The sequence below is a fragment of the Oncorhynchus clarkii genome, chromosome 33, assembly GCF_045791955.1.
Source record: "Oncorhynchus clarkii lewisi isolate Uvic-CL-2024 chromosome 33, UVic_Ocla_1.0, whole genome shotgun sequence".
Taxonomy (NCBI): Eukaryota; Metazoa; Chordata; class Actinopteri; order Salmoniformes; family Salmonidae; genus Oncorhynchus; species Oncorhynchus clarkii.
In genome coordinates this window covers 1,380,059-1,524,237 of record NC_092179.1, presented here as the reverse complement: position 1 = coordinate 1,524,237, position 144,179 = coordinate 1,380,059, and the positions used below count along the sequence as shown (strand labels likewise).

At 43.2% G+C, this 144,179-nt stretch overlaps 1 protein-coding gene across 5 annotated transcripts; it reads left to right on the top strand.

The window, feature by feature from the left end:
- Nucleotides 1-39,554: 39,554 nt before the first annotated feature.
- On the top strand, nucleotides 39,555-125,377 carry LOC139392571 (endothelin-converting enzyme 2-like). 5 transcript variants are annotated; one of them, XM_071140624.1, is made up of 20 exons: nucleotides 39,555-39,880; nucleotides 39,983-40,130; nucleotides 64,871-64,957; nucleotides 67,293-67,437; nucleotides 67,742-67,957; nucleotides 82,682-82,806; nucleotides 89,104-89,250; nucleotides 89,537-89,602; nucleotides 92,202-92,390; nucleotides 104,489-104,631; nucleotides 118,687-118,801; nucleotides 119,140-119,250; nucleotides 119,893-119,991; nucleotides 120,267-120,344; nucleotides 120,536-120,639; nucleotides 120,958-121,068; nucleotides 121,178-121,245; nucleotides 121,405-121,595; nucleotides 121,976-122,071; nucleotides 122,486-125,377. In XM_071140624.1, exons 2-20 carry the CDS (start codon nucleotides 40,098-40,100, stop codon nucleotides 122,660-122,662), a joined length of 2,301 nt encoding a protein of 766 aa, XP_070996725.1. In that variant the 5' UTR covers nucleotides 39,555-39,880; nucleotides 39,983-40,097; the 3' UTR covers nucleotides 122,663-125,377. The 5 variants fall into 5 exon arrangements, with proteins under 5 accessions (XP_070996725.1, XP_070996724.1, XP_070996729.1 ...); XM_071140623.1 differs by having other exon boundaries at nucleotides 39,983-40,139; XM_071140628.1 differs by lacking the exon at nucleotides 39,555-39,880 and adding an exon at nucleotides 40,349-40,383 and having other exon boundaries at nucleotides 39,987-40,130.
- Nucleotides 125,378-144,179: the final 18,802 nt, after the last annotated feature.

The window sequence follows — 144,179 nt, the reverse complement described above, 5'->3', positions numbered from 1 at the left end:
TGAGGAGTACACAACATCAGTCACTGGCTTTATCAATAAGTGCATCGAGGACGTTGTCCCCACAGTGACTGTACGTACAAACCCAAACCAGAAGCCATGTATTACAGGCAACCTTTCGCAATGAGCTAAAGGGCAGAGCTGCCGCTTTCAAGATGCGGGACTCTAACCCGAAAGCTTACAAGAAATTCTGCTATGCCCTGCGACGAACCATCAAACAGCCAAAGCGTCAATACAGGACTAAGATTGAATCATACTACACCGGCTCTGACGCTCATCTTATGTGGCAGGGCGTGCAAACTATTACAGACTACAAAGGGAAGCACAGCCGCGAGCTGCCCAGTGACAATAGCCTACCAGACGAGTTAAATCAGTTCTATGCTCTCTTCGAGGCAAGCAACACTGAGGCATACATGAGAGCATCAGTTGTTCCGGACGACTGTGTGATCATGCTCTCCGTAGCCGACGTGAGTAAGACCTTTAAACAGTTCAACATAGACAAGGCTGCGGGGCCAGGCGGATTACCAGGACGTGTGCTCCGGGCAAGTGCGGACCAACTGGCAGGTGTCTTCACTGACATTTTCAACATGTCCCTGATTGAGTCTGTAATACCAACATGTTTCAAGCAGACCACTATAGTCCCTGTGCTCAAGAACACAAAGGCAACCTGCCTAAATGACTACCGACCCGTAGCACACACATCCGTAGCCATGAAGTGCTTTGAAAGGTTGGTAATGGCTCACATCAACACCATTATCCCAAAAACCCTAGACCCACTCCAATTTGCAAACCGCCCCAACAGATCCACAGATGATGCAATCTCTGTTGCACTCCACACTGCCCTTTCTCATCTGGACAAAAGGAACACTTATGTGAGAATGCTATTCATTGAACACAGCTCAGCGTTCAACACCATAGTACCCTCAAACCTCATCACTAAGCTAAGGATCCTGGGACTAAACACCTCCCTCTGCAACTGGATCCTGGACTTCCTGACGGGCCTCACCCAGGTGGTGAGGGTAGGTAGCAACACATCTGCCACGCTGATCCTCAACACTGGAGCTCCTTAGGGGTGCGTGCTCAGTCCCCTCTTGTACACCCTGTTCACCCACAACTGCATGGCCAGGCACGACTCCAACACCATCATTAAGTTTGCAGACGACACAACAGTGGTAGGCCTGATCACCGACAACGACGAGACAGCCTATAGGGAGGAGGTCAGAGACCTGGCCAGGTGGTGCCAGAATAACAACCTATCCCTCAATGTAACCAAGACTAAGGAGATGATTGTGGACTATAGGAAAAGGAGGACCGAGCACACCTCCATTCTCATCGACGGGGCTGTAATGGAGCAGGTTGAGAGCTTCAGGTTCCTTGGTGTCCACATCAACAACAAACTAGAATGGTCCAAACACACCAAGACAGTTGTGAAGAGGGTACGACAAAGCCTATTCCCACTCAGGAGACTAAAAAGATTTGGCATGGGTTCTGAGATCCTCAAAAGGTTCTACAGCTGCAACATCGAGAGCATCCTGAATGGTTGCATCACTGCCTGGTATGACAATTGCTCAGCCTCTGACCTCAAGGCACCACAGGGGGTAGTGCGTACGTCCCAGTATATCGCTGGGGCTAAGCTACCTGCCATCCAGGACCTCTACACCAGGCGGTGTCAGAGGAAGGCCCTAAAAATGGTCAAAGATCCCAGCCACCCCAGTCATAGAATGTTCTCTCTACTACCTCATGGCAAGCGGTACCGGAGTGCGAACTCTAGGACAAAAAGGCTTCTCAACAGTTTTTACCCCCAAGCCATAAGACTCCTGAACAGGTAATCAAATGGCTACCCGGACTATTTGCGTTGTGTGTCCCCCCCCCCAACCCCTATTTTTTACACTGCTGCTACTCTCTGTTCATCATATATGCATAGTCATTTTAACTATACATTCTTGTACATACTACCTCAATTGGGCTGACTAACCAGTGCTCCCGCACATTGGCTAACCGGGCTATCTGCATTGTGTCCCACCCACCACCCCCTCTTTTATGCTACTGCTACTCTCTGTTCATTATACTGTATATGCAAAGTCACGTTAACCATATCTACATGTACATACTACCTCAATCAGCCTGACAAACCGGTGTCTGTATGTTGCATCACTACTTTTATAGCCTAGCTACTGTATATATCCTGTCTTTTTTTCTGTTGTTTTATTTCTTTACCTACCTATTGTTCACCTATTACCTTTTTTGCACTATTGGTTAGAGCCTGTAAGTAAGGTCCTGTTGTATTCGGCGCACGTGAAAAATTTGAAAATAGGTTTTTGAAATTCTTGCAAAGAAAACAACAACATTTTGAACATAAACTTTTTTTAAATCAAAACTTTTGGCAGAAATGCCTTCTGGGACATGTGATCATTCATAATAACAAACGTGTATGCCATCTTTAAATACAAATACAATTGTTAAATTACAAGCCTAGTTTGTTTTGCCACGGAAAAAGGCAGGAACCTTCCCGTTAGCCATGATTGGCTAGGATAATGGGTAGGCTGGGAGAGATGCCGAGAGATGAGTTCAGATTGGTCTGTCATGTAGCACGCATCTGTCTATAACATGAGCTGGTCAGTATGTGTAGGAAATCCTTTCTAACGTGGCTTTTATGAAAGATATCATGTAGTAGAACTGCAAAAGAGTTACTCTCCACTTTCTGGAGGACCGTGTTTTGAAATCAGTGGAATGCCCGGTGGAATTAGAGTATGATAGCTTAAGCAGATGTAGAAATTTCTGGCGTTTGATTGCAAATATGCAGAGGGAGTCAAAAAGAGAACACAGAGAACGCTGTTGTATAAAACACCTGTCTCCTGGTTACATCTTCAAACTAAGGGCAACCATGGCATCCGTGACAGAGAAGGAGAAGCATCCATCCATATATAGAGGTGAGATAGTCTAGCTAACTACATTTTCAGATATTAAACATTTCAAATTTTGTCAGAAAGTTGTTTTCATTGTAAATGAAAGCGTACTGTTAGATAGCTAGCTAACATTATCTGGCTAGCTCGCTAGCTAACGTTACGTGTATGATCTATCTAGTATTATTATTCGTATCTCAGAGCCATTTGATTTGCTAGTTATTCCCAAATGTTAGCTAGCTAGCTAACATTGAACCAGGTTGGTTAGCTGCAGATTGACAGTGGTAATGCTATGAGTTGCGATTATGGTTTAGCTAGCTAGCTAGCTAGCAAGATAGCTAGCTTACATGTCTAAACAAGACTCCACTATGCAAGTAACCATTTCACTACTTTTTATGTATCCTGTGCATGTGACAAATGAACTGTTTTATATGATATATTATGTGTTTACCAGAGACGGTAATATAGGATATAACATTAGGCCAATGGTACAGGGTACGAGTTCTAAAATTCTCTGGTAGATTGCCCTGCTTTAATTTCGTCACACTCAAAACCATAGGCTATTTTCTGTAATTGGTCCAACATTAAATTGTAAATAATGATCTTGTTACTTTCTTGTAATAATGAAAAATGAGCTAAAGTGAAGACGTTGTCAGCTATATGATATGGTCATTATTTGAACCTGCTAGCCAGTTAATTTAACATTAGCTAGCTAACAAGCTAGAAACTAACCAAAACATTGTTTAGAAAGTTTATTTTAGTTGCCTGGTTTGCTAGATTGATATATGCTGAATTCATTTCTAAACAGGTGGGTTTATTGGTGTTAAAACCTTTTAAGGCTGCTGTCCCTGTACAGGGATCAACATCAGCGGAAATTTCAGAGTGACAACTAATAGTACTCGATACAACTCAAACTTTCATTAAAACACACATGCAGGGTACTCAATTAAAGCTACACTTGTTGTGAATCTAGCCAACATGTCAGATTTTTAAAATGCTTTTCGGCAAAAGCATGAGAAGCTATTATCTGATAGCATGCAACCCCCGAAATACCCAAAGGACGTAAACAAAATAATTAGCGTAGCCGGCGCTACACAAAACGCAGAAATAAAATATAAAACATTCATTACCTTTGACGAGCTTCTTTGTTGGCTCTCCTATATGTCCCATAAACATCACAATTGGGTCTTTTTTTCGATTAAATCCGTCCATGTATACCCAAAATGTCCATTTATGAAGCCCGTCTGATCCATGAAAAAGCACCATTCCAAAACGCACCGTCATTTTTTTTTATTAAAAAAGTTACCTATAAACGTTGACAAAACACTTCAAACTACTTTTGCAATCCAACTTTAGGTATTAGTAAACGTTAATAATCGATCAAATTGATCACGGGGCGATCTGTATTTAATAGCAGCACGTTTTGAAATCATGGTCCACATTCTCTCTTTCATAACTTCCTCTGGTGTACTCGACGACAGGAAGTGCCTATTCCTCATTTTTACCAAGGATACATTTATTGACAGTACTGGCGACATCGTGTGGAAGCTGTAAGCATTGTACACTGGGCCCTATCTATTTTCCCTTGCCATAGACAATACAGAGACTGGCGGAGGGATATATATATATTTTTTTTGTGAACAGTTTTCCAGCATCATGCTGTGGGGATGTTTTTCAGCGGACTAGTCAGGATTGAGGGAAAGATTAACGGAGAAAAGTAAAGAGAGATCGTTGATGAAAACCTACCCCAGAGAGCTCAGGACCTCAGACGTGAGCGAAGGTTCACCTTCCAACAGGACAATGAACCTAAGCACGCAGCCAAGACAATGCAGGCTTGTCTTTGGGACAAGTCCCTTAATGTCCAATCCAGAACCCGTACTTGAACCCAATCGAACATCTCTGAGAGAATCTCTTGAGAGAATCTGCAGAGAAGAATGGGAGAAACTCACCAAATACAGGTGTGCCAAGAAGACTTGAGGTGCTTCGACAAAGTACTGAGTAAAGGGGCTGAATAATTTCGTAAATGTGATATGTAAATGTGAACATTTTCTAAAAAACTGTTTTTGCTTTGTCATTAAGGGGTATTGTGTGTAGATTGATGAGGGGAAAAAACAATATCACCCATTTTAGAATAAGGATTTTGGAAAAAGTGAAGGGGTCGGAATACTTTTCTAATGCCCTGTAAAAAAATGGTTTCCAGTGATTCATTTCCTGTATTTGAATAGGCTTACTAAAAAACACCTAAAGCTGTGTCAGTGAGCGGAAATACTCACTTAAAATGCAAATGGCACAAAATTATATTTGGATTTGTTCCTTCGCTCAAAGTCTGCTCTACTATAATTATATGAGAATGTATTGTTCAACTCTAAGCTCTTTCTGGACAGATCATGCACTCTGATAAGTAAGCAGAGAGGAAAGACGATTCACAGAACATACAGGCAGATGTAGTCGACACACCTGCACTCCTGCCCCTGGGAAGATGTTCAGACACATGAGAATTCAAAGCAGCATCAAATGTAGGCTTACTGTAGCATCTTATTCAGTAAAATTTTATAGAAGATATCATGAATATACATTTTACACTTAGATTTTCTTTTAAAACAATCATACCACTTTTCTAAGCCAGTCTCCATTCAGTAATAAGAGACTCAAACTCTTGACCCAACTCAAACTCTTGACCCAATAAAGGCCATTATTCACTATTCTGGACACAATAGCTGATGGTGATTAGTTAGGCCAACAGGCAATAAAACACTAATTGTAAAAAAATGAAAGTAACATTTGATAATTTCAAAACTACATCAATAATGGTATGGTTTGAATAACTTTAATAGTTTCAAAACAAAATCAAGAAAAAAACGAATTATAAGGCTGAGACCTGATCTTTCCACAGAGCCATCTCAGGAATCATCAGGTAAAGGATTACCTGTCAGGTCCACCCAGCAGAAGGTGCGGTGCTCAGCAACATGGAATGCACACAGGCTTGGGCTGATAGTGGTTCCATTCTCTAAAATAGGCCAGTTAGCTAGTTGTCGCCCCCACCCTTCCCCGCCCCTTCTTCTGTGGGTTTTATCGGCTGTGCATTAATGCCACCTATTGTACTGAAGTGCCCCCGTCTATCGGAATGGCAGACAAAACAGGCGAAAAGCGTGATTTGAGAGTGGACAAACTGATGTTGAGCCAGTTAAGGCTGTGGAAAACGCAATTGATGATGTCATGATTGCTGAACAAAAATATACAAAGCTGATTGGCTCTCGAAGAACTGAGCTTGGTGTATTGACAAGAAAAATGAATGAAATCAATTAACAAGGGTGGAGTGTGTTGGCCAAGTGGACAAAATGCACAAATAAATAACAAATTCAGAGTTTCACAATTCTGTGCAAATGCTATTTTCTGAAGAGGAAAAGTTTAATGACCATGCTGATTGGTATGAGCCTAAAATGGAGAGGTCACATTCATTCTCGAATATGTCCTGTACATACATGGAAATCAGCAGGTTTTATTACTACTGAGTTCCCTGAAGATTTACAACAGTGTTTCACATGTATCACGTAGGTCAAAGGGCTCTGCCAGGAGCATAGTATCCACAACCACCTCCTGAGTAATAGCTGATGCTGTCACGCCCTGGTCTTAGTATTTTGTGTTTTCTTTATTATTTTGGTCAGGCCAGGATGTGACATGGGTTATTTATGTGGTGTGTTTTGTATTGGGGGTTTTGTAGGTTATGGGATTGTGGTGTAGTATAGTTGTCTAGGTAAGTCTATGGTTGCCTAGAGTGGTTCTCAATCAGAGGCAGGTGTTTATCGTTGTCTCTGATTGGGAACCATATTTAGGCAGCCATATTCCTTGAGTGTTTCGTGGGTGATTGTTCCTGTCTCTGTGTTTGTTTGCACTAGATAAGGCTGTTTAGGTTTTTTCACGTTACGTTTATTGTTTTGTATGGTATCATCATTATCTTTATTAAAGATATATGAAGATAACCACGCTGCATTTTGGTCTGATCCCTGCTACACCTCCTCTTCAGAGGAAGAGGAAGAAGAAATCCTTAACATAATCACCCACCACAACAGGACCAAGCGGCGTGGCGACAGGCAGCGGCAGCAGGAGCAGTGAAATCCAGATTTCTGGACATGGGAGGAAATCTTGGACGGTAAAGGACCCTGGGCACAGCCAGGAGAATATCGCCGCCCCAAAGAAGAGCTGGAGGCGGCGAAGGCGGAGAGGCGCTGGTATGAAGAGGCAGCACGGCGACGCAGATGGAAGCCCGAGAGTCAGCCCCAAAAATTTATTGGGGGAGGCACACAGGGAGTATGGCGAAGCCAGGTAGGAGACCTGCGCCAACTTCCTGTGCTTACCGGGGGGCTAGAGAGACCGGGCAGGCACTGTGTTATGCTGTGGAGCGTGTTCGCCTGTCCAGTGCTGTCAGAGCCTTCCTCCTCTCCAGCGCTGCCGGAGTCTCCCGCCTGTCCAACGCAGTCAGAGCTTTCCTCCTCTACAGCGCTGCCGTAGTCTCCCGCCTGTTCAGCGCTGCCAGAGCTGGCAGTCTGCAAGGAGCCGCCAGAGCTGGCAGTCTGCAAGGAGCCGCCAGAGCTGCCAGTCTGCAAGGAGCCGCCAGAGCTGCCAGTCTGCAAGGAGCCGCCAGAGCTGGCAGTCTGCAAGGAGCCGCCAGAGCTGCCAGTGTGCAAGGAGCCGCCAGAGCTGCCAGTCTGCAAGGAGCCGCCAGAGCTGCCAGTCTGCAAGGAGCCGCCAGAGCTGCCAGTCTGCAAGGAGCCGCCAGAGCTGCCAGTCTGCAAGGAGCCGCCAGAGCTGCCAGTCTGCAAGGAGCCGCCAGAGCCGCCAGTCAGCATGGAGCAGCCAGAGCCGCCAGTCAGCATGGAGCAGCCAGAGCCGCCAGTCAGCATGGAGCAGCCAGAGCCGCCAGTCAGCATGGAGCAGCCAGAGCCGCCAGTCAGCATGGAGCAGCCAGAGCCGCGAGTCAGCATGGAGCAGCCTGAGCCGCCAGTCAGAATGGACCAGCCAGAGCCGCCAGTCAGCATGGAGCAGCCAGAGCCGCCAGTCAGTCAGGATCCACCAGATCTGCCAGTCTGCCAGGATCTGCCAGTCTGCCAGGATCCGCCAGAGCCGCCAGTCTGCCAGGATCCGCCAGAGCCGCCAGTCTGCCAGGATCCGCCAGAGCCGCCAGTCTGCCAGGATCCGCCAGAGCCGCCAGTCAGCCAGGATCCGCCAGTCAGCCAGGATCCTCCATTCAGCCAGGATCCGCCATTCAGCCAGGATCCGCCAGTCAGCCAGGATCTGCCAGAACTGCCAGTCAGCCAGGATCTACCAGAGCCATCAACCTTCCTGAGCTTCCTCTCAGTCCTGAGCTTCCTCTCAGTCTTGAGCTACCCCTCAGTCTTGAGCTACCCCTCAGTCCCGAGCTACCCCTCAGTCCCGAGCTACCCCTCAGTCCCGAGCTACCTCAGTCCCGAGCTGTCCCTCAGTCCGGAGCTGCCCCTCAGTCCAGTGGGGCCCTATGTTAGGGTTACTAGGCCAAGGTTGGCGGCGAGGGTCGCCAATCTAAGGACGAGAATTAAGCGGACTAAGACTTTGTTGGAGTGGGGTCCATGTCCCGCGCCGGAGCCGCCACCGTGGACAGACGCCCACCCGGACCCTCCCCTATGGGTTTAGGTGTGCGGCCGGGAGTCCGCACCTTGGGGGAGGGGGGTTCTGTCACGCCCTGGTCTTAGTAATTTGTGTTTTCTTTATTATTTTGGTCAGGCCAGGGTGTGACATGGGTTATTTATGTGGTGTGTTTTGTCTTGGGGTTTTTGTAGGTTTTGGGATTGTGGTGTAGTATAGTTGTCTAGGTAAGTCTATGGTTGCCTAGAGTGGTTCTTAATCAGAGGCAGGTGTTTATCGTTGTCTCTGATTGGGAACCATATTTAGGCAGCCATATTCTTTGAGTGTTTTGTGGGTGATTGTTCCTGTCTCTGTGTTTGTTTGCACTAGATAAGGCTGTTTAGGTTTTTTCACGTTGCATTTATTGTTTTGTATTGTATCGTCATTATCTTTATTAAAGATGTATGAGGATAACCATGCTGCATTTTGGTCCGATCCCTGCTACACCTCCTCTTCAGAGGAAGAGGAAGAAGAAATCCTTAACAGATGCAGAGAATTCAGCCCTATAGCGGTACCAATGCACCAAGTCTGGAACCAACAGGACCCTGAACAGCTTCTACCCCCAAGCCATAAGACATCGTAACAAGACTGCTAAATAGCTAAATAGCTAACCAAATGGCAAGTGGCCTGACTACCTGTATTGACCTTTTCTTGCACTATCTCTCTTGCAGTGACTCTATGCACACACAACACACACATACACACCCACTAGATATATCCACATACACATGCATACTGATGCCACACACACATTCTCACTCACTCACACACACATACACACACTTTTTACACTCCACATATGCTTCTGCTAGTCACTTTACACCTTACTGTACCTACTGTATATTTACAGGACATGGCTACCTCAATTACCTCATACCCCTGCACATTTTCTACTCCCTATATTTAGCCATGTTATTTTTACCAGTTATTTTTATTTGTAATTCACTGTGTCACTATTATTTAAAAAATGTTATCTTTAACTCTGCATTGTTGGAAAAGGACCCGTAACTAAACATTTCACTGTCTACACCTGTTGTCTTCGAAGCATGTAACAAATAACATTTGATTTGATTCGGTTCCTGCAGAAGGGCTCAAAATGAAACATCTGTTTGAAAGTGAAGAAGCAAAGCTTTTGGCAGAACTGAAAGGAGAAACTGGAATTGGAAAATGAAATAGCAGCATCCACTGCCAAGTTTATGCCAAGTTTAAAGTCCTGGGTGAAGACAGAGAACTCAAAGCTTCATGACAAGTCAATGTAAGGATAGTACTTTAGAAGGACAGATGGTTTTAATGCTTATGCGGAGGGTATTTGGAGAGGACTTTGGAGAGGTTCAATTCCTCAACCCTTGGCGCCTCACTTGAATCAAAAATAATTTTACGAATACAACAGGTGTAGATTTTACAGTTGAATGCTTACCTACCAGCCCGTTCCCAATAATGAAGAGTTAAAAAGTAGGAAAAAGATTTGCTAAATAAAAAAGAAAATGGTCAATGGCTGGAGTGTTTGACACCTTTGCCCTCCTCTGACACTGCCTTGTATTGAGGTCCTGGATGGCAGGCAGTTGCCATAACAAGCGGTGATGCAGCCAGTCAAGATGCTCTCATCGGTGCAGCTGTACAACCGTTTGAGGATCTGAGGGCCCATGCCAAATCTTTTCAGCCTCCTGAGGGGGAAGAGGCATTGTCGTGCCCTCTTCACAACTGTGTTGGTGTGTTTGACCATAATAGGTCCTTAGTGATATGGACACCGAGGAACTTGAAGCTCCGTCGATGTGAATGGCAACGTGTTTGGCCCTCCATTTCCTGTAGTCCACGATAAGCTCCTTCGTCTTGCCCACGCTGAGGGAGAGGTTGTGGTCCTGGTACCTTCCTATTGGCTGTATCATCGTCGTTGGTAAACTTAATGGAGGTATTGGATTAATGCCCTGCCACGCAGTCATGGGTGAACAAGGAGTACAGGAGGGGACTGAGCATGCACCCCTGAGGGGCCCTTGTTGGGGGTCAGCATGGGAGAAGTGCTGTTACCTACCCTTATCACCTGAGGGCGGCCCGTCAGGAAGTCCAGGATCCAGTTGCAGAGGGAAGTCTTCAGTCCCAGGGTTGTTAGCTTAGTGATGATCTTGGAGAGCACTTATGTGTTGAACGCTGAGCTGTAGTCAATGAACAGCACTCTCACATAGGTGTTCCTTTTGTACAGGTGGGAAAGGGCAGTGTGGAGTGCAATAGAGAATGCGTCATCTGTGGATCTGTGCTGGTGACCGCAATCAAAAGCTGCTTGTCACTGTTCTGCAAAACCAAAATTAAGTTATGAACAGAATGAAGTTACGCGCAAACAAAAAGGAGGTATTTGGACATAAATTATGGACATTATCGAACAAAATAAACATTTATTGTGGAACTGGGATTCCTGGGAGTGCATTCTGATGAAGATCATCCAAGGTAAGTGAATATTTATAATGCTGTTTCTGACTTCTGTTGACTACACAACATGGCGGATATCTGTTTGGGTTGTTTTAGTCTCTGAGCGCCGTACTCAGATTATTGCATGGTGTGCTTTTTCCATAAAGTAAAAAAAAAAAATCTGATACAGCGGTTGCATTAAGGAGAAGTGGATCGAAAATTCCATGCATAACAGTTGTATCTTTTAGCAATGTTTATTATGAGTATTTCTGTAAATCACCGGATGTTTTGGAACTACTGAACATAACGCGCCAATGTAAACTCAGATTTTTGGATATAGATATGAACTTTATCGAACAAAACATACATGTATTGTGTAACATGAAGTCCTATGAGTGTCATCTGATGAAGATCATCAAAGGTTAGTGATACATTTGATCTATATTTCTGCTTTTTGTGACTCCTCTCTTTGGCTGGAAAAATGGCTGTGTTTTTCTGTGACTTGGCTCTGACCTAACGTAATCGTTTGGTTTGCTTTCGTCATAAAGCCTTTTTGAAAGCGGACACTGTGGCTGGATTTGCAACAATTGTATCTTTCAAATGGTGTAAAATACATGTATGTTTGAAGAATTTTAATTATGGGATTTCTGCTGTTTTGAATTTGGCGCCCTGCAGTTTCACTGGCTGTTGACTAGGTGGGACGCCCACGTACCCTAGAGAGGTTAATATTGTGGTGTTTCTATTACAAGAAAAACAAAAAATGAATCCCTCAGGGTTTCCGTTAGGAAAATATGATGCTGTACAACGTGACCAGTCGCGAGTAGACTACAGTACTAAGTGCAAAATAATCCCAACATTTCCACAACCCTAATTGTAGTTTAACCAATACCCAAACGGAGATTTAGGGAAAATGAAATCTCATTGATTTATCAAGACCAGTTCTGTACAACGAGACCGGTCACGTTGTACAGCATCATATTTTCGTTTGTCTCAGATCAGTGCAAAACGGTGCTGAAATAGTTGACCACACACGGGTAGGCTATTGCTTCAAATCTTATTATAACAATTGTATGACTTTGGGAGTTTTAGTAAGCAACAATTAGTTGCCTTCATTAGCCTACTTTATTTCAATATTTAGGTCATGGTAACCATTCAGATCACATTAAGCATCCCATTGTTACACACATAGAGAGAACAATAGAGAGGCTGATGTCATAGAGCCCCTATTCATCATAATGGCAGAATTTGTCAGACATAAAATAAATGAATAAAAAGAAAAAGAGGGGAAAAATAAAGCTTGTAACACGCATCTTATTATTCAATATGAACTTCAGCCCTTTTCTACGGTATATGTGTTCCCATTCTTGTAGTGTATCTTATTGCCCATTTTATTACCGTGCTGGACTTATAGATCGAGTCAATCAGATGCAACATGTCGGCTAAAGCGATTTAATTCATGAATGCATTTGAATGTTTTTAATATTGTGATAGTGAATTGCAAAATTCCTCTCAAGAGAATTATCATTACAGTTACACCAACTGGTAGGCTAATCACACAATTGTGCAAAATGGTAAGAGAACTGGTGAAGAAAGTTACCCCTTTACATACACATTTCTTCACCGGAATCTTTAAATGAAAATACTGGCAGATGCATAAAATGTCCTTGTACAGTAATAGATCTAATTAAATTTAGAGCATTCTAAATTAATATCTATGGGGCTTCTATACAATTATAATGCAGGGTTAATTAAAAAAACATAAAAAATATATATCTTTATTAAGTAGTCTTGCTTGTCTCAGAGCAGGCTGAAACGGGGAAAGGGGGTGCGCCATGTGGCCGTGCCTAACAGGGATAGGGAGGATGGAGCCGGTCGGGTGCAACCCAGGCGACATGGAGATGCCGGGAACTGAGCTCGGGCCAGAGCCGGAGCCACCCTTCCGACCCGCCAAGAACCCCGCACCAAGGGAAGGGAGAAGCGTAGGGTGTGGGCCCCCTACCCTACTCAGTCCTCAGAGAGTCATAGATACTCTCGCTGTTTACCCATGCTTCATCGGTCTGTTTGGCTTGATGGCCCTCCAATCTGCAATTGTTAGATGGCCCTCCGACCTGCAACTGTTTTCTACAGTTATATATGTGTTTCCTTTCTTGTAGTGTATCGTATTGCCTGTTTTGCTATCGACCTAGGCTTATAGATTGAGTCAATCCTTCCTCAGATGAACCGCAACATGTCGGCTAAATTGGCTAAATAAATAGATAATACGACGATAGTTGGAGCTGTATTGTTAGATTTCATTGAAGCCTTTGATGTTTTTGATCATCAATTGTTATTGAAAAAACGCACTGTTTATGGCTTTACATCACCTGCCATCACATAGTTACATATCCAATAGAACCCAAAGATTGTTATTCAATGGAAACTTCTCTAACATTAGATACAGTATATACAATGTGGTATCCCCCAGGGCAGTTGCCTTGGGCCTTTACAAGATGTTAAAATTGCTATGTCATTTTATGTAAGCTCACTGAGACTCTTAGCCAGGAGTTACAGTCAGTGTCAGAATAGGTAAGTAACAATAAACTGGTCTTAAATACATCTAAAACTAAAAGCATTCTATTTGGTTCAAAGCATTCTCTTGGACCTAAACCCCAACTGGATAAAGCATGTGACCATTGAACAAGTTGAAGAAGCTGAACTCCTAGGAGTAACATAGGATGGACTAATGTGAAGATGGGGAGAGGTACATTACATACCCAACCAGACACGCCACTATGGGTTTCTTCACCGTACCCAAACCAAAACCAGATTTAATGCATCATGGAAGCCATGTCATCATGGAATGCTCTGCCATCAGAGGTTACTCAGGCAAAAAGCAGGTTTAGCTTTAAAACACAGATAAGAAACATATTTTATCACAGCTCCTCTCTCTTTCTTAAGATTTAATTTAACTTTACTGTATATAAAAATAGGAATATGAATATATTAATAGTGTGTAAATAGTATTTTTGTTGTCTCTTGGTGTCTGTCCAATATATAGCTCTTATTTTGTTGTTATTCTTTATTTTGAATTTAATGTAATATCTTATGCTGTTCTTGTCTAGAACTGTTCTTACCTTGACATGTATTTGTACGTTTTATGTGGACCCCATGAAGAGTAGCTGCTGGATGTGCAGTAGTAAATGGGGATCCTAATAAACCAAACTAAACAGTTGCCAGGACTGCCAGAAGAGCAGAGCCCCATCCCTTCTGATGACCCTGAGGTCAAGAAAGACATTACTGTCAATCTCATAGTGGTTAAGGAAGAAAAGAGCCCCACAAACCAGCTAATACAAAACATGTCATGATGGAGTAGCTATAGCAAGTGAGTCAGAAAAGAAAATAACTCAAGAACGGTAAGAACAAAGAAACAATTGAATCACAGACTTCACGGAGTGGCCAAAGTCTCTCTGAGGACGACATGATGCAGGCTGAGAAATCAATTATGTTACAGCCAGCGTTAATGTTTATTAAGAGAGAAAATGGCTGCTTTGGAAAGAGGCACAGATCTGAATAGAAACAGCACCATCTTCAGGCTTGATGAAGGATGGTGTGTTGAGAGTTGGGAGGAAGGCTAAGGCAGCAAGTCTAGAGAACAACAAGCATCCGGCCATCTTATCCAAAGGCAGCCACCTCTCAAAGCTCATGTGTGGGAGCGGCTGAAATGACAGGTAAAATCCATTATGACCTCAGTCTTGAGATCGCAAACACTAGATGATGAAGGTTTACAGACAGCTTTCTGTGAAGTGGAAGCTATCCTAAATGATCAGCCAATCAAAACAGTGTCTGATGACCCCAATGACCTGGAAGCCCTAAAACCAAACCACCTTCTGCAACTGAATGAGAAACCCATCATGCCACCTGGGCTATTTCAGAAAGGAGTACTTGTATTCCAGATGAAGATGGAAACAGATCCAGTGTCTGATGGACCTGTTCTGGAAAAGATGGGTCAGAGAGTAGAGGTAAAAATGGACCCTCTCAAAAAGGAGTCTCAGTACAGATTACATTATGCTTGTAGTGGACCCTTGTACAGTACCACTGAACTCCTGGTTGATGGCCATTGTCATCAAACCGCTTACTGATTCTAAGGGTCAGGTGTGGCATGTACTCCTCAAGACCAAGACAAGCATCTTGGAGCGACCAATCAGCAAGCAACCGAGGAGGACTAATACATATACTGACACTTGACAAAGACACGTACACTGATGAGGCCCCTGATTGGTCCCAACATGGGTCCCAACATAGGACTAACACACAAAGAACTATGAAATACTGTATTGAAAAAAAATATATGACGTATGAAATATAAAATAATGCTTTATTTAGGCTCTTTTAATATTTTTGATGAAAATGTAATTGCTTTGCAACTTGTAGCCACAATTAGGTGGCGGAATGTAGGAGCTATTTATCATGTTTTGTTTTCTATTCATTTCTTCCCTATACTTACCGATGCTTACATACCTGTTTAGCAGCTGAATTGATATGTCCCCGTTGATTATACTGACTGTACATGGCTGCCTGGTGATTGTGTAGGTGGGAACTAGTGTGCCTGGGAGCACAGACAACCGCATCGCATTGTATCGTATCTGTTTGGTTTTTGATTATTGAAAAGAAGGAAAATAAATGGACTAAACGTTTTCTTGGATTCCTCTTTTATTGGATTGTGGGTATTGGAATAATTCCCAGGTCACTAGTAAGTGGCATCAATAACTTTTGGGTATTTGCCACTACAGTAATTGTTACCCAAGAAAGGATTTGATGTTGAGATAAGAATGGCTGCATTGGACCTTTTAAAGAATGGTTGCATTGGACCTCAAAGAACCCCTCAACTAACCGAAGGTGAAAATATGAACCATTGACTAGCAATGGTTTCTTGAGGAACTCCAAGGGTTCCTTGAGGATCTCCAGAGTTCCTCGAGTCACCACTACTTTTAAGAGTGTACTTTGTATATGGCTGGGTCCATGATGTCGAAGTGAAGAAATATAATGAAGAAGTCGTTGTCAGAAGGGGAAGTGAAACGTGAATGTTGTCTTTACTTGTTAAAATTATAATAATATTAATAATAATTAGGGGGTGCTTATATACTAATGTTTCACTGTATATTGTAGAGGTGTGAGGTGTGAAATGGAAATGTATTTTTTGAACATTCCAGTCCCCCTGAGACCCTCAGAGTCACTAGCCACCTAGCTCTGGATTTCTTGTGACAAGATAAGGTACACACACATACATACAATAAAATAAATATATACATTAATATACACACACACACACACACACACACACACAATGCCTTGGGAAAGTATTCAGACCCCTTGCCTTTTTCCACATTTTGTTAAGTGACTGCCTTATTCTAAAATAGATTAAATAAAAACATTTCCTCAGCAATCTACTCACAATACCCCATAATGACAAAGTGAAAAAAAAACAGGTTATTAGAAATGTTTGCAAAAAAAACAAAAACACCTTATTTACAGAAATACCTGTATTCCGACCCTTTGCTATGACACTCTAAATTGAGCTCAGGAAACATCCTTGAGATGTTTCTACCAATCAGACTATTACCAACCCTGAGTAAACTTCTGGAAAAAATGGTGTTTGACCAGATACAATGCTATTTCACAGTTATCAGACTTTCAGCATGCATACAGGGAAGGACACTCAACAAGCACGTCACTTACACAAATGACTGATGATTGGTTGAGATAAATTATAACATGATTGTGGGGGCTGTCTTGTTAGACTTCAGTACAGCTTTTGACATTATCGATCATAGTCTGCTGCTGGAAAAACGTATGTGTTATGGCTTTACACCCCCTGTGTATCGGTTTTCTTGAGTTGAAGGAGAGGCGGGCCAAAACGCAGCGTGGTTATTATTCATGGTTCTTTAATAAAGGAATTATACATAAATAGACTAACAAAACAAGAAATGTGAAAAACCAAAACAGCCCTATCTGGTGCAAAGACAGAGACAGGAACAATCACCCACAAAACCCAAAACCAAACAGGCTACTTAAATATGGTTCCCAATCAGAGACAATGACTAACACCTGCCTCTGATTGAGAACCATATCAGGCCAAACATAGAAATAGACAAACTAGACATGTAACATAGAATGCCCACTCAGATCACACCCTGACCAAACAAAACCTAGAAACATACAAAGCAAACTATGGTCAGGGTGTGACAGTACCCCCCCCCCCCCCCCCCCCCCCCCCCCCCAAGGTGCGGACTCCGGCCGCAAAACCTGAACCTATTGGGGAGGGTCTGGGTGGGCATCTGTCCGCGGTGGCGGCTCTGGTGCTGGACGTGGCCCCCACTTCACCATAGTCTTAGTCTGCCCCATTGTCCGCTTCCGTGGCCTCCTAACCACGGCGACCCTACTAAATGACCCCACTAGACAGAGGGGCAGCTCGGGACAGAGGGGCAGCTCGGGACAGAGGGGCTGAGGGGCTCTGGCGCCTCTGGGCTGAGGGGCTCTGGCACCTCTGGGGACCCCTGGATGACTGGCGGCCCCTGGCTGACTGGCGGCACTGGCGGCCCCTGGCTGACTGGCGGCACTGGCGGCCCCTGGCTGACTGGCGGCACTGGCGGCCCCTGGCAGACTGCCGGCACTGGCGGCGCTGGGCAGACTGGCGGCACTGGCGGCGCTGGGCAGACTGGCGGCTCCTTACAGACTGGCGGCACTGGCGGCTCCTTGCAGACTGGCGGCTCCTTGCAGACTGGCGGCACTGGCGGCTCCTTGCAGACTGGCGGCACTGGCGGCTCCTTGCAGACTGGCGGCCCCTGGCTGACTGGCGGCACTGGCGGCCCCTGGCTGACTTGCGGCACTGGCGGCCCCTGGCTGACTGGCGGCACTGGCGGCCCCTGGCAGACTGGCAGCACTGGCGGTGCCGGGCAGACTGGCGGCACTGGCGGCGCCGGGCAGACTGGCGGCACTGGCGGCGCCGGGCAGACTGGCGGCTCCTTGCAGACTGGTGGCACTGGCGTCTCCTTGCAGACTGGCGGCACTGGCGGCTCCTTGCAGACTGGCGGCACTGGTGGCTCCTTGCAGACTGGCGGCACTGGCGGCTCCTTGCAGACTGGCGGCACAGGCGGCTCCTTGCAGACTAGCGGCACTGGCGGCTCCTTGCAGACTGGCGGCACTGGCGGCTCCTTGCAGACTGGCGGCACTGGCGGCTCCTTGCAGACTGGCGGCACCTTGCAGACTGGCGGCACTGGCGGCGCTGGGCAGACTGGCGGCGCTGGGCAGATGGGCGGCTCTGGCGGCGCTGGGCAGACGGGCGGCTCAGATGGCGCTGGGCAGATGGGTAGCTCAGATGGCGCTGGGCAGACTGGCAACTCTGATGGCGCTGGGCAGACGGGAAGCTCCGGCAACGCTGGAGAGGAAGTCTCTGGCAGCGCTGGACTGAGTAGCTCTGGAGCCTCTGGAATGAGGGGCGCTAGCGCCTCTGGACTAAGGGGCGGGAGCTCTGGCAGCGCCGAACAGGCGGGAGACTCCGGCAGCGCTGGAGAGGAGGAAGGCTCCGGCAGAGCTGGACAGGCGGGAGCACCTGTAAGGATGAGACGAAGAGACAGCCTGGTGCGGGGGGCTGCCATCGGAGGGCTGGTGCGTGGAGGTGGTACCGGATAGACTGGACCGTGCAGGTGCACTGGAGCTCTTGAGCACCGAGCCTGCCCAACCTTTCCAGGTTGAATGGTCCCGGTCGCCCTGCCAGTGCAGCGAGGTGGAATAGCCCGCACTGGGCTATGCAGGCGAACCGGGGACACCGTGCGCAAGGCTGGTGCCATGTAAGCCGGCCCAAGGAGACGCACTGGAGACCAGATGCGTAGAGCCGGCTTCATGGCACTTGGCTCGATGCCCACTCTTGCCCGGCCGATACGCAGAGCTGGAATGTACCGCACCGGGCTATGCACCCGCACTGGGGACACCGTGCGCTTCACAGCATAACACGGTGCCTGCCCGGTCTCTCTCGCTCCCCGGTAAGCACAGGAAGTTGGCTCAGGTCTCCGACCTGGCTTCGCCATAGTTCCTGTGTGCCCCCCCCCAATACATTTTTGGGGCTGCCTCTCGGGCTTCCTTGCCAGCCGTGTTCCCTCTCGCCGGCTCCTCTCTCCGGCTGCCTCTGCTCTCCTAGCTGCCTCCACCTGTTCCCATGGAAGGCGATCCTTTCCCTCCAGGATCTCCTCCCATGTGTAGCAACCCTTGCCGTCCAATACATCGTCCCATGTCCATTCCTCTTTGCGCCGCTGTTGCCCGTTACCACGCCGCTTGGTCCTGTTGTGGTGGGTGATTCTGTAACGGTTTTCTTGAGTCGAAGGAGAGGCGGACCAAAACGCAGCGTGGTTATTATTCATGGTTCTTTAATGAAGGAACTGTACATGAATAGACTAACAAAACAAGATATGTGCAAAACCAAAACAGCCCTATCTGGTGCAAACACAGAGACAGGAACAATCACCCACAAAACCCAACACCAAACAGGCTACTTAAATATGGTTCCCAATCAGAGACAATGACTAACACCTGCCTCTGATTGAGAACCATATCAGGCCAAACATAGAAATAGACAAACTAGACATGTAACATAGAATGCCCACTCAGATCACACCCTGACCAAACAAAACCTAGAAACATACAAAGCAAACTATGGTCAGGGTGTGACGCCCTGCTATAATGTGGATAAAGAGTTACATGTCTAACAGAACGTGTTCTTTAATGGAAGCCTCACAAACATAATCCAGGAAGAAGCAGGAATTCCCAAGGGTAGCTGTTTAGGCCCCTTGCTTTTTTCAATCTTTACTAACAACGTGCCACTGGCTTTGAGTAAGGCCCGTGTGCGCAGATGACTCAACATTACCCACATCAGGTACTACAGCAACTGAAATTACTGAAACGGTTTTATTTATTTAACTAGGTAAGTCAGTTGAGAACAAATTCTTATTTACAATGACAGCCTACTGGGGAACAGGGTTAACTGCCTTGTTCAGGGGCAGAACAAGATATTTTTACTCAGGGATTCGATCCAGCAACCTTTTGGTTATTGGTCCAACACACTAACCACTAGGCTACCTGCCACCCACTTAACAAAGAGCTGCAGTTAGTTTTGGAATGGGTAGCAAGGAACAAGTTATTCCTAAATATTTCCAAAACTAAAAGCATTGTATTTGGGACAAATCATTCACTAAACCTTAAGCCTCAACTACATCTCGTAATGAATAATGAGGAAATTGAGCAAGTTGAGGTGGCTAAACTGCTTGGAGTAACCCTGGAATGTAAACTGTCATGGTGAAAACATGTTGATACAACAGTAGCTAAGATGGGGAGAAGTCTATCCATGATAATGAGCTGCTCTGCCTTCTTAACAGCACTGTCAATGAGGCAGGTCCTACAGGCCCTGGTTTTGTTGTATCTGGACTACTGTTCAGTTGGCTCAGGACAGGGCAGTCACCCAAGTCATAATACAATCTGCTCATAATAAAGCGCTGCTCTGCCTTCTTAACAAAGCTATCAACAAGGCAGGTTCTACAGGCCCTGATTTTGTCGCATCTGGATTTCTGGTCAGTCGTGTGGTCAGGTGCCACAAAGAGGGACTTGGGAAAATTGCAGTTGACTCAGAACAGGGCAGCACGGCTGGCCCTTAAATGTACACGGAGAGCTAACATTAATGACATGCATGTAAATCTCTCATGGCTCAAAGTGGAATAGAGATTGACTCCCTCATTACTTGTTTTTGTAAGAGGTGTTGACAAGCTGTTTAAAATTCTAGCACACAGCTCGGACACCAATGCATACCCAACAAGACATGGCACCAGAGGTCTCTTCACAGTCCCCAAGTCCAGAACAGACTATGGGAGGCGCACGGTACTACATAGAGCCATTACTACATGGAACTACATGGAACTCTATTCTACATCAGGTAACTCATGCAAGCAGTAGAATCCGATTTAAAAAGCAGTTAGAAATACACCTTATGGAACAGCGGGACTGTGAAGTAACACAAACATAGGCACAGACACGTGCATACAAACACATGATAACATACGCACTATACACACACGTACACATGGATTTTGCATTGTAGATATGTGGTAGTGGAGTATGGGACTACACACTTAGTGAGGCCACACACTTAGTGTATTGTGAATTCTGTAATGAATGTATTATAATGTTTTTATTGTATAACTGCCATAATTTTGCCGGACCCCAGGAAGAGTATGGGGATCCATAATAAATACAAATACAAATACAAACTTGATTGGAGTCCACCTGTGGTAAATTCAATTGATTGGACATGATTTGGAAAGGCACACACTTGTCTATATAAGGTCCCACAGTTGACAGTACATATCAGAGCAAAAACCAAGCCATGAGTTTGAACGAATTGACCGTACAGCTCCGAGACAGGATTGTGTTGACTCACAGATCTGGGGAAGGGTACTTAAACATTTCTGAAGTTTTGAAGGTCCCCAAGAACACAGTGGCCTCAATCATTCGGTTCCTTCAGCAAACTCCAAGTGGGCTGTTGTGCCTTTTACTGAGGAGTGCCTTCAGTCTAGCCACTCTACCATGAAGGCCTGATTGGTGGAGTGCTGCAGAGATGGTTGTCCTTCTGGAAGGTTCTCTCATCTCCACAGAGGAACTCTAGAGCTCTGAAAGAGTGACCATCAGGTTCTTGGTCACCTTCCTGAACAAGGCCCTTCTGCCCCAATTGCTCAGTTTGAGCGGGCGTCCAGCTCTAGGAAGAGTCTTGGTGGTTCCAAGCTTCTTCCATTTAGGAATGATTATGTCCAGTGTTCAACAATAATCTGTGTCTGAGGCCTCACCTAAGTGGCTGGAGAGTACTTTATACTGAAAAACATGTACAGGCACACAAGGACAAACAATATAGCATAGTTATATAAATATAAATAATGAAGTCTCTTACTTTTCTCCACGGTTGGTCCTCTTGCCTATTCTTTGAAAGGGGAAAGAGCAACAGTTATCCACCTGAGCCTGCTTACTGCACAACACAATTGATCAATCAGATTAATACACAAGTGTGTAGGTGTGGGTTATAGGGTGTCTAATTGTTCAAAATGTTTTAAAGGAGCCTGTTCTTTGTTGTACAGATATCACCCTTACCTAAACAGCAACCTCACTCCTGAGAAATAGAAATCAAAGGGAGAAAAAATGGGAATTTAATAACTGCAGTTGACATAGCTAAGTAAATGGAAGAATACTTCTCTTGCAATGTGGATGGCACTTAAAATAGCTTTTTTGAAGAAGAAGAAGTCGGAGGTGAAGATCTCCCTCACACGGATTGCCTCCTGTGCTTCGTTGTTGGCCCCCATCCTTGAAAGATCCTGCAGAGCAGCAGACCTCTCCTCTGACACATGATGACAAGATGCAGATCCCCTCCTGGTCCTCGTGTCCATCCTCATTAAGTTATGCAGGACACAGGTGGTCTTCACACACGCCTGAATTCCCCCACGAGGAAGTCCCAGATGGCCCTGGTCACCCAACCATGCAGTGCCCTACACGGTAACTGTAGGCAATCTTTTTGAAGGAATCTACAGTTGCAAGGTATCTGTAGGAAGATGGAAGACAATGTCATTATTCGACTTTTACATCACCAGGTCATTGTGGATTACTAAAGTATAATATCTCTTGGAACAAATAATGATAACATTTGATAGATAGATGCGTGTGAATGTGTAGTATGTGACAACAGCAGGATCAAATCAAGGATAGCATCACAAATTAATACATAAATACCACTTGAAACTTGATGATGAGTTGATAATCTGAATCAGCTGTGTAGTAATAAGGCAAAAACAAAAATGTGCACCCCTTTGAGTCCCCAGGACCAGGACTGAGAACCACTGATCTTCAGCTGCATCTGCTTTCACAGCTCTCTGTATCTGAGTACATTAAACATCACTAGAAACAGACTTCATTATACTCAAATTAGACAGCACTGTATATTATGTTACTATTATCTCTGTCCTCACGTTTTAGGGACTGGAACTACACAAAACAAACTGCCCTGTCCATGATAGCCTACTCTCTCCCTTCTTTGACAGTTTTGAGTTTAGAGTTTTTTTTTACAGTGATAAATACATAAAGATAGCTAGCTAATATGAAGTTAGGTAGCTGGTGATATTTTATTAACTTAGCTAGCTAGCTATAAGTATGTACAGTTGGCTAGATAGCTAGCTAGCTACGTTAGCAGCTCATTTGAGTTAGCCTGCACTGTAGCTAGTTAGCTAATAATATATATATATATTTTTTTTACATTTTCAAAATGTACTTACTTGAATACAGTAGGTTCTCACAGCCATGTGGACGATTGGAAACAGGGCAGCAACGTTTGTTTGTCACCAGAGCGGTTTAGAGGATATTACTATTTACCTGTGAATAAATTCATGAAATAGAGAATGGATCAAACTATTTACCCATTTCCTTCACACACACTTCCTATGCTGAATTTTTGATGCACAACCAGACTGCTGCTATATCCAGCCATATGCTCCTAGCACGCTCACAAGTGAGCCGTTCTGGGCGGCCCGAAGCAGCACGCAGCAATTTACCACCGTATTATCTTACTCAAGCCATAAAGCATTTCGTATCACAGTGCAATGATAAAACTGGTGGGGACAAAAATGCAATTTCAGAATGTGGGTCTAGGGCATGTCAGGACACCTGAGTGGCGCAGCTGTCTAAGTCACTGCATCTCAGTGCAAGGTCCCAGGTTCAAGTCCAGGCTGCATCACATCCAGCTGTGATTGGGAGTCCCATAGGGCGGTGCACAATTGGCCCAGTGTCGTCTGGGGTAGGTCATTTTAAATAAGAATTTGTTTTTAACTGATTTGCCTAGTTAAATAAAGGTCAAATAAAACATGTAAATGTCCCCAGTGAAAGTTGCACCCCTACTATCCACAGTTACCAGTAGCCCAATACCAGCACATCAATTTCTCAGCAAATGTTAAGAAGAGGAGGATGGACCAGGCAGGTTGTACAATGGAGCAGGCAACATCATCCCTGAATATCTATCTGTTGTGAGTAGATGACCGAACAAAATTACTAATAAAACAATCTCAAACAAAATGCTCCAAAAATCATTGCTTTATCATTCTTAATTGAACTTTGTCCCTAGTAGATATATTTGCCCATTCTAATTGTCAAAAATGCAACAGCAAGCATTTGATATGTTCCGCTTTGAGGCCAGAATTCATGGATTACATACGATAACGTGATAAAATGTAGGCCTACATTACACAGGCTTTGTGCCCAAGTCAACAACAGAAGCACTTCCACCCTCCATTATGGGCTGTGCAGTTGATGACTCTACTACTGTCGACAACCTATAACATCGGTTGTGCACAATATAATAACAATAGATTTATTTTATATAGCGCTTTTCATTATACAGATCATTTCAAAGACGCAAGTACATGCAGTTCTTGGGTTGGACAATGGTCTTCAACAGAGGCTGGAGCGTCCAGGTCACATCCAACTCTGGTGGGCTGCACATAGGCCACACAGTCTCCTGAAAGTCAGTCAAGAGCCTTCACTCTCCACTCTCAGCACTCTACTCTGCCACGCTGTTCTCTGCTCCTCTGATGCTCTAAAGCAGGCTTGAGTAGGGGGGAATCACTAGAGGAGACAAGAAGCCAGTCCAAGTCCAAAACAGCAAGCCAGGAACACCACTGCCTCCAAACGGAAGTCAGTAATGATACTAACAACTCATCCAAGAGTCTGTTAAACAGCATCTGCTACCCAGAGGCACATAGGTTCTCCACAGTAAGAATCAATTGATAGATTGATAGATCTCCTGAATGTACTGAAGTGGAGTAAATCCTAACATCAGTTGCATTTGTTAAAATATGTCCCTGGAAGTCTCTTTATAAAAGTGAAGAACTTTGATGATTGCTTTTTATGTTGTGGAGACCTTAAAACAATCTGTGTTGTGCTTATTGTAGATATGGTTGCAGACATCAAATCAAATCAAATGTTATTTGTCACATACACATGGTTAGCAGATGTTAATGCGAGTGTAGCGAAATGCTTGTGCTTCTAGTTCCGACAATGCAGTAATAACCAACGAGTAATCTAACCTACCAATTTCACAAAAACTATCTTATACACACAAGTGTAAAGGAATGAAGAATATGTACATAAAAATATATGAATTAGTTATGGTACAGAACAGCAACATGCAGTAGATGGTATCGAGTACAGTATATACATATGAGATGAGTAATGTAGGGTATGTAAACATTATATAAAGTGGCATTGTTTAAAGTGGCTAGTGATATATTATTTTCATCAATTTGTACATTGTTCAAGTGGCTGGAGTTGAGTCAGTATGTTGGCAGCAGCAGTGGTGACTGTTTAACAGTCTGATGGCCTTGAGATAGAAGCTGTTTTTCAGTCTCTCGGTCCCTGCTTTGATGCACATGTACTGACCTCGCCTTCTGGATGATAGCGGGGTGAACAGGCAGTGGCTCGGATGGTTGTTGTCCTTGATGATCTTTATGGCATTCCTGTGACATCGGGTGGTGTAGGTGTCCTGGAGGGCAGGTAGTTTGCCCCCGGTGATGCGTTGTGCAGACCTCACTACCCTCACCATCTGGGGGTGGCCCGTAAGGAAGTCCAGTACCCAGTTACACAGGGCAGGGTCGAGACCCAGGGTCTCGAGCTTGATGACGAGTTTGGAGGGTACAATGGTGTTAAATACTGAGCTGTAGTCGATGAACAGCATTCACATAGGAATTCCTCTTGCCCAGATGGGTTAGGGCAGTGTGCAGTGTGGTTGCGATTGCGTCGTCTGTGGACCTATTGGGGCGGTAAGCAAATTTGAGTGGGTCTAGGGTGTCAGGTAGGGTGGAGGTGATATGGTCCTTGACTAGTCTCTCAAAGCACTTCATGATGACGGAAGTGAGTGCTACGGGCGGTAGTCGTTTAGCTCAGTTACCTTAGCTTTCTTGAGAACAGGAACAATGGTGGCCCTCTTGAAGCATATGGGGACTGGGATAAGGTTTGATTGAATATGTCCGTAAAACACACCAGCCAGCTGGTCTGCGCATGCTCTGAGGACGCGGCTAGTCATTTTGGAGTCATTTTTATTGTAAATAAGAATAGAATATGTTTCTAAACAATTCTACATTATTGTGTATGCTACCATGATCATGGATAGTCCTGAATGAATTGTGAATAATGATGAGGTGAGAAAGTTACAGACGCACAAATATCATACCTCCAAGACATTCAAACCTTTCAGCATTACAAAAAGAGGGGACGATAGCATTTTTGGGGTGGTATGATATTTATGCCTCTGTAACTTCCTCGCTGCATCATTTGTGTGGGATGACATGTTTACTCTTGCCTTGTTGTCCAAGAGATTAGTTGGTCACCAGTGTGATAGATTTGTGGTCAGAGTCCTACTGCCCGTTTTTGCTCATGAGCGCTGCTTTCGAAAACACTGGCTGAAATTATACAAAGCCTCTGTAGCATCACTTTGATTAATAATAATAATAATACATTTAATTTGTATAGCACTTTTCAAAACAGAGGAAAGAAAAAACCAGCAAAGACAAAAAAAATATACAACGAATCAATAACAATGCTGAAAAAAGGCTTCACAGCTGGGTTAGTCTGTATCACAATGGTCTTAACTGACTGACAGTCTTTAAACTTTTACCCAATTACAGTCTTGCATAATAACATTTTGGCAGAAAAGCTTAAGATACCTATCTTTGTTGAGTGAACCCACGTTCAGAGTGACATTTTCAATTCTCAAAATCAAATCTAGCATCAAAGGCCAGCCATTTACCTTCACCAGAATTATGAAGGATCAAAAAGGACTTATTTGAAAAAGCATTGTGGCGAGTTTCTGCACACATAATGACATAATGCAGCGGCAGTTTACAAAAGAGGATTGCGGTTACAGTGCAGTATAGCTGTAGTACACAGTACAGTATAACTGTAGTTAGGCTCCAAGTACGGCGGACAAAACAACAGTTATTTGTAGTGCACTAATAACTATGCAGTACAATGCCAAATTCTGAAGTTATTCAACAAGTACTGCATCCAAAATAACACAGTACACTGCAGTTACTGCACTACTGTAATATTTTCTGTAAGGGAATGCTGGGAAAGAATCCACGGTTTAACCCTATTACGAGGTCTCATGGCATGTTCAGGACTCGTTTCATTGTAAAGGTGAAGGGGGTGGGAATGAAAAAGAATACACATTGATATCCACTAGAGAGTGCTCTTTGCCAATATCAACAGTTTAAAATATGTATATATTTAACTAGGTAAATCAGTTAAGAACAACTTCCTATCTACAATGAAGGCCTATACCGGCCATATCCAGGCAACTCTGGGTCAATTGTGCACGCCCTATGGGACTACCAATTAAAACCAGTTGTGATACAGCCTGGATTTGAACCAGGATGTCTAGAGTGACACCTCTAGCACTGAGATGCATTGCCTTAAACAACTTCGCCATTCGGGAGCCCAGACGACCACTGTCTAGTCAGCCCGAGCCAAATAGAGAGGGTGGACTGTGGACAGACTCACGCAAAACTGAAAGCACGAAGCACCGCATTTAACCATGGCAAAGGGACAGGGAATATGGCAGGATAAAATCAGAGTAGTCGTTCCCTCTGCAAGGCAATCAAACAGGCAAAACGTCAATAGTGAGACGAAGTGGAGTCGCAATTCAACGGCTCAGATTCAAGACGTATTTGGCAGGGTTTACAGACAATCATGGACTACAAAAGGAAAACCAGCCATGTCGTGGACACCTGCGTCTTGCTGCCAAACAAGCTAAACACGTTCTTTTCCCACTTCGAGGATAACACAGTGCCAGCGACGCGGCCAGCTCCCAAGGACTGTGGGTAAGACATTTAAACGTGTTAACCCTCGTAAGGCTGCCGGCCCAGACAATATTCCTAGCCGCGTCCTCAGAGCATTCGCAGACCAGCTGGCTGGTGTATTTACGGACATATTCAATTTATTTATTTTTATTTCACCTTTACTTAACCAGGTAGGCCAGTTGAGAACAAGTTCTCATTTACAACTGAGACCTGGCCAAGATCAAAGCAGTGTGACAAAAACAACAACACAGAGTTAGACAAAAACAAACATACAGTCAATAACACAAAATAAAAATATATCTATTTTTCTAAAAATATATGTACAGTGTGTGCAAATGTAGAAGAGTAGGGGGGTAGGCAATATATATGCCATAGATTGATAGATGTGCAGATGATGATGTGCAAGTAGAGATACTGGGGAGCAAAAGAGCAAGAAGGTAAGTAATAATATGAGGACGAGGTAGTCGGGTGTGCTATTTACAGAAAGGCTGTGTACAGGTACAGTGATCGGTAAGCTGCTCTGACAGCTGATGCTTAAAGTTAGAGAGGGAGATATAAGACTCCAGCTTCAGAGATTTTTGTAATTCGTTCCAATCATTGGCAGCAGAGAACTGGAAGGAAAGGCGGCCAAAGCAAATGTTGGCTTTGGGGATGACCAGTACAATATACCTGCTGGAGCGCATGCTATGGGTGGGTGTTGCTATGGTGACCAGTGAGCCTAGATAAGGCGGGGCTTTACCTAGCAAAGACTTATAGGTGACCTGGAGCCAGTGGGTTTGGCGACGGATATGTAGTGAGGGCCATCCAACGAGAGCATGCAGGTCGCAGTGGTGGGTAGTATATTGGTGATAAAACGGATGACACTGTTATAGATTACATCCAGCTTGCTGAGTAGAGTGTTGGGGGCTATTTGGTAAATGACATCGCCAAAGTCAAGGATCAATAGGATTGTCAGTTTTACGAGGATATGTTTGGTGGCATGAGTGCAGGAGTCTTTGTTGCGAAATAGGAAGCCAATTCTAAATTTAATTTTGGATTGGAGATGCTTAATGTGAGTTTTGAAGGTGTGGTTACAGTCTAGGGTGGGTGCGGGCAGCAATCGGTTGAAGAGCAGGCACTTAGTTTTACTAGCATTTAAAAGCAGTTGGAGCCCACGAAAAAGGGTTGTATGGCGTTGAAGCTCGCTTGGAGGTTTGTTAGCACAGTGTCCAAAGTAGGGCCAGATGTATACAGAATGGTTTCGTCAGATCAGAGAATCACCAGCGCCTTGCTGCTGCAAGAGTGACATCATTGATATATACCGAGAAAAGAGTCGGCCCGAAAATTAAACACTGTGGCACTCCCATAGAGACTGCCAGAGGTCCGGACAACAGGCCCTCTGATTTGACACACTGAACTCTATCTGAGAAGTAGTTGGTGAACCAGGCGAGGCAGTCAATTGAGAAGCGAAGGCTATTGAGTCTACCGATAAGAATGCGGTGATTGACAGAGTTGAAAGCCTTGGCCAGGTTGATGAAGACGGCTGCACAGTACTGTCTTTTATCGATGGCTGTTTTGATATCGTTTAGGACCTTGAGCGTGGCTGAGGTGCATCCATGACCAGCTCGGAAACAAGATTGCATAGTTCAGAAGGTACAGTGGGATTCGAAATGGTCGGTGACCTGTTTATTAACTTGGCTTTTGAAGATTTTAGAAAGGCAGGGCAGAATGGATGTAGGTCTATAACAGTTTGGGCCTAGAGTGTCTCCCCCTTTGAACAGGGGAATGACCACGACAGCTTTCCATTCTTTGGGTATCTCAGAAAGAGAGGTTGAATAGGCTAGTAATAGGGGTCACAACAATTTCAATGGATAATTTTAGAAAGAGATGGTCCAGATTGTCTAGCCCAGCTGATTTGTAGGGATCTAGATTTTGCACCTCTTTCAGAACATCAGCTGTCAGGATTTGGGAGAAGGGGAATTGGTTGGGGGGGGGGGGGGATTAGTGCTACAGGAAGCACATTTCTGTTCGAAAAAGCTAGCCTTAGCTTTCCTAACTGACGGAGTACCTGACTTCTCTGAAAAGTTGCATATCACGGGGGCTATTCGATGCTAATGCGGAACGCCACATGATGTTTTTGTGCTGGTCAAGGCCAGTCAAGTCTGGGGTGAACCAAGGGCTAAATCTGTTCTTAGTTGAACATTTTTTGAATGGGGCACATTCAAAAAATACATTGGCCAGGTCGATTAGAAAGGCCTGATATCTGAAGTGTTTTAAGGAGCGTTTGACAGTGATGAGGGGTGGTCGTTTGACCACGGACCCATTACACACTCAGGCAATGAGTCCGTGATCGCTGAGATCCTAGTTGAAGACATCAGAGGTGTATTTAGAGGGCAAGTTGGTCTGGATGATATCTAAGAGGGTGCCCATGGTTACGGATTTAGGGTTGTACCTGGTAGATTGAGGGCATCTAACTTAGATTGCCTGTTCACCCTGCTACCATCCAGAAGGCAAGGTCAGTACAAGTGCATCAAAGCTGGGACTGAGAGACTGAAAACAGCTTCTATCTGAAAGCCATCAGACTGTTAAACAGCCATCACTAGCTCAGAGATACTGCTGCGTACATAAATGCAACATTAGTCACCTTAATGTTTGCATGTCTTGCATTACTCCTCTCATATGTATATACTGTATTCTACCCTATCTTTTGCATCTTAGCCTGACATTGCTCTTCCATGTATTTAGATATTCTTATTCCATTCCTTTACATGTGTGTAGTAGGTATTTGTTAGAAATTGCCGCACTGTCGGAACTACAAGCACAAGCATTTCACTACACTCCCAATAACATCTGCTAACCATGTGTATATGACCAATAAAATATGATTTTTTTTATTTTTACCACTGATAAACAAATTGATTATCAACATGAAAAAGTAGTGTGAATGGAATATATATGGCTGTATCATAGTGCAGACTGTTGAGGAAGTTGCATGTAGTATAAAATTGTATAATAAATTGACGTACTAGTTTAGCCATGAATGTTTTACAACAGAAATGTATATACCCTCGAGATGAGGTTATTTTATATGTAGACCTATAAAAATGTTTTGTTTTTCTCACTATAGAGTGTACAGTACCTTAAAACATACATGCAATAATGTTAAACTTTGCCACCAACCAAACTCAAATATAGGTCATGGTATAGGTAGGTCAATTATATATCAGAGGTAAAACCATTATTTAGTTTCCCGCAGTAGTTTATGGCACTTAAGGCTTGTCTGTGTTTTTAATAATAGAACACGCAAAGCCATGGAGGCTGAATGATTGACAGGACTGCAATTTGTGACATTTGGGTTTGGCTGCTGGCAAAGGTTGGCTTCAATACTTTACTGTAAACCCCAAGAAATTACAGAGAGCAGTAGCCTTACAGGAGAGAGCCTTTATATGAATAAATAAAAAACAAAAAAAATATGTGTTTTAAAAACATTGAATGTAGGCTCACCACATTATATTGAATTGCATTCAAGTAGTCAATCAAATGTATTTATAAAGCTCTTTTCACATCAGCAGATGTAACACAGTGCTATACAGAAACCCAGTCTAAAACCCCAAACCACAAGCAATGCAGATGTAGAAACACAGTGGCTAGGAAGAACTCCTTCAAAGGCAGAATCTAGGAAGAAACAGGCTCTGAGGGTTGGCCACTCTTCTGGCTATACTGGGTGGAGATTATAAGAGTACATGACCATTTAATGCCAGATTGATCTTCAAGATGTTCAAACAGTCATAGAGGACCAGCAGGGTCAAATAATAATCACAGTGGTTGTAGAGGCTGCAACAGGTCAGTAACTCAGGAGTAAATGTCAGTTGGCTCCTCATAGCCGAGCATTCAGAGGTCGAGACAGCAGGTGCGGTAGGGAGAGAGTTGAAAACAGGTCTGAGACAAGGTAGCACATCTGGTGAACAGGTCAGGGTTCCCTAGCCACAAGCAGAACAGTTGAAACTGGAGCAGCAGCACGACCAGGTGGACTGGGGACAGCCAGGAGTCATCAGGCCAGGTAGTCCCGAGGCATGATCCTAGGGCTCAGGTCCTCCGGGAGGGGAGGGAGAGAGGGAAAGAGAATTAGAGGGAGCGTACTTAGATTCACACAGGACACCAGAGAATACAGAAGAATTACTCCAGATATAAGATTGACCCTAGACCCCCGGCACATTGACCATTGCAGTATAAATACTGGAGACTGAGACAGGGGTGGGTCAGGGGACACTCTGACCCTGTCCGATGATACCCCTGGACAGGGCCAGCCATTTAGGATATGACCCCACCCACTTTGTCAAAGCACAGCCCCCACACAACTAGAGGGATATCAACAGACCACCAACTTACTACCCTGGGACAAGGCTGAGTATAGCCCACAAAGATCTCCTCCACTGCACGAGCCCGAGGGGGCATAAAACTAGGGACGGCATGGAAGAGCACCAGGAAGCCAGTAACTCAGCCCCCTAAATAGGGTCAGAGGCAGAGAATGTCAGTGGAGAGGGGAGCCGGCCAGGCAGAAACAGCAAGGACAGTTCACCACTCCAGTGCCTTACCGTTCACTTGAGTCTTCAGTATGGACTTAAAGGTCAAGACTGAGTCTGCGTCTCTCACATGGATATACAGATCATTCCATAAAAATGGCTCTCTATAGGAGAAAGCCCTGCCTCCAACTGTTTGCTTAGAAATTCTAGGGTCAATAAGGAGGCCTGCATCGTGACCGTAGCATACGTGTATGTATGTATGGCAGGACTAAGTCGGAGAGCTAGATAGGAGCAAGCTCATGTAATGTTTTGTAGGTTAGCAGTAAAACCTTGAAATCAGCCCTTGCCTTAACAAGAAGACACATTTTTGGGTTCTAGTCAGGATTCTAGCAGCTGTGTTTAGCACTAACTGAAGTTTGTTACGCATGCCTCTTGGAGGGAATGCAACACCCTGCTACACTCAACTCCCCGTGGAGTGAAAAGGGTATGTGACTGTAGGTGAGAGTAAGGATGACAGTTGCAGAGAATATTACCTTTAACAGGGAATTTATTTTTCATTTACATGGTAATTTGGGGAAAAGGGTCTGGACGGAACCAAAGCAAAGAACGTAAAAGTTAAAGAGCCCCCTCTCCTACCTTACCTACCCAATGCTTACTTATTTGTAACGCCACCTGGCACGCTAAACAAATGCAGGGGGTGATCCACCCAGGTCTTACCTAGTGTGCATAGACAGAGTACATACTACGGGTATATGTATGCCTGCAGGCCTCTTGCCTAAACACTCCCAAGGTGCCTTCCCCTTCCCCCCTAGGAACAAAAACTGACTAATTACTAACTTCAAGTGAACAATTTCAATAACCCCAAACACAGTCATTTTAGCATACACATACCTCAGCAGGACCAGCTACAAAATACTTGACAAAAACTGTCTCTGCGCAACAACCAACACAGGACATCAAAGAAGCTCTCTCTTCCTCAAAGAAACACTGGCTTGTCAAGCTGTAGAAGGAGTTTGTAATTGAAAACAGCTGTTTCCCCTGACGAGAGGGAGGGTTCAGAGCTCCAATCGTTGATGGGGCCGACCAATCAGCTGCTTAGAATCCAGGAAGCCATTTCCTGAAATACACACATACAACCCCAAAACAACGCAGAAACTGGGGAACGTAACATTTACTTAAACACTTTATCCAGGTAGCCGGAGAGTAGAGCATTGCCGTAGTCTAATCTAGAAGTGACAAAAGCATGGATTAACTTTTCTGCATCATTTTTGGGCAAAAAGTTTCACATTTTTGCAATGTTACGAAGATGGAAAAAAAGCTGTCCTCGTCAAAAGAGAGGTCAGGCTCCAGAGTAACGCAGTAGGTTCATCACAGTTTTATTGGAGACGATCAGGATTCATTGGCAGATCCAACAGCAGATCTCTTTGTTTCTTGGGACCAAGAACTAGCATCTCTGTTTTGTCCAAGTTTAAAAGTAAAACATTAGCACCCATCCACTTCTTTATGTCTGAAACACAGACTTCCAGGGTAGGCAATTTGGGGGCTTCACCATGTTTCATCGAAATGTACAGCTGTGTGTCGTTCGCATAGCAGTGAAAGTTGACATTGTGTTTCCGAATGACATCCCCAAGAGGTAGAATATATAGTGAAAACAATAGTGGTCCTAACACGGAAACTTGAGGAATGCCGAAACTTACAATTGATTTGTCAGAGGACAAACCATCCACAGAGACAAATTGATATCTTTCCGACAGATAAGACCAATTAGGGTTTCTAATCTTTCCAAAAGAATGTGGTAATCGATGGTGTCAAAAGCAGATCTAAGGTCAAGGAGCACGAGGACAGATGCAGCCTTGGTCTGACACCATTAAAAGGTAATTTACCACCTTTATGAGTGCAGTCTCAGTGCTATGATGGGGTCTAAAACCAGACTGAATCATTTCATATACATCATTTGTCTTCAGGAAGGCAGTGAGTTGCTGAGCAACAGCTTTTTATAAAATATTTGAGAGGAATGGGAGATTCAATATATTATAAATTGAAATTTGCTGTCATAAATATAAGCAACACCTCCGCATTTGCGGAATGTGCAGGGAATATGGCCACTACTGTAACCTGGAGGAGATGCCTCATTTAACTTCTTAGTGATCCCTTCCCGCTCAGACCCCGGTAATTGATTTGACAACATCCAGTGAAATTGCAGCATGCCAAATTCAAAAACAAAAATACTCATAGTAAAAATTCATAAAACATACATGTATAATACATAAATATAAAGCTTAACTTCTTGTTAACCAAGCCGCAGTGTCAGATTTCAAAAAGGCTTTACGGTAAAGCAGACCATGCGATTATCTGAGGACAGCACACCGTATATGTCACACCCTGACCACGTTTTGCTTTGTATGTTTCTATGTTTTGGTTGGTCAGGGTGTGAGCTGAGTGGGCATTCTATGTTACATGTCTAGTTTGTCTAGTTCTATGTTTGGCCTGATATGGTTCTCAATCAGAGGCAGGTGTTCGTCATTGTCTCTGATTGGGAACCATATTTAGGTAGCCTGTTTGGTGTTGGGTTTTGTGGGTGATTGTCCTTGTTCCTGTCTCTGTGTTACTTTGCACCAGTATTAGGCTGTTTCGGTTTTCGTGTTACGTTTATTGTTTTTTTTATTTGATTCGTGTTTACCTTGTTTTATTAAACATGGATCGCAATAGCCACGCCGCATTTTGGTCTGACTCTCTTTCACGTACAGAAAACTGTGACAGTATACATACACATGAAAATCAGATTTCAACCAGCCAGGTGCGACACAGAACTCAGAAGTAACTATATAATTCATGCCTTACCTTTGAAGATCTCCTTCTGTTGGCACTCCAAAAATGTCCCAGAAACATCAAAAATGGTCCTTTTGTTCGATAAATTTCTTCTTTATATCCCCAAAATGTCAATTTATTTGGTGCATTTGATTCAGAAAATACACCGGTTCCAAATCGCCCAACATGACTACAAAGTATCTAATACATTTCAAACAACAATCCTAATCCAAACGTAGGTATTGTAAAACATAAATAATCGATATAATTTAAGACGGGATAAACTGTGTTCAATACCGGACGGAAAACAAAGTGAAGCGCGGTCCACCTGGAGTGACACATGGAAAGAACAAGGCTACTTCATTTCTCAAAAGAAAAACATCAACCAATTTCTAAGACTGTTGACATCTAGTGGTAGCCATAGGAACTGCAACCAGATTCCTATTAAAAAGGGAATACCATAGAAAACTAATGGAAAACAGATTGACCTCAAATGTTTTTCCTGGATGGATTGTGCTCTGGGTTTCGCCTGCCAAATCAGTTCTGTTATACTCACAGACATTATTCAAACGGTTTTAGAAACTTCAGTGTTTTCTATCCAGATCTACTAATAATATGCATATCCTAGCTTCTGGGCAGTTTACTTTGGACACACTTTTCATCCGGGCGTGAAAATACTGCCCCCTATCCCTAAGAATTAACACAAATGTATCAGGCTTGAGCCATGTTTCAGTCAGGTCAATCACATCAAGATTATGATCAGTGATTAGTTCATTGACAATGACTGCCTTGGAAGTGAGGGATCTAATGTCAACTAACCTTATTTTGAGATATCACAATCTTTTTCAATAATGACAGGAATGGAGGATGTCTTTATTCCAGTGAGATTGCTAAAGTGAACACCATGATTTGTTTTGCTCAACCTAGATTGAGGTACAGACACGAACTCAATGGGGATACCTGAGCTGACTACATTGACTGTACTAGTGGCACACTCCACCGAGCTGTCAGGCTGGCTAACAGCCTGCTGCCTGGCCTGCACCCTATCTCATTGTGGAGCTAGAGGAGTTAGAGCCCTGTCTATGTTTATAGATAAGATGAGAGCACCCCTCCAGCTAGGATGGAGTCCGTCACTCCTCAGCAGGCCAGGCTTGGTCCTGTTTGTGGGTGAGTCCCAGAAAGAGAGTCAATTATCTACAAATTATTTTGGGAGGGGCAGAAAACAGTTTTCAACCAGCGATTGAGTTGTGAGACTGCTGTAGAGCTCATCACTCCCCTTAACTGGGAGGGGGCCAGAGACAATTACTTGATGCTGACACATCTTTGTAGCTGATTTACACTGAAGCTATGTTGCGCTTGGTGACCTCTGACTGTTTCATCCTAACATCGTTGGTGCTGATGTGGATAACAACATCCCTATACTCTCTACACTTGCCAGTTTTAGCCTTAACCAGCACCATCTTCAGATCAGCCTTTACGTAGCCCTGCCCCCAGGTAAACAGTATGATTGCTGGATGATTCTTTTTAACTCTAATATTGTGAGCAATGGAGTCGCCAATGACTAGGGTATTCAATTTGTCAGAGCTAATATTGTGAGGCTTCGGCGGCTCATACCCTGTAACGGGCAGAGGAGAGACCTGAGAAGGCTCGGCCTCTGACTCCGACTCGTTGCTTAATGGGGAGAACTGGATGAAAGTGTCTGTAGGCTGAGCGAGCGACACCGGTTGAGCATGCTGACAGCATTTCTTTCCAGAAGCCTTAAGAAAAATTGTCTGTCTGTGTGGACTGTGCAGGGGGAATTCATACTACTATCTGTACTAACTGGTGGCACAGACGCTGCTTCATCCTTTCCTACACTTAAAATTGACCTTGCCTAAAAATTGCATCTGAAGCTGCGCTTGCAACACGACTATCCTCACCATTAGGCAATAGTTCTCCTGTAAATTATGAGTACAGCGACTGTAATTAGATGGCATAGTGTTAATGTTACTGCTTAGCTTTTTTGGCTGGTGGAGGTCCTGTGGAACCATGTCCAGATAAAGCATCCGGGGTGAAAAAGTTGAGCGAGGAAAAAACTAAGACGTTGGTAAATGTATTAAAAGTAAAAACTGAAAAGTTATCCAAGTAGCAACAAATATCACAACAGCATGGAGACAAATCCGGAAGTTGAGGGCAGGGGTCCCTTACAGGACATAGATCAGTGATATATTGTAGGCACAGAATGTACGATTTACAGCTGCTCAATCGTTGTTTCGATTGATGATATATATTACTCATTGATTCTTGATACTGTCATTTATAATTGTCTTATCAGCCAGTAACCTTACCATCACTGGTAACACTTTACTTGACCCCCAGTGTCATAACACATTATGACACGGTCATAATATGTCATAACAGCTGGCATAATTTGTCATTGGTCATAACACTGTCATTATGTCAAATCTGCTCCTGCCACACCCCATAGTGGACATCTGGTGTATCCTTGACCTGCAACCATTCCCCCAGTACACTCTCTCTCTCCCTCTGTGCATGTGATTGGAGAAAGGTGTGCTGGAGTCAGAGCAGATCCCCACCAGCTGCAACCCGTTCCATAATCAAGACAAATACTCAGTCTTGCCGCTCCCACTCGGTCAGATCGTAATCTCCGTTCAGTCAGTCACCACTACCTCATGACCGAGGTAGCAGTGCCCTCAGTCCAGGACCACATGCGCCGTTTTCATTGCACCTCGAGGAGGGCCCGGGCTGCTCTTCTTCGTGCCTCCACCAGGACCCAATCCCAAGCTGTGGAGAAGGTTTTGTCCTCCACAAAAGAACCCTGCAATGGCAGGGGAGGCGGAAGGATGGATACACCCTGTAGCTAGGGTGTCGTCGATGTCGGTCTCCATAGCCTTGGTCTCCGGACCCGACAGAGAGTACAGTCTTCCCCGGGGTTAAGGCAATGAGCGAGTCGAGATCCGTCAGTAAGTTCCGGGCTCCGGGCCCTCCTGGACATCAGCGTGATGAGGTACGCTATCGTCGACCTGTCCGAGGGGAAGGAGCAGGGCTGCAGCTCGATGAGAGAACACTACACGAGAATTGCCCAACAGGTTCCTGACTCTCCAGCGAAGTGTTCCGGGGGAGGTAACCTTGGCTCTTGAAAAATCAAGGTGGCCGCGCTGCTAACAGCAGGGTTACTGAGAGGCTGGGAGGTTACTGTCATGGTAGGCTGTCTGACAGACAACCCACGGAATTGCTCCGGTAAAGTGTTCAACGCGCGGTCATGGTGTTCGGCCAAGGTCTGGAACCCTTCCATAAGACCACGAAGCAACTCCATGCCTTCCAATGGTGGCTCCTTGGGAGGAGATGGCGTTGCGGAGCTGGTCCGAGTTTGCTGGGTCCGTCATGGCCAGTTCGTACTGTCAAGGCTCAGGAGAAGACCCAGACAGTTTCTAATTCACAAAAGTGTATTAAAAACACGGGGGGGCAGGCAAACAACAGGTCAAAGGCAGGCAGCGGTCAGTAGTCCAGAACAGAGTCTGAAAGGTACAGAACGGCAGGCAGGCAGAGGTCAGTAAACAAGGGTTGTATAACAAGGTACAGAATGACAGGCAGGTTCAAGGCAGGCAGAACGGTCAAAAACTGGAAGCTAGAAAACAGGAACTAGCGACAGACAGGTACACAGGAAAAACCACTGGTAAGCTTAACGAAACAAAACAAATTTGCAACAGACAAACAGAGAACATAAGTACAATGGGGAAAATGGGGAAGATGGGCGACACCTGGAGGGGGTGGAGACAAGCACAGATCAGGGTGTAACAACTATAGGGGATAGGGTGCGATTTGGGACACAGTTGGTTTTTAATTAATTATATATCTAATGACCTCCTAATGTTGATAATCTGTGACTTGTCACCCAATGCATTATTTCTGGACTACAAAACTGCAGCAAAACTGCAGGTTCTTCAATTCACTACACCTGTGTGCTGGTCTGAAGCCAGACGATGCATCTTTGTTTTGGTTTGTAGCCATTGCAGCACTCTTCAATTACTGGCCAGCCACTTACAATATTTGACTGATGCAGTGTATAAATGCTCAAATGTGAGACAGACAGACACACAAGCAAGTTAACAATCGAACATACACACACCTCTGATATTTTGTAGCCTACACTAATTGGAGATGTGCAAGTAGGCCTACTTGAGCCCCAGTAAAATCTAACTTTTTCTACAGGATGTGTAATCATGTGCATTTCTGTAAGTATTAAAAATATTAGGGTGAAGTCAGTATTTCTTATCTTGGCACACATCTGTTGCCCTTCCCTGTGTAGCCTATCTCACCACAGTTCTCTTTCCTAGAATTACCCTTCAGCACCCCAACCCGATGCCTAGCCTACAAAAAATGTTTTTGTCTTGGCAACGGAAGGCGTGTGTGTGTGTGAGAGAGAGCGATTTATTGGTTTTCACTTTAGTTTATCTATTTCACTTGCTTTGACAATGTAAACATATGTTTCCCATGTCAGTTAAGCTCTTAAATTTAAATTTAATTGAGAGAGAGGAAGGGGTAGAAGGAGGGCGGGGTGTAGTCTGCAGGGTGATTGCGATCTTCCTTCTCGTTCATCCCTGGGTTAGCCGACTGCACGCGTGAAAGGGCTTTTTCTCCCAACGATGGAACATTTTGCTGTAGGCCTATTCTGCTTGCTTTCGAGAGGCACTAGCTTTGGCATTAGGTAATGTTATGCTCTGGCGGGCACAGTCCATTGCGGTCCTAGAGCAACACGGATAGATATGTGTGAGAAAGGTTTAGTATATGTCCTTTTGTTGTTCCGCAGGATTTGAGAGAGCGGGAGAGAGATGGCTTCGCGATCCAGCCACTGGAATCGTCAACAGCAGTGGTAGAGAGTCTGTCGCGCTCGCCCCGCCGTCGATGTTGCTGTCTGTTGCACGATGAGCGTAGCTCTGCAAGATTTGCGGAACAACGTAAGTCTGGTAATGATCATATTTGATCATCTTCTCAAACATAATGTTACTCTTCTCATAATGTATTAGGAGAGAGAGCGCAGCGAACTCGCGTACTGTATGTGATCGAAACCCATTGCTATCAATCACCATATTTATTTGATCGGGTTTCTTACAGCTAAAATAATTTACCAGTCATGATTCGAATATGCCTTGTTTATATTCTGCACATGTTATAGGCTATGCGGACAATAATGCTCGAGCAGATTCCCAGGTAGGCTTTGGTCCTCCTCATATCCATCATAAAATACTGTGTTCGGTGCTCACTGCACATGATGGAATTAGTGCGCTTGCTCTTTCCATACAAACGTCGGTATATTTTCATAATTTATCAAAATGATTTCATAAGAGAAGGTGCAGCCTCAGACACTCATGCTTTTTCCCAGCATAGGACTACATGTTATTTACGTTTAATAATTTGATTGTATATATTTGAAGTTGTTAGAGTACATTGCTTAGTCCAAGGCCCATGGGCTGACACTAACAGTAAATAGTCATTGAAAGGTTGAGGTTTTATTCAGTGTCATCTTGGTGTGGGGCCCTAGGCTTGATCAAACATGGATGGTGTTTGCTACCTCTGGCTACATTATTTAGCCTAGATTAATTGTATTGTGGGCAATTGTAAACAGAGGTGTTTCAGAACCACATTTGCATGGGCTTTAGTTCTGCAGGCTCACACAGTTGTGGAGCTTAGGAGACCCTTGGTCTGAACCTCAGTCGGTTGCACTAGCTTATAACTAACCTAGGCCTGACTTGTTTATTTTTTAACTTTTCCGTTTTGCTTTTTCATTTGTGCTTGGTTTTGAACATAATGTATATATTTTTTGCCTCGCTACTGGGTCTTGTATTTTGTTGACTGGGTGTGCCTTGCCCAGACACTGTTGCCTATGTAGGCATGGACATGATATGGAACTAGAGTAAAGCCATGTAGGCCGTCATTTTAAATAAGAATCTGTTCTTAATTGACTTGCCTAGTTAAATAGAGGTTAAATAAATAAAATGTATTCTACCATGATAACCAACACACAGCTGTTGACCGGTAACACAGGATAGGTTATGTAGAGATTCCAGTCTGACAGGCTGTACCCGTTGTTGGTGATGTTGCATTGTGTCGTCACCTAAATATTATCGATGTAAAAATGCAAAAAGTTTGCATCTGTTGAGTATTGAAACAGTATTATGATAACAAAGTGAGATGTGAAATGTGTGTTGTGATCCAACAGATAAGGCTATCTAGGTCAAATATGGGCTGGATAGTCTGTCTTGTCTGTCTTGTCTGTCTGTCTGTCTGCCATCAAACTGAGAACAGGTAAAGTAGGCCTACTGTATGGGTTCGGTATGGAGGCATATGGCTCTTTATAGGCCTGTCTGTAATGTAGGCCTAAGGAGCTGGAAGAGCGGTCCTCGACCACTGTCCAATATGCCGTGAATCAATTAGTGCCCTGTAGTCCCTGGGGTGATTTTTGAATATCTTCATGATCTCACTAATGAACATCATTAATAATGCAATCTGTGCACTGGGTCACAGTCGAGCAGGCTGTCACCCGCTAGACACACCGTGCACTAACTCAAAATTAGCTGAAAAAACTGTTACGAGGCCTCTACTGTTCCCAGTACCTGTGTTAAGAAGACCAATGGTATTTACACTGCCTCAAAGGGCTGATCTTATCACACTTTAGAATGTAGGACATCAAAGCACCTCAGGTCTGTCCCGCGTAGTAACATGCACACTTGTGTGTATGTCATGATATGCTTACTCGCACAGGAGTGAGTAACATACGTTTACATACACTGAACAAAAATATAAATACAACATATAAAGTGTTTCATGAGCTGAAATAAAGGATCCCAGAAGTTTTCCATATGCACATAAAGCTTATTTCTCTTAAACAATGTGCACAAACTTGTTAGTGAGCATTTCCCCTTTGCCAAGATAATGCATCCACCTGACAGGTTTGGCATATCAATAAGCTGATTAAACGGCATGATCATTACACAGGTGCATCTTGTGCTGTGGACAATAAAAGGCCACCCATAATGTGCAGTTTTGTCAGACAACGCAATACCACAGATGCCTCAAGTTTTTAGGGAGTGTGCAATTGGCATGCTGACTGCAGGAATGTCCTCTAGAGCTGTTGCCAGAGAATTGAATGTTTATTTCTCTACTGTAAATTGGCTCCAACGTTGTTTTAGAGAATTTGGCAGTACGTCCAACCGGCCTCACAACCACAGACCACGTGTAACCACTCCAGCGCAGGACCTCCACATCCGGCTTCTTCACCTGCGGGATTGTCTGAGACCAGCCACCCAGACAGCTGATGAGACTGTCTCAGTCAGGGAAGCTCATCTGCGTCCTCACAAGGGTCTTGACCTGATTGCAGTTCGGCGTCGTAACTGACTTCAGTGGGCAAATGCTCACCTTTGATGGCCACTGGCAGGCTGGAGAAGTGTGCTCTTTGCGGATGAATCTTGGTTTTAGCTGTACTGTGTATGCCTTCGTGTGGGTGAGTGGTTTGCTGATATCAATGTTGTGAACAGAGTGCCCCATGGTGGCGGTGGGGTTATGGTATGGGCAGGCATAAGCTAAGGACAATGACCGCAATTGCATTTTATTGATGGCAATTTGAATGCACAGTGCCATTCATCCGCCGCCATCACCTCATGTTTCAGTATAATAATGTACGGCCCCGTGGTGTAAAGATCTGTACCCAATTCCTGGAAGCTGAAAATGTCAAAATTCTTCCATGGCCTGCATTCTCACCAGACATTGAGCATGTTTGGGATGCTCTGGATCGACGTGTACAATAGTGTGTTCCTGTTCCCGCCAATGTCCAGCAGTTTCGCACAGCCGTTGAAGAGGAGAGGACAACATTCCACAGCCCGCAATCAACAGCCTAACCAATTCTATGTTAAGGAGATGTGTCGCGCTGCATGAGGCAAATGGTGGTCACACCAGATACTGACTGATTTTCTAATCCACACCCCTACCTTTTTTGTTAACGTATTTGTGACCAACAGATGCATATCTGTATTTCCAGTCATGTGAAATCCCTAGATTAGGTCCTAATTTATTTAATTAAATTGACTGATTTCCTTATGAACTGTAACTCAGTAAATTCTTTGAAATTGTTGCATGTTGCATTTATATAACTTATTATAAGGCTTATGATAATAATATCTCTGTCTAGCAAATTTAACTGATTTAATTCAGGATCATTATGAGATGATGCTATACTATACATGCTTACAATGTGGAGGAAATGCACCCCAAAAGCATTAAAGGGAACAATCCAAGATTCGAAAAGCAACAAAGCCGTCACCCAAACACTTGTTTTGTTAAACAGCTGAGGGGACTGGAGAAATGTTAGCACTCTGAAATTCATAGACAGTTGTATATTGCCTGTATCCACTACGGATCCGCAGTCAAACGACCACCCCTCATCACTGTCAAACGCTCCCTAAAACACTTCTGTGAGCAGGCCTTTCTAATTGACCTGGCCCGGGTATCCTGGAAGGATATTGACCTCATCCCGTCAGTTGAGGATGCCTGGTCATTCTTTAAAAGAAACCTCCTCACCATCTTAGAGAAGCATGCTCCGTTCAAAAAATGCATAACTAAGAACAGATATAGCCCTTGGTTCACTCCAGACCTGACTGCCATCGACCAGCACAACATCCTGTGGCGGACTGCAATAGCATCGAATAGTCCCCGCGATATGCAACTGTTCAGGGAAGTCAGGAACCAATACATGCAGTCAGTCAGGAAAGCAAAGGCCAGCTTCTTCAGGCAGAAATTTGCATCCTGTAGCTCTAACTCCAAAAAGTTCTGGGACACTGTGAAGTCCATGAAGAACAAGAGCACCTCCTCCCAGCTGCCCATTGCACTGAGGCTAGGTAACACGGTCACCACCGATAAATCCATGATTATCGAAAACTTCAACAAGCATTTCTCAATGGCTGGCCATGCCTTCCTCTTGGCAACTCCAACCTCGGCCAACAGCTCCACCCCCCCCACAGCTACTCGCCCAAGCCTCTCCAGGTTCTCCTTTACCCAAATCCAGATAGCAGATGTTCTGAAAGAGCTGCAAAACCTGGACCCGTACAAATCAGCTGGGCTTGACAATCTGGACCCTCTATTTCTGAAACTATCTGCCGCCATTGTCGCAACCCCTGTTACCAGCCTGTTCAACCTCTCTTTCATATCATCTGAGATCCCCAAGGATTGGAAAGCTGCCGCAGTCATCCCCTTCTTCAAAGGGGGAGACACCCTGGACCCAAACTGTTACAGACCTATATCCATCCTGCCCTGTCTTTCTAAGGTCTTCGAAAGCCAAGTCAACAAACAGGTCACTGACCATCTCGAATCCCACCGTACCTTCTCCGCTGTGCAATCTGGTTTCAGCCTCAGCCACGCTCAAGGTACTAAACGATATCATAACCGCCATCGATAAAAGGCAGTACTGTGCAGCCGTCTTCATCGACCTTGCCAAGGCTTTCGACTCTGTCAATCACCATATTATTATCAGCAGACTCAGTAGCCTCGGTTTTTCTGATAACTGCCTTGCCTGGTTCACCAACTACTTTGCAGACAGAGTTCAGTGTGTCAAATCGGAGGGCATGCTGTCCGGTCCTCTGGCAGTCTCTATGGGGGTGCCACAGGGTTCAATTCCCGGGCCGACTCTTTTCTCTGTATATATCAATGATGTTGCTCTTGCTGCGGGCGATTCCCTGATCCACCTCTACGCAGACGACACCATTCTGTATACTTCCGGCCCGTCCTTGGACACTGTGCTATCTAACCTCCAAACGAGCTTAAATGCCATACAACACTCCTTCCGTGGCCTCCAACTGCTCTTAAACGCTAGTAAAACCAAATGCATGCTTTTCAACCGTTCGCTGCCTGCACCCGCACGCCCGACTAGCATCACCACCCTGGATGGTTCCGACCTAGAATATGTGGACATCTATAAGTACCTAGGTGTCTGGCTAGACTGTAAACTCTCCTTCCAGACTCATATCAAACATCTCCAATCTAAAATCAAATCTAGAGTCGGCTTTCTATTCCGCAACAAAGCCTCCTTCACTCACGCCGCCAAACTTACCCTAGTAAAACTGACTATCCTACCGATCCTCGACTTCGGCGACGTCATCTACAAAATAGCTTCCAATACTCTACTCAGCAAACTGGATGCAGTTTCACAGTGCCATCCGTTTTGTTACTAAAGCACCTTATACCCCCCACCACTGCTCTAGTCGGCTGGCCCTCGCTACATATTCGTCGCCAGACCCACTGGCTCCAGGTCATCTACAAGTTCATGCTAGGTAAAGCTCTGCCTTATCTCAGTTCACTGGTCACGATGGCAACACCCACCCGTAGCACGCGCTCCAGCAGGTGTATCTCACTGATCATCCCTAAAGCCAACACCTCATTTGGCTGCCTTTCGTTCCAGTTCTCTGCTGCCTGTGACTGGAACAAATTGCAAAAATCGTTGAAGTTGGAGACTTTTATCTCCCTCACCAACTTCAAACATCTGCTATCTGAGCAGCTAACCGATCGCTGCAGCTGTACATAGTCTATCGGTAAATAGCCCTCCCAATTTTACCTACCTCATCCCCATACTGTTTTTATTTATTTACTTTTCTGCTCTTTTGCACACCAATATCTCTACCTGTACATGACCATCTGATCATTTATCACTCCAGTGTTAATCTGCAAAATTGTAATTATTCGCCTACCTCCTCATGCCTTTTGCACACAATGTATATAGACTTTCTTTTTTTTCTACTGTGTTATTGACTTGTTAATTGTTTACTCCATGTGTAACTCTGTTGTCTGTTCACACTGCTATGCTTTATCTTGGCCAGGTCGCAGTTGCAAATGAGAACTTGTTCTCAACTAGCCTACCTGGTTAAATAAAGGTGAAATAATAAAAAAATAAAAAATAGATGCAAGGACTGACCATCCCTGTCATGAGATCAAAATGCTATATTTTTAAACCATGTTTTTGAAGCAAAACGCGTATACATTGTCATACGTCTCTGTGTGGCCTCAGCCTCAAATAAAGTGTTAGCATTTGCTTTGCTGTGGCCAGTTGCGGGTGTGATGGGAAAGGCCAAGACTGAGTGATGGCTGGAGAAGGAGGCCCTTGAGTGACCTGAACCCGGGGTTTATCAGGGCTGGGTATCCTGTGTGTGCGTGTGTGTCCTGCCTTAGGGCGGTGGGGTGAGCTCCTTCCTGTCTGAAGCAAGACTCTCCATCTGTCCTGGATCCATCGGTAGGGCTGGGGAGGTCAATTGCCCTGTTCTAAATAGCACCCTATTTCCTACAAAGGGCTGGCCAAACGTAGTGCACTATCTAGAGAAAAGGGTGCCATAATTTGAGATTTTACAAAAAAAAAAATAGTAATAACCCTATGCAGGCTCTTCATCAAGACTTGCAAAACACTCCACTTTTGTCGCTGACTGTCATCCACTTTAGCATGTATCCTAAAGTGGGATGGGGTCTGTTTTCTTTTTCTCTGTTTACTGCTTTTTATTTACATTCTCTATGACATATTTTAAGTCCTCTTCACTCTCTTCCTCCATAACATCTCTCCTGGCAAATCTTACTCCTTCCTTCATCTGACAGCATCTCTGTCTCTCGTTCGTTCGTTGTTTAACATTCTGCCAACTCTGCACTGTAGCGCCTGTGATGGACATGAGAGGAGGGGTGAATAGGCATGAGGGGGTAGTTGTAGGTATGAGCAGGGCCCAAAGTTTGATATTGACCACATGACCTGACCAGAAACAACTTTGCGCCTCAGTTATACACTATAAGCTTAGGCCCCTGTAAGGTCACATACTCAGGGCCCCATAGAAATGAGGTTAAGAAGTCAATTTTTTTGTGGCTGGTTTGTCTAGGCTAGTGGAAAACACCATCACCTTTTAGCACATATCTGCTGGTCTGCATGGGATGGAATCCTCATCCAGCTTTGTCTCACAAATGTCTCCTCACTTTGTCTATCTACACTATCCTGCCTGTGCAATATAATACCTAAAACATACCTAGGGGGAATTACACTTTTCGCCTATGTGTGTTGTCGTCCAATATGTATTGTACATGCTACTAAGTATAATGTTCATATACTACCGTTCAAAATTTTGGGGTCACCAAGAAATGTCCTTGTTTTTTAAAGAAAAGCACTTTATTTTTTGTCCATTAAAATGACATCATCAAATTGATCAGAAATACATTGTAGACATTGTTCATCTTGAAAATGACTATTATAGCTGGAAACTGATGATTTTTAATGGAATATCTACATAGGCGTACATAGGCCCATTATCAGCAATCATCACTCCTGTGTTCCAATGGCACGTTGTGTTAGCTAATCCAAGTTTAGAATTTTAAAAGGCTATTTGAGCATTAGAAAATCCTTTTGCAATTATGTTAGCACAGCTGAAAACTTCTGTTTTGATTAAAGAAGCATAAAACTGGCCTTTAGACTAGTTGAGTATCTGGAGCTTCAGCATTGCTGGCCTTCTAGGAGTTGCAAAGAAAAAGCCATATCTCAGACTGGCCAATAAAAATAAAAGATTACAAGATGGGCAAAAGAACACAGACACTGGACAGAGGAACTCTGCCAAGAAGGCCAGCATCCCGGAGTTGCCTCTTCACTGCTGACGTTGAGTCTGGTGTTTTGTGGGTACTATTTAATGAAGCTGCCAGTTGAGGACTTGTAAGACGTCTGTTTCTCAAACCAGACACCCTACCTGCCCAATGCATAATACAAACTGTAAAGTTTGGTGGAATGGAATAATGATCTGGGGCTGTTTTTCATGGTTCTGGCTAGGCCCATTTAGTTCCAGTGAAGGGAAATCTTAATGCTACAACATACAATGATGTTCTAAATTATTCTGTTCTTCTAATTTTGTGGCAACAGTTTGGGGAATGCCCTTTCCTGTTGACAAAGCATGACAATGCCCCCGTTCACAAAGCGAGGTCCATACAGAAATGGTTTGTCGATATCGGTGTGGAAAATTGACTGGCCTGCACAGAGCCCTGACCTCAACCCCATCAAACACCTTTTGGATGAATTGGAATGCCGACTGCGAGCCAGACCTAATCGCCCATTATCAGTGCCCGACCTCTGATGCTCTTGTGGCTGAATGGAAGCACGTCCTCGCAGCAATGTTCCAACATCTAGTGGAAAACCTTCCTGGAAGAGTGGAAGCTGTTATTGCAGCAAAGGGCGGAACAACTCCATATTGATGCCCATGATTTTGGAATGAGATGTTCAACGAGCAGGTGTCCACATACTTCTGGTCATGTAGTGTATACTACATGTAGTTCCCTTAATCTTGTAGACTTGCGGACTGTGTACAGTGTGTTTGTACTAGACACCTGGAGAATTGAACACGGTTATTGCACTCACACAGTGGTGGAAAAAGTACTAAATTGTCATATTGAGTAAAAGTAAAGATACCTTAACAGAAAATGACTCGTGTAAAAGTCACCCAGTAAAATACTATTTGAGTAAAAATCTTAAAGTATCTGGTTTTAAATGTACTTAAATACAGTGGTGGAAAAAGTACTCAATTGTCATACTTGAGTAAAAGTAAATGCTGTACATCAAATTCCTTATATTAAGCAAACCAGACAGCACACTTTTGTTATTTCATATGTTTTACGGACAGACTGGCACCCTCCAACACTCAGACATCATTTGCAAACACAGTACTCCACCCACCAAAACTACTTAAGGAGTATTTTTATGAAATACTTTACACCACTGTAAAGGGGCACGAGGGCCACGTCCTATTAAAGGAGCCAAACAATGGGGGAAATCCTTGACATTTTCTGTAGAGACGGACATGGTCCTTTTTCTTATCCGGAATATTCTTCTGAGGTCCTCCCCTTTTTGTCTTTCTTTCGCTCTTTCCTCCAGCCTTCTCTCCTTCCTCCCTGTTGTCTTCCCCCCTTCCTCTCTGTAGAGGATAGAGAGAGAGAAGAGAAAGAGGAGTAACCTTGATGCCTAGATCAGTGACGTTATTCTCTCCCCATTGGGAGGACACTACTGTCTCCCTCCCTCTCCCCGTCTGCCCCTCCCTCTCTTAAACTCTCACTCTGCTGTTCTCTTTAATTGATGACGCACTGAAGGGGATGCGTAGGGGTCAGGGGAGGAGAGAAACAGGAGAGAGAGATTAACAGAGAGCGTGTATTTTTTTCAGTGTACACACACTAACAAACAGGGGAATGACATCTGTAATGTGTGTTTGTTGGACTGAGACGGAAAGAGGGAAATGTGTACGTTTGTTAGTTTGAGCTTGTCTCTGTGTGTGTGTATACGTGTGCATTCACACCAAATTCGTCAGCCTTTTACAGATGCACATCAATTAAAGCATGATAAGCTTAGTGTTCAAACAATACTGGACTACTGTTGCTTATGTAAGATTTTCATAAGAGTTGTGGCAGCCTCCCGGGTTTTGTTTGTTGTGCTTGTTCATTTACAGCGCTCGTAGTGTGCTCAAGTGGCTAGCTTAATTAGGGCAGCATTTTGTTGTCAGCAGAGAAGAGAATATCCTTTCTGTGCGCGAACAACAACAGTCATGCAGGCTCTGGCTAAACAGTGCATTATATATGGAATAGCGTTCCGTTTGGAATGCAATCTCTCTGTGGTGGCTGACTGTAACCAGGGAGGGGAGGGGGCGGAGGCCGCCCTCTATGGGTAGAGGTATGGAAATGCAAGATGACTGGCCACTGAACAGATGAATGGCTTGGTACACTCTTAGAAAAAAGGTTTCCTAAAGGGTTCTTCGGGCTGTTCACATAGGAAAACCCTTTTTGGTTCCAGGCAGAACTCTTTTGGGTTCCATGTAGAACCGAAGAAAAGGGTTCTACCTGGAACCAAAAAGAGTTTTCCTATGTGGACAGCCGAAGAACCCTTTTAGCTTCTAGATGGCACTGTTTTTTTTCTAAGAGTGTTGCGCTCCATGGATAAATGGGTATGTTATTATTGTCAGTACAGATACCAAATCTAGGTTTAATATACTCCACAATTTGTAAAATGTTTGCAAGAACAGGAAAACACTGACGAAAATATGAATTAGCCTTTCTCTTGCCAGGCTTCTATGTATGTCTGTATTTTGCTCTCTCTCTACCTGTCTGTCTCTCTCACTCTTGGACATTTTATTTATTTTACATTTTTTATAATAATGCACACAGAAGCAAGCTTTCCAAAGAAAATGGACCCCATCCCTTTCCCCTCTATGGTCTAAAATTACCCATCTTTCTCTGCTTTCTCGACTTCACCTCTCTATCTCATCATCAATGCTTGTTTCTGTGTAATTCCCCTTTTCTTACACTTGTTCCTCTCCTTTTCTAAGAAGTACATCAAAATCAGTTTTCATCTCACACTGTCAATCCCTATCCTTTCTTTCTTTGTTTGTCCTCCCCACCCCCACCTCCTTAGCAGAATCCCGCCTTTCCTCCTTCACTTTCTCCCTCTGTTTTTCATTCGCTCTGTCTCGCTCTTGCTGTCTGTCTGCTTTCTCTTACTCTGTAACTCGCCCTCTTTCACTCCCACTGTCTTCCTCCTACCCTCCCTCACTCTTCAATTTCTTTGTGCTGTGTTTATAGTCATTCACTAACTGCATAGTGAAGGAGAGAGTGGGAGAGGGAGACCAGGAGAACAAGTGTAAGGACTAACTCTTGAATACTTTATTAAAGGTAAGTAAAGTGGAAATGTTCTCATTTATCCTTCCATCTCTTTTTTTTCCTCTCCTTTCTTTCTTTTTTTCTCTCCTTCTATCTCCCTACTTCTTTCGTATGATTGTTCTAACCTGAGAGAATAAGCTTATTGCCCTTAAACCAGCTGTTGACAGCTGTGCTGCGCTGTGCCTGGGGTGTGTGTTAGGCTGTTGCTAGGGGCAATAAAAAGTGTGTGTTTGTGTGGGAGGGAGTTGTTGTGACTCTTTGGCTTGGACTCATTTTCAGAGAGAAGAGAGAGAGGTCACGAATTGAAGAAAAGAGGAAAGGGAGATTGCTGAACCCTGACTTCCGTTTCTAAGTCGCCAGTGAGCAGCGTGCGTGTGTGTGTTTGTGAGCAGCGCTCTGCCCTCCAGTCCTCATAGATAAAGGGGTTTGAAAAGGTACAGGACATGGATCCTCACACACGCACGTGCACACACACACATATACAGTGCCTTGCGAAAGTATTCGGCCCCCTTGAACTTTGCGACCTTTTGCCACATTTCAGGCTTCAAACATAAAGATATAAAACTGTATTTTTTTGTGAAGAATCAACAACAAGTGGGACACAATCATGAAGTGGAACGACATTTATTGGATATTTCAAACTTTTTTAACAAATCAAAAACTGAAAAATTGGGCGTGCAAAACTATTCAGCCCCCTTAAGTTAATACTTTGTAGCGCCACCTTTTGCTGCGATTACAGCTGTAAGTCGCTTGGGGTATGTCTCTATCAGTTTTGCACATCAAGAGACTGACATTTTTTCCCATTCCTCCTTGCAAAACAGCTCGAGCTCGGTGAGGTTGGATGGAGAGCATTTGTGAACAGCAGTTTTCAGTTCTTTCCACAGATTCTCGATTGGATTCAGGTCTGGACTTTGACTTGGCCATTCTAACACCTGGATATGTTTATTTTTGAACCATTCCATTGTAGATTTTGCTTTATGTTTTGGATCATTGTCTTGTTGGAAGACAAATCTCCGTCCCAGTCTCAGGTCTTTTGCAGACTCCATCAGGTTTTCTTCCAGAATGGTCCTGTATTTGGCTCCATCCATCTTCCCATCAATTTTAACCATCTTCCCTGTCCCTGCTGAAGAAAAGCAGGCCCAAACCATGATGCTGCCACCACCATGTTTGACAGTGGGGATGGTGTGTTCAGCTGTGTTGCTTTTACGCCAAACATAACGTTTTGCATTGTTGCCAAAAAGTTCAATTTTGGTTTCATCTGACCAGAGCACCTTCTTCCACATGTTTGGTGTGTCTCCCAGGTGGCTTGTGGCAAACTTTAAACAACACTTTTTATGGATATCTTTAAGAAATGGCTTTCTTCTTGCCACTCTTCCATAAAGGCCAGATTTGTGCAATATACGACTGATTGTTGTCCTATGGACAGAGTCTCCCACCTCAGCTGTAGATCTCTGCAGTTCATCCAGAGTGATCATGGGCCTCTTGGCTGCATCTCTGATCAGTCTTCTCCTTGTATGAGCTGAAAGTTTAGAGGGACGGCCAGGTCTTGGTAGATTTGCAGTGGTCTGATACTCCTTCCATTTCAATATTATTGCTTGCACAGTGCTCCTTGGGATGTTTAAAGCTTGGGAAATCTTTTTGTATCCAAATCCGGCTTTAAACTTCTTCACAACAGTATCTCGGACCTGTCTGGTGTGTTCCTTGTTCTTCATGATGCTCTCTGCGCTTTTGACGGACCTCTGAGACTATCACAGTGCAGGTGCATTTATACGGAGACTTGATTACACACAGGTGGATTGTATTTATCATCATTAGTCATTTAGGTCAACATTGGATCATTCAGAGATCCTCACTGAACTTCTGGAGAGAGTTTGCTGCACTGAAAGTAAAGGGGCTGAATAATTTTGCACGTCCAATTTTTCAGTTTTTGATTTGTTAAAAAAGTTTGAAATATCCAATAAATGTTGTTCCACTTCATGATTGTGTCCCACTTGTTGTTGATTCTTCACAAAAAAATACAGTTTTATATCTTTATGTTTGAAGCCTGAAACGTGGCAAAAGGTCGCAAAGTTCAAGGGGGCCGAATACTTTCGCAAGGCACTGTACATATATGCACATCCACACAGAAACGCACACTACCTTTTGAGGGTCCAGTGTGAGTGTCTGTGAAGGTCAAACACTAAAGTGGTGAGAGAGGGACAGGGAGTGTGTTTGCTCTGAGATGTAAGCAAAGAGAGGGACATTATTTACTTACTGCTTCTAAGGACAAAATCGGCCCAGTGTGTGTGTGTGTGTGTGTGTGTGTGTGTGTGTGTGTGTGTGTGTGTGTGTGTGTGTGTGTGTGTGTGTGTGTGTGTGTGTGTGTGTGTGTGTGTGTGTGTGTGTGTGTGTGTGTGTGTGTGTGTGTGTGTGTGTGTGTGTGTGTGTGTGTGTGTATTTATGTTGGTGATGCAAGGGACAGATAGGTGAAATTGTTTCGTGCTGATGTTTGTTGCAAAGAAACTGTTTACACTAAAATATTGACAAAACCATCAACTTGAAGTCAGGGCAAGAAATAATCGATCCTAAAGTTTAAGACAGATTCTAAAGCATTTTCGTTTATTTATGTTAGAGTTCCTGTTTTGTGCTGCTTTGTTTCTGTCTGATGTCATTGCCGTTCTCACTATTGACTTTAAACGTCATTTTTAGATAAGCTGAAAGATACATTTTTGGCATGTTGTCATATAATGTGGGTTGTTACAGATCCAATATCAGAGGTAAAAGGTCAGTTTCCTGACAGTGTTTCTAATTCAATGGCCCTGCCTGTTTCCCCTAGGTACAGATCAGCAACCGTTCAGATGTTCCCAGGGTGCAGTGTCTGTTTGGTTTGTTATCTCACTGTAGCAGAGGCTAGTGTGTGTGTGTGTTCCTTTACTTGTGGAGACCAGAAGTCACCACAAGAATAGTAAAAAAATACAAATTGGACCAGCTGGTGACATTTTGTTAGTCCCCACAAGGTCAAATGCTATTTCTTAGGGTTAAGGTTAGAATTACAGTACCAGTCAAAAGTTTGGACACACCTACTCATTGGGCTCCCGAGTGGCGCAGCGGTCTAAGGCACTGCATCTCAGTGCTTGAGACGTCACTACATACACCCTGGTTCGATTCTAGGCTGTATCACAACTGGCCGTGATTGGGAGTCCCATAGGGCGGCACACGATTGGCCCAACATCATCTGGGTTTGGCTGGTGTAGCCTGTCATTGTAAGTAAGAATTTCTTCTTAACTGACTTGTCTAGTTAAATAAAGGTTACAATTAAAAAATAAAAAATAAGAGTGAAGACATCAAAACTATGAAATAACACATGGAATAATGTAGTAACAAAAATGTGTTAAACATATATTTGAGATTCTTCAAAGTAGCCAACCTTTTCCTTGATGACAGCTTTGCACACTCTTAGCATTCCAACTAACAGGTGTGCCTTGTTAAAAGTACATTTGTGGAATTTCTTTCCTTCTTAATGCGTTTCATCCAATCAATTGTGTTGTGACAATGTAAGGGTGTTATACAGAAGATGGTATTTTACCAAATAGGACTAAGTCCATATTATAGCAAGAACAGCTCAAATAAGCAAGTGCAGTCGTAAAACCATCAAGTGCAATGTTGGAACTGGCTCTCATGACGACCGCCATAGGAAAGGAAGACCCAGAGTTACTTCTGCTGCATAGGATAAGTTAGTTACCAGCCTCAGAAATTGCAGCCCAAATAAATGCTTCACAGAGTTCAAGTAACAGACACATCTTAACATCAACTGTTCAGAGAAGACTGAGTGAATCAGGCCTTCATGGTCGAATTGCTGCAAATAAACCACTATTAAAGGACACCAATTATAAGAAGAGACTCGTTTGGCATAGGGACAGGAGGAACACGGACATTAGACCTGTGGAAATCTGTCCTTTTGGTCTGATGAGTCCAAACTTGAGATTTTTGGTTCCAACTGCATGTCTTTGTGAGACAAGTAGGTGAACGGATGATCTCCGCTTGTGTGGTTCCCACCATGAAGCATGGAGGAGGAGGTGTGATGGTGTGCTTTGCTGGTGACACTGTCAGTGATTTATTTAGAATTCAAGGCACACTTAACCAGCATGGCTACCACAGCATTCAGTATGGTTTGGGATGAGTTGGACCGCAGACTGAAGGAAAAGCAGTGCTCAGCATATGTGGGAACTCCTTCAAGATTATTGGAAAAGCATTCCAGGTGAAGCTGGTTGAGAGAATTCCAAGAGTGTGCAAATTTTGCTACTCTGAAGAATCTAAAATATATTTTGATTTGTTTAACACTTTTTTGGTCACTACATGATTCCATATGTGTTATTTCATAGTTGTCTTCACAACTATTATTATGTCTTCACTATTATTTGACATAGTAGAAAAACCTTTGAATTAGTAAGTGTGTCCAAACTTTTGACTGGTACTGTAGGGTTAGGAGCTAGGGTTAATTTTAGGTTTCGGGCAAGGGTACGGGTTAGGTTTATGGAAAAATAGGATTTTGAATGGGGCTGAATTGTGTCCCCACAAGGTTAGTTGGTCAAGACTTTGTGTGTGTGCATGCGCTGTGACCCCAGAGACCTAGGGTTGCATCCTAAATGACTCCCTAGTAGTGCGTGCTCCGGTCAAAAGTAGTGTACTATGTAGGGAATAGGGTGCCATTTGGGACGCATTCCCGGTCATTTTCTCTAAAGCAAAATATATAAATATGTATTTTACAGTTATAAGGAAGGTAAAATCTTATAGTTAATCATTTAGAAAAAATATAAGTAATTTCAAGTTGTATTCATATAGTATTTCATATGTGTACTATGTTCTTGAGCTTGTGTCCTTCCTCAAAAGTGACCACCTCAGCAGTTTAACAATTTTTACCAGAAAAGTTAGATTTCAACCTTAGAGTATGCAACATTACTAGTTGTTGTTTATGGCCCTCTCATGATAAATCATTACTTTGGGGAATACGTAGATTACATTTAGTTAAATTTAAGACTTTTGTGACATCTATTGGTTACATTTCCCCAGGCAACTTGGCAAGTCACAGTGAAACACAGCTTTAGTATTTGTTTGTGTGTGCCTTTACTGTGTGTGTGCTTGAGAGTGATGCTGGGGATTGTTTGTGTTTAGTGAGTTGGACCTCGCCCATGTCTCATGGCGTCTGTGTGTCTGAGCACCTACACTCGGGGGATCAGGGTCCTGTAGTAAACTGCCCCCTCCCTCCCCTTCTCTTTCTGTTTCTCTCTGTCCCTCTCTTTCCCCCCTTTCTGTCTATCCCTCTCCATTTTCTCTTTCTTTACTTCTCCCTCTCTCCCTTTCTCTCTGTCCCCCTTTCTCTCTTTCTGTCTGTCCCTCTCTCTTTCTATACTTCTCTCTGTCACCCTCTCTCCTCTCTCCCATAGTCCTCCTTATCTCTCTCTCACGCAGTCCCTCAGTCATTTTCTCTTGCTTAGTATTCTAGTCAGCGAGTCCTCATCTCACCCAGTCAAAGAAGGTTTTGTTTCCGTGAGAGTATGTATAACATGACAACTGTATATGTGTTTATACAACAGAATGTGTATCATCTCTATATGTGTGTATGTGCATGTATGCGTGCCTGCATATGTGTGTGGGGGACTGTGGTGACCTCTGTGGCGATACAGTGTTGAGATGGGGGGTTGACTGTATTTCCAGCTCTTGGGGGCAGAAGGCTGAACTGTGCCAGGGTGAACTCCACCAATGTCGCTTTCCTTCAAAAACACTCCTCAGGAAACCACTTCAAACAATCACATTCCGCACAGTGAAAGTCCCGCACCACTCCTGCAGCTCGGGAAAACCTCTCCCTTCCCTTCGCCTCCCTCAGCACGGGTACTCCCTCTCTCTCTCTTCTCTCACACACACACACACACACACACACACACACACACAGGCAAGCACGCATGCAGATTCACTCTTACCCATTTATGTACACAGACACACACACACACACACACACACACATGCAGATATACACACAAATACGGAAACTTATACTCTCTGGATCCCGTTTAGGTATAGGTGGAAGAACACCCCGTGGATTTAGCCCCAAGAAGTAGGCCTGCTTCTGTGTGTGTGTACAGTACAAGTTTGGACACACCTACTCATTGCATAGTTTTTATTTATTTTGACTATTTTCTACATTGTAGAATAATAGTGAAGATGTCAAAACTATTAAATAACACATACGGAATCATGTAATAACCAAAAAAAGTGTTAAACAAATCAAAATATTTTTAGATTCTTCAAAGTAGCCACCCTTTGCCTTGATGACAGCTTTGCACACTCCTGATCTTCTCTCTAACAGATTCATGAGGTAGTCACCTGGAATGCATTTCAATTAACAGGAGCGACTTGTTAAAAGTAAAAAAAATTGCATTCTCAAATCAAATCACATTTTATTTGTCACATGCGCCGAATACAACATTAAACCTAGAACCCCACATAGAACCTTACAGTGAAGTGCTTACTTACAAGCCCTTAACCAACAATGCAGTTTTAAGAAAAATACAAAAAAAAGTTACAAATAATTAAAGAGCAGCAGTAAAATAATAATAGCGAGGCTATATACAGGGGGTACAAGTACAGAGTCAATGTGCTGGGGCACTGGTTAGTCGAGGTAATTGAGGTAATATGTACATGTAGGTAGAGTTATTAAAGTGACTATGCATAGAGAATAACAGAGTAGCAGCAGCATGGGGGGGGGGGGGGGGGGGGGCAAATGCAGATAGTCTGGGTAGCCATTTGATTAGATGTTCTGGAGTATTATGGATTGGGGGTAGAAACTCTTTAGAAGCCTCTTGGACCTAGACTTGGCACTCCGGTACCGCTTGCTGTGCGGTAGCAGAGAGAACAGTCTATGACTAGGGTGGCTGGAGACAATTTTTAGGGCCTTCCTCTGACTCCACCTGGTATAGAGGTCCTGGATGGCAGCAAGCTTGGCCCCAGTGATGTATTGGGCCGTTCGCCCTACTGTCACGATCGTTTGCATAAACGGACCAAGAGTAGAGTTCCACATTATTTATTAGAAAGTGAAACTTAGAAAAAACAAAACAATAACGAATAAACAAACCGTGACGACAATGCAGTGCTAACAGGCAACTAAACATAAACAATATCCCATAAGCCACAGGTGGAAAATGCAACTTAAGTATGATCCCCAATTAGAGACAACGATTACCAGCTGCCTCTAATTGGGAATCATACACAATCCCCAACATAGAAAATTAAACCTAGAACCCCACATATAAATTATTAACTAGACTAAAACCCCTAGTCACGCCCTGACCTACTCTACCATAGAAAATACAGGCAGGTCAGGACGTGTCACCTACCTTGCCGTTGAAGGCCGAGCAGTTGCCTTACCAGGCAGTGATGCAACCCAACCAGGATGCTCTCGTTGGTGCAGTTGTAGAACCTTCTGAGGAACCATTACAAATCTTTTGAGTCTCCTGAGGGTGAATAGGTTTTGCCGTGCCCTCTTCACGACTGCCTTGGTGTGCTTGGACCATTTTAGTTTGTTGATGATGTGGACGCCAAGGAACTTGAAGCTCTCAACCTGTGCCACTACAGCCCGTCGATGAGAATGGGGGCGTGCTCAGACCTCCTTTTCCTGTAGTCCACAATCATCTCCTTTGTCTTGATCACGTTGAGGGATAGGTTGTTGTTCTGGCACCACATGGTCAGGTCATTGAACTCCTCCCTATAGGCTGTCTCATCGTTGTCAGTGATCAGGTTCTATCACTGTTGTGTCATCGGCAAACTTAATGATGGTGTTGGAGTCGTGCCTGGCCGTGCAGTCATGAGTGAGCAGGGAGTACAGGAGGGGACAGAGCACGCACCCCTGAGGGGTTTTCTTTCCTTCTTAATATGTTTGAGACAATCTGTTGTGTTGTGACAAGGTAGGGGTGGTATACAGACGATAGCCCTATTTGGTAAAAGACCAAAGAGAAACGACAGTCCATTACTTTAAGACATGAAGTTCAGTCGATCCTGAACATTTCGAGAACTTTGAAAGTTTCTTCAAGTGCGGTCGCAAAAACCATGAAACGCTGTGATGAAACTGGCTCTCATGATGACCGCCACAGGAAAGGAAGACCCAGAGTTACCTCTGCTTCAGAGGATAAGTTACCAGCCCTCAGAAATTGCAGCCCAAATAAATGCTTCACAGAGTTCAAGTAACAGACAAATCTCAACATCAACTGTTCAGAGGAGACTGAGTGAATCAGGCCTTCATGGTCGAATTGCTGCAAAGAAACCACTACTAAAGAACACCAATAATAAGAAGAGACTTGCTTGGGTCAAGAAACACGAGCAATGGACATTAGACCAGTAGAAATCTGTCCTTTTGGTCTGATGAATCCCAATTCGAGATTTTTGGTTCCAACGCATTATCTCTGCATGTGTGGTTCCCACCGTGACGCATGGAGGAGGAGGTGTGATGGTGTGGGGGTGCTTTGCTGGTGACACTGTCAATGATTTATTTAGAATTCAAAGTACACTTAAACAGCAAGGCTACCACAGCATTCTGTAGCGATATGGAATCTATCTGGTTTGCGCTTAGTGGGATTATCAATTGTTTTTCAACAAGACAATGACCCAAAACACACTTCCAGGCCGTGTAAGAGCTATTTGACCAAGAAGGAGTGTGATGGAGTGCTGCATCAGATGACCTGGCCTCCACAATCAACCGACCTCATCCCAATTGAGATGGTTTGAGTTGGACCACAGAGTGAAGGAAAAGCAGTGCTCAGCATATGTGGGAACTCTTTTCAAGACTGGTGGAAAATCATTCCAGGTGTAGTTGGTTGAGAGAATGCCAAGAGTGGGCAAAGCTGTCATCAAGTCAAAGGGTGGCCACATTGAAGAATCTAAAGTATATTTTGATTTGTTTAACTTTTTTTGGTTACTACATGATTCCCTATGTGTTATTTCATAGTTATGTCTTCACTACTATTCTACAATGTAGAAATTAAGATAAACCCTTGAATGAGTAGGTGTCAAATTTTGACTGGTACTGAATCTGTGTGTGTGTGTGTGTGTGAACATTGCAACTCCTAAACGTAACTCTAACCTCCACCATAGTAATTTGTTGCACATACTCTAACCAATGGAGGCTGCTGAAGGGAGGACGGACATTCACTCCATTCCAGACATTATTATGAGCAGTTCTCCCCTCAGCAGCTTCCACTGACTCCAATTTCAGTGCAGGCCTCTCTGTGTTGTTCAGCCCAACTTCACTTCACTGAGTTTCGGTTCTATGTACTGGTTACTCCTCATACACTAGATTAAAACGTTAGTAAGTAAGCCTTGTCCGAGCCAGAATTGCACATAGCGCATTATATACAACATTTATCTCAGGGAAATTGTCATCAAAATTTTACTGGAATAACGAAATATAATAACAATAGGCTTTTACAACTTTTCTTTTACAACATTTCTTCTGTATATACTGTACATTCGACTAATAAGGATCCTGCCTGGCTATCTCCTGTTTCTGCAGCGTGAGGTAGCTTGATATACAATTATCCCCCCCTGGACAGGATGCTGGTCTATTATGTAATTACTCTGCCTACAGAGTTCGGGAAATGTTTAGAAACTGTTTACTTCTCATACAGAGTTCTGGGGATTGTTTCTCTGGTGCTGTCCTACTGGCACCGTTGCGTTCTAATTTCCAGTAAAGCAACCACACATGTTCAGCGTCATCCCCGTTCCTATGACCCCACCTGAACCCTCCAGCTGTTCCCGCAACAGCCTATGCAATTGGCTGCTCCACATTCATGATTCATATTATAGCCTCGGTGAAAAGACTGCTTGTCCTCCCTGGCCATACAGAGTTCGGGAAATGTTTAGAAACTGTTTACTTCTCATACAGAGTTCTGGGGATCCAGAAATAAATGATAATGGTGGTAATAATAATCACAAAACAGGATCACTTTTCACTCCAAATGGCTGTGGGTATTTACTGCATTTCTTTGTTTGTGGTTACTTCCAAAATGGTACCCTACTGTATATCTTACATAGTGTTTTGACCAGACTAGAGGTCGACCGATTAATCGGCATGGCCAATTTAATTAGGGTCAATTTTCAAGTTTTCATAACAGTCGGTAATCAGCATTTTTGGACGCTGATTTTGGCCAATTACATTGCACTCCACGAGGAAACTGTGTGGCAGGCTGACCACCTGTTATGTGAGTGCAGCAAGGAGCCAAGTTAAGTTGCTAGCTAGCATTACATTGATGTTATAAAAAACAATCAATCTTAACATAATCACTAGTTAACTACACATGGTTGTGTGATATTACTAGTTTAACTAGCTTGTCCTGCGTTGCAAATAATCAATGCGGTGCCTGTTAATTTATCATCGAATCACAGCCTACTTCGCAAAACGGGTGATGATTTAACACACGCATTCGCGAAAAAAGCACTGTCGTCGCACCAATGTACTTAACCATAAACATCAATCCCTTTCTTAAAATCAATGCCTTTCTTAAAATATACACAAGTATAGTATTTTTTTTTAAACCTGCATATTTAGCTAAAATAAATTAATGTTAGCAGGCAATATTAACTAGGGAAATTGTGCCACTTCTCTTGAATTCTGTGCAAGCAGAGTCAGGGAATATGCAGCAGTTTGGGCTGCTTGGCTCGTTACAAGTGTGAACTGTGTGAAGACCATTTCTTCCTAACAAAGATCGTAATTAATTTGCCAGAATTTTACATAATGATGACATAACATTGAAGGTTGTGCAATGTAACAGCAATATTTAGACTTATGGATGTCACCCGTTCGATAAAATACGGAACGGTTCCGTATTTCACTGAAAGAATAAACATTTTGTTTTCGAAATTGTAGTTTCCGGATTTGACCAAGTTAATGACCTAAGGCTCGTATTTCTGTGTGTTTTATTATATTATAATTAAGTCTATGATTTGATATTTGATAGAGCAGTCTGACTGCGTGGTGGTTGGCAGCAGCAGGCTCATAAGCATTCATTCAAACCGCACTTTCCTGTGTTTGCCAGCAGCTCTTTGCAATGGTTGGAGCACAGCGCTTTGCACTTTTACTTTCAGCTCCAACACTGTGTTTTTGCATTATTTAAACCAAATTTAACATGTTTCAATATTTATTTGAGACTAAATAGATTTTATTTATGTATTATATTAAGTTAATTAAGTGTTCATTCAGTATTTTTGTAATTGTCATTATTATAAATATATAAATAAAAATCAGCCGATTTTAATCGGTATCTGCTTTTTTTGGTCCTCCAATAATCGATATCGGTATCGGCGTTGAAAAATCATAATCAGTCAATCTCTAAACCAGACCCCTATGGGCTCTGGTCAAAGTAGTACACTAAATAGATAAAAGGGTGTAATTTGGTACGTAGCCTGGGTCTTATACCAAGTCACAGTTTTAAGATGTGATAACAATATACCCACTAGCTAGGGACATGACGTGTGCTCAGTATCTATAGTATGGGGTTTTGTTTATGGACTCATAGAGGAAGTGGCTGTTGGAAGAGACCAAGGTTTACCAGGCATACATCCTTTTCCTAGCTGGGTCGTGATCAGGAGAACGCAGCGTACTGAATATTGTAGATAGAAATGCCATGAATAGAGCTCACATGATTCCTAGAAAGCTAGTCTATTTTGTGGTGATGGCTTTGGATTGGATAGGAGGAAACGAGTACTGTGGGGGGGGGGTGTAAAGGAGAGAGGAACATGGTCAATGGGTGTGATGTGGGCGGATGAAAGGAAGATTTTGAGAGTAGCCTATTAGAAAGGTCATACAGAGAGTACTTTGCGTGCAAGTGTGTGTGTGGGTCTGTTAGTGTGCAAGCGTGTGTCTCAAGAGATTTTCCCATGTTGTTTTATGGTTTCTTTTCAACCAGAAAATGTTGTCATGAAGACATCACGTTCCAAATTCTGCCCGCTGGAATGATTCTTACAAGGAAGTGTTTCCAAACTGCCTTCTGAAGGGACACGTTGTGCTTATGTCAGTGTGCTCTTTCTGAGGCTTGTTGATGAGTAATGTTCTCATGCAGACAACGGCCCATTACGACCCTCCCCACTGTAGGATCTAAAAGGGTTGGAAGTTGGAACAGGTCACAGATGGAACCTAACATTTACCTTTAGAGAGAATGTTGTTTAGATGAGTTGGGAAGTTCATTGTTTGGAATGTCATCCCCGAGCTCGTCTTCCATACAAGCCAGTCTAGCATGAGGGCATTCTTAGAATTAGTGTCATACAGAGACTGTTATGGAGTTATCTGTGATGAGGAGAGTGCTTTTAACTGGCAGAGGTATGTGGTATGTTAAGGGCTTTGGTGAGGAACGCGCTGGTGTTTCTATGCAACAAAGTTTGTATTCACAGAAGACCGTTAATGTAGTTGAGGGAAGGTTGAAGAACTGATTCTCTTTCCCATGGATCTAGGTTTAAAATAATGAAGGTTAACGCAACGTAATAATTCCATGCTGAGCATTCGAAAACAAACACATTCATTAGACCAGTGCATTAGACCATTCAACACATTTAAATAAATAGAATGGCAGTAAAACAGTTATGCTATGTGTTTGAGTAGTTAGCTGAAATACACTACGGTTGTGTTTTCTTTTCTACTTTGATGGCAAACTCTCTGTATGGCTACCATTCACTCCGTCATTTTCGCTCCGGCGCTGGTCCAATGAATTTGTTTCATTTCTAACACTTCTGCTTTGAATTATTATGTTGTCTTAAATGTAGTTGTTTTTAACCTCTGGGCCGGTGAAAATGCAGAGCGCCAAATTCAAATAAATTACTATAAAAATCTGACTTTCATGAAATCACACATGTAAGAATCCAAATTAAAGCTACACTTGTTGTGAATCCAGCCAACATGTCAGATTTCAAAAAGGCTTTTCAGGCGAAAGCAAACGATGCTTTTATCTGAGGGTAGCACCTCCGTAAACAAAGAGAAAGCATATTTCAACCCTGCTGGCGCGACGCAAAACACAGAAATAATACCTTTGACGAGCTTCTTTTGTTGGCACTCCAATATGTCCCATAAACATCACAAATGGTCCTTTTTGTTCGATTAATTCCTTCGATATATATCCAAAATGTCAATTTATTTGGCACATTTGATCCAGCAAAACACCGGTTCCAACTTGCGCAACGTGACTACAAAATATCTCAAAAGTTACCTGTAAACTTTGCCAAAACATTTCAAACTACTTTTGTAATACAACTTTAGGTATTTTTTTACGTAAATAATCAAAAAAATTGAAGAAGGGATGATCTGTGAAAATAATGCCCCCTGTCACCAAGAAATGAACCTAACCATGCATGAGGAAGTTATTTAGATTTGCCTGTGTAACTCAAACATTACTGTAGTTATCCATTGTTAAATAAACACTGTGTGTGTGTCGTGCTTGTGCGTGTGGTATGTTATAACCTGAGAAGGTTAATTAAACACAAGGATTTGGATCCATCCCCTGACGCTCCTGTATTTAGTCTGCTGCTCTGTTCTGAGTGGGGGGTGTCTGGCTCAGCTCAGGGGCCACTCACAAGGGGGCCATGTTACAAAGACGTAGTAGTCACATGATGATCATTCTACAAAGGACAGAAATGACGATCATCAAAGTTTCACAAAACGCATCAAGATCAGGACACACAAACACATACTCCTGTGTTCTGTTTTCCATCACTAAACACACACACACCTTAGTGTGTGAAGAGGGGGTAATGCAGTGTGACGGAATGGCAGGGATGAGAAACCCCAGGGGGATCTCTCTCTCCTTTTTCCATTCTTCTCCCTCTCTTTCATGTGTGGCCTGGTTGTTTTCTCTAATACATTCCTTCATTCCAAGTCGGTACTGATGTGATGTCCTGTAACTTCTCTGTACTGCTTACTCTCTTTCTCTTATTTTTGTATTTATCTTCTATTATTATTGATGCAAACTCTTTTCTTCCTTTCTTCCCCATGCAGATGTCCAGCTACAAGCGTGCAACATTTGAGGAGGAGGAGGCGGCAGAAAACCCAGCCGATGGAGGCATGTCTCCGGACAGTGTGGAGGTCAGTCTGAGCTCATTGGTTGATGTGTGGGGGTCAGAGGTCAATGAAAATGGAGAGGCCACACAATGTCAGTGTGTTTATTATAGGACTAGGGTGAATTCAACTTGTACGCCGATCATGGGTCAGTTTTTAATTTTCCCCGCTAATGGCTAAGGTACCTAGGGGAAACTTCACCCCGGAGCCTTATTACACAGAATCTGGGCTTAAACTCATGTTCTATTAGCCCAACAATGAGAAACAGAAAATACTTAATCAAAGTATGATGTTATGTGGGAAACCATAAAAAAGGAAGAACAATGGATTTGTGAACAATGGATTTGTCATGTCTGTCTCTTGCTTTCTCTTGAATTTGGTCCCTGAAATGTCATTGTAAACAGTCAGAACTAAGTGCCATCATAGATGACAGAGCCCAGTGACACATAGATGTACAGTACTGATTTTAGAGGACATTATTGTCTGAGGAAAAGTGTGTAGAAGGTTCAGTGGATTATTACTACAGATGAACAGTAGTAGCACATTACCTTTAAACATGTAATGTGTGCAGAGCCTGTGGTCCAGCGGTATAGTACCTGGCTAGTAACAGGGATTGCCATTGAGGGTTGCCTTATTGCCTGTAGCAATTGAACTTGAGCAGTTGATCAAGTTGAGCCTGCTCTGTGGTTGCCCCATTGGGCAGGTAATAAAACAAGTTAAAACCAAACGGCAAAGAATTCCAATAGCCTTAAACTGAAATTTCTGGTTCCTCCTCATTGTTTAAGTGAAACAATTCATAGCATTTATGGCAGTTGGGAAAGTTGAGTCTGCTCTGAGAATTGTTTTACTGATAACAACCAAAATACAAATAATTCCAAAACATTAAGAACACCTGCTCTTTCCATGACATAGACTGACCAGGTGAATCAAGGTGAAAGCTATAATCCCTTATTTATGTCACTTGTCAAATCCTCTTCAATCAGTGTAGATAAAGGGGAGGAGACAGGTTAAAGAATGTTTTTTTTAGCCTTCAGACAGTTGAGACATGGATTGTGGAACCCAATATTAGGAATGTGGTCTTAATGTTTGGTATACTTAGTGTATATGGCACTTCTGGGTGTAAATAGCTCATTTACATTTTCAGGCAAGTGATCATAATGTTCGTGCAACCAAAAAAATACTCCTGGCTTATGCGATTAGGAGGTGTCTTTCAGACTCTAATGTCAGTCTCTGAGTCACATACTGTATGCTACCCCATTTTAAATTGACATTTTAGTAATTTAGCAGACACTCTTATCCAGAGCAGCTTACAGTTAGTGCATTCTTCTTAAGACGGCTAGGTTATCAGAACTCACGATAAGACCCAGATGCAGACAGCAAGAATCACAGATGGTTATTGACCCAAACAGGGGGAAGGCAAAAGACAGGTCAAGGGCAGGCAGAGGTCCATAATCCAGGGCAGAGTCAGTAAGGTACAGAACGGCAGGCAGGCTCGGGGTCAGGGCAGGCAGAATAGAACTAGGAAACAGAAACTTGAGAAAATGGGAAACACGCTGGTAAGACCTGACAAGACGAACTTGCAACAGAGAACACAGATATAAATGCAAAGGGGATAATGGGGAAGATGGGCGACACCTGGGGGGTTGGAGACAAGCACAAAGACAGGTGAAACCGATCAGGGTGTGACATAGGTGGGACAACTACATAGCTCAGTTATAGTAAGTTAATTGTTCCTCAATAAAGTAGCGATCAGCAAAGTTAGTGTTAGTAATTTCATATTTATTTTTAATCCCCACCCGAGACCGGGGTTCAACCCCCACATCCTCCCTTACTGAGTGCAAAACAATGTCATTGTTTAATTTTTTTTTAACCTACACTAAATTGATACTTCATAGTAGTGCCTCGTGACAGAGTGAATGCCAAATCGAGAGCTGGCCAGTGATCAGTCAGGTGCTTCTACACCTGCATTGCTTGCTGTTTGGGGTTTTAGGCTGGGTTTCTGTACAGCACTTTGAGATATCAGCTGATGTACGAAGGGCTATATAAATACATTTGATTTGATTTGATCATGCGAAATTGGGTTCTCGGTTCCGAGATTAACCTCATAGCGGTATTTAATTCATTAGAAAGTCACTCGGAAAGAGGAATGGAGGCTTAAAATGTGTGTATATATTTTTTTATATATTCAGGCAGGTGGGAAAAAACTGGAAGGGTGAACACAGGAATCATGTGCAGAGAGTGTTAGAACTCCACCACAGTTCTGCATGAATGGAGGCCCTCTTGACTATGTCTGTGGTACTTGTGATGTGATGTCATCCCATCCCATCCTCTGCTTCTGTCTCTGACTCATGTATTTCCACAGGTTGGCTTCCGGAAGGGCGGCATCCAGCTCCCCAGTCCCCTGGGCAGGAGGACGCAGATGGAGGTGGTGCTGGCTGGCGTGCTGCTTGCCTCTCTCCTCGCCCTGTTCGGATGTGCCGTCACACTGGGCATACGCTACAACAAAGGTGAGAGGCTTTTGGTTACACGCACTCACTCATGCATGCAAATACACACTCACACATGAGCACACACACACATGTGTTACGTCTTTATAATACGGCTTATAATATGTTATGGTCTCTCTGTGTATCAACATTTCAACTGGCTGGTGTTTAGCAGTATCGTGATGAATGATTATTAAGACATTATGGGGCCATACATGCTTGTGACAAAAGTCTTGTGACAATGCATTATAAAAACATCATGAAGCATTATACCAGCAGGCTTTATAAAGCATTACAGAATTCTGTTTTTCTACCTTGACACCAGACCCAGCGCGGAGCCTGTGTCTGACCGAGGCCTGTATTACGGTGGCCAGTAAGATCGTAGAGGCCCTGGACCGCAGCGCCGACCCCTGCCAAGACTTCTACCAGTATGCCTGCGGGGGCTGGGTCCGCAAGAACCCCCTCCCTGATGGACGCTCTCGCTGGAGCACCTTTAACAGCATCTGGGACCAGAACCAGGCTGTCCTTAAACACCTGCTGGGTGAGTTGGAACCAAACACATGCGCACACATGCACAAACATACCGTATTACCATATCAAAATTTGTAAGTAATCTACTGATTAGTGATACAATTTGGTGACAGTTGAGTGTCTAAACGTGTCTGAACAGGATTGTTGTCTGAAATAGCAGGTTGTGCTGACGAAAAACAAAATGTAAGTTAGCGACCTAACAGCTAGACTTGTTTATAATGTACCACATCTCTGGTGAGCACAAGGAAATATAATATTGTTTCGAAAAGAGGTAAACTAACAGCAGATATGTTCTTTATTATGGCAGCCATGTTTGTTTATGTTTGACAAGTGAAAACTCCCATTCTCATGCCCCCATTCTCATCGACGGGCTGCAGTGGAGCAGGTTGAGAGCTTCAAGTTCCTTGGCGTCCACATCACCAACAAACTAACATGGTCCAAGCACACCAAGACAGTCGTGAAGAGGGCACGACCAAACCTATTCCCCCTCAGGAAACTGAAAATATTTGGCATGGGTCCTCAGATCCTCAAAAGGTTCTACAGCTGCACCATCAAGAGCATCCTGGCTGGTTGCATCACTGCCTGGAATGGCAACTGCTCGGCCTCCGACCACAAGGCACTACAGAGGGTAGTGTGTACGGCCGAAGCTTCCTGCCATCCAGGACCTCTATACAAGGCGGTGTCAGGAAGGCCCTAAAAAATGTCAAAGAATCCAGCCACCCTATTCGTAGACTGTTCTCTCTGCTACCGCAGGGCAAGCGGTACCAGAGCCTAGGTCCAAGAGGCTTCTAAACAGCTTCTACCCCCAAGCCATAAGACTCCTGAACATCTAATCAAATGGCTACCCAGAATTCTCTGGATTTATGGTGCTTTCAAGACAACTGGGAACTCTGGCGGAAAAAAACTAACATTGAATCATGATGTTAGTGATCTTCAGGTTGCAGCTCTAGAAAGAGGTCTGAGTTCCCGACTTCGAATTCCGAGTTGGATGACCGTTCAAAATTTATTTTCCCAGTCGGAGCAAATTTTTTCAGACTTCCCAGTTGTCTTGAACTCACTGAAGTCTGAGATTTCCCAGTTCAGAGTTTCCTGTTGTTTTGAACGCGGCAGAAGTCATGCTGAATTGACTTCATTGTCCCATATATTCAACCTTTTCTGGCCCATGGTGTTATATGTTAATGTTTAGCCTTTTAAGCTTGAAAAGAAAGAGACCCTTAAACCCAGACGTGGACCACACACCCACTCCACTGAAGCAGGCTTGTGATTGCTTTGCAAGCTTAGTTAGCCACCGATTCCTTCCAAACCACTCATTGTTGAATTTGTGATTTCCTTGTGTAATGTTAATGGCCAATGAGCACCGATACATTTTATCTAGAATTTCTCTTCATATGACAAGGATTGAACAGGCTTTGCCAGTAAATTGTCGACATGATTCATGATGACGACTGCTTGTCTAGCTTGCTAGCTAAGGTTTAGAGAGTATGATGTTGACATGATCAGTCCAATCAAAGCTATGGTAGGTATAACGTGATTTCACGTTGCCAATGACCTTGAGCTTTCCTGGATGGGCACTTCTAATGTAACCATGGCAGCACCAAAGGGGCTTGAATTTTCAAGCTTTCCCCATAGATGTTGCCATTACGTAATGACAGAACACTGATCCAATCACGGTGCAACTAGAGAACATTACCAACCCCCCTGCTCAGTATTTTCCGCTGCCTGCCCCACCACCACAGAAAGCACTGAGCTAGGCTGAGCTAGGCTGCATTTTGGAGCTTCCTTACTCAAGAAAGCAAAAAAGAGACCATGTTTGTATTGTATTAACTTTAATAACTCTATTTTTTTTACATTGTTTGCAAACTAATGTGAGACACAATACCAAAATAACATACAAGACAGACAACAAAGAAACAAACAAAACCAATTATATTGATTTATTTATATTTAGCTAAACAGATGGGGCCCAAAACAGGGCCTGAATGACAGGTCACCACTGACCGGTACTTCTTGCCGTGTGGCAGCACAGAAAATAGTGTATGGCTTGGGTGGTTGGGGTCTTTGACAATTTTCTGGGCCTTTCACACCGCCTGATATAGAGGTCCTGGATGGCAGGGAACTCGGCCTCAGTGATGTACTAGGCTGTCCGCACAACTCTCTGTAGCATAGCGCCATGCGATCGAGGGCGGTGCTATTGCCATACCAAGCAGTGATGCAGCCAGTCAATATGCTCTGTGGTACAGCTGTAGAACTTTTTCAGGATTTGAGGGACCATGACAAACTTTTTCAACCTCCTGAGTGGGAGAGGCCCTGTCAAGCCTTCTTCACGACTGTGCGTGTGTGTTTGGATCATTTTAAGTCTTTAGTGATTTGGACATAGAGGAACTTGAAGCTGTCTACCTGCTCCACTGCCACCCCGTTGATGTGGATGGGGATGTGCTCGCCCCCCGTTTCCTGTAGTCCACGATCAGCTCCTTGGTCTTGCTGATGTTGAGGGAGAAGTTGTTGCTCTGGCACCACACTGCTAGGTCACAGACCTCCCTGTAGGCTGACTCACCATTGCCGGTGATCAGGCCTACCACCGTCGTGTCGTCAGCAAACTTGATGATGATGTTGGAATCGTGCATGTCAACACAGTCGTAAACAGGGAGTACAGGAGGGGACTAAGAACACACCCCTGTGGGGCCCTTGTGTTAAGGGTCAGCATGGTGGAGGGGATGTTGCCTACCCTCACCACCTGGGGTTGACCCGTCAGGTAGTCCAGGATCCAGTTGCAGAGGGAAGTGTTCAGAGTCCTAAACTTGGAGGGGATAATGGTGTTGAACACTAAGCTGTAGTCAATGAACAGCATTCTCGCATAAGAGGAATGCCTATCTAGGTGGGTGAGGGCAGTGTGGAGAGCAATTGAGATTGCGTCATCTATGGATCTATTGGGGCGGTATGCAAATTGGAGTTGGTCTAGGGTGGTTGGGATGGTGGAGTTAATGTTTATGATTACCAGCCACTCAAAGAACTTCAGATGACAGAAGTGAGTGCTACAGGGCGGTAATTATTGTGGCATGAACCCTTAGAGTTCTTAGGAACAGGGATGATTGTGGTCATTTTAAAACATGTGGGTATTACAGACTGGGACAAGGAGAGGTTGAAAACTGTGAATATGCCTGCCAGCTGATCTGCTCATGCTCTGAGAGTGCACCCTGGACTACTGTCGGGGCCCACAACCTTGCGGGTGTTGACCTGATTTAAAGACCCTTCTCACATCGGCCTCGGAGAGGTAGATCACCCAGTCCTCTGAGTTGGTGACAGCCCTCTCATCCGGCTCAATGTTGTCAAAGCGTGCATTGAGTTTGTCTGGTAGAGAGACATCGTTGGGCAGATCATGGTTGGGTCTTTCTTTGTAATCTGTAATGGACTCTAGCCCCTGCCACATGCGTTGGGTGTCGGAGCCTGTGTAATATATTTCCACTTTATTCCTATATTGTCCTTTTGCTCATTTGGTGACTCTGCGGAGGTCATAGCGGGCCTTCTTGTAGTTAACCCTGATGCTACGACCGAAGACAGGAATGTCTATGATAGCTCTGTGTGCGGTAGTCCTGCTCTGCATTTGCTAATGAAGCTGGTGACGGAGGTGGTTAGCTCGTCGACGTTATCGGCAGAGTCTTGGAACATATTCCAATCAACGCTAGCAAAGCAGTCCTGTAGCATACCCTCTGATTCTGGTGACCATTTCTCAACGGAGCGAATTGCAGGTACTTCCTGTTCCAGCTTCTGCTTGTAAACAGGAAGCAAGTCATACGGAGTCATGACGGAGTCATGATCTGATTTGCCGAATGGCGGATGAGGGGGGCCTTGTATGCTTGCTTGTGGGTAGAGTAGCAGTTGTCTAGGACTTTATCACCCCTAGTGGCATTGGAGACGTGTTGATGGAAGTTGGGTATCACGTGTCTTAGGGACGCCAAATTAAAATCACTGGCAACCAGAAAGGCAGCCTCTGGATGTAGGGTTTCCTGCTTGTTTATAGCCATGTACAGTTCATTAAGCGTCAGCTTGTTATTTTTATTGTCCTGAGGTAGAATGTATACAGCAGTCACGATAACAGCTGAAAACTCCCTCGGGAGGTAGAAGGGTCGGCATTTGACCACCAGGTATTCCAAGAAGGGTGAACAGTGAGTCGACACTTCCACCGTGCTGGAATTAGTACACCAGTTGGAGTTGATGAAGAGGCAAACCCCTCCCCCCTTCAATTTCCACAACTCCACTGTCCTGTCCACCCGGTGAATGGAGAATCCATAGCCGTATCTTGTCTGAGAGACATGTTTCCGAAAAGCAAAGAATATTGCAGTTCCAAGAGTCCCCTTGCAAGCAAATCCACGATCGGAGGTCATCCATCTTATTGTCATGTGACTTAGCCAGTAGAATGGAGGGAAGAGGTGGCCGGTTTTCCCTTTGCCTTAATCTCACCAGGATGCCCCCTCTCTTGCCTCTGTAACGCCGGCTTTTCCTCTTGGGTAGCCCGAGAATTGGGTTGGAATTACAGAAAGAGCCCAGGGCAGATGAGTCTAAGTAGAAGCCGGATTTGGGGTAAGTAACTGCCAATCTGATGGTCAAGATTTGTTGTTGGTTGTAAGAGATAATAGCAGATACATTTTGTGAAAAAAAGAGTAAAAATAAACAACAAAATAATCACAAAATAGCAAAGTTGGGTCTGAGCTTACAAAACGGAAGCCATCCAGTTTTGTCAGCGGGGTTGTAAGCGGTTGTAACTTGTGTAGTTGTGCTGCCTACTTGGCAATGGCCTAATAACGGGCTTGTTTTCCAAGGGAAATTTGTGGTGTTTCTTGGTCGCATTTTATTCTGCGTTGTGTTAAATGATGCAATGTGATTGCACTAATTTTCACTTAAATATGTTGGGGTATTTTTACTGGAAAATGTTGGTCCAGCCATTTTTACTCATGCCCAGCCACACAGCAATTTTTGCCTACGCCACTTGGAGCAGGCTAGTCAGCATTTACAGTACGTTGTGTTTTTTTAGGCCAGCTGATTCAGCTTGTCTTGCTAAGTGGGCAGAACAGGGATGTATACCAAATGGCACCCTATTCCCTTTATAGTGCTTTTTACTAGGGCCCTTGTGTACTATAAATGGAATAGAGTGGGACACAACCCAGACCTGGGAATGCAGGCCACTCACAGTGCAGTTCTGATGAATACCTGGCTACCTCCGGTGCCAGGCATTGTAAATGTACATTTTCACTTGTCTGACCGCTTGCATGCTGACGAGTTTCTCACACAACTGGCCTATCTGGGTGATGTTTTTTCTCGCCTGAATGATCTGAATCTAGGAACTATATTCAATGTGCGGGACAAAATTGAGGCTATGATTAAGAAGTTGGAGCTCCCCTCTGTCTGCATTACGAAGGACAACACAGAGGTCTTTCCATCATTGTATGATTTTTTTTGTGTGCAAATGAACTCAAGATTACATACAATGTCAAATGTGATATAGCAAAGCACCTGAGTGAGTTGGGTGTGCTGTTACGCAGGTACTTTCCCGAAACGGATGACACAAACAACTGGATTCGTTATCCCTTTCATGCCCCTCCTCCAGTCCACTTACCGATATGTGAACAGGAGAGTCTCATTGAAATTGCAAGAAGCGGTTCTGTGAAAACTTAATTTAATCAGAAGCCACTGCCAGATTTCTGGATCAGACTGCACTCAAGAGTATCCTGCCTTGGCACTGTTAAGTCACGGATGCCCTTTGCAACCATGTACCTACACTACCGTTCAAAAGTTTGGGGGTCACTTAGAAATGTCCTTGTTTTTGAATGAAAATATACATTTTTGTTAATTAAAATAACATCAAATTGATCAGAATTAAAGTGTAGACATTGTTAATGCTGTAAATGACTATTGTAGCTGGAAATGGCAGATTATTTTTTCTTCTGGAATATCTACATAGGTTTCTTCTGGAATATCTACGTACAGTAACCATCAATCCTGTGTTCCAATGGCACGTTGTGTTAGCTTATCCAAGTTTATCATTTTAAAAGGCTAATTGATCGTCAGAAAACCCTTTTGCAATTATATTAGCACAGCTGAAACCGATTTAATGAAGCAATGAAACGGTCTTTCTTTAGACTGGTTGAGTATCTGGAGCATCAGCATCAAGCTAGACTCTCTAATGTACTTGTCCTCTTGCTCAGTTGTGCACCGGGGCCTCCCACTCTTTCTATCCTGGTTAGGACCAGTTTGCGCGGTTCTGTGAAGGGAGTAGTACACAGCGTTGTACGAGATCTTCAATTTCTTGGCAATTTCTCGCATGGAATAGCCTTCATTTCTCAGAACAAGAATAGACTGACGAGTTTCAGAAGAAAGTTGCTTCTTTAAATCAGAAAAACAGTTTTCAGTTGTGCTAACAATTGCAAAGGGGTTTTCTAATGATCAATTAGCCTTTTAAAATGATAAACTTGGATTAGCTAACACAGCGTGCCATTGGAACACAGGAGTGATGGTTACTGTACACCTATGTAGATAGTCCAGAAGAAAAAATAATCTGCCATTTCCAGCTACAATAGTCATTTACAACATTAACAATGTCTACACTGTATTTCTGATCCATTTGATGTTATTTTAATGGATAAAAAAAGGACATTTCTAAGTGACCCCGAACTTGAACGGTAGTGTATGTGAGAGTGGATTCTCGACTTTCACTGGCATGAAAACTAAATACAGGCACAGACTGTGTGGAAAATGATTTAAGACTGAGAATCTCTCCAATACAACCCAACAACCCAGCACAGAGTTATGTGCATCCTTTCAAACACACCCTTCTCATCAACCCGTGGTGATTTATTCACAATTTAAAATAAATAGAACAATTATTGATTATTATTTGTGCCCTGGTCCTATAAAAGCTCTTTGTCACGTCCCACAAGCCAGGTTGTGACAAACTCACACTCATTCTTATATTTAATAAATGTATAGTGTGGGTGTGGCAGGCTTACAATGATGGCAAAAAAAAACATTTGAGAGTGCGCTGGCCCTGGTGCTAGAGGGGGTACGCAGCTGGAGGTTGAATGTTTGAAAGGGTACGGGACTATAAAACATTTGGGAACCACTGCTCCAGACCACCACAAGGGGGAGTTAGAGGGATGATTTTGGGTCCCAAGGCGCTAATGTATCTCTACCTAAATGAATGAATTGTGCACGACTTCAAGCCGAGCTGATATCCAACAATTATTATTATTATTAACCCTGCATTATACTTATATAAAGGCCCCTTAGGGGCTTACATTTTGCATGTAAGGTTTTACATTTCTAACTCAATACCACAGGCCAGATTTGGCCTAACGAAAAATGCATCAACAGTTCAAAAATATGTTCATTCATTATTAACCCTGCATTATAATTGTATAAAAGTCCCTTTAGATATTAATTTAGAATCCTCCAATCCTCCAATTTTTTATTAGATCTACAGGGACATTTTATTGATCTGCAAGTATTTGCATTTAGTTCCGAGAGCCATGTCATACCAATTATTATTGGATTATTCACCATGACAACCACCTGTTAGTATAAAATTGAAAGTTATGTGTTTAAAAACAACTATCGAATTCAATCATATATTTGTACCACCTATAGATGCTGTTTTATTATTTACAGTAGGGATGGACAGCTGGAGGCATTTTGTTTTTCACAAGCGTAGCAGGCTGTGAATTCTGCAAACAAGGTTTCCATGATGGGCTATTCACAGGACAATAGACTCTTCATACCTCCATTTATTTAAAAAAGGATGGTCTAATAGCTCGGCTAGGTGTAAAACAAAAAAATCCCCCCAACTTGCAATGTATCAAGTGCTCTAAAGTAACATTTCTAATTCCAAACCTCATGCAACCTCACAATGTTGGATAAGCATATACTGTACAGTATTTGTTCATCAACATCTTTATGGTTTTGTTAATAAAATAATGATAAAAATACTCTTTCAAAATGCAGATGTTTATTTAAACTACTGTACATCTCAGCTACATTTTAGTTCCACTTCCCCCCAGCTCCGCAATCACGGGTAAAACCTTGCTAAGATGATCAATGTATTTGTTGCATTGTTGTATCCTCCCTCAAATACACAGGCATTGAGCATGTTGCTCTACCAAGGAGAGAAGGTAGCATCGAGACCAGAGAATGTCCCAAAACCTTGTACCATGTCCAAGAGAGAGGGTATAGACTCCACAGGGCTAGAGATGTATAAAAGATTGTCTACGTATAAGGGACACCTTGTGAGTTATGTTGCCCCTTAATATTCCCTTAATCCTCTCCTCCACCCACAGGGCGATAACAAGAGGCTCAATAGCCATATCAAATAGGAAAGGGAATAAACAGCAACCCTGCCTGGCCCCCCTGTGGAGAGGGAAGTAGATGTAGGTAACATTGTTGATGCGAACAGAAGCCACTGGGGACGAGTACAAAATCTTAATTGAGGAAAGGAATGAGAGGCCAAACCCAAATCTTTCTAGTACTGTAAATGGATATTCCCACTCAACCCAGTCGAAAGCCTTTTCAGCATCAAGAGAGATGACAACCTCTGGCTGTAGAGTTGAGTGTGCAGAATAAAGAATGTTAAATAGCCGGCGCATATTGTATAAAGATTGCCTACCTGAGATAAATCCGGTTTGGTCAGAGCTAATTATATTAGGCATCACTGTCTCTAAAGGGTGCAAGAGGACATTAAGTGAGCATTTTATAATCGCAGCACAGAAGGCTTATACAGTGTTGTGAGCCACAGTCTAGGGATTCTTGTCTTTTTTTTTTTAAGCAAAACCAAAATAGCTTTACCGCTCTGCATGGACTGGATTGCCAGATTAGCTTCATCACTTATTGAGGCATCCATGTTGGTTTGTTCAGCTGAGTTAAGATGTGGGATGTCCACATTGTCTAGAAATGCATGCATAGGAGATGTGTCAGGAAGAGCCTCTGACGAGTAAAGAGCAGAATAGAATTGCTTAAGTTGATTGTTGATTTCTTTGGGATTAGTAGAAGTTAAATCAGCTGCAACACAGATTTCAGGTATGGTGCTGCTCGCAGCAGATTGTCAAACCTGGTGAGATAACAACTTGCAAGCTTTCTCGCCGTGTTCATAGAAATTTTGCCTCAACTTAAACAGAAGCTGCTCTGTTTGTTTGAAAGATTGTCAAATTCCGATTGGTGTATCAGTAGTTGAAGAGGCATATCTAGAATGAGTTGAGATACACTGCCGTTCCAAAGTTTGGGGCCACTTAGAAATGTCCTTGTTTTTTAAAGAAAATAAATGTTGGTCCGTTAACATAATATCAAATTGATCAGAAATACAGTGTCGACATTGTTAATGTTGTAAATGACTATTGTACCTGGAAACGACAGATTTTTAATGGAATATCTACATAGGCGTACAGAGGCCCATTATCAGAAAGCATCACTCCTGTGTTCCAATGGCACATTGTGTTAGCTAATCCAAGTTTATCATTTTAAAAGGCTAATTGATCATTAGAAAACCCTTTTGCAATTATATTAGCACAGCTGAAAACCTTTGTTTTGATTAAAGAAGCAATACAACTTGCTGTCATAGTGAGGAGACCAAGGCACAGCGTGATATGAATACATCTTTTTTAATTAACGAAGAACACTAAACAAACTAACAAAACGAACGTGAAGCTAATACGAGTGCTGACATGCAACTACACAGACAATAACCCACAAAACCAAAATGGAAATGGCAACCTAAATAGGATCCCCAATCAGAGACAACGATAAACAGCTGTTTCTGATTGGGATCCAATTCAGGCCACCATAGACCTATAATAAACCTAGACTAACAAAACCCCTAGATATACAAAAAACCCTAGACAGGACAAACAAGCATACCCACCCTCGTCACACCCTGACCTGACCAAAATAAAACATAGAAAACTAAGGTCAGGGTGTGACACTTGCCTTCTTTAGACTAGTTGAGTATCTGGAGCATCAGCATTTGTGGGTTCGATTAAAGGATCAAAATGGACAGAAACAGCCCTTTCTTTCGAAACTTGTCAGTCTATTCTTGTACTGAGAAATGAAAGCTATTCCATGCGAGAAATTGCCAAGAAATGGAAGATCTCGGACAACGCTTCAAAGAACAGCGCAAACTGGATGGACAAAGAATGTGCTTTTCTTTCAAAAACAAGGACATTTCGAAGTGACGCCAAACTTTTGAATGGTAGTGTGGCTCCGATAAGTGTTTGGTGTGCTGTTTGTTTTCAACATGAAATAATTCAGCCCCTTAGAAATGCTTTTAACGACTCCCACGTCAGGGGTGCAGACACGTCAGGGGTACAGTTGAGCTGATATGTATTTTTTAAAGGCACTACAGGATAGTAGTTTGTCAAGTCGCCACACGCATTGGGACACAGTTCTGTCCGGAAAGCGAATATCTAGCTGAACAGGGCTATGGTCTGAGATAATGATGCTGCGATATTGGCTATTAGTTACAAAAGGAAGAATTCTATGGTCCAGCAGGGAAAAGTCAAGCCTAGAGTATGAGCGGTGTACTGGAGAGAAAAAGGAGTACTGTTTAGCACTGGGATTGCTCCTCCTGCATTGATCCCAAAAATTATATGATTCTAGAAATTAGTTGATTATTGCGCCTGATTTTGAAATCATATTGTTGGGCTTCGGTCTGGATCTGTCTCGACCTGGATGCAATACACATTTGAAATCTCCGCCCACTATAAAATGATGAGTTAAGGTCAGGAAGTGTTGCGATGAGGTCAGAGAGAAATTGTGTTTCATACCAATTAGGACCATAGAGGTTAGCCAGAATAACCTGTGTGCTAAACAATTTCCTCATCACTATAATATATCTGCCATTAGTATCTGAAATTACTCTGGAGGAGACAAACTGGGTGCATTTTCTGATAAGGATGGTTGCCTCTCTGGCCTTAGCACCAAAGTTGGAGTGAAATATTTGGTCTACCCATCCTCTTTAGTTTATCATGGTCGCTAGACCAGAAATGGGTCTCTTGGAGAAAAACAATGTCTGAACTTAAGGACTTAAGATGAGCGTAACACTCGGCTACACTTGACCACCTGGTTAATTCCTTTCACGTTCCAGCTGATAAATCATGTGGAGCCTAGAGTATATAGTAATCAGAAATGAATGTTAGTGCAATCACATGGCCAGTGTGCTGAAAGGTCAAAGTAATAAAATATAAAGAAAATAAAAAACTGCTAAGAACAACAAAATACTCAGAAGAAAAGCTTGGACCCCTATGCTGGCCTTCCCCCTGTTGGAAGGCTGCTATATTTACCTCTCCTAGACTAGAGCAAAATGCTACCATGTTAAACTGAACCTCTGTAGAGCTCTATCCAGGGCGAACATAATAACGTTTAAACCGACGGAAGGGATTCTGGAGGGAACCACCTCAGTTATCTAAGATAACTTATGTTTATTTAAAGTATAGTAAAACAATATATAAAAAATGTGGTATATGTTGTCCCCCCTAGTGATATACACTGCTCAAAAAAATAAAGGAAACACTTAAACAACACAATGTAACTCCAAGTCAATCACACTTCTGTGAAATCAAACTGTCCACTTAGGAAGCAACACTGATTGACAATAAATGTCACATGCTGTTGTGCAAATGGAATAGATAACAGGTGGAAATTATAGGCAATTAGCAAGACACCCCCAATAAAGGAGTGGTTCTGCAGGTGGTGACCACAGACCACTTCTCAGTTCCTATGCTTCCTGGCTGATGTTTTGGTCACTTTTGAATTCTGTCAGTGCTTACACTCTAGTGGTAGCATGAGATGGATTCTACAACCCACACAAGTGGCTCAGGTAGTGCAGCTCATCCAGGATGGCACATCAATGCGAGCTGTGGCAAGAAGGTTTGCTGTGTATGTCAGCGTAGTGTCCAGAGCATGGAGGCGCTACCAGGAGACAGGCCAGTACATCAGGAGACGTGGAGGAGGCCGTAGGAGGGCAACAACCCAGCAGCAGGACCGCTACCTCCGCCTTTGTGCAAGGAGGAGCAGGAGGAGCACTGCTAGAGCCCTGCAAAATGACCTCCAGCAGGCCACAAATGTCCATGTGTCTGCTCAAATGGTCAGAAACAGACTCCATGAGGGTGGTATGAGGGCCCGACGTCCACAGGTGGGGGTTGTGCTTACAGCCCAACACCGTGCAGGACGTTTGGCATTTGCCAGAGAACACCAAGATTGGCAAATTCGCCACTGGCGCCCTGTGCTCTTCACAGATGAAAGCAGGTTCACACTGAGCACATGTGACAGACGTGACAGAGTCTGGAGACACCGTGGAGAACGTTCTGCTGCCTGCAACATCCTCCAGCATGACCGGTTTGTCAGTCATGGTGTGGGGTGGTATTTCTTTGGGGGGCCGCACAGCCCTCCATGTGCTCGCCAGAGGTAGCCTGACTGCCATTAGGTACCGAGATGAGCTCCTCAGACCCCTTGTGAGACCATATGCTGGTGTGGTTGGCCCTGGGTTCCTCCTAATGCAAGACAATGCTAGACCTCATGTGGCTGGAGTGTGTCAGTAGTTCCTGCAAGAGGAAGGCATTGATGCTATGGACTTGCCCGCCTGTTCCCCAGACCTAAATCCAATTGAGCACATCTGGGGGGACATGTCTCGCTCCATCCATCAACGCCACGTTGCACCACAGACTGTCCAGGAGCATGCCCAGGCGTTGTAGGGAGGTCATACAGGCACGTGGAGGCCACACACACTACTGAGCCTCATTTTGACTTGTTTTAAGGACATTACATCAAAGTTGGATCAGCCTGTAGTGTGGTTTTCCACTTTATTTTGAGTGTGACTCCAAATCCAGACCTCCATGGGTTGATAAATTTGATTTCCATTGATCATTTTTGTGTGATTTTGTTGTCAGCACATTCCACTACGTAAAGAAAAAATTAATTCAGATCTAGGATGTGTTATTTTAGTGTTCCCTTTATTTTTTGAGCAGTGTATGTCCCAGCAACTTGGCTAATTATTACCCTGCCACCTAGCACCATTGCTGTACAGCGCCAGCTAGTTGGTAAAAGCTAATTGTGCCATGTATTGTAAATAAAATGCTATTCAAACTATATTGTCCTTGTGAGAATGTCACCCTATACATGTCCTTGTCCATGTATACATATACATGTCACCCTATACCATCCTTGTTCATAACATTAAGTTACTGGATACATTTTTTGGGGGGGCAGCAGGGTGGAGGCACGTTTCTAATCAAGATATGAATTCACTAGTTGGTCCTTGGTCGTGTTAGCATGTCTAGATCAGGGTCACAGTATGTGCCCACAATGGCTAGTTAGTATTATGTTGCCTGTCCTCCTGTGGATGTAGGTGTGCGACAATGTATTCTTTGGCCTTGGTTGGGTCTAAGAAGGGAGTAATGATCTTCAGTACAGCTGGGTAAAGAATGCCGAACTAGGTGTCCAGACAGCGGTGTAGGAGCCCCCTCACCTCGTTGACTGACCTCTTCTTCATGACTGCCGCTGTATGAATATGTGAATATTTTGGCTGTCGTGGGTGATGGGAGCCGCTCGCACTGTCTTACGGAAGACATCCTCCTTCTCCTGAAGGTAATGGAATTTAACTACTACGGGTCTGGGCGGATACCCATTCTTCGGTGCAGACTGTATGCTTCTGTGCGCACGGTCAAGGGTGGGGGCGTAATCGAGGCCTAGAATTTCCTGTAGCAGTTTAGCCATGAACAGGGTAAGCCGCATTCCGCCTACGGTCTCGAGTCCATCTCTCACGCCGAAAATGCGACCTTTCCACCAGCGCTGTCTGTTCTCAAGGTCCTCATCCTTGGAAGTGAGTTTGATGACATCTGATGATAGCTGGGTGACTTGCTCTTCCAGTGTCACCACTTTGTCTGAGTAAATATTTGCCCCATCTACCATGATATTCAGACCGGTGTCATGTCGCGCCAAGTATTCGTTAACGGAGTCAAACTTTATGTAGACCTCGGTGGCAAGAATAGCTATTTGTGCAGATAGGTCAGTGGATAATGACTCCACCTTAGACAGCACAGTCTGTTCAGATTTAATGATAGCTGCATTCCCATGGATAGTTCGGGGGGGATCAGAGTCTGTCAGCTGAGCCCGAGGCTTCAGCAGAGGCCTGCTCCTTTTTGACCCACGGCCGTTGTTGTCTCGACATTTTACGATTAGAAAGCCAAATATTTCAGGAAAAAAAGACAAATGAGTAAATTGGGTTTGATTCCAAATTGTTACAAAATGAACATGGTGGGGAGGTATTAATAATAAATTGTTCACCCTGGATCAGAGCACGGAGAAAACACGTCTTTACATGTTGCTGCTCACCAGCGCCCCCCGGTTTACCGTTTATCTCTGGATTCATTGTTGGAGTAGAGGACATTGTGCATTTCAGGGAAAATACTAACCTAATGTTTATATTCCAGGACATATTAGCTAGCAACAGCAAGCTAGCTAGCTAAATTGCAATAAATGTTTAATGCTTTTCAACTTGTCCCCAAATTAATATAATTGGTTCAGAGTTTGTTTTGATATTTCAACCTGAGTGTCCTGATCGTGTCTGGTGTGGGGGTACAAAATCAACATGCATGTGTCCGGTTTGATCAGCATGTCACATAATCACATTAACCTCTGTTCTCCTCCTCCTCATCCATCTTTTCATCTTCTTCCCTCCCCCTCTTTTTCTCTTCTACTTTAGAGAACGGCACGTTCAACTCCAGCAGTGACGCCGAGAGGAAGACCCAGTTCTACTATCTGTCCTGTCTCAACGAGCAGCACATCGAGGAGCTGGGAGCCACGCCCCTCATTGACCTCATCGCAAAGGTCAGCTTTGCTTCAGACACCGCCCCCTTCACACACACACACACTGCATCCCAATAAACTCTCATGTATCCAAAAGTGTGTATACTTCAAGGATTTGAAAGGGAATGGTTTGTACATGGAAACTCCCTCTAGGCCAGTGGCCACCAACCTTTTCTGAGTCAAGATCCCTTTCTAAGTCAAAATGCAAGCCTATGCAACATTAATAAATGAAAAACAGTTCTGTAGTAATGAGGTTTGTGCAGTAGGCTATAGACACAGTACATTTTCACTCCGTATTGGCTATGCTTGAATTGCCCTGCCAATATTGATCTTCTCAGACCACTGTATATGATCACACTGGTAACAGATAGCTGTGCCTCACAAGTAGTACAATCTGTTAAGTGAGCACAATATGAATACAGTGGGGCAAAAAAGTATTTAGTCAGCCACCAATTGTGCAAGTTCTCCCATTTAAAAAGATGAGAGGCCTGTAATTTTCATCATAGGTACACTATGACAGACAAACTATGACAGACAAAATGAGAAAACAAAATCCAGAAAATCACATTATAGGATTTTTAATTAATTTATTTGCAAATTATGGTGGAAAATAAGTATTTGGTCAATAACAAGTTTATCTCAATACTTTGTTATATACCCTTTGTTGGCAATGACAGAGGTCAAACGTTTTCTGTAAGTCTTCACAAGGTTTTCACACACTGTTGCTGGTATTTTGGCCCATTCCTCGATGCAGAGCTCCTCTAGAGCAGTGATGTTTTGGGGCTGTTGCTGGGCAACACAGACTTTCAACTCCCTCCAAAGATTTTCTATGGGGTTGAGATCTGGAGACTGGCTAGGCCACTAGCCTAGTCGTCCTGGTCCCTTTGCAGAAAAACAGCCCCAAAGCATGATGTTTCCACCCCCATGCTTCACAGCAGGTATGGTGTTCTTTGGATGCAACTCAGCATTCTTTGTCCTCCAAACACAACGAGTTGAGTTTTTACCAAAAAGTTATATTTTGGTTTCATCTGACCATATGACATTCTCCCAATCTTCTTCTGAATCATCCAAATGCTCTCTAGCAAACTTCAGACAGGCCTGGACATGTACTGGCTTAAGCAGGGGGACACGTCTGGCACTGCAGGATTTGAGTCCCTGGCGACAGTCTTCCCAGTCTGGTGCAGGTCTACAATTTTGTTTCTGGTGTCCTTTGACAGCTCTTTGGTCTTGGCCATAGTGGAGTTTGGAGTGTGACTGTTTGAGGTTGTGGACAGGTGTCTTTTATACTGATAACAAGTTCAAACAGGTGCCATTTAATACAGGTAACGAGTGGAGGACAGAGGAGCCTCTTAAAGAAGTTGTTACAGGTCTGTGAGAGCCAGAAATCTTGCTTGTTTGTAGGTGACCAAATACTTATTTTCCACCATAATTTGCAAATAAATTCATTAAAAAATCCTACAATGTGATTTTTTTTCTAATTTTCTCTGTCATAGTTGAAGTGTACCTATGATGAAAATTACAGGCCCTCATCTTTTTAAGTGGGAGAACTTGCACAATTGGTGGCTGACTAAATACTTTTTTGCCCCACTGTGTGTGTGTGATATATATATATATATATATATATATATACAGATACAGTTGAAGTCGGAAGTTTACATACACCTTTGCCAAATACATTTAAACTCAGTTTTTCACAATTCCTGACATTTAATCCTAGAAACTCCTAGTAAAAATTCCCTGTTTTAGGTCAGTTAGGATCACCACTTTATTTTAAGAATGTGAAATGTCGGAATAATAGTCGAGAGGATGATTTATTTCAGCTTTTATTTCTTTCATCACATTTCCAGTGGGTCAGGAGTTTACATACACTCAATTAGTGTTTGGTAGCTGGTGTAACGGAGTCAGGTTTGTATGCCTCCTTGCTCCCACATGCTTTTTCAGTTCTGCCCACACATTTTCTATAGGGTTGAGGCCAGGGCTTTGTGATGGCCACTCCAATACCTTGACTTTGTTGTCCTTAAACCATTTTGGCACAACTTTGGAAGTATGCTTGGGGTTATTGTCCATTTGGAAGACCCATTTGCAACCAAGCGTTAACTTCCTGATTGATGTCTTGAGATGTTGCTGCAATATATCCACATAATTTTCTTTCCTCGTGATGTCATCTTTTTTTGTGAAATGCACCAGTCCCTCCTGCAGCAAAGCACCCCCACAACATGATGCGGCCACCCCCGTGCTTCACGGTTGGGATGGTGTTCTTCGGCTTGCAAGCGTCCCCCTTTTTCCTCCAAATATAATGATGGTCATTATGGCCAAACAGTTATATTTTTGTTTCATCAGACCAGAGGACATTTCTCCAAAAAGTACAATCTTTGTCCCCGTGTTCAGTTACAAACCGTAGTCTGGATTTTTTATGGTGGTTTTGGAGAAGTGGCTTCTTCCTTGCAGAGCAGCCTTTCAGGTTATGTCAATATAGGACCCATTTTACTGTGGATATAGATGGTTTTGTACCTGTTTCCTTCAGCATCTTCAGAAGGTCCTTTGATGTTGTTCTGGGATTTATTTGCACTTTTCGCACCAAAGTATGTTCATCTCTAGGAGACAGAACGCGTCTCCTTCCTGAGCAGTATGGCGCCTGCCTGGTCCCATAGTGTTTATACCTGCGTACTATTGGTTGTACAGATGAACGTGGTACCTTCAGGCGTTTTGAAATTGCTCCCAAGAATGAACCAGACTTGTGGAGGTCTACAATTGTTTTTCTGAGGTCTTGGCTGATTTCTTTTGATTTTCCCATGATGTCAAGCAAAGAGGCACAGAGTTTGAAGGTAGACCTTGAAATACATCCACAGGTACACCTCCAATTGACCCAAATTATGTCAATTAGCCTATCAGAAGCTTCCAAAGCAATTACATAACTTTCTGGAATTTTCAAAGCTGTTTAAAGGCACAGTCAACTTAGTGTATGTAATCTTCTAACCCACTGGAATTGTGATACAGTGAAATAATCTGTCTGTTAACAACTGTTGGAAACATTACTTGTGTCATGCACAAAGTAGATGTCCTAACTGACTTGCCAAAACTATAGTTTTTTTAAGAAACATTTTGTGGAGTTGAAAAATGAGAAAAACAAGACACCGCCCCCTTCACACAAAATGTTTCTTAAACTTCCGACTTCGTGTGTGTGTGTGTATGTATGTATATATGTATATAATATTTTGTTTTATTGGACTTATTGCCTGCATCTGATGGTCAGTCTGAGAGGAGGGAGGGAGCAGCGGTGAGGCTGCCTCTTACCCCGACTTACAGTCCCTTCGCTCTCCCTCCTTCCACTGAGAGAAGAGGAAAGTCTTCCAGCTGATGGCGAAACTCAAGTACCACTCATGCACCAATTCATGTTGTTACTCCTATGACAATAGAAAGTGAAATATTCCTTTATTTTAAAAGACACAAGCCGCTAATAGTAACAACGCAAGCTTATCGGAAACACTTTGCAATACTCATTCATTCCAGCTGCAGTGCTGGTTGTAGTGTGAGTGGAAGTAAGAAGAACACACATTTTTGGGGCTTATAAAGGTGTTGAACAAAGTGTTGCCATAAAAAAGAGCAGCTCTTTTCTGTATTCGTTGAGTCTCTCTAGTGCACATATGTCAGAGTCAAGGCCCGCGGGCCACATCCGGCCCGCAAGAAGGTTTTTTACGGCCCCTGGGATGATCTTGATTTATTATTAGAACCGGCCCGCAGCAAGCCGGCAGCCCGCAGATCTTTTACACGCACCAATACTACATTTCCCACAATGCAAAGGTGACGCACCGAGCAGTAGGCTGCTTCATTTCAATATTTATTGGCACAGCAGTCGTCAGCATCACAGTAAAATTAACTTTCAGATACCCATCAAAAATGGCAAAACGGAAGGTGGATACTGAGAACCGGGGGTTTCAAACAAGGTGGGAGTCGGAGTATATGTTCACGAAGGTAGCTGGAAAACCTGTGTGTCTTCTGTGTGGAGAAAGTGTGGCGGTACTGAAAGAGTATAATCTGAGACGACATTATGAAACGAAACACGCGGACAAAAACAAGAATATGGACATGGAACAAAGGCTACAAAAGGCAGAGGAATTAAAACGAGGCCTCAAATCTCGACAGGCTCTGTTCAAAAAAGCCAAATCACAAGGCCAGGCTGCTGTCAAGGCCAGTTTTATTTTGGCAGAAGAGATCGCTAAATCAGCCCGGCCATTTACGGAGGGGGATTTCATCAAAAACTGCATGATTAAAGTTTGTGACGAAGTTTGCCCAGAAAAAAGGCAACTCTTTTTAAATGTGAGTCTGAGCAGAAACACCATTGCCGAGAGAGTAGACCAGTTGTCCATCAATCTAAAAGAGCAGCTTGTGAAAAAGGGAAAAGATTTTATTGCATATTCCTTGGCTGTGGATGAGAGCACCGACATTTCTGACATTGCCCAGTTGTCAATTTTCATCCGCGGAGTGGACTCCAACCTAAGCGTGACAGAGGAGTTTTTGGCTTTACGTCCTATGCATGGCACAACTACGGGGCATGATTTGTATGAAGAGGTGTCAAGATGTGTAAATGAGATGGAGCTGCCTTGGGAAAAACTCGTGGGTTTGACAACCGACGGAGCACCTGCGATGTGTGGACACAGGAGCGGACTGGTGGCGAAGATACGGGAAAAGATGCAAGAGGAAAACGCGACAGGTGAGCTGACAGCTTATCATTGTATCATACACCAGGAAGCGTTGTGCGGTAAAGCCTTGAAAATGGAGCATGTAATGAGCATCATCACGCGCACAGTTAACTTTATCAGAGCCAAAGGTTTGAATCACCGCCAGTTCAAGGCATTTCTGACGGAGTTAGAAACGGAGCATGGTGATTTGCCTTATCACACAGAGGTGCGATGGCTAAGCCAGGGAAAGGTGCTTCAAAGATGTTTCGAGCTTCGTGAGGAGATTTGTCTGTTCTTGGACAGCAAAGGGAAAGACACAACACAACTCCGAGACGAAATGTTTCTGTGTGAAATGGCTTTTCTGTGTGACATTACGAGTCATCTGAATGCAATAAACTTGCAGCTGCAGGGTCGGGATCGTGTCATCTCTGATATGTACAGTACAGTGAAGGCATTTAAAACCAAACTGACTCTGTGGGAGACGCAGATGCGGAAAGAAAATTTGAGCCACTTTCCCAGCTGCCAGACCATGAAAGAGAAGCTCTCTACCAGTGCGTTCCCGAGCACACAGTTGGCTGATAAAATAGGTATGCTTGCCGCTGACTTTCGACGCCGATTTGCTGACTTTGAAGCACAAAAAAGCAGGTTGGAACTGCTCGGTAACCCATTTGCTGTTGACGTGGAAAGCTCACCACCAAACCTCCAAATGGAGTTGATTGACCTCCAATGCAATGATGCACTGAGGGCAAAATATGCGGCAGTGGGTGCTGCGGAGTTCGCCCGTTTCCTCCCCGGCACAATGCCCCAGCTGCGCATCCAGGCTGCTCAAACGTTGTCTATGTTTGGCAGCACATACCTGTGTGAACAACTGTTTTCTTTGATGAACCTGAACAAAACATCACACAGAAGTCGACTTACTGCTGAACACCTCCACTCAATTCTGAGGATTTCTTCAGCTCAGAGCCTTACCCCGAACATTGATGAACTTGTGGAAAAGATGGGACACCACCAAGTATCACCCTCAACCTCAAACAAGTGAACATTACTGTGCAATCACATATTTAGAGTTTTTACTCAGTTCAAGTTTAAAAGTTAAAATTTAATATTTGTTTTCACTGCATGTTACTTCTCCTTAAACAAAGTGTTGTTTTTGATTAATAGATTTTTGCACTTTATTTTTTTGTATTTCAATCCAATTATATTTTAAAAATATTTCAGTTGAGTGGATGATAGAAAATTGCTATTATTGTTTTTTCTTTGAAGTAAATTTAGCCCACTTTTGCTAAAATAGAAAATATAGTCTACTGATGGTGCCTTGAATACCGGTTTCTTTCATTTAATGTTCATGTTATGGGGATATTTATATAAAGGAAATTTGTCTTTTGTGTCTGTTGAAAATTAAAGATTACTGACAGAGCCATAAGAAAATATTGCTTTATTTATCTGATCATATTGTAATATATTTGTTAGGTTTTCAGTAGGTTCAATTAGGTTCACTAGACTATATGCGTCATTTAAAAATTTTTCAATGAACATTCGAACAGTCCGGCCCTCGTCTTGTAGCTGATTTTTTTATTTGGCCCTCCGTCCATTTGACTTTGACACCCCTGCTCTAGTGTGTGTGTGTGTGTGTTTGCAGACAGGGGGCTGGAACATCACAGGGCCCTGGGAGAAGGACAACTTCATGGAAGTTCTGAAGACTGTGTCGGGCCCCTACCGTGCCCAGCCCTTCTTCACCATCGGAGTCAGCGTGGACCCCAAGAATTCCAACAGCAATGTCATCCAGGTCAGCTGCTCTGGCTCTGGGTCTTTTTAAATGAAATATATGTGTACTAGCATGCACAAACAAACATATAGGCATGCATGCATAGACACAGACAGACACACGTGGGCACACGTAGACAGACGTACACGTGCACATGCACGCACACGCACACACACACACACACACATATTTTAAGCTTTTATATAATAACAGGTGCCGAATATGATAGTGAATGGACTCCGTACACTGCAATTCATTCTTCCTTATGATTAGTGTGTTTGCTCACCTTTTGATGCATTTCTGCCAGGTGGATCAATCAGGGCTGTTCCTCCCCTCGCGGGACTATTACCTCAACAAGACAGCCAATGAGAAGGTGAGTAAAGTTCAGGTGGGTGGGGGCCAGCTAGTACATGTGTGGTCTTTTCCTACCTATGGCTGTCAACATGAGGTACCATAATACATTAAAATACAGTAAATTACTGTCACAGGAGGCTGCTGAGTGGAGGACAGCTCATAATAATGGCTGGAATTTAGTAAATGGAATTGCATCAAACAAATGTAAACCATGTGTTTGATTTGTTGGATACCATTCCATTGATTCTGTTCCAGCTATTACTATGAGCCTGTCTTCCCCAGTTTATTTATTATCCAAAGCTTAGGAATTTCGTTCAAAATGTCAAGCTTCACAACATCATTAAAACACAAAATATCAACATGTAGCCATACATGTACAGTCTGCAGAAGATGGCGGCTTCCCCTCCATATAAATAAAGGTGAAATAAATAAATGTATCTGCTCAGGATTCTGTGGAGGGGGTCATCCATTATCTGTTTATCTAAAGGTTGACGTGTATCTTGCTGTTCCATTCTAATTTACCCTCCCTATAGCCTGTCACAAATCTCTCTGACACAACCCAGCATATTTTAGCAGGGTGGTGGTCACTTTACAACAAACTAGAAAGACTGAAACCTTCCACTGAAAATGAAGCCAGCAGCAAGTGTTTAATTTTGATTGCTCTCATTCTCTTGTGACTATACCACACCAGAGTAGAGTCGGGAATTTTTACTAATAAATGGTGTTTCACCTGGAAAAACTCTGAGCCTTAGTTATAGTCACTGTAGCCAGAGTTTTTTTTTCTGATCCGGTCATGTGGTCAACAACAACTCCTGGCCCTACTATAGTCTGCAGTCTATCCCGGGGGTCGCCAACCCTCCTCCTGGAGACCAACTAGATGTGCAGCCTTACTATGACACACCTGATTCAGCTAATTAAGGTCCTAAGGAGCAGCTGATTAAAATCAAGTGTGTTAACACTAGTTAGTAGCGGTCGGTGCCATTTAAGATGAGGGAGGATTTTTTATTTATTTTTTATATGAACATGGTCTTATTTCTATTACAGCATTTTGGATGACTGTCATTCATATTCCATTCCCCCAGCTCAATGTAACATCGATAGGTTTAGGCTACTACATGATACTCAAATTTTCCCTGTACCCATCATGAGGTTTCTACAACCTAGCCTATGAATGAAAGTTTACAATGTAGGTGTAGAGGTCGAGAGCATTTTGAGTAATCAAGGTTAATGACAGTGGCACATTCAATACCACCTTGCACACTCTTGACTGCATCTAGCTGATCTAGGGTGTCATCATTAGTCCAACATTTGAGAACAAGAGTTTCTATTGGACAAATGCTGGTATGTTTATCCCTGTTTCGTTTGCTTCTGTTTAAGAAATGTTTTTAAACATAATCTGTGGAATGAATACACCCCAGATCACACGCAAACACAGTTCACTTTCATACCAGACACATACAAACAGCTCATTGTATTTAAAATACATTTTTGCATCTATCTACGAACTCTCCTCCTTTCACCTTTTCTCTTCGTTTGTGGACTTCAGTGCACAACACATCAGCTGTCTGTGACCAGGTAAAACAAACTTTCCAAGCCAAACCTTCATATCATCACTGCTAACCGCTACACACAGCCTACATCATTGTCAATTCATAGTCAACATAGCTACTAGAACTAACACGTTAGTAAACCCGCTACAATCATGCAGTACAGTGTAGTCCACAGCAATCAGTTTAGCAGTTACATCAGCGAGCTCCGGTTGCAATACATTAATACAACCAAAAGCTTACCTTGACAGTGTTGGATAGCCATAGCCAGCTAGCTAACATAGCATCACTCTCTATTTGAGCCAGATGTTTAAGTAGGCTAAACTAGCTAGCTACATTTGACACTAGCTAAGTAAATGAAAATGAAAAACAAAAAACTATGAAATATAGATAGCTCAAAAAGAGAGAAAGACAATAGTTGAACAGTTTTGAACAAAGAGAGAGAGAGTTAACTACTCACCACATTTTATGCATTCCAATGCTAGCTATTTGTAGCTTATGCTTTCAGCACTAGATGCATTCTCTGGTCCTTTTATTGGGTGGACAACATATCAGTTCATGCTGCAAAAGCTCTGAGAGGTTGGAGGAAGTCCTCCGGAAGATGTCATAATTACTGTGTACGTTTATGAAAGGGGGTGATAACCATGAGCCTCCTAGGTTTGACATAAGCTAGCTGTCTGGCTAAACCATGGTACTACCCCACAGAGTGCTGCTGAGGCTCCTGTAGACCTTCATTGCGAATCCGTTTGTTTTAATCAATTATTTGGTGACGTAAAATATATTTAGAATAGTTTTATCTAAAAAGGATAACTTTTTTTTACTGTTTCAATATTTGTTTTTTTCTTCAATTCAATGGGGATGGTCATCCACTGGAGCCTCCACTGGTTAACATTAACTATAGCAGGCCTAACACAAAATCCATGTGGAGGGTTTGCAATGAAAAACTCAAACGGGCATTTCTCATTGAACAAATTCAGATTGTACCTCCCCGTTTCACTCTGCTTCGCACCATTGTCTTCCATTTGGTGGCAAGTGAACACGACCCTGCGCTTATCCTGTGTCCCCTCCCAGGTGTTGAAGGCATATCTGGACTACATGGTGGAGCTGAGCCTGCTATTGGGGGGGGATAAGAACTCCACACAAAGCCAGATGCAGCAGATCCTAGACTTTGAAACGGCGCTCGCCAACATCACCGTTCCGCCGGACGAACTTCGCGATGAGGAGAAGATCTACCACAAGATCACCATCGCCGAACTGCAGGTGTGTATGCGTCTGCTGGGTGGGGGATTACAGCGAGAACATGTGCACTTCCATGTGCAAGCAGTTGCTTGGATGTGAGTATGTATGAGAGAGACAGGGGGCGAGAGAGAGGTACATATGTGAGGTGGATTTTTTGTGGGGTGGATTTTGAGTGGATCAGAACCCCATGCCATCAGATCAGGCTGTAAAGTTTGTTCTTAATCAAATAGTCTGTTCCCACATTTTCTTCTGTCTCCATTACAGTGTCAAAACATGCATGGCTTTTTCTCGCAGTCTCTCCCACACCAACTCACTCACCACCTTCTGAAAGCCTCTTCACACATTTGTCTGTGTACTCTGCCTCTCCTGCAGTCCTCTTTTTTGTTTTGGAATGTTTCCCTGGTTGCCAAGGTGACTGTTGCCAAGAGCTGTTGCTAAGCTCTTCTATCTCCAAGGCAGCAGCAGAACTGCAGAGAGATGGTGAAGGGAATGCTAGTGGTTGGTGGACATGGTGGAGCCTTTCATCAACAAACAGATAGAATGAATGAATGGAGAGTCAGTTGAGATGGTTCTCTGTTTCATAGGAATTGAAAGTCATCATTTGTAGGATGGGTTGAATCAGTGAAATGGGTGGTAATGGGTAGATTGTGTATACTTCTTAAATTTGAATGTAATCACTCTAGAAAATCAGTATGTTCATCTTAAGCCTGCAAACACAGTCGAGTTGATAAGGCATGCATTTGAATGGCAATGTCGTAGATCCTTTGTTCTGTTTCTGATGGTTCTAAACACTGGATCATTACATTAAATCTCCAGGGTCATGTTCATTAGGCACCAAACAGAAGCAAATGGATTAAAACAGGGAAGGACTAGCTGGACTTGTCCAATAACAAACACACATTTTCGTTGTCTGTTGCAAAAAACAACTTAAATGGGGAGTAAATTATCGATGAGCAAAGCTTTTAATGATGACATGACAGGCCCCTAACGTTTTCTACTACAACTCCGGAATACATAGACATACTGTAAATGAATGGGAGCTACTATGATCCTATCCTTACTAGTGTTGCACATTACACCGAAACGGTTCATCTATCAAATGTGTCTCACGTTTGCAAATTAACTAAATGTATTGAACTTATTAGAAAAATGTATTTGTCAAAGTTTATCATAAGACATTAACAGAATGCATTGTATTCCCTGCAACTTTCTGAAGAGGCAACCATACTGGAATGCCCCTGCCTGTGAGTTCGCGGTGCACATATGTTTACCACTTTGTGTAACCGTTAGACAAAAGACAACCATCTTCGGGTAGATGGAAAGGCTTTGCCAAAACCTCAATTAAAAGTTAAGTGCAAAGTAGCATATGCCTACCTGGCAGAATAAGGATTATTTGTATCAATACAGTGGCCATATGATCAGGAAACTCCATCACATGTGCGCTAAATACCGATAATCAAAAAACGGTGTTCAGTGCAAGGACACTTGAATTAAAGGGTATATTTCAGACCTCAAAAGTGGACCCAAATATCAAATCATTTCTGCGTAACAATTCAAGTCGAACTGACAGCGTTTTAACTACTTTGCATACAATCATAACATCAGTAAATAACATCAAATTCTCAGGCCCTACTGCCTATAAACACACATTCCAGTTCAAAGTGAATGATGGCAGGCCTGTGTGACAAATGGCTTATTTGCATTTAGGCCTACAGTAGCTGACTATGGCACACCGGTCTGCATAGACTCTGGTCCTGGACAAGACACATGTTTTTATTAGATTTTATTTACTGCCGTGTCTATTAATTGTCTAAACACACTGCCTTTTTCTCTATATTGCTATAGAATTTTCACAAATGCCTTACTATGAGTTTATGAAAATGTCAGAATTATTATTATTTAAAAAAACGAAGTGTCATATTCTCCCTGGGCATGTATATGGACAGATTTTAATACGATTTATATTGCTAAAAAATATGTCAGTTCCACTTTCAGTACCTTACTGACATTGTTTTCAATTTAAAAAAATATTCTAAAAGAAACAAAAATTAGCAAGAGCAATTTCTCAAGCAAGGATTTAGCTAGGACTGTCTGGGAGTGGTCTGAGTAGGGAGGGGGAAACTGAAAACTAGTTGTTATTGGCAGAGAGGTTTGGAACTCTCTTTAGTATTGGTTAGTTAACTAATTTACCGCATGGTGATTTCACCAGGCAGGCCAAAACAGGCTGAAATATTTTCAAACAGCTCTTACACTAAAAGGATATCATAATTTTCACAGTATTATTCCAACCTCATAGTGTAGAAATATATATTAAACACCGTAAAATCATCTTTTTGAGAATGAAAACAGAATAAAAAAATCTCCCCGCTTTCTTTTTTTTTGCCATGGTACTGTTTTGGTATTGAGTATCATGATACTAAATCTGGTATTAGGGTAGTGTCAGTCATGAAAATGTGTCAGCTGGTAACTGTCATGCAAATAACTGCCGGTCTCATTGTAATTGACCGTTAGTTAACATAAACACGTTTAGCATCTCTGGGCTTCCACTCTAGCCTTAAAGCCACTGATGCAGACCTTTTGGAACATCTACATTTTTAAAGAGTCTAATAAATCCATTTAATATAGCCTATCACAATAAATCTATTTATTTAGGGCCGGTCTAAAGAAACATTATGATTTGAAGAAAATGTAGCCTATCTCAGAAGAATAGAATATTCTGAATCGTCATTATGTTATAGGCCCTGATCCGGCTATGCCATATGGCTGTGGGCTCCACTAGTTCATTTAGCAGACAAGGTTTGCTTATAATTCCTGTGCCATTATTTTATAGTAAGAAGAATAGAATTGAACATAGCATGAATAAAATAGAAAGGATGTTTTCCCTAAGTTATTTCCGAGGGAGTGCGCACATGCTGCTATTCTGTGTTGAGCGGTTAACCTCTCTGGGATATTCGGGATGGTAGCGTCCCACCCCACCAATAACCAGTGAAAGAGCAGGGCGTCAAATTTAAAACAACAAAAATCTCATAATTAAAAAATCCTCAAGCATACAAGTATTTTACACCATTTTAAAGATACAATTCTCATTAATCCAGCCACAGTGTCTGATTTCAAAAAGGCTTTACAGCGAAAGCACCACAAACGATTGTTAGATCACCACCATGTCACAGAAAAACAGCCATTTTTCCAGCCAAAGAGAGGAGTCACAAAGAGCAGAAATATAGATAAAATGAATCACTAACCTTTGATGATCTTCATCAGATGACACTCATAGGACTTCGTGTTACAGAATACATGTATGTTTTGTTTGATAAAGTTCATATGTATATCCAAAAATATCATTTTACATTGGCGTGTTATGTTCAGTAGTTCCAAAACATGCAGTGATTTTGCAGAGAGCCATATCAATTTACAGAAATACTCATAATAAACATTGCTAAAATATACAACTATTATACATGGAACTTTAGATATACTTCTCCTTAATGCAACCACTGTGTCAGATTTCAAAAAAACTTTACGGAAAAAGCATACCATGCAATAATCGGAGTACGGCGCTCAGAGACCAACAGCCAAAGAGATATTCGCCATGTTGTGTAGTCAACAGAAGTCAGAAATAGCATTATAAATATTCACTTTCCTTTGATGATCTTCATCACACTGCACTCCCAGGAATCCCAGTTCCACAAATGTTTGATTTGTTCGATAAAGTTCATAATTTATGTCCAAATACCTCCTTTTGTTAGGGCATTTGGTAAACAAATTCAAACGCGCGTGCAGCCGAAAGTCTAGCCGAAAGGTCGGACGAAAAGTCCAAAAGTTGATATTACAGGTCGTAGAAACATGTCAAATGAAGTACAGAATCAACCTTTAGGACGTTTTTATCATAAATCTTCAATAATGTTCCAACCGGAGAATTCCTTTGTCTTTAGAAATGCAATGGAATGCGAGCGAACTTTCACATGGCCGCGCATGTGAAAGTGGCCAGACACCTGGCTCAATCCCCTCTCATTCTGCCCCCCTTCACAGTAGAAAAATCAACCAAGGTTCTAAAGACTATTGACATATAGTGGAAGCCTTAGGAAGTGCAAAATGACCCCATAGACACTGTATATTGGAATGGCAATGAGTTGAAAAATGAAAAACCTCAGATTTCCCACTTCCTGGTTGGATTTGTCAGGTTTTCGCCGGCCATATGTGTTCTGTTAAACTCACAGACATCATTCAAACAGTTTTAGAAACTCAAGTGTTTTCTATCCAAATACACTAATTATATGCATATTCTAGCTTTTATGGCTGAGTAGCAGGCAGTTTACTCTGGGCACCAAGCTACTCAATACTGCCCCCCAGTCACCAAGAAGTTAACAAAGTGATAATTTGAAACAGGTCCTCCTATTTGCTTAATTTAGAGTTATTTATGCAACATTAGTTGTGATACAAACCTTAGGCTATATGTTTTGATTTCTAATACATTCTAAGCCTGCATGATGCAACTCTAATGATGATTTGAAAAAAAGTTGCATAAAGGGATGTGCTCTGCTCTGTTTCTTGCGCAGGTTGCACAAAGTGCTTTATAATATTCTCACCCATCAGACTATTCTCAATTTAATCTGGTCTTTACATAAAGCCTACTAATATACAGTACCAGTCAAAAGTTTGGACACACCTACTCATTCCAGGGTTTTTCTTTATTTTTACAATTTTGTACATTGTAAAATAATAGTGGAGTAATAATCATGTAGTAACAAAAAAACAAATCAAAATATTTTTTATATTTGAGATTATTCAAAATAGCCACCCTTTGCCTTGATGACAGCTCACTCTTAGCGCCGCCCTCTGGTGACAGGTGGAACCATGACTGTACCCCCCGCCCCTTCTAGTAGCCAGGGCTACCACTATGAGTCACGGATCCAGGATGTCTATGTCAGGCACCCATGCCCGCTCCTTGGGGCCGTAGCCCTCCCAGTCCACCAGGTACTGCAGGGTGCCTCTGACCTGACGAGCCTCCAACAGACGCAGGACAGTGTAGGCCCGGCGTCCATCGACAAGTCGAGGGGCGGAGGGGCAGGTGTGGGGGGAGAGAAGAGACTGGTCCTTACCAGCTTGAGACGGGAGACATGGAAGGATGGACAGACCCTCATAGACCTGGGAGGCTGGAGACGATAGGTGACTGGGTTGATGCAACTCAGGATCTTGAATGGTCCTGTGGAGCAAGCTTCCGCATGTCCACCTTTTTAAGGGAAGAACACGGGTGGACAGCCGCACTCGTTGACCAGGTCGGAGGAGCCTGTACAGGCCTTTGGTGCCAGTTTGCCTGGTGTTGGTGTCAGGCAGATGAGCAGAGCAAGGAGGATCACCCTCTGATCCAGGGGGAGGACGAGGGGGAGGACCCGAACTGACACTCAAACGGCGACCGTCCAGTGGACGAGTTTGGCAGTGTGTTGTGATCATACTCCACCCAGACAAGAAACTTCTCCAGCTCCTGGTTGGCCCACTCCATTTGCCCATTTGACTGTGGTTGGAACCTCAAGGAGAGAATTACAACACCCCGACAAGGGAGCAGAAGGCTTTCCAATACCGTGTCGCGAACTGGGGTCCACGATCCGAGACAATGTCCTGGGGAGGTCCGTGTAGTCGAAAGACATGGGTAATCATGAGATCAGCGGTCTCCTTTGCTGAGGGCAACTTAGGTAAGGCAATTAAATGGTCTGCCTTGGAGAACCGATCAATGACCATCAGGATAGTGGTAAGCCCTTGGTATGGAGGTACCCTGTGATAAAGTCTACGGACAGGGGCCGTCTGGGGATGGGCAGAGGTTGGAGCAACCCAGCCGGTCGCCGACTTGAGGACTTGCTTTGGGCACAGGTGGAACAGGCCGCAACAACAGAGCTCACATCAATCATGTTGGGCCACCAGAATTTCCGCCTTAGGAACTCCAGTGTTCGATTAACCCCTGGATGCCCAGTTAATTTAGAGGAGTGTCCCCATTGTAGCACTTGAACGGGCTGATCACGGAAGATAAAGTCTGTTAGTGGGACCCCTGCCGGGCTCAGGTTCTCGGGTCTGGGCTTGTCGTACCGTGGTCTCTATATTCCAATACACGGGAGCCACAATGCGGGAGCTGGGGATGATGGGCTCAGAGTCCCTCTCATCGTGTTGGCAAGGCTCTCCTTGGACATCGTGTTGGTGGCACAGGGCATCTGCTTTCTGATTCTTGGATCCCGGGTGATAGGCAAGAGTGAAGTTGAACCTGTTAAGAAACAGAGCCCACCTATCCTGGCAAGCGTTCAACCTCCTGGCTTCTTTTTTAATATATTTTTTTATTTTGAATTTTACCCCTTTTTCTCCCCAATTTCGTGGTATCCAATTGTTGTAGTAGCTACTATCTTGTCTCATTGCTACAACTCCCGTACGGGCTCGGGAGAGACGAAGGTTGAATGTCATGCGTCCTCCGATACACAACCCAACCAGCCATACTGCTTCTTAACACAGCGCGCATCCAACCCGGAAGCCAGCCGCACCAATGTGTCGGAGGCTACATCGTGCACCTGGCAACCTTGGCTAGCGCGCACTGCGCCCGGCCCGCCACAGGAGTCGCTGGTGCGCGATGAGACAAGGAGATCCCTACCGACCAATCCCTCCCTAACCCGGACGACGCTAGGCCAATTGTGCGTCGCCCCACGGACCTCCCGGTCGCGGCCGGTTACGACAGAGCCTGGGCGCGAACCCAGGGACTCTGATGGCACAGCTGGCGCTGCAGTACAGCGCCCTTAACCACTGCGCCACCCGGGAGGCTACCTCCTGGCTTCTTGAATGGAGACCGTTCTTATGGTCCATCCAGATCACAAAATGATGAGGTGCCCCCTCCAACCAGTGTCTCCACCCCTCAAGTGCCCACTTGACTACCAAAAGCTCATGTTTGTCTACATCGTAGTTGTGTTCTGCTGGCGAAAACCACTTGGAAAGAAAGGCAGAATTGTGAATTCTGTTGTGCCGCTGTGAAAGGAACCGCCCCTGCTCTGGTGTCTGAGTCGTCCACCTCTACCACGAAGGGACAAGTAGGATCAGAATGAACGAGGATGGGTCCGGAGGTGAAATGTTCCTTGAGCTCTATGAATGCCCTGTCAGCCTCAAGGGTCCAGCCAAAACGGGTCTGAGACTTGCGGGTTAGGGCCGTGAGATGCGCTGCCACCGCACCAAAGTTGCATATAACACGCATGTAAAAATGGGCAAACCCGAGGAACTGCTGGACTTGTTTGAGTGAAGCGGGACGGGGCTAGTCAGTGACCACCCTAACCTTAATAACGTGTTTGGGATAGGGGGGCAGTATTTTCACATCCGGGTGAAATGCGTGCCCAAAGTTAACTGCCTGCGACTCAGGCCCAGAAGCTAGGATATGCATATAATTGGTAGATCTGGATAGAAAACACTCTAAAGTTTCCATGATTTTTTTGTTTTGAGTTCACTGTGCTTTCAATTGTTTTCTATGGGAAACTAGAGTTCTGAGGCACCTGGTTACAGTTCCTATGGCTTCCACTAGATGTCAGCAGTCTTTAGAAATTGATTGATGTTTTTCTGTTGAGTAATGAAGAAGTAGGGCTGTTCAGACTTAGTGTCAAGCCAAGTGGACTCTTTTGTTTGGGGGGCGTGACCTGGAGCTTGCTCCACATTGCTTTTATCCGCTATTGAACAAAGTATATTCCGTCTTAAATTTTATTGATTATTTACGTTTTAGGATATCTAAAGTAGGATTAGGAAAGTTGTTTGAAATGTTTGGACCAAGTTTACAGGTAATTTATTAGATAATTTGTAGTCATGTTGGGTGAGTTGGAACCGGTGGTTTTCTGAATCAAACGCGCCAAATAAATGGACATTTTGGGGATTTATCGAACAAAAGGACCATTTGTGATGTTTATGGGACATTTTGGAGTGCCAACAGAAGAAGCTCTTCAAAGGTAAGGTATGAATTATATCGTTATTTCTGACTTTCGTGGTGCATCTCCCTGGTTGAAAATCTGACATTAGCTGGATTAGCAAGAAGTTAAGCTTTTATTTGGTATATTGCACTTGTGATTTTATGAAAGTTAAATATTTTTAATAATTGAATTTGAATTTCGCGCTCTGCAATTTCACCGGATGTTGTCGAAACCACTAGCGGAACGTCTAGCCGTAACAGGTTGACAGGGTCCATTTGGATGCCGGCGGTAGAGATAATGTGGCACATGAAAGAAACTTGGGATACATAGAACTCACACTTCTCAATCTTGACGTATAGTTGACTCTGCAGGAGGCATCTCGGGACATGCAGGATGTGTTCCGGAAGGGTCTTGGAGAAGATCAGGATGTCGAGGTAAACGAAGACTAACTGATTCAGCATATCCCTAAGAGTTTCATTGACCAATGCTTGGAAGACTGCCATTGAGTTCGATAGTTCGAATGGCATGACTAAATCATCGTAGTGGCATCGTTGTAAGCATTGCAATCTAGTGAGAATTCTTCTTGGTGAAGGGCCAGGTCCAAGTCAGCGGACATCAGGGATAGGGGGTAACGATTCGTAATCGTGATCTTGTTCAGCCCTCTGTAGTCAACGCAGGGATGCAGACCTCCATCCTTCTTTCCCAGGAAGAAGAAACCTACACCAGCTGGGGATGCTGAGGAGTGAATGAAAGGCGTCGTATGGACGATGAGGAGGGAGGGTGGCGGGTTGCCTCTTACTGAAGGCATTCAAAGTATTCAGGAGGGTGAGCGGAAAAGTCTTGGTCTTCAATGGAAGCAGGGGAATGCGGCAAGGGCTCTAGGTGGGGGTCTTAGACATTTAGTCTGGCAGTTCTTACCCCAGTCTAGTAGGTGTCCTGTGGACCAGGAGAGTAGTAGGTTATGTAGTGCTAGCCAGGGGTACCCTAGGATAAGGAAGTTCTCGGAAGCCGTGATCAAACGAAAACTTTGAGTGATTCACCCCAACCTGCAGTAGAATGGACTTGGTCTGATATTCCACCTGGCCGGAGCCAATGGGGCGTCCATTGAGGGCATGAATCTGCAGAGGGATGGGACATTTCACACACGGGATTTGTAATTCTATTGTCGAAGTCTTGATTATCTGCAGCCCCGGAGTCCACGAAGGCTTGAATCTGGTGAATCCCCTCCGCTCTGGGTATGTAGCACGGAGATGGCTGAGACCTCCGCAGTAGAGGCAGCAGCCTTCGCATGTGCTTGTCACGCTCCTGTGGGCTCAGCCACGTGTGGGCTCAGCCATGTGTGTCCCAGCTGTATGGACTCCACAATGCTGGGTTTGGTGGGCTTGGGGTGCTCAGGAAACCGGGATATGGGGATTGTGTCAAAAATGCGCTGTCTCACGCGTTCTAGGAGGTGGTTGTCGATCTTGATTGCCGGCGTTATCAGGGCCTCAAGATCCTCTCCCAGTTCCCGAGAAGCCAGTTACTCCTTGGAGTAAAACAAAGCCAGGTGGAAAACAGTGACTAGGGCCTCCGTATTCCACCCACTCTTGGCGGCGAGGGTGTGGAAGTTGATGGCGAAGTCAACCACTGGTCTGTTCCCTTGGCGGAAGTTGAACAGTCAGCAGGCCACTTCTCGTCTGCCAACTGGGTGGTCGACTCATCGCAGCTCTGCAGTCAAAGCTAATATGGAGTTGCAGGATGGTGGCTTCTGTTCCCACACCGCCATTGCCCACGCCAGAGCCTTGCCCGAGAGTAGAGAGATGATCATGGTCTGATCGGTGTGGAACGAGGAGGACTGTAGCTCGAATAGGCAGGAGGAAACCCTTGAACCACTGGCCGTCCTACCGCTCCGGGGCTGGGATCTTGGGTTACCTGTTACCATTTGGGAGAGTTGTTCTTGCTGCCGCACCAGCAGTGCTCCTTGGTGGATTACAACATTCTTGATCTGGTTGATCTCTGCTGGGTCCATGTTTGGCAGAAGCTTGCTGTGATGTGATGAGGTTGGACCCATGTGCAGAGAAGAGACCAGACGAGGAATCATTGTTTAAGGATAAACATAAATACTTTACTGAGAAACGGTAGCCAAAGGATCACAGTACACTAGAAAAACAACAAACACTAGGTCTCAAACTCACTCGGGGAAACAAACACACACAGGAAATAAATTCAAGCTTCTGCAAAGGACAACAGAAAACACACCTCTTTCAGAGAAATCATAATGAGTAAATAGAATACACCTGAGTTTTATTAATGCCACTAGGACCGTCTCTGCTGCCCAATAGTGACAGGTGGAACCATGGCAGTGGGAGCTCCTTCAAGACTGTTGGAAAAGCATTACCTGGTTGAGAGAATTACAGGAGTGTGCAAAGCTGTCATCAAGGCAAAGGGTGGCTACTTTGAAGAATCTCAAATATAAAATATATTTAGATTTGTTTAACACTTTTTTGGTTACTACATTATTCCATGTGTGTTATTTCATAGTTTTGATGTCTCACTATTATTCTACAATGTAGAAAATAGTAAAAAATAAAGAAAAACTCTTGAATGACTAGGTGTGTCCAAACTTTTGACTGGTACTGTATGTGTAGAATAATTTTGTATTTAGAATGGGCCATAACATACACCTATCAGAACAGGGGCAGGTGAAAATGACATGTCATCCGACAACGCTTTTCCCACTGTTCATTTTCATGCCAGCCAGGTAGGTAACGTGCTTTATTTTAGGAAAGTTGAGAAGTAAATATATTATGCCAAGGCTATAGAAAACTAGTGGGATCCTCCTCTTTTTAATAGAGACCATCAAACTCTGTTTTCTCACATAATTGCATAGCATAACCTATAGAAATGTTGGCAACATGGGTTAATAGGAACACTTATTTAATTCCATGCATCAAGCAGCTTTGAGATGCTGGCTCTCGTTGCGCAACAGGTGATCCTATTCCGCTTAAACTCTGAATGCCAGGGCTCTCATGAAGTGTTTGATTTAATTTTCAATTGCATTTGCATTGATGTCAGAGTGATTAGACAATAGAGCGTTGAGTTCCAAGCCATTAGGTACCGGCATCAGAATGCAGTTTTGGAGATGCTTAGTTACGGTCACATGGAATTTGACGGCAGTCATGACTCGTGACTGTTGTTGTGGCGGTAATATATATTGTGTCAAAATTCTGGTATTGTGACCACACTAATTCTTAAGCATGTTACAATGCATCATAAGGATTGTCAGAAAAAACAGGTAGTCACACTATATTTGTATTTATTTAATTTTATTTAACCTTTATTTTACTTGGCAAGTTTGTATTTACTGTACTTTTTTTGTGCATTAAAGACCAAACAACTAAACAACAGCCTCCATCCCATCATCTTTCTCCCTCCCTGCTCTGTCCTCGGCTCCCACGTTCTGGATTAAAGCAGTTTGGATGTGGGTCTGGGGCTGAGGGCTGAGGATTTTACTGTAATACCCCTTCATACCCTCCAGGATAGGGGCGGCTGTGATTGCGTCTGGGACCTGGAATGCAAATTTACGAGGGCTGCAGGGTCCTCTCACTGTTTTGTCTCTCTCTCTTTTTCTCTCTCTCTGTCTAAATATTATGGATAATTTGGTTTAGTTTTAAGGAATAGTTTACAAATCAAAGGTTGCGTTCAGATTCTCTACCCTTCTCCAAAAGTGTGCACTTGTTCACTCCCACTAATGCATTTAAAATCATTGGTTTGGATCAAGCTTGGCTGGAGGGAATTTCCACCATATTCCTTACGCGAGTCCATTCCTTTTAAGTCCATGGGGGGAGTGTATTAGTGCAAACTTCGGGAGAAGTGTAGAGAATTGGAATGTAGCCTAAATCACACTCAAAAAAATTGAAGTTTGTCAGACTGTTTCAGACCTGAAATGCAGTCTAATGTTCTTGCCATATAGTATTGTGGTTAGTCCACCATCTATATGGAGGGAATTCCAACTGCTTAAAAAAACAATACAATGTTGAGATCTGTTGTGTGGATCCAACAATATGCCTCGTGAATTGAATAGATACAAAATTGTGTCTAAATTAAAATATGCAGTTATGTGGGACACTTTTGAGTTCTGAAAATGTCTAAAAACATTGTTTTTGTGTTGAACTGTCTTTTTCATACGGGTGACCCCTGACCTCTAACCTCTCTCGCCCTCAGCTGTTGGCTCCGGCAGTGGACTGGCTGGACTACCTGTCCTCTGCCCTGTCCCCTCTGGACCTGAACGACACAGAGCCTGTGGTGCTATATGCCAAGGAGTACTTGCAGCAGGTGTCTGACCTGATCAACAAGACCGAGCGCAGGTAAGGACCTGGACGGAACTCAACCTGTTCGTACTTATCCCCCGTCAGCCAAAGGTCAGGTCACGTGGTCAGGAAATACTCCAAGGTCCATCCGTAACACATTGTGACAGCTGAATCGGCAGCCATGCTTCTGCGCTACCAGTTTTTTTCATGTCTTGTCCTGGAGGCAGAACTGCGATTTTTTTCTACACAAGGTCAGGTTTAAAATGTAATGACTGTGGCTGTGCCAGCAACTGACAATTCCGCAAAGCTGCCTCCAGAACAAGATTCATGACAAAAAACACAAACCTGCTATAATATCTCCCATAGGAGAACATTTGGCACGTCTTTATGACCCTAATGAAGCTAATTTCTTAATCAATCCCATATACTACGTTCTTACAAAAAAGTTTTTAAATTCTCTAGTAATGCCAATATTGAAGACTATCAAATGCTTCTCAAAGATGCCCTCTGGTGGTAGCACTAACTAGCATTAATGGTAAAAATGTCTTACAATTAAATAACGTGCCATAGAATTCTGCAGCAACCCGCAAGGTGTGCTGCAGTATGATGCAACTTTTAAAGGAGGAACCACTATTGGTAGAGTTTTTAAAGTGACTATGCATAGATAATAACAGAGAGTAGCAGCAGTACAAATAGTCTTGGTAGCCATTTGATTAGATGTTCAGGAGTCTTATTGCTTGGGGGTTGAAGCTGTTTAGAAGCAACTTGGACCTAGACTTGGCGCTCCGGTACCGCTTGCCGTGCGGTAGCAGAGAGAACAGTCCATGATTAGGGTGGCTGAAGTATTTGACAATTTTTAGGGCCTTCCTCTGACACCACCTGGTATAGAGGTCCTGGATGGCAGGAAGCTTGGCCCCAGTGATATACTGGGCCGTTCACACTCTACCCTCTGTAGTGCCTTGCGGTCGGAGGCCGAGCAGTTGCCATACCAGGCGATGATGCAACCAGTCAGGATGCTCTTGATGGTGCAGCTGTAGAACCCGTTGAGGGTACAACTGAATGCCTTCAACTGAAATGTGTCTTCCGCATTTAACCCTCTGAATCAGAGAGGTGTTGGGGTCTGGAGTACAGGTGGGGACTGAGCATGTGCACCTGATGGACCCCCATGTTGAGGATCAGCGTGACCGATGTGTTGTTACCTACCCTTACCCCCAGGGGTGGCCCATCAGGAAGTCCAGGATCCAGTTGCAGAGGGAGGTGTTTAGTCCCAGGGTCCGTAGCTTATTGATGAGCTTTGAGGGCACTCTGGTGTTGAACGGTGAGCTGTAGTCAATGAATAGCATTCTCACATAGGTGTTCCTTTTGTCCAGGTGGGAAAGGGCAGTGTGGAGTGCAATAGAGATTGCATCATCTGTGGATCTGTTAGGCTAGTATGCAAATTGAAGTGGGTCTAGGGTTTCTGGGATAATGGTGTTGATGTGAGCCATGACCAGCCTTTCAAAGCACTTCATGGCTACAGACGTGAGTGCTACGGGTCGGTAGTCATTTAGGCAGGTTATCTTACAAGATGAGCGACCCAGGAATGTGTGTGCTTTGGGGACCTTTAACAGAATGTGACTGGCAGAACGGGGGTTGTATGTGGAGGATGAGGGCTGCAGTAGATATCTCAGATAGGGGGGAGTGAGGCCTAAGACGGTTTTATAAATAAGGATCAACCAGTGGGTCTTGTACGGGTATACAGAGATGAGCAGTTTACAGATGCCTATAGAGTGCAGTGATGTGTCCTATATGGAGCATTGGTGGCAAATCTGATGGCCGAATGGTAAAGCACATCTAGTCGCTCGAGAGCACCCTTACCTGCTGTTCTATAAATTATGTCTCTATAATCTATCATGTGTAGGATGAGAGAAGGACAGTGTACCATCTAGTCATACTCCCAAGTACTTGTATGAGGTGACTACCTCAAGCTCTAAATCCTCATAGGTAGTAATCACACCTGTGGGGAGGGGGGCATTCTTCTTACCAAACCACATGAATTTTGTTTTTGAGGTGTTTAGAACAAGGTTAAGGACAGAGAAAGCTTGTTGGACACTAAGACCACTTTGTTGTAGAGAGTTTAACACAAATTCAGAGGGGCCAGTTGAGTATAAGACTGTATCATATGCATATAAATGGATGAGAGAGCTTCCTACTGCCTGAGCTATTTTGTTGATGTAAATTGAGAAGACCATGGGGCCTAGGATTGAGCCTTGGGGTATTCCCTTGGTGACAAACAGTGGCTGAGACAGCAGATGTTCTGACTTTATACACTGCACCCTTTGAGAGAGGTAGTTAGAAAACCAGGCCAAAGACCCTTCAGAGATACCAATACTCCTTAGCCGGCCCACAAGAATGGAAGGGTCTACCGTATAAAAAGCTTTGGCCAAGTCAAACAAAAATAGCAGCACAATATTGCTTAGAATCAAGGGCAGTGGTGACATAGTTGAGGACCTTTAAGGTTGTAGTGACACATCCATAACATGAGTGAAAACCAGATTGCATTCCAGATAGAATACTATAGACATAAAGAATGCCAGTCAGTTGGTTATTGACAAGTTTTTCCATCTTTTTGATAAACAGGGCAACATAAAAATTGGCCTATAGCAGTTAGAATCAGCTTGATCTCCCTCTTTAAATAAAGGACTAACTGTGGCTGTCTTAAAAGCAATGGGAACCTCCTCAGAGAGGAGAGACAGGTTAAAAAGGTCAGAGATCGGCCTGGCGAGTATAGGGGCAGCAACCTTAAAGAATAAAGGGTCTAAACCATCTGACCAAGATGTTTTTTTGGCGTCAAGTTTAAGGAGCTCCTTTAGCACCTCGGACTCAGTGACCGCCTGCAGGAAGAAACTTTGTAGCGGGGCAGGGGAAAAGGAGGGAGGAGCATCTGGGCTAGTTGCATTAGAAGGGGTGGGAGGTGAGGAAATGTTTGATGGGCAAGGAGGCATGGCTGAGTCAAATAGGAATTCTGACTTAATGAAGTGGTGATTAAAGAGCTCAGCTATGTGCTTCTTGTCAGTAACAACCACATCAACATTAAGCGATGTGGGCAGCTGTTAGGAGGAGGGTTTATACTCCAGGTCTTTAACCATTTTCCAGAACTTCTTGGGGTTAGACTCACAGAGTGAGAACTGCTCCTTATAAAGGTACTTACTTTGGCCTTCCGGATAGCCTGAGTGCACTTATTTCTCATTTGCCTGAATGAGAGCCAGTCAGCCTGAGTATGCGTGTGCCAATCCTTTCGCTAAATGCTGTTCTTGAGGTGGAGTAACTGCAAGATCATCGTCGAACCAGGGGCTGAACCTGTATTTATTTCTCATTTTCTTCATGGGGGTGTGTTTGTTAACAATATCACTGAAGATAAGCTTCTTCGAAAAGAGGGGATCAAGCTGATTCTATATACATTTTCAGAGGCCAGGTCATGAAGGAAGGCTTGCTCATTAAAGTTTTTTGACTGAGCAGCCATTACGAACACAGGCTGTAACACAGTGATCACTAAGGTCTTTACAGAAAACCCCAGACTGGTACCTATCAGGATTGTTTGTGAGGATAACATCGAGGAGAGTAACCTTTTCTGGGTGTTTGGAGTCATACCTTGTGGGATTGGTAATAATCTGAGAAAGATTTAGGGAGTCCAATTGCTTTAGGACTTGGTCAGGTGGTATAAGCATGTCCCAGTTTAGGTCACCTAGCAGGACAAATTCAGACTTAGTGTAAGGGGCCAGGTGAGAGCTTAGGGCAGGTAGGGTACAGGCTGGTGCTGATGGAGGACGATAACACCCAGCAACAGTCATGGTGGCAACAGTCATAATGGTTAAAACCAGCAAATCACATTGTTTGGGGACAGACTTGGTGGAGACAATCGAGCACTGAAGGTGATCCTTGGTAAAGATTACCACTCCCCCACCTTTGGAAGATCTGTCTTTACGAAAAAGGTTAACATCAGTATTCAAAACACTCTTTCTTAACCATGTGTCATTAATGACCAACACATCTGGATTGTAGCTGTGAACCCACAATTTCAATTGATCCATTTTAGTTAATAAGCTTCTACTGTTAACGTGCAGAAAACCCAGGCTTTTACGAGATCAGAAATCAGTGAAACAGATATCAGAGCAAAGATCTGGGGAAGAGCACCAAAACATTTCTGTAGTAGTGAAGGTCCCCAAGAGCACAGTAGCCTCTATGATTCTTAAATGGAAGAAGTTTGTAACCACCAACTCTTCCTAGAGCTGGCTGCCCGGCCAAACTGAGCAATCGGTGGAGAAGAGACTTGGTCAGAGAGGTAACCAAGAACCCGTTGGCCATTCTGACAGAGCTCTAGAGATTCGCTGTGGAGAAGGGAAAACCTTCCAGAAGAACAGCCATCTCTGCAGAACTCCACCAATCAGACCTTTATGGTAGAGTGGCCAGACGGAAGCCACTCCTCAGTAAAAGGCACATGACAGCCTGCATGGAGTTGGCCAAAAGCTATCTAAAGGACTCATAGACCATGAGAAACAAGATTTTCTGTCCTGAATGCCAAGTGTTTTACTCTGGAGGAAACCTGACACCATCCCTACCGTGAAACATGGTGTTGGCAGCATCATGCTGTGGCGATGCTTTTCAGCTGTAGGTACTGGGAGACTTGTCCGGATCAAGGGGAAGATGAAGGGAGTAAAGTACAGAGAGATCCTTGATAAAAACCTGCTCTCAGACCGGGGCGAAGGTTCACCTTCCAACAGGCCAACGACCCTAAGCACACAGCCAAGACAACGCAGGAGGGGCTTCGGGACAAGTATCTGAATTTTCTTGAATGGCCTAGCCAGTGCCCAGACTTGAGAGGATCTGTGAGAAGAATGGAAGAAACTCCCCAAATACAGGTGTGCCAAGCTTGTAGCATCATACCCAAGTAGACTCGAGGCTGTAATAACTGCCAAAGGTGCTTCAACAAAGTACTGAGTAAAGGGTCTGAATACTTATGTAAATGTGTAATTTTTTTATACATTTGCTGTTTTTCCTTGTCATTATGGGGTTTTGTGTGTAGATTGATTTTTAGAATAAGTCTGTAACGTACAAAGCCAAAGCCCCCCAATGGGAGAGCATAAACTACAAGGAAATTCTCAAAGCTGCTAATGAGTACCTTGAAGACCTTGTACTTAGCCGGTGGGAATTCCTGTAGGGTGCCCCACTCAGGCAGTGATTCTGCTGGCAACACTAGCTGCAGTAACCCATGGGGAGGGGGCCACACTTGGACATTCAGAGATGGTGCATATTATTGTGGACCTGGTGGCACAAAATCATCAGAGGTCTGACTGCACAGAGATCCTTGGGAATATGGTCACAACTGGGGATCAGCGTGTGTGTGTTTCTGGGAAAGGGGTTGTATCTGATCTCCATCAGCTAGGACTTGACAATGGTTAATCCATTTTTGCCCGTTTTTACTCAATTATGCATGCCTTCTCATACAGCTGCAACTTTTATATATTTGTAAATCAAATCCTTTCTTGAGTTCTGGGATGAAACAACTGTTGAGCATCTGAGTGTCTGGTTGCTTGTGGGGGAAAGGGTTGTGTGTGTCCCACAACTGTTACTAGGGAGTAAAGATGTTAGGGACAATATAGGATGAATCACAATAATTGTTTGCTAAAATAATAATTGCTTGCCAAAGTGTAATTTTTGTAATTGCAATCCTGGTAATGAACTATCTGCATTATTACAAATATTAATTGTTAATTATGGAAATTAAGATACGCAGGGTTTTTTATATATGTGTGTGTGTATATATATATATATATATATATATACATATATACATACACACACACACACACACACACACACAGAGAGAGCGAGAGATACAATTAGCTTATATATATTTTTTAAAGCCATGAAATCATTTTCTGGAATATTCCAAGCTGTTTAAAGGCACAGCCAATTTAGTGTATGTAAACTTCTGACCCACTGGAATTGTGATACAGTGAATTTTAAGTGAAATAATCTGTCTGTAAACAATTGTTGGAAAGATTACTTGTCATGCACCAAGTAGATGTCCTACCCGACTTGCCAGAACTATTGTTTGTTATGAAGAAATTTGTGGAATGGTTGAAAAACGAGTTTTAAAAGACTCCATTTACACTCCATTTTGACTCTCCTGCGCCTGACTTCCCTGCCACCTATACACACGGCGCTGACAATATGACTAAAGAGTTAGTCGGGGTGATTTTCCACAAATAGACAGGTATTTTCCTTTCCATGGTAGCAAGATGTATTCGATAGATCTTCTACGAGGCTATGGATGAATTCTAATTGCGGATTTAAAAGAGAACAAGAATCACAGTACAAATACTTATTTTCCACCCTAATTTGCAAATAAATTCATAAAAAAATCCTACAATTTTCCAGATTTTTTTTCTCATTTTGTCTGTCATAGTTGAAGTGTACCTATGATGAATATTACAGGCCTCATCTTTTTAAGTGGGAGAACTTGCACAATTGGTGGCTGACTAAATATTTTTTTGCCCCACTGTATCCTTGTATTGCTACTGATATATCATCAAATTAAATATGTAAGTGAGTGGAACGAATTGCAAAAATCTCTGAAGCTGGAGACTCACATCTCCCTCACTAGCTTTAAGCACCAGCTGTCAGAGCAGCTTACAGATCACTGCACCTGTACATAGCCCATCTGTAAACAGCCCATCTATCTACCTACCTCATCCCCATACTGGTATTTATTTATTTTGCTCCTTTGCATCCCAGTATCTCTACCTGCACATTCATTTTCTGCCAATCTACCATTCCAGTGTTTAATTGCTATATTGTAATTACTTCGCCACCATGGCCTATTTATTTCCTTAACTTACCTCATTTGCACTCACTGTATAAAGACTTTTTGTTTTCCTTTGTTCTACTATATTATTGACTTTATGTTTTGTTTATTCCATGTGTAACTCTGTGTTGTTGTATGTGTCGAATTGTTACGCTTTATCTTGGCCAGGACGCAGTTGCAAATGAGAACTTGTTCTAAACTAGCCTACCTGGTTAAATAAAGGTGAAAAAAAAGTATCAGAAATGGCTAATACATGAATGTTATCTGATGTTAGCAAGTTATTGATTTCATGAACCTTATTTCTAAGGCTACATATATTAATATGGGCTATTTTCAGCCCTTTCCTGGGTAGCTTATCAAAAAAATAAAATTCATTCAGCAGTCCATTAATCAATTGATGTGTGCTGCGGGGTTGAGGATATGAACCATGGGCTTTGCTCTGTCATCCCTTCCAGGCTTCTGGAATGGAGGGTGGGCCATGAGCCTGTCATAGCGGACGTACGCAATGTCCCCACGGGCTCTGGCAGCGTTCATGGCTGGGATCAGTTCTTTCCTCTTCTGGCGCATAACTTCAGGATAGTCCTTGTTGAGGAAGATATACGTTCCTCTCAAGTTCTTGGCTCTTTCCAGAACAGCTACCTTGAACCTCAGGAACTTGACCACTATCGGCCTGGGCCTATCACCTGGGCCGGTGGTGGGTTTCCCAGTCCTGTGGGCACTCCACCTCAATTTTCCTGTGGTCCATCTTCAATTTCTCAGAGATCATTTCCCTGACTTTGTCCTCAGACTCCGTCCAGTTCTCGTGGAGATTCTGCAATTCCATCCACAACCATGTTGTTCCGCCTTGATTGTCCCTCGAGATAATTAGATTTATCAGTCATTGTTATCATGGATTCACACACAGAACTGATGTCCTCTCTCAATGACTTACAGGTTACTCTCAGCTTGCCGTTCTCCTGTTTCAACTCATCGAGCTGACTCTGGGAGAACTGCAAACTGTTCTTCAGTTTCTGGACCTCTCTAGTCAGGTTGTCCATTCTTTTGTTAGTGGAATCCATGAGTATTTGGACAAAACACTTGAAGCTATTTTCTTGTTGTCGTAACAACTGATTGTAGGTCTCTTTTTGTTCATTTAAAAGATCCTTCATGTGTGATAGAGAGACACCACTGTCTTCAACGGTACTCCCGCCGGCTTAGGTCTTTGTCATGGTAGCTAGCAAAGTATGTTACGCTGTTACTCCTCGCAGTTCCAGACAGGGCAGATCACGGGGAAAATTGAAAACGACAAACAACAGTGATCTAGACAGCCACAATGGCAAACCGTGTCGCGGGCTGCATTCAAGAAAACCTCTCTAGCTTAACATCCAGCTAGTTTAGCAGCTAGTCTAGCTGCGATGCCAAATAGCTCCTCAGACCCGTCCTTGGTCAGCAGGATCAGTGGATAGAGACATGCAGGCCCAGCAACTGATGCCAACTGTGTCGCAGAATCCAAACTAAGAATCAACAATTACCTAGAGCTAATGCTGCAGATAACAAGACTGGGTGATTTGAAAAGTTATAGTCAATTGAGCAATAATAAAATAATACTTTTAGCAAAAAAATGTATCTTTAATTTACAATCTGTAGAAACTATGAGAATAGAAAGGTTCAGAGCTTTTGTGAATCATCACAGTACAGTTGAAAAATATGTGGCAATTAGAAATCCAATGTGGATGGTGTTAAGAGATAAATTGGAGGGATTGAATGGAGCTGAAGGGTTGGACTGATAACAACACTTGAAGTGAACCTCGATTTGAACAGGGCTACTTCTTCATTACACAAAGGAAAAACCTCAACCAATTTCTAAAGACTGGTGACATCCAGTGGAAGCGGTAGGAATTGCAAGAAGGTCCCTTAGAAATCTGGATTCCCAATGAAATCTCATTGAAAAGAGTGACCTAAAAAAAGGGTTTCCTCAGGGTTTCGCCTGCTACATAAGTTCTGTTATACTCACAGACATGGTTCAAACAGTTTTAGAAACTTCAGAGTGTTTTCTATCACAATCCACTAATAATATGCATATCTTATCTTCTGAGGATGAGTAGCAGGCAGTTGACTTTGGGCATGCATTTCATCCGGATGTGAAAATACTGCCCCCTGTCACCAAGAAATGTCCTTATTTTTGAAAGAAAAGCACATTTTTTGTCCTTTAAAATAACATCCAATTTATCAGAAATACAGTTGTTGATGTTGTAAATTACTATTGTAGCTGGAAACGGCAGATTTTTAATTGAATATCTACAGTTGAAGTCCGAAGTTTACATATACTTAGGTCATTAAAACTTGTTTTTGAACCACTCCACAAATTTATTAACAAACTGTAGTTTTGGCAAGTCGGTTAGGACATAATTTTTCCAACAATTATTTACAGACAGATTATTTCACTGTAACAGAATTCCAGTGGGTCAGAAGTTTACGTACACTAAGTTAACTGTGACTTAAACTTGTTATGGCTGCAATCCCCCTATCGGGATAAGTGTCATCAACAACCACTGAATAGCATAGCGCTACATTCAATAAATATTACTACAAATATTTATATTCATGAAATCACAAGTGCAATATAGGAAAACACAGTTTAGCCTTTTGTTAATCTACCTGTCGTGTCAGATTTTGAAATTATGCTTTACAGCGAAAGCAATCCAAGCGTTTGTGTAAGTTTAATCGATCGCATAGCAAAACATTATGTACACTAAGCATTAAGTATTAAGTAGCTAGGTCACGAAAATCTGAAAAGCAATCAAATTAATTGTTTACCTTTTGATCTTCGGATGTTTTCACTGACGAGACTCCCAGTTACACAACAAATGTTCCGTTTGTTTGTCGCGTTATGTTCAGAAATCCACAGGAAAGAGCGGTCACGACAACGCAGACGTAAATACCAAATCGGTTCCATAATGTCCACAGAAACATGGCAAACATTTTGTATAATCAATCCTCAGTTTGTTTTTAAAATATATAATCGATAATATATCAACCCGCAAATAGCTGTACAAATTCTGTTGCGCGAGCAAAACTCATGTGACCACTTGACGCGATGTTATCGTTCTGGCTCATTTTTCAAAATAAAAGCCTGAAACTATGTCTGAAGACTGTTGACACCCTGAGGAAGCGATAGGAAAAGGAATCTGGTTCATATCCCTTTAAATCCAGCAAAGGGAGGCTATGGAACATGTAGTTTTCAAAATAAAAGCCACTTCCTATTTTGTTTTTCCTTAGGGTTTCGCCTGCAATATCAGTTCTGTTATACTCACAGACAATATTTTGACAGTTTTGGAAACTTTAGAGTGTTTTCTATCCAATACTAATAATAATATATTAGCAACTGCGACTGAGGAGCTGGCCGTTTACAATGGGCACCTTTTCATCCAAGCTACTCAATACTGCCCCTGCAGCCATAAAAAGTTAAACAGCTTGGAAAATTCCAGAAAATTATTTCATGGCTTTAGATGCTTCTGATAGGCTAATTGACATCATTTGAGTCAATTGGAAGAGTACCTGTGGATGTATTTCAAGTCCTACCTTCAAACTCAGTGCCTCTGCTTGACATCATGGGAAAATCAAAAGAAATCAGCCAAGACCTCAGAAAAAAAGTTGTAGATCTCCACAAGTCTGGTTCATCCTTGGGAGCAATTTCCAAACGCCTGAAGGTACCACGTTCATCTGTACAAACAATAGTACGCAAGTATAAACACCATGGGACCATGCAGCCGTCATACCACTCAGGAAGGAGACTCCTTCTGTTTCCTAGAGATTCATGTATTTTGGTTCGAGAAGTGCAAATCAATCCCAGAGCAACCGCAACGGACCTTGTGAAGATAATGGAGGAAACGGGTACAAAAGTATCTATATCCACAGTAAATCGAGTCCTATATTGACATAACCTGAAAGGCCACTCAGCAAGGAAGAAGCCACTGCTCCAAAACCGCCATAAAAAAGCCAGACTATGGTTTTCAAGTGCACATAGGGACAAAGATTGTACTTTTTGGAGAAATGTCCTCTGGTCTGATGAAACAAAAATATACCTGTTTGGCCATAATGACCATCGTTATATTTGGAGGAAAAGGGGGAGGCTTGCAAGCCGAAGAACACCATCCCAACCGTGAAGCACGGGGGTGGCAGCATCATGTTGTGCGGGTGCTTTGCTGCAGGAGGGACTGGTGCACTTTATAAAATAGATGGCATAATGAGGGATTAAAATTATGTCGATTATATTGAAGCAACATCTCAAAACATCAGTCAGGAAGTTAACGCTTGGTCGAAAGAGTCTCCCAAATGAACAATGACCCTAAGCATACTTCCAAAGTTGTGGCAAAATGGCTTAAGGACAACAAAGTCAAGGTGTTGGAGTGGCCATCACAAAGCCCTGACCTCAATCCTATAGAACATTTGTGGGCAGAACTGAAAAAGCGTGTGCGAGCAAGGAGGCCTTACAAACCTGACTCAGTTACACCAGCTCTGTCGAGAGGAATGGGATAAAATTCACCAAACTTATTGTGGGAAGCTTGTGGGTGGCTCCCGGAGCGTTTGACCCAATGTAAACAATTTAAAGGCAATGAATGCTACCAAATACTAATAGAGTGTATGTAAACTTCTGACCCCCTGGGAATGTGATGAAATAAATAAAAACTTAAATAAATCACTCTTTACTACTATTCTGACACTTCACGTTCTTAAAATAATGTGGTGATCCTAACTGACCGGGGGACAGGGGATTTTTTACTCTGATTAAATGGCAGGAATTGTGAAAAACTGAGTTTAAAAGTATTTGGCTAAGGTGTATGTAAACTTCAGACTTCAACTGTACATAGGTGTGTACCCATTATCAGCAACCATCACTCATGTGTTCCAATGTCACATTGTGTTAACCTTGGATTAGCTATCTCTTTAAAAGGTTAATTGATCATCAGAGAACCATTTTGCAGTTATGTTAGCACAGCTGAAAACCTGTTCTGATTTAATTAATCAATCAAATTGGCCATCTTTATACTAGTTGAGTATCCGGAGCATCAGCATTTGTGTGTTCGATTACAGGCTCAAAATGGCTAGAAACAAAAAACCTTCTTCTGAAACTCTAAGGCTATTCCATGTGAGAAACTGCGAAGAAACTGAAAATCTCGTACAATGCTGTGTACTATTCCCTTCTCAGAACAGCACAAACTGGCTCTAACCAGAATAGAAAGAGGAGTGGGAGGCCCCGGTGCACATCTGAACAAGAGGACAAGTACATTAGAATGTCTAGTTTGAGAAACAGATGCCTCACAAGTCCTCAACTGGCAGCTTCATTAAATAGTTCTCAATGTCAACAGTGAAGAGGTGACTCCGGGATGCTGGCCTTGTGGCAGAGTTCCTCTGTCCAGTGTCTGTGTTCTTTTGCCCATCTTAATCTTTTATTTTTACTGGCCAGTCTTAGATATGGCTTTTTCTTTGCAACTCTGCCTAGAAGGCCAGCATCCCGGAGTCGCCTCTTCACTGTTGCCGTTGAGACTGGTTATTTGCGCGTACTATTTAATGAAGCTGCCAGTTGAGGACTCCTTAGTCAAATAGCCCTTTCACACCGAGCTGTCTGTTTTTAAAATACTAGCACACAGGTTGGACACCCATGCATACCCCACAAGACATGCCACCAGAGGTCTCTTCACAGTCCCCAAGTCCAGAACAGACTATGAGAGGCGCACAGTACTACATAGAGCCTTGACTACAGGGATCTCTATTCCACATCAGGTAACTCGTGCAGGCAGTAGAATCAGATTGAAAAAGCAAGTAAAAATACACACTTATGGAACTACAAGAGACACACGCAAAGGTACAGACACATGCATACGCACACATTGTGATATTGCTGTATAGAACATTTTGTGTTGTGGATATGTGGTGGTGTAGGGATGTTATATGATGTACTGTTTTATATTTAGCTAATTCAGTACAAACAGTTCACTGTTTTATCTTTTGTTTTATATGTCATGTGGGTGCTTTGGTGTGTTTGAACCCCAATACAAAAAAATACATGGCGGTTGGAACGAAAAATCTCAAGTTTGGACTCATCAGATTTCCACTGGTCTTATGTCCATGTTCCTCGTGTTCCTTTGCCCAAGCAAGTCTCTTCTTATTATTGGTGTCCTTCAATAGTGGTTTCTTTGCAGCAATTTGACCATGAAGGCCTGATTCACTCAGTCTTCTCTGAAAAGTTGATGTTGAGATGTGTGTTACTTGAACTCTGAAACATTTATTTGGGCTGCAATTTCTGAGGCTGGTAACTCTAATTAACTTATCCTCTGCAGCAGAGGTAATTCTAGGTCTTCCTATCCTGTGGCGGTCTTCATGAGAGCCAGTTTCATCATAGTGCTTGATGGTTTTTGCGACTGCACTTGAAGAAACTTTCAACGTTCTTCAAATTTTTCCCGAATTGACTGACCTTCATGTCTTAAAGTAATGATGGACTGATATTTCTCTTTTCTTACTTGAGCTGTTCTTGCCATAATATGGACTTGGTCTTTTTACCAAAAAGGGATATCTTCTGTATACCACCTCTACCTTGTCACAACACAACTGATTGGCTCAAATGCATTAAGGAGGAAAGAAATTCCACACATTTAACAAACACAGCTGTTAATTGAAATGCATTCCAGGTGACTACCTCATGAAGCTGGTTGAGAGAATGCCAAGTGTGTGCAAAGCTGTCAAGGCAAAGAGTGGCTACTAAAATATATTTTGATTTGTTTAACACTTTGTTGGTTACTACATGATTCCAAATGTGTTATTTCATAGTTTTGATGTCTTCACTATTATTCTACAATGTAGAAAATAGTAAAAAAAATAAAAAATATAGTAAAGATAAACCATTTAAATAGTAGGCGTGTCAACTTTTGACTGGTACTGTATATGGCTGTTTATTTAAAATATATATATATTTAACCTTTAACTAGGCAAGTAAGTTAAGAACAAATTATGATTTACAATGACGGCCTACATTATGCATATAGTCTTCATAGAAAGTGTTACCAAAATTGTTTATATAACCTGACCATAACATGATGAAATACGTCATAATAACGTCCATGCAACCAGCTTTGCCCATGAGGAAACACAGTCATTGGATTGCCCCAACTATTGACTGTCGTTGTTTTTTCTTTTCTTATCCTTGTCACCAACTTGTCCTCATGTTGCCTCTTCCTCCCGTCTCTCCTCATCTCTCCCTGTTTCTCCCTGTCTCTCCCCGCCCTCAGCCTGCTCAACAACTACATGATCTGGAACTTGGTGCAGAAAGGAGCGTCCAGTCTGGACCAGCGCTTTGAGAACGCCCAGGACAAGCTGCTAGAGAGCCTGTATGGAACCAAGAAGGTGTGTTTTTAGGCTGAGTCCTACTTTTGGCTTCGGTTAAAAGTAGTGCCCTAGGGATAACCCTGCGTCAGGAAATACCTTGTTAGGGCCAGTTTCCCAGACACAGATAAAGCCTAGTCCTCGACTAAAAAGGAATTTCAATGGAGATTCTCTGTTGAGCATGCTTTTTAGTCCAGGACTATGCTTAATCTGTGTCAGGGTAACTAGACCTGGTGATTTTTATGTGAGACTCTGTTTGGGCTCACAGCAAGGAATGTATGCTGCCTCAGCACAGTAAACAGCTGGTGAGAAACTTATCTCGTGTGTGTGTGTGTGTGTGTGTGTTTGTGTTCGCTCAGTCCTGCACACCTCGATGGCAGACCTGCATTGGGAACACAGATGACACGCTCGGCTTTGCCCTGGGAGCACTCTTTGTCAAAGCTACGTTTGATAAACACAGCAAAGAGATTGTGAGTATAATAGGTGCACAACTGCATTAGTCTATTCAAGTGTTTTACCATGGTGAACAATCCATGACTGTCCCCTAGTGGTTACCATGTATAGGCCTAATGAAAGGTAATCATAAAATTATCTTATTTGCTAGGACATTATAATTTTCATGAATAATCTATTTTAAATGCTTAAATGTTTATGAATACTTATAAATGCTTTGTATAATGTTACAAATGCTTATGAATTGTACAGATTATAATGTTTATATATTTCCTGTAAATTATTATAAATGTTTACGTTTAAATACTAATTTAGTAATAGTTCTCTGTCCTGCAGAGGGGAGAGACCAATATAGGAGAGAAAAAACATGCTATTAAAATGGAGAGATTGTTATTGGGTAGAGAAAAGAGGGGTAAGTAGAAGAGAGCGACATGGAAGGGGAGAGAGAGGAGGCACAGAAGAAGGGCTGGTAGCTTTATACAGGTTGGAAATAGACTCTCACGTGCAAGTGTTCTTGGTTTTTATTATAATTCGTGAGGATTCAGATTGCCACGGGTATTTAGTCCATATCTAAGTGTAATTGTCAAAGAAGGATCTACGTCATCTTTCCCTCTTTCTTGCTTCTTACATTTAATGTCTGTCTCTCACCCCACAATAAGGCAGAGGGGATGATCAATGAAATCCGTACTGCCTTCAAAGATGCTCTTGATCACCTCAAGTGGATGGACAAACAAACGCGTCAGGCAGCCAAAGACAAGGTCAGAGATGATGTCACCTACTGGATAGGCGATGTATGGGTGCCAGAGGCTATCTATGTCTGTGAAAGAATGTGTGTGTGCGCGCGCGTGCACATGCATACCTGTGCACACCTGCGCACATGTAAGAGAGAGAGGACAGGGAGGGATGGGTTTACAGGTTACAATACAGTAGTTAGCCCTCTTTTTCCAGACCTCCAAATGTTGAAACCAGGAGGTTTCTTGTCCCGTTCCTCCATCTTGCCCTCTCTTATCCCTTTTGCTCTCTTGGTCTTCAGGCAGACGCCATCTACGACATGATTGGATTCCCTGACTTCATCCTGGAACCCAAAGAACTGGATGATGTTTATGACGGGGTGAGTTAGTACCTTTTGTTGAGATGTGTCATGATTGACACATACATTGAGCCCCATACATTGAACCCTGTGAGTTCTTCAAACAAGTTGAAGTTGAAGGTGAAATGACAAGGACACCTTTTAATGTTTCTAATCAGTGAGTAATTATTTATTGCCCGTCTTTCTGTCTGTATGTCTGTCTCTCTCCACAGTATGACGTCTCGGAAGAAAACTTCTTCCAGAACGCACTCAACTTCTACAATTTCTCTGCCAGGGTGATGGCCGATCAGCTCCGCAAGCCGCCCAACAGAGACCAGTGAGTCTTCATCAGCTGCACTCATCATCATTATCAACATCACCATCGTCATTTGATCTGAAATTGCGCTCTATTCCCTATAAAGTGCACAAATTTGACTCTGGTCAAACACTACATTAAGTTGGATGCTTTTTGCTCCAGTGTTGTCTGGTGTCACGGAGGACAGGCTCATTGTATTGGCTTGAGCACAATGAATGGAACGGTATCAAACACATACTATCCCATTAAGCCCATTTCAGAATGACAATTAGTCGTCCTACTCTCACCAGCTTTTACAGGTTTGCTTTTTTATACACATCTCTGCCATCATCCTTCTAGATGGAGTATGACCCCTCCCACAGTCAACGCCTACTACATGCCCACCAAGAATGGCATTGTCTTCCCAGCTGGAATCCTTCAGGCACCCTTTTATGCCCAGGATCACCCCAAGTGAGTGTGTGTGTGTGTGTGTGTGTGTGTGTGTGTGTGTGTGTGTGTGTGTGTATGTGCGCGTATGTGTGCTCACTTGCTTTTCTGACCCCATGTGAATTCTCTGCAGAGCACTGAACTTCGGGGGGATAGGAGTGGTGATGGGACACGAGCTCACTCATGCCTTTGATGACCAAGGTTAGTGTCCACATTTAACAGATTCCACAGAACTCATGGACGCATCCTCACAAAACACCAACTGACCAACACACACTAGCATGCATGCACAGACATGATTATTAGGTGTGCATGTTTGTGAAGATTAAGTATTTTTTAAGATGATTTTTCCTTAATCAGGCAGGGAATACGACAAAGACGGGAACCTTCGACCATGGTGGCAAAATTCCTCTGTGGAAGCATTTAAGAACCACACGGAATGCATGGTGGAGCAGTACAACAGGTTTACAATCAATGGGGAGCATATAAATGGCAAGCAGACGCTGGGAGAGAACATTGCTGACAACGGAGGCCTAAAGGCAGCCTATAAGGTGAGTAGGTCTCCCTACTTGATAATACATTTAGTTGCTCACATACTAACTTATTTATCACTGTAATAATTATTAACTGTAGTAAAGTTCAGTTATTTTGTAACAGTAATGGGGTTGAGCAGTTATAGCTCAATCCATTACTGCCAAATCCATTGCTATGTATTTATAAGCAATTGCATAAGCAATTGCATAGTTACTACTATGTAACAACATGTTACTATGATGATATTACGGTTTTATTTCACATGGTGTCAGTGGTGGGATCCTGGACAGCATGACTCTTATTATACTATACAATAGTCTTACTATACGTCACCTCAGGGCCATCAGAGTGGCGGATAATGTTATTATTGTAAAAACAAATGTCCTGTTGTGTTCAGGCGTACCAGGCGTGGGTGCAGGAGAATGGTGAGGAGAAGAGGCTGCCAGCGGTCAACCTGACCAATGACCAACTATTCTTTGTGGGATTTGCCCAGGTAGGTGATGGGAGTGTCAACTAGATGCGTTACACACATCCTGATAAAGTTCACGTATCAAATACTCATGATTAGGGCTCAGGGTTTGCATGACAATATCATAAGCTATAAAACTAGGGGCCCAAGTTTTTTCAAGTCAGGTCACGCTCTCAGGATGAACTCCTACATCATGATATAAGACAAGGGGGTGAAATGAGAGGGAGTTCACATGCAATTGGGGGTGAAAGTAAGAGTGGAATATTAATATTATCTCCAACTACTGTTGGAGAAGTGGATGAACAAATGTGGGTACAAATGAATAAAACACTATTTTGGAAACAGAATGAGTATAATATGCAACAGTTGGGAAGCTAGAGAGGAGAATAATCTAGCTACTGCCTGTTTAATTTATCGGAAGATCCTCTCTTCTCTCAGGTGTGGTGTTCCGTGCGAACCCCGGAGAGCGCCCACGAAGGACTCATGACGGACCCCCACAGCCCCCCAAAATACCGCGTCATCGGCACCCTCTCCAACTCGCCAGACTTTGCTGAGCACTTCCAATGCCCCACTGGCTCCCCTATGAACTCGGGTCACCGCTGCGTGGTGTGGTAGGGCCATAGAGAACCAGTGGGGGGTGCTGTCTGTGGAAGCTGCTTGGAGAATCAAGAGGAGGAGGAAGAGAACCTCTAACTAATCATCTGATGTTTTTTCTTCTAGTTTTCTTTTCTTTGTACATGATGCTGGATTACTAGTGGTTTGTAGGTAGAGCAGGACAGACTCAGGTGAGCGAGAGGGAGGCACGTCACATGGAGAGAAATGTTGTAATCTGCTGATGTGTGTGTAATTCCAGTGTTATGGTATTTTTCCTCTTTCTCCATGCCCCAGTCAACCCCTCCACCGGTGGGGCACAAAGGCACGTTTTATTTATTATTTGCTGGACTTGGTAGGGGGCCGGGGAGGAGGAGCCACTATAGACTGTCTATCCCCTCCCCTTTCTCTGTGCTACTGTGTTGTCTCTGTACTCGCTGTGTGTCCTGTTTACAATTTAAACCGGAGCCCTCTATTGACTGAGGGCTCTCACTGAAACCACTGTAACATCACAGGATGGATTCAGCTGCCTTTGTGACCTCACAGGAAGCACATAAACTTGGCTGTGACATCACAGGATGGGTTCAGCTGCCTCTATGACCTCACAGGAAGTGCAGAAACTTCACTGTGATTGAACATTGTATATGGCTTTATCTCACATGTCATCCCTATTCCCTATATTACTTGCCTTGAGGCACATAAGGCTTCCACAAGAGAGCACCACTGCTTCCGGCCTGCATTCCTTATATAGTATACACATAGTACAATGTGGCTGATGGAGCCATATAGACTCAGCTCTCCCTCTTTCTCTGTTACTTCACATGAAGTGCACTGGCTTCTGTGAGTCCTCACAGACACCACTTAGCTCCCTCTGTGACATCACAATGAATATTTTTGAATGTGCTTCATTGTGACCTCATAGCAGGGGCGAGGATCTTAATATTCAAAATATACAAAATCTAAATCATCATACACAAAATCAATAGACAGGTGAAAGCAATATTTAAGCCTACTGATAGGCCTTGCCACCATATTGCTTATAGCTCTCCCATTTCTTAAAGATTGGTGGAGAGCAGTTTGAGTACATAGAAAGGATACATAGGAAAGCCACTTAACAATGTTGATCCAACCAGGAGTAGGGTGCGTTGCCCCTAGATGCTGATCTTGGTTCAATTTAGCATTTTCCCCAACAATGGTTAAGATTAGGAATAGGGGAGGGAAAGCTGATCGTAGATCTGTATTTAAGGGAAACTTTACACTGAAGCATCAAACCACAAGATGAGCAGAGGTCCATCTGGGACCTACAGACAGTGATGGACTGGCTGTGACTCCGGTTGTAGGGACACTCACCACTTGCTTACCTGTGTGTTTTAGTTGTTGTTTTTTATTGGCATATTCTGAAGTTGACAAAGTTAAAATGACATTCTCATTTTTAAAACTGCTTTTTGCCAAAGATATTATTATTATCATTTTTTGTTCCTTGTCTCCAGTTGATTCTTTGTTTCTCTGTACGCTAAGGGGCCGAAGTTGTGTATGTGTGTATGAACAGCCTTCGAAGCTTGTTTGATGTTTACTGTGTTTAAGCTGTCAGCTTCATTGTAAAAGGACAGTTTCTGCATGTGTGTGTATGCTTGCGGTTGAGTGGGTGCGTGAGCTTGTATGTGTGTGTGCCTGTTTGTGGGTGCATCCGTGCATAGTGTGCATATGTACACGTGTGCATATGTTTGCAGATTGCTTTGATACTTCATCCCCACTTACGTTGGACTATCAACAATGTCAAGTCAGCTGCAGTGATTTCACCTCACATTCCCCAAAAATTTATTTGAAATGACTGGATATGTTGAAGAAGAAATATGTTCCTAAAGAACTCCTTGTTTGTACATGCTCTACTCCAAAGTGCTGCAAGACTGTCTTTTCGTGAGGGAGGATGGGTACAGGATACCTTTGTTAATCTGGATATTCTTGGACTCTTGTTCAATCAAGCTATGTTAATGTTTTATCTCTACTTGCTCCTGTCTGCACTTTGCAAAGTTGTTTCACTAGAAGACATGTGTCATTACTCATGAGCATACTAGCACTGCACCCCACCACACGATACACCAAATCCTAACCCATACAGGACAATCTCATTGTATCACGTCAGGTAGATGGAGTTGTGCTGTCTAATGTAAGACCATGAGGTTTAACCAATTACAGTCAGTTGATATTGGCTTCAATCAGAAGCCCTCCTGTTAGGTGAACATGCCCTGGAAAGATCTGCCATTCAATTTCACAACAATAAAGGACGCTGATGATTCATCCTCCCAGTTCATTATAACGGTCAGTATCATACATTTTGTGGAATCAAATATCTAACACAGAGAGAGTTAGCTATGTCTATTATGCACTACACATTTAGAATTGAGCGTTGTGCCCTCCAAACTCCATGACGAGGTACACAAGGCCAGAGGTTAGAAGTCAGGGGGAAGTGCTTTCACATAGAGGGTTGGTCGGGGTTAGCCTTAAATATTTACTTCATGAAATACACAGGTCTATATTTAAAGTGCAAGCAAAAATTATAACTTGAAAGTGTGTAAAAGCCTTTAATTAGCCAGCTAATGCCATTAAGTGTTCTCTATTTGGTCTGATGTGCTGTGTACCTGTCTGTCTCTGTCACTCCACAATTCTCTTATTTCTTCAGCCATCTAGTCATATACTTTTCACACTATCTGAACTGTATTAAAGCCTGGTGAAGAGAAAGCTATCATTTTACTTATTTACTTATGCTTTTTTATTCCTATGTGGAACATTATGCTAAAAGCTACCGGCCCGCATTTCTTGGAGATGAGTGTTGAAATTAAAAACATGACGTCAAAATAACTTCACTTTTAGTGACTTTTAAGGTCCATTTTGAGCTTTGATAGAAACAGGACTGCCAGCGAGACTAGACAAAAACCACCAGGGTTGTGTTCATTAGGGCATGCAACGGAAAACATAAAAAAACATTTTGCAATGTAAAAAATGAAAATGAGCATTTGTTATTGGAACAAGTCCAGGTAGTCCCTCACTGTTTCAGCCCATTTTCTTCTGTTTGGTGCCTAATGAAAACTGTCCTGTCAGTCAGCACCTGCCTAGCGACTTGCTAGTGCCTCTCTCCATCTCTCAGTGAGAAACAACTAAGCCGGTCTGCTGTCAAGTGATCACGGTCTGAAAAAACCTGTCTCAGGACAGGGTACATACATACAGCAGGCAGTCACTTCTGTGTCTTAAGTATGTCCCAACTGTATCTGGCATGGAAGACTTGTGCGAGAGCTGGTGTGCCATACTGAACAAATGTTCTATTGATTTAATGACATTAATTGTTGTCCAGTTGAAAAAGGATTGTATTGAAATAGATAACACGATTGAAGAGAATCGCACAGCTCTGCAAGGAGATGTTAATGATGGCAAATTCAATGAACTGATGAAAACTAATCAAGCACTCCAGGACAAGTAGTCTACAGAAATAAAGGAGCATAAAATCAATAAATTAACCCAAGACAAAGGCTACTTCTGGAGAAACCCTGATGAGAGGTCCCGCTCCTCCTCTCCATGACAGACGTTGGAGGGTGTCCTCTTACTTCTATCCACCCCTGTCTGACCAACACTCTAAAACCAGCGCCTCAGACTGGGCCGACAGAAGGCCGGAGGTGGCCCCGGACACGTGCGACGAGATGCCACACCTACGAGATGCCACACCGGACGGGGTAAGAAGAAACAACTACCAGAGGCAGAGGGGACCGTTCACACGGTCCCAGAACCCACGGGACTGAGTGTCTTCAATTTATCACGCAAGATATTGAGCCCTGCCCATGTCTCCTTGCTTGATAAAGGGTTATCTGTTGTGCCTACAACTCCGTGCAACGGTTTTGATGTTAAGGTAGACATGTACGTTTTTTAGAAACATCCGTTTAAGGGAATAATTTAGCTCCCCTATTTGTGATATTTCTACTGAACATGTAGGCTGCTCTGACTTCTTTTTTGAAGTAAGACTTTGCCAGTCCTGTCTGGTCCAGTGACGGTGGGTTGCTGGTGATGTCTGGTGAGGACCTGCCTTACAACAGGCCTACAAGCCCTCAGTCCAGCCTCTCTCAGCCTATTGCGAACAGTCTGAGCACTGATGGAGGGATTGTGAGTTCCTGGCGTAACTCGGGCAGTTGTTGCCATCCTGTACCTGTCCCGCAGGTGTGATGTTCGGATGTACCGATCCTGTGCAGGTGTTGTTACACATGGTCTGCCACTGCGAGGATGATCAGCTGTCTGACCTGTCTCCCTTTAGTGTTGTCTTAGGCATCTCACAGTACAGACATTGCAATGTATTGCCCTGGCCACATCTGCAGTCCTCATGCAGCATGCCTAAGGCACGTTCATGCAGATGAGCAGGGACCCTGGGCATCTTTTTTTGTGTTTTTCAGAGTCAGTAGAAAGGCCTCTTTAATGTCCTACGTTTTCATTACTGTGACCTTAATTGCCTACCGTCTGTAAGCTGTTAGTGTCTTAACGACCGTTCCACAGGTGCATGTTCATTAATTGTTTATGGTTCATTGAACAAGCATGGGAAACAGTGTTTAAACACTTTACAATGAAGATCTGTGAAGTTATTTGGATTTTTATGAATTATCTTTGAAAGACAAGGTCCTGAAAAGGGGACGTTTCTAGTTTAATCTTTCCATAATTTACCTAAGGATGAAAAAAAGCTTTGCTTGATTTACAATCTGAAACATCAGTCCTTACCCGCCCTGCTGATAAGGGTGGGTCGGTTATACTCATGGATAGGAACGTTTATGTTAATGAGTGTCATAGACAACTGCTTGACAACACATTTTACAAGAAACTCAAGTGACCCACTGTCCAATTTCAGAACACTATCTTTACTGTCCTAGATGGGTATTTAATTTCTGGTCAGATAGCCAAGAAGTTTTGTTACTTTTTGGTTATTTAAAACCCTAAAATGTTCACTTTCTACACTTTTACAAAATTACACAAGAATGTTACAAAACCTCCAGGGCGCCCTATTGTAGCGGGCGGGCATTGATGCAGTAATGGCCCCTCTATCAACTTCTGTTGACTTTTTTTACCACTTGCAGAACATCTCCCCGCCTTTGTAAAGGACACCAGCAGTATGATCTATATTATTGAATCTCTTGATCCTCTCCCTGAGAATACTTTGATAGTTAATTTTGATGTTGAGTCGTCATACCCAAATATTCCACACGAGGGCGGTATTGAAGCTATGGAACATTTTCTTCTGCAACGTGACCCTAATGAACTACCTTCCAGTGCATGCATTATAACATTGGCTGAAATAGTACTCAGACACAACTACTTCATGTTTCTAAATGATTTCTTTATTCAGATGAAGGGTACTGCTATGGGATCCCCCATGGCTCCTAACTATGCTAATTTGTATGTGGGTTACATGGAGAAACAGTCCATTTTCAATCCTCTAAAATATTTTCTTGCCTAACATCATTATTTGGAAACAGTATATTTATTATATTTTTGTTCTATGGAGGAGTGATGCAAAACAGCTCCAGGCATTCCATGCTTTTCTTAACTCTTGTTCTTAGCATCTGAGATTTACTATGCAATCTGACACACATTCAAATCAGTTTCCTTGATCTTCTGATCTTGTGTGAGGATAATGTTCTATACACTGATCTTTACAGGAAACCTACTGATCGTAACAGTTTGAGGGCTGATATTCGTCACCCGCTTCCCTTGAAAACAGTTTGCCCTACAGCCAATTATGTTGAATCAAAAGAATATGGCTGAGATGCAAAGAAAATTCAAAGAGAGGGAGTACAAAAAATGGTCAGATTAATACGGCCATTGAGAAAATTCTAAACGAGCCGAGACATGATCTTTTTCAAGGACAGTCTCGAAAAAAGAAACATTCTTGCGTTCTAACTACCCACTGTTCAAAGTGCTCTGAACAAATGAAGGGAATCGTTCAAAAATTGGCACATTCTAAGATCTGATGACAGTATTGGTAATGTGTTTTCGGACCATCCATTGGTCATATTCTCACGGGGCACAAACCTCAGATCAATTGGTAAACTCTGATTTACCACCCCAAGATATCCCTGCACAATGTCTATTTGCGCCCCTACTGGATGGAAACTACAATTGTAATGGCTGTGCTCAATGCAATGGCACTTATAAATGTAGATCCTTCGAACACCCCCAAACGGAAACAGATCCCAATCAAAAGGTGTTATCACACCTTTGCTCCACTAATGCAGTTATTTATCTTAGAACTTGTCCTTATGGTAAAAATTCTGTGGGTAAAACAAAGCACAAATTAAAAGTACGATTCTCAGAGCATCGTAGCACCATTAGGTGCAAAACTCGACTTATCCAGTTGCAGCCCACTTTTTGGAAGCAAACCGCTTGATTTCATCCCTAAGTTATATCGGCATCGAACGTGTCACCCTCCCTAGGAGAGGGGGTGACGTCGACTTTAGGTCGACCGATTATGATTTTTCAACGCCGATACCGATTATTGGAGGACCAAAAAAAGCTGATACCGATTAATCGGCCAATTGTTTTATTTATTTTTATTTATTTGTTATAATGACAATTACAACCATACTGAATGAACACTTATTTTAACTTAATATAATACATCAATAAAATCAATTTAGCCTCAAATAAATAATGAAACATGTTCAATTTGGTTTAAATAATGCAAAAACAAAGTGTTGGAGAAGAAAGTAAAAGTGCAATATGTGCCATGTAAGAAAGCTAACGTTTAAATTCCTTGCTCAGAACATGAGAACATATGAAAGCTGGTGGTTCCTTTTAACATGAGTCTTCAATATTCCCAGGTAATAAGTTTTAGGTTGTAGTTATTATAGGAATTATTGGACTATTTCTCTCTATATGATTTGTATTTCATATACCTTTGACTATTGGATGTTCTTATAGGCACTTTAGTATTGCCAGTGTAACAGTATAGCTTCCATCCCTCTCCTCGACACTACCTGGGCTCGAGCCAGGAACACATCGACAACAGCCACCCTCGAAGCAGCGTTACCCATGCAGAGCAAGGGGAACAACTACTCCAAGTCTCAGAGCGAGTGACGTTTGAAAAGCTATTAACGCTCACCCCGCTAACTAGCTAGCCATTTCACATCGGTTACACCAGTCTAATCTCGGGAGTTGATAGGCTTGAAGTCAAACAGCGCAATGCTTGAAGCATTGCGAAGAGCTGCTGGAAAAAAAGGCACGAAAGTGCTGTTTGAATGAATGCTTACGAGCCTGCTGGTGGCTACCATCGCTCAGTCAGACTGCTCTATCAAATCAGACTTAATTATAACATAATAACACACGTTTATTCTTTCAGTGAAATACGGAACCGTTACGTATTTTATCTAACGGATGGCATTCCTAAGTCTAAGTATTCCTGTTACATTGCACAACCTTCAATGTTATCTCATAATTACGTAAAATTCTGGCAAATTAGTTCGCAATGAGCCAGGCTGCCCAAACTGTTGCATATACCCTGACTCTGCGTGCAATGAACACAAGAGAAGTGACACAATTTCACCTGGTTAATATTGCCTGCTAACCTGGATTTCTTTTAGCTAAATATGCAGGTTTAAAAATATATACTTCTGTGTATTGATTTTAAGAAAGGCATTGATGTTCATGGTTAGGGACACGTTGGCACAACGACAGTCCTTTTTCGCGAATGCGCAACGCATTGATTATATGTAACGCAGGACACGCTAGATAAACTAGTAATATCATCAACCATGTGTAGTTATAACTAGTGATTATTATTATTGATTGATTGTTTTTATACGATAAGTTTAATGCTAGTTAGCAATTTACCTTGGCTTCTTACTGCATTCGCGTAACAGGCAGGCTCCTCGTGAGGCAGGTGGTTAGAGCGTTGGACTAGTTAACCGTAAGGTTGCAAGATTGAATCCATGAGCTGTCGTTCTGCCACTGAACAAGGCAGTTAACCCATCGTTCCTAGGCCATCATTGAAAGTAAGAATGTGTTCTTAACTGACTTGACTAGTTAAATAAAGGCGGAAAAAAAACCTGCAAAATCGGTGTCCAAAAATATACAGATTTCCGATTGTTATGAAAACTTGAAATCGGCCCTAATTAATCAGCCATTCTGATTAATCAGTCGATCTCTAACCTTGACAATATTTTTTTATTTTTTATTTTACCCCTTTTTCTCCCCAATTTCGTGGTATCCAATTGTTTTAGTAGCTACTATCTTGTCTCATCACTACAACTCCCGTACGGGCTCGGGAGAGACGAAGGTTGAAAGCCATGCGTCCCCGACCAGCCGCACCAATGTGTCGGAGGAAACACTGTGCACCTGGCAACCTTGGTTAGCGTGCACTGCGCCCGGCCCACCACAGGAGTCGCTGGTGCGCGATGAGACAAGGATATCCCTACCAGCCAAGCCCTCCCTAACCCGGACGATGCTAGGCCAATTGTGCGTCGTCCCAAGGACCTCCCGGTTGCGACAGAGCCTGGGCGAAAACCCAGGGTCTCTGGTGGCACAGCTGGCGCTGCAGTACTGCAGCGCCCTTAACCACTGCACCACCCGGGAGGCTAACATTGACAATTTATTGTTAAAACGAGAGGCTGCCTGGATCTTTAATTTGAAGATCCTTGCTCATCTTGGTCTTGTAACGGCTGTCATTGGTGGAAGAAGAGGAGGACCAATGCGCAGCGTGGTGGAAGAAGAGGACCAATGGTAAGTGTCCATTTATTTTAGTAAAACAACTGAACACTGAACACTGAACAAAAACGACAAACGAACAGTCCTGTAAGGTGACTAAAAACACTCAACAGAAAATAATCACCCACAACTAAAATGGGGAAAACAGGCTACCTAAGTATGATTCTCAGAGACGACGATCGACAGCTGCCTCTGATTGAGAACCATACCAGGCCAAACACAGAAATACAACAAAGAAAAGAGAACAGACTACCCAACCCAACTCACGCCCTGACCAAACTAACACAAAGACAAAATAAAATAACTAAGGTCAGAACGTGACAGGTCTCAATGTAAACTTTTTGAAGCCATTATTGTGATTTTGCTATTGTAAATGTCTTTAGGCCTATGTAGCCAAATTGTTTCTATGATCGTATGCTATCAATTCATGTTTTTGTTATGTTATTTTTTTAAATCTGAGAATTAACCAATGATATCAGGCCACACCCGGCCATGATTACAGACACCTGTGTGTGTCCTTTGACACTATATAAACTAGTCACCCCACAGTGTTTGTCATTATACCCTGATGAAGACAGCTTGTCTGTTGAAACATTGGATATTAGGTTATTTAATTTTTTCATCTGAGCTCCTAGAATTTCCACCTAGAATTTCCTCCTAGAAGTGTTCTACTCCGCTAGCCAGCACCTCGCCTAAATAGGTGTGCTCTTCTTTCGCCTCAAGACAATATTATATATATTATAATTTAAAAGTTTTCTTGTGTCTCTGTGATTGTTTAACATAAGTATAAAAGTATCTTACCCTAACTTATTCAGTACAACATATAGACTGAAAACATCATTCATTATACTATTATGGAATGGGAATGAGGTGATGTTAACATATGTTAGTAACACTTCAAAAAGGCTCATACATGATTCTAACAAGTAGTAAGGCAGTATACCTGCAGAGAACACCTTTTCTATTGGAATTTCAGTTATGTCCTGGATTAACTGAATGGATATGGACTTGCCCCTGACCTGGTCGGTCAGCAGAACCAATATATTCCACAATGTCTCCTTCATCAGTGGCATCCCTCATGTCTAGATTGGGAACGTACAAATGAGGAGCCTTCACCACTAGGGTGCAATAGTGATGTAGTTAGTATATTGATGTGACATTTAGGAATATTGCCTAGTCATCAGCATTGGGGTCAATTGCATTTTATTGAATTAAATTCAGGAAGTAAACTGAAATTCTAATTCCAGTTATACTTTTTTCCATTGCCACACACCAACAGTAACTCTGGAAGTTTGCATTTGAGCATGTAGAATAACAGTCAAAATCATGTTTGAAAGTATATAAATCAAAAGTTATATTAAGCCTGTAAAAGTCATATTACACATGTAAAGACAAAATCAATCAAATTGACCAATACACATTTCTGTATTTCCTCATCAAAAACATATCATTTTGAAAGATACACCAAATGCATGCACTCATGCAATAGTTTGTTTGTCTTTGTGTGTGCATATGTGTGTGCCTGCACGTATGTCTCAGAGGTTATAAGGGTAAAATTAGGTGAAAGTAGCTTCACCTTCAAAGCAAACAGAGCCTCTCCTCCTTCCCTCTCTTCCTGTCTCTCTCCTTTCTTTCCTTGCTAACTTTTCTTCCCTCCTTCCTTCCCTCGTCTCTTATCTGTCCTGTCAGGATGTGGTAGTCTGATTGCTATATCCTTAGTGCCTCTGGCAGTAGCGACAGTTAGTGGCAGTTAGTAACAACTACTACAGTAGAGAGTACAGAACAGTAGTGCTGGAGCGACACCACAGGGACCAAATATTTTAGTCTGGGAGACCACGAACAGAGTAGGACTGCTGAGGAGATACTTTTCTTCCCATCTATAATATCTGGTCTGAGGAGGGACTCCACCTGTAACGTTGTGATAGTGATTGAGTGAAGGTTCTAACCTGGGTGTACCCACAAAACACCAGTCTCGAAGTCAACAGTGAAGAGGCGACTCTGGGATGCTGGCCTTCTATGCAGAGTTCCTCTGTCCAGTGTCTGTGTTCTTTTGCCCATCTTAATATTTTATTTTTATTGGCCAGTCTGAGATATGGCTTTTTATTTGCAACTCTCCCTAGAAGGCCAGCATATGTTTTTCTTTCAAAAACAAGGACATTTCTAAGTGACCCCAAACTTTTGAATGGTAGTGTACATTGGGGACTCCCTTGCTGCAGGATTCATCCGTCCTTCTTTTTCTCCCTCTGGCGCAGGGTCCTTCTTTGTGAAGAAGGACAAAACCCTGCGCCCGTGAATCGACTACCGGGAACTCAACAACATAACGGTGAAGAACTGCTACCCGCTACCACACATCTCCTCTGCCTTTGAGCCACTCCAGGGGGCCACCTTGTTTTCCAAGCTGGATCTACGGAACGCCTACCACCTGGTGCAGATACGGGAAGGGGACGAGTGGAAGACCGCCTTCAACACGGTCAACACGGTCACTACGAGTATCTGGTCATGCCATTTGCCTTACCAACGCCCCTGCTGTGTTTAGGACTCTGGTCAATGATGTTCTCCGTGACATGTTGATCCGGTTCGTCTTTGTCTACCTAGATGACATCCTCATCTTCTCCTGTTCTAAGGAAGAACATGTGCTCCACGTCTGGCAGGTTCTCCAATGCCTCCTGGAGAACCAACTGTTTGTAAAAGCATAGAAGTGCGAGTTCCATCGTTCCACCATCCCTTTTCTGGATCCCGGGAAGGTGAGAGCGGTGGTGAATTGGCCCCAGCCTACTTCCAGGGTGTATCTGCAATGCTTTCTAGGGTTCGCCAACTTCTATCGCCGCTTTATCCGGGGTTACAGCACCCTGGCTTCCCCCCTGTCTGCACTCATCTCGCCCAAGGTTTCGTTCACATGGTCTCCAGCTGCTGACCGGGTGTTCCGGGACCTCAAACATTGCTTCACCACAGCTCCCATCTTGGTTCATCCGGACCCTTCCTGTCAGTTCGGGGTGGAGGCCGATCCTTCGGATGTTGGAGTAGGGGCGGTCCTCTTCTAGCATTCTGCCCTGGAACTCAAGCTACATCCCTGTCTTCTTCTCCCACCAGCTCTACACCATGGAAAAGAACTACGATGTGGGGAATCGTAAGCTTCTCGCGGTGAAGATGGCGTTGGAGGAATGGAGGCACTGGCTGGAGGGGGTGGAACATCCATTCATCGTGTGGACAGACCACAAGAACCTGGAGTATCTCCGCACCGCCAAGCGACTCAACTCCAGGCAAGCCAGATGGGCCCTGCTGTTCACACGGTTCAACTTCTCTCTCTCGTACCGGCCAGGATCCAAGAATGTCAAGACAGAAGCACTGTACCGTCGCAATAGCTCCACGGGTACCACCCCAGAGCCCGAGACGATCCTTCCCACCTCATGCCTGGTGACGGCACTCAACTGGGGTATAGGGAAACAGGTCCAGGAAACGCAGCGGTCCCAGCCGAAACCTGGGGAGGCCCTGATAATCGGATGTTTGTGCCTGACGCCCTCCACTCTGCAGCCCTGGAGTGGGTCCATTCCTCCAGGCTTGCCTGCTACCTGGGCTCCCATCGGACCCTGGCTTTTGTGCGACAACGCTTTTGGTGTCCTTTGATGGTTCTGGATGTCGCCGCGTTTGTCTCCGCCTACATGGTCTGTGCTCAGAATAAGACCCCTCGGCATGCTCCAGCTGGTCTTCTGCAACCACTACCCGTCCCGTCCCGTCCCCCCCCCCCAACTCTGCCATCCTGACTGTGGTCGACCTGTTTTCTAAGGGCGCTCACTTCATTCCTCTCCCCAAACTACCCTCGGCCAAGGAGACGGCCCCGATCATGGTGCAGCACATCTTCCATATCCATGGACTGCCCATGGACATGGTCTCCGACCGGGGCCCTTAGTTCTCGTCCCAGTTCTGGTCAATGGGCATTGGCCAGCCTGCGCCCTCAATGGCCAGTCGGAGCGTATTGGCCAGCCTGTCCTGTCCTTGTGATTGTTCCACCCCCATCTGCCCCATTATCCCCAATGGCCAGTCAGGAGCGTGCCAACCCTTGCCTGTCCCAGGATGCCTGCCCTGACCCTGAGCCCGCCTGCCGTCCTCACATCTTTGCATATTAAACCTTTGGATTACCGACTTCTGCCTGACCTGAGCCTGCCTGCCATCCTGTACCTTTGTCCCTATACTCTGGATTATCGACCCCTGCCTGCCTTGACATGTTGTTACCTGCACCTGTTGCTATAATAAACATTGTTACTTCGACAGTCTGCATATGGGTCTTACCTTGATTCTTGATAGGGTGTGCATCATAAGAGTGAAACTGAGCATTCAAAATCGAACGTGTACTTTTGGATGTCAGGGAAAATATTTGGGAGTAAAAGTAAATATTGTCAAAAATAAAGTGCAGATACCTCCAAAAACGACTTAAGTAGTACTTTAAAGTATTTTTAATTAAATATTTTATACCACTGGATAGAAGAGATTAATCACCCATGTTCCTTTTTAGAGATCGTGTTTACCTAAATCTTTGTTAACTTGCTGGAACAACTCAACAAATGAAAGAGCAGACCTTTCAATTGTGCATTGCTATACAACAGACTATTACAGCTGGCAACTATAAAACCAATATGCTAGCAGTACCAGATGTGGATCTCCTAAGGCTTGTATTATTTCCCAGTTCAAAAAATTTCCTTAAAACAAATATGTTCAGTGCTTTCGGAATGTATTCAGACCCCTTGACTTTTTCCACATTTTGTTACAATACAGCCTTATTCTAAAATTGATGGGCGAAAAAACTATTTCATCGATCTACACACACAACCCAATAACGACAAAGAAAAACATGAAAAAAATGAAATATCACAATAACATAAGTATTCAGACCCTTTACTCAATACTTTCTTGAAGCACTTTTGGCAGCGATTACAGCATCGAGTCTTCTTGGGTATGGCGCTACAAGCTTGGCACACCTGTATTTGGGGAGTTTCTCCTCTCAAGCTTTGTCAGGTTGGATGAGGAGCGTTGCTGTACATCTATTTTCAATCCTCTCCAAAGATGTTAGATCAGGTTCAAGTCCAGGCTCTAGCTGGGCCACTCGGGAACATTCAGAGACTTTTCCCGAAGCCATTCCTGTGTTGTCTTGGCTGTGTGCTTAGGGTTGTTGTACTGTTGATGGACCCCAGTCTGAGGTCCTGAGCGCTCTGGAGCAGGTTTTCATCAAGGATCTCTGTACCTTGCTCTGTTCATCTTTGCCTCCATACTGACTAGTCTCCCAGTCCCTGCTGCTGAAAATCATCCCCACAGCATGATGCTGCCACCACCAGGCTTCACCATAAGGATTGTGCCAGGTTTCCTCCTACTTTCCGAATGCACTGTATACAGTGCCTTGCGAAAGTATTCGGCCCCCTTGAACTTTACAACCTTTTGCCACATTTCAGGCTTCAAACATAAAGATATAAAACTGTATTTTTTTGTGAAGAATCAACAACAAGTGGGACACAATCATGAAGTGGAATGACATTTATTGGATATTTCAATCTTTTTTAACAAATCAAAAACTGAAAGATTGGGCGTGCAAAATGATTCAGCCCCTTTACTTTCAGTGCAGCAAACTCTCTCCAGAAGTTCAGTGAGGATCTCTGAATGATCCAATGTTGACCTAAATGACTAATGATGATAAATACAATCCAACTGTGTGTAATCAAGTCTCTGTATAAATGCACCTGCACTGTGATAGTCTCAGAGGTCCGTTAAAAGCGCAGAGAGCATCATGAAGAACAAAGAACACACCAGGCAGGTCCGAGATACTGTTGTGAAGAAGTTTAAAGCCGGATTTGGATACAAAAAGATTTCCCAAGCTTTAACATCCCAAGGAGCACTGTGCAAGCGATAATATTGAAATGGAAGGAGTATCAGACCACTGCAATCTACCAAGACCTGGCCGTCCCTCTAAACTTTCAGCTCATACAAGGAGAAGACTGATCAGAGATGCAGCCAAGAGGCCCATGATCACTCTGGATGAACTGAAGAGATCTACAGCTGAGGTGGGAGACTCTGTCCATAGGACAACAATATACAGTATATTGCACAAATCTGGCCTTTATGGAAGAGTGGCAAGAAGAAAGCCATTTCTTAAAGATATCCATAAAAAGTGTTGTTTAAAGTTTGCCACAAGCCACCTGGGAGACACACCAAACATGTGGAAGAAGGTGCTCTGGTCAGATGAAACCAAAATTGAACTTTTTGGCAACAATGCAAAACGTTATGTTTGGCGTAAAAGCAACACAGCTGAACACACCATCCCCACTGTCAAACATGGTGGTGGCAGCATCATGGTTTGGGCCTGCTTTTCTTCAGCAGGGACAGGGAAGATGGTTAAAATTGATGGGAAGATGGATGGAGCCAAATACAGGACCATTCTGGAAGAAAACCTGATGGAGTCTGCAAAAGACCTGAGACTGGGACGGAGATTTGTCTTCCAACAAGACAATGATCCAAAACATAAAGCAAAATCTACAATGGAATGGTTCAAAAATAAACATATCCAGGTGTTAAAATGGCCAAGTCAAAGTCCAGACCTGAATCCAATCGAGAATCTGTGGAAAGAACTGAAAACTGCTGTTCACAAATCCTCTCCATCCAACTTCACTGAGCTCGAGCTGTTTTGCAAGGAGGAATGGGAAAAAATGTCAGTCTCTCGATGTGCAAAACTGATAGAGACATACTCCAAGCGACTTACAGCTGTAATCGCAGCAAAAGGTGGCGCTACAAAGTATTAACTTAAGGGGGCTGAATAATTTTGCACGCCCAATTTTTCAGTTTTTGATTTGTTAAAAAAGTTTGAAATATCCAATAAATGTCGTTCCACTTCATGATTGTGTCCCACTTGTTGTTGATTCTTCACAAAAAAATACAGTTTTATATCTTTATGTTTGAAGCCTGAAATGTGGCAAAAGGTCGCAAAGTTCAAGGGGTCCGAATACTTTCGCAAGGCAGTGTATGTGCATATGATTTAATTTCTGTCCTCCCACTCCCAGGGATCTTCTGATAAACATAACTCAAAATCTCACTAATCTTTTAAATCGGACTCTGTAATGTTAAACCTTACCATAATCTGGAATGGGGCGTCTCATGCCCCTGAATGTCAAGTCACAATGTGCATGGCACCTTTGACTCTGACTGGAACCCCAAACCTGAATAGTTAGCCACCGTCTGCCTCTGTCTTCTGATGTCCCTGCAGGGTCCATTTGAGATGCCAGAGGGGGAGGCGGTGGACTCCCAGTCCTTGAGCATGAGGCAGATCCTCCGCCAGTACTGGGCTCGCTGGGCCAGCTGGAAGAACTTCCAGCCTCTGGACCACATCCGAGAGTACTATGGAGAGAAGATAGCGCTGTACTTTGCCTGACTGTACTTTGCCACTGTACTTTGCCTGACTGGGAGAGAAAACAAGCATTGCAAGCTGTGAATTCTACAAACGTTTCTAGGATGGGCTATTACCGGGACTTTTCCCTTGTATTCAGATTACAACCGCTCACTTTCAGTTATTTGAAAACAAAATCTCCAAAATATCGTTAAAACGAGATTGTGAACTCTGCAAACAACGTTTCCAGTCCGAGAATGAGAATGGAAAATGACTGTAATTAATTAACTTGTTCAATACATTGTAATACAAAATAAGCCATCCATCCACCCATTATGGGCTATTAGCAGGACCATAGACTCTTGCCAAGAAGGAGGGTAAGGGGGAGACTTGTATCATTTACAGATTAATGTTTTCAGTTGATGCCAAACGAGTTCGATCGGGTTCAATTCAGGAAACCTACAGTGGTTACTCCTTTTAAAAGTTGTGCCACACTGCAGCACACCTTGCGGGCTGCCGCAGAATTCTATGGCACGTTATTTAATTGTCAGCCATTGTTACCAATAATGCTAGTTAGTGCTAGTTTGACCACCAGAGGGCATCTTGGAGAAGCATTTGATTGCCTTCAATAGTGGCTGTACTAGAGAATTTAAAACCTTTTTTTTGTAAGAACACAGTATATGGGATTGATTTTTTAAAATAAATACATTTGAATTCATTTGATTAATATTATGGTGTTTCTATTCCAAGAAAAATGAAAAACGAAACCCTCAGCGTTTCTGTTAGGATGGAATGGAAAATATGGCGCTGTACTACAGTAAGAGCAGTACTAACTTCAATATGCTTTTTAAATAAGACCTACACCACTTTTAACAGCACCTCATGTCGACTATGAAAGGCCAACAGAATATCTAAAAACATTTTTTTCTATGGCGTGACTCTCCATCAATAATTACATTTAGAGGATTGGAGGATTCTAAATGAATATCTGAAATGTGAGAATATCTGAGGGTCTTTTATATAATTCTAAAATAATAATTGCTTTGTTTAAAAAAATAACTATTTTGGCGATGATTTCATTTTCATATAACCTAGAATGAGCAAGAAGGCAATTCTTGAACATGGGGTGAGACACTAATTTGTAAATAAAGACAGTTTCTTATTTAGGAAGGAGAGAAACCAAAAGCCGCCTCATGGATAACCCGTTGGCGGCCAGCACAGGTATTGAACCAGCATCTGCAGCAACGCAGTTTGCACAGTGTCTTAGACCTCTGTGCCACTCAGGAAGACACATCAAAGTTGTATTGCTTATCAATTGCCTTGCTCAAAGTATAAGGCTATATATAATGATATTTTGGAAATTGTTTTGTTTTCAAAAAAATGAAAGTGAGCGATTGTAATATTTATAAAGGACCAAAATATTTATTTCTGTTTTTGGAGGGAGAGAAACCATTAACACACATTCCCTAGTTTTTGGACAAGGACATCCCAGTGCCGACTGTGTGTGTTTGAAGAGTGTTTTCCAGTAAACAACAATTTGTTTACCTTCATTAGCCTGCTTTGTTCCAATATTTCTGTCATTCACTGATATTTATTCCCATAGTAAATCATTATTGATCCATAACTAAATAAACATCTGCATTTTGGAAGAGTATTTTTATCATTATTTTAATAATAAAAGCATGAAGATGCTGATGAAGAAATGGAGTACTGTCCAGTATATGCTTTATCCAACATGAGGTCGCCCACACGCAATTTAAACATTTGGATAATAAACATTTAATAATTTGGAAGGTAGAAGCCATCTGCATTCGTTTATTAGACTACTGTGCCGTCTGACAAGTAAACATAGCCTACAGTAATACTGTAGTAAACATGGTAAAGTGCCTAATTCCTTACATAAGGGAGAGCAGACCATGTCCAAACTTTCTCTGTGACCTCAAGTACTCATTAACTCTGTCTTTAATTATTTTTTGGGTTGCATCAGTCATGGAGAGAAACTTCTGAGACACAGTATTAATGATGAACACTCTGATGTTCACTAAGCCACATTTGCCTCGGGATATATCCCAGTTGGTATTCTGTCTCCACTCATGGTATCTCGTTTCGGTTACACATCCTTGGAATAGCAGAACAGCATAACTGTTCGAACAGCCCTTGCTGTGCCTGGTGTGCAGTTGGTCAAGTTCTGTTGTCAGGAGAGGAATGGAAATGTCAGGGTGAACCGACGACCTGACGAACCTGCCAGGTATATTGACTCTGCCTGTCAGAGGTGGATTTCCAGAGCTCACAGGTGTGCCTGGCATGGATTGTGAATCCATCTCGTTCCTCGCCCTCTTCAATGCGTCATTCTCCTTCTGACTCTCTACCAATGCCGCCTGACTCTCTGCCAATACTGCCTGGCTCTGGACCAATGCATCAGCTGTCGCCCGTATCTCTGCCCTCAGATAATGTTTCTCTTTCTGCTGGTCTGCCTTCAATGACTTGATCTCGGTCTTCAAAGTTTGAATCTGATCCATGTGCACCTCCATCAGATGAGCAGAATGGTACTGCCCTGAGCCCCCATTGATTACAGTGGCCTATGATAGAAACGGTAGATCAATTAAGAATTAAAAGTAACTCCAACACACACATGCTGCGTACACATTTTTAAGAATCTGGCAACAATAATCGCTTTCTTGGCCACCATTTGTTTTTTCGGTGCAGCCCGTTGTCCAGCCCTTTGTCCACGGATGGTTGTCGGCATGGTTGTATGCTCTGCAAAAACACATTCACGTTTTTAGGGCACATTAATATTTTTATTTCACTATCGATTTTAATACACAGTTTGCCTACACATTGATAGGCTATATACATTTTTTTTTTTGAAAACGCACTGAAACCTAAATGCCTTTTTAACCCTGGAGCGGGTAGCACCATAGAAAGAAGCTGACTGGATGAAAACAATGTCCATTTCGTCTGTTCTCTTTGGTCGCATTGTCATATATTTTTTTAGATAAACAGCTTGTTTTTGAATGGTAACTGTGTTAAGGGTGGAGTTTGGGGCGGGTTGAGGAGTACTGGAAAGGTGTGACTTTCAGTTTACAGTAGGGCATAAGAATACAGCAGATCGCCGATTGTTCTCACTTTGATTATGCTGTAACAACATACTGTAGCACCATGACCAGGAACTCTATTAATTTAAGTGAGCAGATTAGGGCTCTCAGGAGGAACGGAAAATCTACTGGAGACATTTAAAAAAAAAAAAATTGTCCATTACAATAACACCAAATTGATAAGAAATACAGTGTAGACATTTGTTAATGTTGTAAATGACTATTGTAGCTGGAAACGATAGATCTTTAATGGAATATCTACATAGGCGTACAGAGGCCCATTATCAGCAACCATCACTCCTGTGTTCCAATGGCACATTGTGTTAGCTAATCTGAGTTTTATCATTTTAAAAGGCTAATTGATCACAACTGAGCAAGAGGACAAGTACATTAGAGTGTCTAGTTTGAGAAATAGATGACTCGCAAGTCCTCAACTGGCAGCTTCATTAAATAGTGCCCGCAAAACACCAGTCTCAACATCAACAGTGAAGAGGCGACTCCAGGATGCTGGCTTTCTCGGCAGAGTTGCAAAAAAAAAGCCATATCTCAGACTGGCCAATAAAAATAAAAGATTCAAATGGGCAAAAGAACGCAGACACTGGACAGAGGAACTCTGCCTAGAAGGCCAGCATCCCGGAGTCATCAATAAATCATCAAGTGATATGCTGGACCCTATGTCAGAGAGGTGTTTCTGGGACCACATCGTTTCTTTCAAGGTAGGAGTATAGCAATATTTTGTTATGTTTAGGCCTATTTACATGTATGTTTCTAGCATTGTATCTAAAGTTGGCTGTTAGGCTAAATACATTTGTTTCTTCTCCAAATGGACCCAAAACACACTACCAACCGGGTTTGCATTGCAAATGAGGACATAAACTGGGTCAAGATGCCCGCAGAGAAAGTAAACCATTATGTAGTAACATAAAGGTTAAATATAAATAAATAAACCGCCTACGGTAGACCTACAGTATATATACAAATGTTTTTTTTAAATCTCTACATGTAGGTCTCCTGATTTAAACCCGATCTAACTTGTTTGGCATCAACTGAAAACATTAATCCATAACTGCTAAACCTACAAGCAAAGATGAACTGGTCAAGGCCATCAAGACATTTAGGCTAGAGAAATTGATGATACAACAATGTAACAAATACATTGATCATCTCAGCAAGGTTTTACCCGTGGTCGTGGAGCTGGCTGGAAGTGCTGTAGGAATGCTCAACCGGTGTCGCTCATTCAGCCGACAAACTTTCAACCGGTTTTCCCCATTAAGCAGCTAGTCTGAGGCCAAGCCTTCTCTGGTCTCTACTCCTCGCGTTACGGGGTCTGAGACGTCGAAGCTTCCCACCATTAGCTTTGACAAATTGAAAACCCTAGTCATTGGCGACTCCATTACCCGCAGTATTAGACTTAAAACGAATCATCCAGCGATCATAAACTGTTTACCAGGTGGCAGGGCTACCAACATTAAGGCTAATCTGAAGATGGTGCTGGCTAAAACTAAAACAGGTTAGTGTAGAGAGCATGTAATCCACGTCGGCACCAACGATGTTAGAATGAAACAGTCAGAGGTCACCAAGCGCAACATAGCTTCAGCGTGTAAATCAGCTAGAAAGATGTCTCGGCATTGAGTAATTGTCTCTGGCCCCCTCCCAGTTAGGGGGAGTGATGAGCTCTACAGCAGTCTCACAACTCAATCGCTGGTTGAAAACTGTTTTCTGCCCCTCCCAAAAGATAGAATTTGTAGATAATTGGCCCTCTTTCTGGGACTCTCCCACAAACAGGACCTGGCCTGTTGAGGCGTGACTGACTCCATTCTAGCTCGAGGGGTGCTCTCATCTTATCTACATAGACAGGGCTCTAACTCCTCTAGCTCCACAATGAAATAGGGTGCAGGCCAGGCAGCAGGCTGTTAACCAGCCTGCCAGCTTAGTGGAGTCTGCCACTAGCATAGTCAGTGTAGTCAGCTCAGCTATCCCCATTGAGACTGTGTCTGTGCCTCGACCTAGGTTGGGCAAAACTAAACATGGCGGTGTTTGCCTTAGCAATCTCACTAGAATAAAGACCTCCTCCATTCCTGCCATTATTGAAAGAGATCGTGATACCTCACATCTCAAAATAGGGCTACTTAATGTTAGATCCCTCACTTCAAAGGCAGTTATAGTCAATGAACTAATCACTGATCATAATCTTGATGTGATTGGCCTGACTGAAACATGGCTTAAGCCTGATGAATTTACTGTGTTAAATGAGTCCTCACCTCCTGGTTACACTAGTGACCATATCCCCCGTGCATCCCGTTTTCGTCTTTTGAGCTTCTAGTCATGAAATCTATGCAGCCTACTCAATCAC

What these genes read in the sequence shown, in the direction of transcription:
- LOC139392571 (XM_071140623.1), top strand. Translation starts at nt 40,098, where the DNA reads ATGAGCGTAGCTCTGCAAGATTTGCGGAACAACGTAAGTCTG. An exon ending in ATAAACACAGCAAAGAGATT is followed by an intron (nt 119,251 to 119,892) that starts GTGAGTATAATA and finishes CCCCACAATAAG; the next exon opens with GCAGAGGGGATGATCAATGA. An exon ending in GCCTAAAGGCAGCCTATAAG is followed by an intron (nt 121,596 to 121,975) that starts GTGAGTAGGTCT and finishes TGTTGTGTTCAG; the next exon opens with GCGTACCAGGCGTGGGTGCA.